The sequence below is a fragment of the Nuphar pumila genome, chromosome 3 (assembly GCF_984573655.1).
Source record: "Nuphar pumila chromosome 3, dmNupPumi1.hap1.1, whole genome shotgun sequence".
NCBI classification, from domain to species: Eukaryota; Viridiplantae; Streptophyta; class Magnoliopsida; order Nymphaeales; family Nymphaeaceae; genus Nuphar; species Nuphar pumila.
Genome location: NC_143251.1, coordinates 86002788 through 86146966, shown reverse-complemented (window position 1 = coordinate 86146966; position 144179 = coordinate 86002788).

Genomic DNA, 144179 nt, shown 5'->3' with positions numbered 1-144179 from the left:
TAGTTAAAAACAAAATGAAATTGAAGTTTTGGTTCAGAGTCCTGATCTGATTAGGACTCTAAGAAAGAGTCCTGATTCGATCAGAACTCTAAGAATTTTGGTTTTCTGATAAGCAAATGATGAAATTTGGGGCAAAGCTTTTGAAAACCAGTGAAAATGAAGTATAAAAATCAATTTTGGATAGAGTCCTGATTCGATCAGAACTCTAGCGTAGAGTCCTGATTTGATCAGGACTCTGGGATAAAACTTCAGAATTTTGAAATTCTTTGATAAAAGTATAACAGTTTTGATAGATGGAAAGATTTTTGAAAGATTCTTTCAAAACTGAAATCAGGATTAGAGTCCTGATCCAACTAGGACTCTCTAAACAGAGTCCAGTTTTGACTAAAACTCTGAGTTTCTGACTCATTTTGAAAGATTTTAAAAGATTTGATTGAAAATAGATAAAATAGCTGTAAAAGATTAGAGTTCTAATCCGATTAAAACTCTGAAGAAGAGTCCTGATCCGAATGGACTCTTGAAGAAGGGTCCTGATCCAACTAGGACTCTAAGATTTTGGCCAAACAGAAGATTTTAAAAGGTTTTCTCCGAAAACAGGTAAAAAGGTAGTGAAAAGTAGAGTTTTGATCCGACTAGGACTCTGGAAAAAGAGTCATGATCCAACTAGGACTCTAAGATTTTGGCCAAAATGGAAGAAACAGACAAGGGATACGACCATAACTGGTTTAAAATCAGAATGGTGTTTTAAAAAGGTTCAAAAAGATTCAAACATATGAAAATACAGAGTCCTAATCCAACTAGGACTCTAAAAATTTTGAGATTTTTGATAAATGAAGGAATCCAGAAGCCACACCACCTAAATGGGTCTCATCTGAGAATTGAAATCAGTTGAAAATTGAGTTTAAAACGAATCCAAATTGTTTTATGAGAAAACATTTCAAAATATAAGGTCCTAGGGGTTGGCAAACGACATAATGTTAATTAAAAACCCAAGTTTTAAAATTAATTTTGAAAAGAAAAGTTTTAAAACTCGAATCTGGATTAAATATTTTGAAAACAGGAGTGCTGGATCTTGAAAATGAGATGTAATGACATGCAATGCAATGAAATGGTATGCCAAATGCATGCAATGATATGCAATGACACATGAAACATATAAACACTGGTTGAGGGTGAAAATTTGGGGTGTTTACAGATGCCCCTCTTTGCTACGAAGTCGGTATAGGGACGAGCTTAGTGGCAAAGAAAAACACACCAAATTTGGACTATAAAAATGCCCCAGTTAGGAGAATCTGACCGGGTGTGAAAGAATTAGCCCTGATGAAAATGGTAGATATGAAATGGATAATAAAGAAAAAAGAATTTACTTCAAAAGAAGTGAGATTCAGGTTTTGCCTTAACCTGGATGGGACGGGAAATACCTCGTGTAAAAACGAAGCTCAGGTTTTAACCCTTGACCTAATTGGGGAAAATGAAATACCTCATCAAAGGAGGGTCAGGTTTATACCCTTAACCTGATTGGGCGGAAAATGAAATACCTCATCAAAGGAGGCTCAGGTTTGTACCCTTATCCCTGACTGAGCGGAATCCTCAAAAGAAGATACCGTGATGGAACCTTCGAATTTTGCACAGTAAATCCAATAGGGGTTTTGAAAAAGGATGAAATTGGGGTCCCTAAAGCTTGAAAAGGGGTTTGATTTTGGACGCCTCATTGTTGAGACTAAATAACTTTTGAAATTGGTGGCCTTTTGCGAGAAGATGATTGGTGGCTTAACCTCAAGCCGAAATTAGACTGTCTATGGTAGGACAGTGGGGACACAGGAAAGTGTGCGAATCAGAGAGCCCAGGCACTCAGATTATACCAACAGAAGGGTAGGAATCTTGAAAACTCCTGTTATCAAGTCCTAAAAGGGATAACAACTGATGTCAGGATGTGCCAAAGATGAACTTCAAGCTCTCGCTTCACGCTAGGATAGCTAGAAAATATTGTCAAAATGTTGAAAATTATTATTGATTTAAAATGATTGAAAGTAGTGATGCACATTGTTTTGAAAATATTTCCTCTTTTCTACTTGAAGTATTACCTCCGACTGAGCTTAACTCCGTAGAATCAGGATTCGAATTCAAATTGCTTGCGATTGGCTTTCTTTCAAGGAAGCTATCAATTTCCTTGATATGAACAAAAAAGAGAGTATTCTTGATATTGTGAAAGCAAATGGTGAACGAGTATTGATAATAGAATTTCACAAAATTAAAGAAGATTCTTTTGGCAAATTTGGCAGTCTGATATCCTGGAATTCTTTTCTCATGATTATCTTTCTGCACGCTTTTTTTTTTCTTGGCAGAATTGGAGCTCTCTTGGGTTTTTGGGGATTACATCATCCTTCATTTTAGAGATGTCCTGACTTTTCTCTCTCTTTTTTTTTTGGAAGGGTACATCACAAACTCCTTCATCTCAGAGATGTTCAGATCCTTCTTTTCACTCAGAGATTATGTTGACGGTTATTGGCTCATGGGTTGGAAATCTCTTGGTGATAGCAGAAATTAAATATCTTTTAGGGTTTGTCAAGAGGCTCATCGCAGTCGCCTTCATCTTGACGGTGCTCTGAACTTTTCCTAAAAGGATCCGTCACAAACTCCGTCATCTTGGAGATGATTCAAATCTTCTTTGGCCCCGGGGTTATACTCGCCTAATTTGCCTTCATCTTGACCACAATTGAGAGATCTTTTTTGCAGATATTTAATTGTGGCTTAGGTGATTGAGGAGATATGGAGATTGTATGGATTTTTCTCTGTCACCCAGGATATTTCGAATGCTTTTATTTTCCAAGAGTGATCTTTAAAGATGTGCCATTGACTGCGATCAATATCGATCACTTATGGCTTCGTAACAACATTGAATTTCCTTTGCTGGCCATATCGAAGATTTATTCGGCATTCTTTTGGTTGGCCAATAGAAAGATTTTGAATTTTGAATCGTTTTTCGTGAAAGCTGTCCTTTCGGAAATAATACTGAAGGTATTCTGAGGTAATGTTTTTGTGCAATAAAGATTTTGAAATCAACAAATATTTAATGACAAATTAGTAAAATTTTCTTGAAATCCTTTGTGAAAGCGAGCATTTGAAGCACAACGCAACACATCCATGACAGAAATTTTTTTCTCCTTTCCCCAAAGGAGAAGATTCAGAAATTTGGAAATAGGTATTACTCCTCTCTTCCCTGAAGAGGAGGTGTTTGCAAAACGAACTTTCGAAGAGAAATTAAGCTTTCGTCAAAACTTCCTAACATTAGGCTTCTCTTATGGAAAGGGGGCCGGTAATGGTGAGGTTGGTGAATTGGTCATGAAGGAGCGAGTCCATCACACTCTCCCTGAAAAGAGGGTCCTTCATGATGAAATGGCCTAGTACGAAATTGTGGTCACAAGGAAGGCGAACTTCCATCGAAGCTCTCCCTGAACTAAGGGTTCCTTGTATGAAATTGGAATTTTGTTTTGCAAATGGTTCACAAAGACACGAGTCCCTTCAAACTCTCCCTAAAAATGGGCTAAGTGAACAAAGTATAGCATGCAAAAAGAACGAGCTCCCTTGAACTCTCCCTGTACAAAGGGTCTCTCGCAAGAGAAAATTATTGGAATTTGTAGTGGGTGACCAAAAGGTCGAAATTTGGAAGTTGAAATTTTGAATTTTTGAAATTTGAATTTTGATATTTGAAATTGGAAATTTGGACATTAATATTCGGAAATTTGGAATTTGGAATTTGGAATTTGGAATTTGGAATTTGGAATTTGGAATTTGGAATTTGGAAATTGATATTTGGAAATTGGAAAATTGGAAATTGGAAAATAGGAAATTTGGAAATTTGGAAATTGGAAATTGGAAATTGGAAATTGGAAATTGGAAATTGGAAATTGGAAATTGGAAATTGGAAATTGGAAATTGGAAATTGGAAATTGGAAATTGGAAATTGGAAATTGGAAATTGGAAATCGGAAATCGGAAATCGGAAATCGGAAATCGGAAATCGGAAATTGGAAATTGGAAATTGGAAATTTGGAATTTGGAAATTGACATTTGAAAATAGGAAATTTGGAAATTTGGAATTTGAAAATTGATTGACCCGAAGGTCGAAATTGAAATTGATTGACCCGGAGGTCAAAATTGACAATTTGAAAATTGGAATTTTGAATTTTGATGAATGATCAGTGCAAAGACAGACCCCAAGAGGTTGACTGACACGACCAACCAGTGAGACATTAATCACAAGTGCTCAATTTGGAAAGAATGCTGGTATGAATACCGGGTTTTGAGAATATGTCATCATGGACATTGGATTTTGAAAATATATCAGTTTGAGCACTGAATTTTGGAAATATACCAGTTCGAGCATTGGGTTTTGAAAATATACTTTATTTTTAAATTGAATCTTTGAAATTCAGAAAGAAACCTAGGCTTTTACAGTATTTGAAAATTATAACGAGAATGATATTCGGGGTCTCAGGATTATCCCTTATCCTGAATGGGTATTGAATTTGGTGCAAATGCATGCCAACGGATACCGACACAAATGAACGCCGATATATGCAGATATGAAAATGGTATAAATGAGTGAATATGCGTGCAAAATGAGAGATTTGTTTATCCTGCCTGCATACAGGGTATTTATAGATAATTTTTTTTTTAAAAATGCCCCAGTGTAACTGGGAAAAGAGAATCTTGATCATTATTCGAAGAAAATTTTGGAGGAATTACAAAGGATAAGACATGATTTAAGTATAAATTTTTTTCAAATGCCGAGCATTGATGGGATCTGGTAATTCCACTTCGTCGGCATTGATGAGCCGATATGAGTTACGAGGTAATGCCTCTTTGACAACATAGGGACCTTCCCATTGGGTGACCACTTTCCACCCGAGCGGTGTTTGAGATAAGTCGTTGATCTGAGCACTAGATCATTGACTCGAAACTTTCTTTCAATGACAGATTTTGCATATTGTCTGGCTATCTTTTGACGATATGATTGAGCGTGCTCTGCTGCTCTGAGCCTTTTCTCATCTAGCAAATCAAGTTGTACTAGCCGCTGTTGCTGATATTGATCAAGAGGTAATTCTAGAAGTGATGCAAATTTCAGAGCAGGTTTCTGAACATGTAGAGGCAGTACTACTTCAGTTCCGTAGACAAGTTCTGACAGAGTAGCATTAGTTGGAGTTTGAATGGTGGTTCTATACGCCCACAACGCATCATGAATTTTTTCATGCCAGTCACGGCCTGTTTCCAAGTTTAGCTCCAAGATTCGAATCAAAATCTTATTGGTGGCCTCTGCTTGACCATTCCCTTGAGGATAATAAGGAGTGAGAAAATGATGATGGATTCTGAACTTTGAGCAGAATGTCCTCATTCTCTCATTCTTGAAATGACTGCCATTATCTGACACAATATCATGCAGTATACCGAAACGACATAAGATATTCTTGTGGATGAATGAGACCACATGTCGGCCTTCTACTGGGCGCAGAGTGACTGCTTCTACCCATTTAGTAAAATATTCTGTTGCGGCAAGAAAGTATTTGTGGCCATTTGAGGCAGACGGAGTAATGGGGCCTACGACATCAAAAGCCCACATGGAAAATGGCCATGGTGAGACGACAAATTGCAAGTATGTCGTCGGTGCATGAATAGAAGGTGCATGCATCTGGCATTGAACACACTTCTTCACAAAACGATAGCAATCTTGTTGCATAGTCCTCTAGTAATATCCTGCTCGGATGATTTGTTTGACAAGAGTCTGGTAGCCAACATGACCACCGTAAATGCCTTCATGCGCTTCTTGCACAACTTCTCTGGCTTCTTTTTCGTCCAAACATCTGGAATATTCAGAACTGAATCCACGACGATAAAGGACGTCGGCAAAAATAAAATATCGAGCAGACATGCGTTGAATTGCTCGTTGCTCTTTCTTTGAGAGTTCTGGAGGAAATTCTCCAGTCTCTATGAAATTCTTAATGTCATGATACCAGGGCTTCTTCTTTTGCTCAGCCCAGTTTATCTGCTCTACTGGGACGAAAGAAGGCTGATCAAGTCTGCCAATTTCAAAAGAGCGACAAGATTCTTCGTTCTTCAAAGACATGATGGATCCCAAATTGGCTAAACTATCCGCAACTTGATTGAAGTCTCTCTTGATATGGAAAAGTTGGAATTCTTCGAATTTGTCGGCAAGAGCTGAGACGATCTTCTGATAAGGAAGTAACTTCTGATCCTTCACTTGCCATTCGGCTAGGACTTGATTTACGATGAGCAAAGAATTGCTATAAGCATGCACTCTTTTGACATTAAAGTCCTGTAGAATTTTCAGACCTTGTATCAAAGCTTCATACTCGGCCATATTGTGACTGCACTGAAAATCTAGTTTGAGAGAAAAGGGGATCATCTCCTTCTCTGGTGTGATTAGCAGAATCCTGATTCCTATGCCTGCCATATTCTTGGAACCGTCGAAGAATAAATTCCAAATTGGGGATTGTTGAATATTGCAGATCCGCTCATTGGGGAAATCATCCTCGGCTTTAACATCCTCTGGCAGAGGAAAATCTGCCAATTGGTCGGCAATTGCTTGGCCTTTTATAGATTGCTGGGAGACATACTCCAAGTCGTATTGCATTAATAGGACTTGCCATTTGGCAATCCGTCCGCTGAGAAATGGTTGCTCTAGAATGTACTTGAGAGGATTTAATTTGGATAGAATCTTGACTTCTGATGCTAACAGGTAATGTCTCAACTTCTGACACATCCGGACCAGAGCTAGACATGTTTTCTCTATTTGAGAGTATTTCTTCTCATAATCAATGAAGGTTTTGCTCACATAGTAAATGACATGCTCTATCAAACTGCCTTCTTTGTATTGCGCCAAGAAACCGCTGCAAGCGACTTGATTGACTGAAATGTATAACAATAGGGGTTTCCCCAATTCTGGCGGTTTTAAAATAGGAGGATTGAGAAGATATTTCTTAATGCGTTCGAACGATTGCTAACACTCTGGTCCCCATTCAAACTTCACTCCTTTTCTGAGCAAATGATTGAACGGCTCACATCTCATGGCCAAATTGGATATGAATCGCCGAATTGATTGCATGCGTCCTTGAAGGCTATGCAATTCTTTGAGATTGGTCGAAGGCGGCATGCCAATGATAGCCTTGGCCTTAGCGGGATCCACTTCTATCCCCCTTTTGCTGACTAGAAAGCCTAACAACTTGCCAGATTCGACTCCAAAAATACATTTTTGTGGATTGAGTCTTAGCTTATAAAGAATGAGTCGTTTGAAAACTTGATTGAGAGCTTCGATATGATATTCCTCTTATTTGGACTTTACCAGAATATCATTGACATATGCGTCCATGATTTTATGCATTTAATCATGGAAAATAACAGCCATAGCACGCTGATAGGTGGCTCCAGCATTTTTAAGCCCAAATGGCATGGCTGTATAACAAAAAGTGCCCCAAAGAGTAGTGAAAGATGTCTTGGACTAATCGCGAGCGACCAACTTAATCTGATTATATCCGGAATATCCGTCCATGAAAGAGAACATGGCGTGACCCGCCGTGCTGTCAATCAAGAGATCAATATTAGGAAGTGGATAATCATCCTTAGGAGTCGCTTTATTGAGATCTCTGGAGTCGATGCAAATTTGAACTTTGCCATTCTTCTTAGGAACAATGACAATATTTGCTAGCCAATCTGGATAGTCAATGGTTCGAATGAACCCTGCTTTGAGTAGGTCTTCCAGACCTTCCTTAACTTGTTGTTCCACTCGGGGATCCATCTTTCTCAGCTTCTGCTTAACTGGCTTGACATCTGGTTTTAGAACGAGGCGATGCTCAACCAATTTGGTATTCAGACCTGGCATATCTTCATATGTCCATTAAAACACTTCTTTATGTTGCTTGAGGAAATTGATGAGTCTTTCTTTCTCTTCCGGACTCAAGCTGCTACCAATTTTGAGAATTTTAGGATCTTCTTCTGATCCGATATTGATATCCTCAGTCGGATCTTGAACCAAGGATGATGGCTCATCTTGTTTCTGAATTACTGCAAATTCTGGTAGTTCTTGAAGAGCTGAATCGAACTCTACGGGTTCTTCTGACTGCTTTTCATTCTGACTACTTTCTGCTCTTGTTTTAATCTGACGAATAACTGCTGGCTTCGAAAAGGCATTTGGGTTAAGAACGAGCTTCTTGATAGATCAGGAAGACATTCTAAAAATTGGAGAATAAATTGATTCAGGGAAATCGCCCGTCGTGAAACAAATTATTTTTATTGAGAAAATAATTGGAAAGATAAAAGGGAAAAATAATGGTAAATTTGTAAAGATTTGATAATAAGAAGTATAGAGATAAAAGGCATCTAGACAGATAAAGGAAATTTGCAACTTTATTGAAAGATTAAATTGATCAAATGACAATAATGAAAATGAAATGGGATATCATCCCAACAAAAGAATGGAAATGAAAAGACAAGCAGATTATTTTAATGTGTCCCCTTGATGAAAATAGTGCCCTTCTGAGATCTTTTGCCATTAAAGCCCAATCCGGCTCCTTTAGGGTGGTACTGAGGAATCACAGGTTCGAGACGACCATCTCCATTTTTGCCTAGGCCTTGAAAGGGCTGATAGCCATGCTTCATTAATAGATCAAATCCTCTTTTGGCCTTCATAAATTGGGAGAATAGAGGGTGATCCTTGAGTGTACTATAGTCAATTCGTCCCCCAATTTTGAAGAACTGTGGGCCTCCCCATCGAGTCGTAGCCACTCTATGCTCGGGTTGTTCTGTCATCTACATTATTCTTGAATTTTCTTCAATGCTGACTTCATCAATGCCCCTAATGTTAGGGATATCGGTAGTAAAAGTAGGTCTAGGAACCATAGGCTGTGCTAGCCTCTGCTCTGGCTCTTCTCCCAAGACTGTTGTGATCATTCCGCCTTTTGACCACTTGACACACTGATGAATAGTAGATGACACAACATTCGTATTGTGAATCCACGGTCTCCCGAGAAGCAGATTATAGGTAGGTGGCACATTGACCACATAAAAGAGAACTGAATGGACCGAGTAATCAATGAAAATCTCTAGGAAGATTTTTCCTTTCGCTGTTTGGGCATGATTATCGAACCCGTAGATGGTGATCGGGTCCGGGATGTATTCTTCTTCTTTGATGCCTAAAGCTTTGGCTGTCATTTCTGGGCATATATTGAGGTTGCTGCCTCCATCTATTAGCACATGAGAAACTGTCATCCTTCTAGTTCGAATCACAACATACAGAGCATTGTTGTGGAATACATGAGGCTTTGGGAGATCCTCATCTGAAAAAGTAACTGGAGCATTTGCCATGGCCTGATTGACTATGTGGGCCATATCCTCAGGAGTTATGCTTGGTTTTACCTTGATTTTTTGCAATAGATCATCCAACACTTGCTTATGCATGGTGGAAGCTTGGGCTAAATCCAAAATTGAGACATTGGACAATGCGGTTATCGGCCTTGGTGCATATGTCTCACCTTTTTCTGGGGCAGGCTTAATAAAATGTTTGTGGAACCACGGCATTCTTCTAGCTACCTTGGGAGACACCCCAGCGGGCTCGACATATATTTTTATTTTTCCAGAGGCTGAGATAAGATCCATCTTCTGAACTTTGGACTGAGCCTGCTGCAGTACAAGGACCTGATGCTGAGCTTGCATATTTTTTTTAGAGCATGACCGAATATGCTCCTGTGGCTGAAAAGGTTGTTCAGAAATAACTGCCGCAGAATAATGGGGAAATGGTTTCTTCAAAATATCCATATTTTCATCTTCGGCACCCTCTACCAGAAGATTCTTATCAATGAGATCTTGAACAATATTCTTGAGAACGAAGCAGTTCTCAGTATTATGCTCTACTGTTCTGTGGAATTTATAAAATTGGTCCTTGAATTTTCCCATGGGCATAGGGGGATCGACTAGCCTGGGTAATTTGACCATCTCTTTGGTCAACATGTACTCGAGCACAATCTCGAGTGATTGGTCTAGTGGAGTGAACTTCCTATCATAGCTCCACCCTTCATGCTTTACTTTCTCTCAGGGTTTCGGTCCCTGCTCTAACTGAAGTGGATTGGTGAATTGCAGGATCAACTTTCCTTTCTGATCATTTTTGTTTGAACTTCTTGCCCCATAACAGAAATCTCCATTCTGTCCCTTGCGATGATTCCATTTATCATTCCTGGTAGAGTGGGTGAAATGAGTCTTCTTCTTTGACTCATTTTGATTGTTGTTCTTAGCAAAAGTGAAGCCTTTGTAGAATCTGTTTTCCATATTTAGCTCGATCCATTCGGCTCGCTCTATTAACTCAATAAATGTTCTGGATGGTGCAGTAGAGATGAGGCCTTTTAGAGGCTGTGAGAAATTACTCAAAATTAGAGACAAAGCATGCCCCTCTGATATGGGGCCTCTCAGCTTATTGCAAGCTGACCTCCAGCGATGAATGAAATCTCTGGCCTTTTCATTTTCTCTCTGCTTGAGGCCGCAAAGATGACTGAGAGTGGGAAGCGTCTCAGCATTAAAGAGGAATCGTTCAATGAACATGTTTATCACTTTGTTAAATTCTTTCAGCTCGATTGGGTTAACATGCTCTAAGTACCATTTGGCTGTTGTTCCCTCCAGACTGTGAGGGAAACAAAGGAAAAGTGTCTGGTTGTCTCGCTTGAATTTGGAACATTCAGCAAAGAACATAGTGAAGTGTGCCTTGGGATCATCAGAACCATTGAATTTAATGAATTTCTTAGGGAGATTATCCAGATTGTCATCTCCCTCCAAACCGTCACAGAAGTCTTCGTTGGTGAAGACCCTCTTGCCCTTGTCGCGGGCCTGCAGATTTCTAACTATTCTGACCATCTCTTTGAATTGGGGCTGGTCAGAATCATTGACGGATTGCTCTTTGAATTTGTGGGCCGACCTCTGCCCTTGAGTTGATTTCTGAAATGCCTGATGAGTTTCGAACTCTTCATCTGAATCTTTCGCTGACTCTTCATCGGTCACATCGGTATATTGAATGGACTTTTTGGCTGCCTTCGAGGATTCCTTCATTGCCCGACCTTTTGCCTTTTGCTTAATTTGGGTCTGCTCTGTACTGGCTTTAGCTTGCTTTGCCAGCATTTTGGTCATCATCTTTTTAAACATAGCATACGTTTGAGGATCAATGTCATCCTAAACCTGCTGCCCTTGGTTTATGCCGGAATGCGGGGAACCCATCTCTTCTTCTGAAGCTGTTGAGTGTGCCATGCCTTCGACCGATGCAATTTTCTTTCCTGACCTGGTCTGAACCATTGAATGTCACGAAGGCTCTCTTGAAGTTGCTAACGCTCTCTGTAGAGCAGAATTGATGGTTAGGCTTTTGAAAGAAATTTTGATTGGAGGAAAATATTTACTGAGAATTTTGGTAGACAATTGAAAGAGTATCCCATTACTAGGGATTGAGTCATCGCTGAGATTACGACAATTGCGTTGTCATTCCTTTGCAAAAAATAAACAACTGAAAAATATGCCTTGTTACCTAGGCGAGGTCGTCAAACCAAGATAGAATGAAATTTAAAGGAATTTTATTGAAGAAAGGAAAAATATGATTTTATTAATAATAAACTTGACAAAGGGGAGGAGGTCGAACAATTTTCCACCACTCCTGATAATCAGAGGACACTCGAGGACCAGGAAAACTAGTGAGAGTAACAAAAGAATCCCAGCCATGTCTGGCAGAATGGTATGCTCCGGACCACTGATCTGATGTGAGATCGAACTCTGGCAAGATCCCTAATAATGAGCGAATCTCTATGCGCTTCTGTCTCTGAGAGAACTGCCTGACACAACGCTCTGGATGGTAGTAGGCGCAGAAGAATGGGCCAAGTAGCCTGAATCGCTTGCCATATGCATAAGTATATCTGGGAGGTGATTCCTGACGATCAAAGTAGTCCCACATGACCTCTTCCTCCTGCAGGTTATCGATCAAGAACCGGTATCGTGCAACTGGAAGAAGCTTTTCACCATTGTATCTGAATGAGCTCGCTCGGGCTGGCACATGCCGGAGGAACCAAGATTGTCATGCGTAGGTACACCCTTCAACTAGAATTGATTCTCCGAGTGTGAAACGGGTCAACCCTCGGTATAGAAAAGCAAGTGCAACCATGGCTATGGAGAGGCGGCTGGTCTGTCGACTTCCCCATCTTCGCAGATGTTGGACTATCCTGATATCCATGTAGTTTTGTCCATTGGAAAAGAGAGCTAATCCCACAGTGCATAGGACCATTGCGTGCTGGATTCTCTCTCGAGCTGTTCGAGATAAGGAACTGACTTCCACAAATGCTCCATACTGTCTGTAAATTTCGAGCAGGTCCACATATTCGTTTCCATTCTCCTCGATCAAGGGCCAAGACTTGCGTCCTGTCATGCGAGCTAAAGCGTCTCGGGGGTCCAGACCCTTGACATTGATCAAAAATTGTTTCTCCAATGGATCTCCAGGCTGACCAACTGGTTCAGGTAATCCCATAATCTCTGAGAATTCGTCCATCAATAAAGTCATTTCCTCACATAGAAACCAGAAGGTACTAGTGCTCGGATTCCACCGCTCTGCCAGTGCGTGGATCAGATTGCCGTTAACTGTCTGCTTTCCCACTGCAGATGCCAGTTCCAATCCACACTCATCCAAATGGTCCGTAAACATATGAGAGAAGTTCTTGAACCATGAATAGTACCACCGGGGAATGAAGGATCCGGTGCTGAGAGTTTGATGTTCTGAAAGACCTTGTCGCACCTCGTAGGAGATGTGACCCTTAGGAAAGACTGAATCGAGTTGACTGAATGCCATCAGAATATACTGGAAAACATGGAAAATTTGGAATAAGACTCAGGAAAATACAGGAATTTTGAAAAATTGCAGGCAGGATAAAAATAAAGCAGGAAATTTGAGATCTAGAAGAAGGAAAGGATGAAAATCACCTGGAGTTTTGAAGGAAATAGAGGAGAATTTGGAAAATCGTCCAGGGTTTGAATAAAATAGGAAATTTTAGACAGTATATGGAAACATATGAAAAAATTTAGGGATTTCTGAAAAATCGTCCAGTATTTTGGAAAGCTTGTAAAAAATGTAATAAAATGGAATAAAAGAAGCTAACATTCAATCACATCCTGTACAATCAAGTATGCACATACAACATTCCCTAAATGCTGACTCTAGATGCACAAGTTTTGAAATAGGTTTAGGACCTTAATCCTAACTCTAAGGTTCAGATCATCTGTGTCCAATCATGCTATGCCTATATACTCAAGCCAAGGCTCGATGTACGTGGCATAAAATCAATTTCTTCGGTTCTAGGTTCAAGTTTTCCAACATCCTTGAGCACCTGCCGATATACGTTGGACTATGGCCCTTGGTACGTGGTAGGGGGTTTCACCCAAATAGGTGGCCCAGTTGTGAGGCTTTGTCCCGAACTATGGTTCTCGAAGAAAGCCTAGCAACGTGAAGACCGAGTAAAGGTAGGTGGGGTGGTTTTTGAAAATATGAGCACATGCAATCAAATTAGAAGGCTCTAAAACCTAAAGAGATAAAGATTTTGAAAAATTTGAAGGAGCAAACATTGTTTTCAATCAAACCTAGATTGAGGAGGGTTGTATTAGACCTAAGTCTATGTGAGCATGAAAATTTCCTCCTCAATATGGTCCTACCAAACCATACTTAGTTTATATGCAATTCATGTCAGCTGAGTTTGAGTCTAGCCTCCTAGGTTCACATGATATCATGAAATAAAAGCTGACATTCCATGGAACACGATTTTGACAATTTGAACTAAGTCAAGCACACAATTGATCAGGCGAAGACATGTCCCATCACGGTCGCCAAACCTGTTATCATCGCAAAATTTTTACTTTTGCGAGTCAAACTGACCTTTGAAAAAGATTTTGAAAATAACTCGCCTCTGTTTTTAAAATGCGGGATAATTTCGTAGAATGGGACTCGCCTATCGGTACGAGGTTCAACCGTTCCTGGCGCCTTTACCAGGGTAATTGAACCAAGGATCAATTGTATGCTTAACTTTGCTCAACTTGTCTAAATCATGTTCTATTTCCTAAATGCACAAAGAATCAGGCATGTGCTATGAATTTTCTGAAAAATGCAGATTTGAAAACATGATGTTTGCTTTTGAGATTTGAAATACTTGGAAATTCTTGGAAATTCTTGGAAAAGATGTTACTTGGAAAATCGTGAATCATGGTGAAAGTATTTCTGAAGAAAGTGAAAATCGATTTCTAAAGAAATATAAGGATTTTGTGAAAATCGATTCTAAGAAATTTCAAGTATCTTTGAAAAAACTTGATTTCTTTGAATTCAAACTTTGAAATTAAAAATATAACTTAGAAAATCGAATTTTGAACTTTGAAAAATACTTGAAATATCATTTGAAAACTTAGAGTTTTGAGAAAATCGATTTTAGAATAAGACTTAGAACTTTTGAGAAAATTGATTTCTTTGAGTTGAAATTGAAATTTGCAAATGAATGAATTGAATGAATATGGATTTGAAAGACTTGATTTTGAGGAATTGAGAAATTCTTTTTGTATTTTTGAGAAATGCAGTGCATTTTGAAGTTAGCCTAAGAGTGTAGTCTGAATGTGGCTAATACGAAGATTACAAATCTAGGTATCATTCGTATTCTGACTATGGCCATAAATACAAATTCCACCGAGTTTGTCAACTCCATAAGAGCTAGTGCATGTGCCCTTCGTGTAGACCATGGTGAATTTGTAAATATATGCATGAATGACAAGCATAGCAATTATATATCAAAGTTGAAGCTATATGCAATGCAGCCCTATTCTAAGTAGAAATTGAAATTCTTGTTCCAAAATTTACATTTAGTTTACATCACTAATTGAATTTAAATGACTGAAAATAAAGTCTTCAATGTCTCTGCAAAACTAAAAAACTGGTTAGTGAAGATATGTTGGCTTTTCTAGATTTATCCAGTAATATCTAGAAATTACTGGATTTTGCTAGACATAAGCCTTTTCCATATGATTCCCTTATATAAACTTAATAAAATATGAAATAAGATGGAATAATATGGAATAAATATGAAAATAGAATTTGAAATTTCGAAATTGGGGTCAAATTGACCAAAATACCCCTGATAGCAAGACTATGGCCTTGAAACTAGGGTTTTGAGAAAGATATTTTGTAAAATACAACTTTTAAAATACAAATAATGATAAATTAACTCAAATATGATATGACATGATTAAAAGTGTGAAAATTAGGGTTTTGAATTTCGAAATTTAGGTCAAATGACCAAATTACCCCTGATAGCAAGACTATGGCCTTGAAATCAGGGTTTTCTGAAATAGATTTTTGTAAAAACTTGGGATTTATGATTGAAATAACCACAAAATCAAACATGAAACACCCTAATATGATACTAAACATGAAACAACCCTAAAAACATGAAATTACACACGAAAATCAAGAAATATCCCAAATATCATGATTTTGGCAGTGTTTTTGGATCTTTTAGGTACCCTGTTTTGCAATTTGATCTATTCAAACATCAAATGAATTCCAAATTTCATACAAATTGGCATCTGCACTTATTATCACATTAAAATCAGATTGGAATTGCAGAAACATATTTTTATAATTATTCCAACTCAAAAATTGCATCAAAACCCTAAAATAGGCTATTTTTACCCTTGGTTACAGACCAGTTGCAATGTTAGACCCGAATCAGGGGTCAAATCTCCATGAAAATTTTTGAAATTTTACAGAGATTAACTACACATAAAAGCAGAGGTTTTCCCTTTTACAGATTGGAAACAGCATCTCCGGTTAGGGAGAAACTTTTCCGACAATCTGAACTAAAATATAACAAATCTAACAAGGGTTAAAACAGCTACTTTGGATTGCAAATACAGAAATAAATAGCAAACTTAATTAAAAATTTCTGAAATTTTAGCAGTGAACATTAGACATAAAAATAATGAAACTCCTTTTTTACATTACACAAATCGGATCTCTAGTTTGAGATCTATGGTCATTATAAGTCTGATTAGGGTTTTGATAAACCCTAACGAGTTTTAAATTTAAAATCAGACTTTATGTCAGAAGAAAAATACTAAACAGAGGCTAAAAATTACCAAAATTTCACAGTAAATAGATCATCTCAACACAAATCCATAACACTTTGCGGATTGCAAATCGGATATAAGATGAGAAAAATATCATAACCGCAAGTTACCCTTTTGATTTTAACAGCGATTTTAAAGCTTGAAAATCCCGATTTGATGTCTGATTTTTTTGACAGAGTTCCCGAATTTCAAAACCTCTGAGTTTTTTACAGTAGTTCATTTACACATACATGTATCACATATCAAAAAAATCAGCAATTAACAGAGAATATTTCAATCCAAAACAGCATACTCTTTTTTGTTCTAAACTAAAAGCACACAAAAATTTGATAAAACCTAATAAATCATGCTTTAACTAATGAAAACAATAATAAAAAATACCAAACAGCAAAAAGAAATTAATTTCTATGCTAAAACACATGTAATAAAAATAAATAAGTAAAAAAATAAATAAACACAGGGAATCATTGGCTGGAATTCTATTTTACCTTTAAAACCATGGATTTAACCCATTAAAAGGGTAAATCTCATGATTTATTGGTTAATAACATGAAAATCGATACAATATTTGATTCTAACGGATTAGAATCCCTGTAAACACAATGAAACAGAGTTAGATCACTTTCTTGGACCGTTCTTGAGGTTCTTGAACTTGAATCCATGGTTTAATCCATGCAAGGGTAGGTGCCAATGGCTAAATTGGTGTTTAAATCAATAAAAGCATTAAATAAACTAAAGAAATTAAAAGAAATAAATACCTTGGAGTTGCAGCAATGGAGGAAAGGCCGGAGAGGAGAGAGAAGATCCAAGAATTGCCAAAGAGAGAGATTAGAAAATCGTCCCCCCTATAGCCTCTATTTATAGTAATTTTTTAGATTTTAAAAATCACACTTTTTTAAAATTTTGGACTCTTCTAAGGGGGGCGATTTTGGGGTGGAATTACCAATCTACCCCTAGTCTAAATTATCCTAATTAATTCCTAATTAACACCTAGCTAAACCTAAGAATCCCCCAAATGTGGCGCCACTTGGCGTTTTTCCACATTTGGGTTTTTAAAGTTTTAAAAACCTCTAAAAAACACTAGTTTAAAAACCAAACTTTTAAAAATGAGTTTTCAAAATAGATTTTGACTCTTTTAAACTTCTAAAACTAACCAAGACACTGACTAAGCCTAAGCTAACCCTGACTTTCTCAAATGTGGCGCCACTCCGAGTGGGCCCTACTTGAGTTTTTCAAAAAAATGATTTTAAAACTTGAAATAAAGAGAGTTTTCAAAAGATTTTCAAAAGAAAACTTGAAATTAAAAGTTTTGAAATGGCATAGAGTTTCAACTGGGTTAGAACTCCTCTGGATGTGGCGCCAACTGAGTGGGCCCCCACCAGGTTTTGAAATAAACACTGAAAATAACTTTGAAAAGAGGTTAAAATTAATAATTGAAATTCAAAATCTTTGAAAATAGAGTCTCAGTCGAACTGGAACTCCGGGTTAGAGTCCTGGATTTATAGGACTCTGAGATTTTGGGTTTTAAAAGCCAAATGAAGGAGTTTTTAAAAAGATTTTATCAAAATGATAAAATAAGTCAGAAAATACAATCAGAGTTTAACTCCTAACTCAATCAGAACTCTGAAATAGAGTCCTGGATTAACTGGACTCTACAAAATGACCTAAAATTTGAAAACAAATAGAAAGGAACGAAAATGGAAGTAAAAACAAACTTCAAAACAGACTCCTAACTGGACTGGGACTCTGGGACAGAGTCCTGATAGGACTGAAACTCTAGATTTTTTGGTATTTTCTGAAAACAGATAAAAGAACTTGTAAAAACAATGTAAAGAATAACAAATATTGAAATAAAACAGAGTTCTTATTTAACTGAGACTCTGAGGATAGAGTCCTAATTGAACTAGGACTCTCAGATTTTTTGATTTTCTGAGAAAACAAATGAGAGAATTTTAAGAAAATAGTTAAAAACAAAATGAAATTGAAGTTTTATTTCAGAGTCCTGATCTGATTTGGACTCTAAGAAAGAGTTCTGATTCGATCAGAACTCTAAGAATTTTGGTTTTCTGATAAGCAAATGATGAAATTTGGGGTAAAGCTTTTGAAAACCAGTGAAAATGAAGTATAAAAATCAATTTTGGATAGAGTCCTTATTCGATCAGAACTCTGGGGTAGAGTCCTGATTTGATCAGGACTCTGGGATAAAACTTCAGAATTTTGAAATTCTTTGATAAAAGTGTAACAGTTTTGATAGATGAAAAGATTTTTGAAAGATTCTTTCAAAACTAAAATCAGGATTAGAGTCCTGATCCAACTAGAACTCTCTAAACAGAGTCCTGTTTTGACTAAAACTCTGAGTTTCTGACTCATTTTGAAAGATTTTAAAAGATTTGATTGAAAATAGATAAAATAGCTGTAAAAGATTAGAGTTCTAATCCGATTAAAACTCTGAAGAAGAGTCTTGATCCGACTGGACTCTTGAAGAAGGGTCCTGATCCAACTAGGACTCTAAGATTTTGGCCAAACAAAAGATTTTAAAAGGTTTTCTCCGAAAACAGGTAAAAAGGTAGTGAAAAGTAGAGTTTTGATCCGACTAGAACTCTGAAAAAAGAGTCCTGATCCAACTAGGACTCTAAGATTTTGGCCAAAATGGAAGAAACAGACAAGGGATACGACCATAACTGGTTTAAAATCAGAATGGTGTTTTAAAAAGGTTCAAAAAGATTCAAACATATGAAATTACAGAGTCTTGATCCAACTAGGACTCTAAAATTTTTGAGATTTTTGATAAATGAAGGAATCCAGAAGCCACACCACCTAAATGGGTCTCATCTGAGAATTAAAATCAGTTAAAAATTGAGTTTAAAATGAATCCAGATTGTTTTCTTAGAAAACATTTCAAAATATAAGGTCCTGGGGGTTGGCAAACGACATAATGTTGATTAAAAATCCAGGTTTTAAAATTAATTTTGAAAGAAAAGTTTTAAAACTCGAATCTGGATTAAATATTTTGAAAAGAGGAGTGCTGGATCTCGAAAATGAGATGTAATGACATGCAATGCAATGAAATGGTATGCCGAATGCATGCAATGATATGCAATGACACATGAAACATATAAACACTGGATGAGGGTGAAAAATTAGGGTGTTTACAACAGGGGTGTGTTGATGTTGCACAAGCAACTCAACGTTACCCATGGTGCGTCAATGGAGTTAAAGAAAGCAGAGAACTAAAAGAAAATTAGAAATTAAAAGGAAATGTACTTACCTGTTCGGCGTGAGAGAGGGGAAGAACTTCCTTCGGTTGATCGGGAGAGAAGACCAGAGGAAGGCAAAGCAGAGAGGGATTGGTGAAGGCAAATCGTAGAGAGGAAGGAGAAGAAACGAGGGGTGCGGGGGTGAAGACGATGGGGGAAAGGGTCTTCCCTTTGCTGATTTTAAAGAAGGTGGGGAAGAGTAGTCCGTTGGCGATGAAGGGCTTACGGAGGAGGAGATGGAGGTTGTTGGTGATGAAGGGTCGAAGATGGGTAGAGGGTTCTCGAGAGTTTGCCAAAGAGAGAGAGAAAGAAGAGGTGCCTTCGTAACCCTAGAAAAATCAATTTTTCGTTTTAAAAGGGGTTTTTATAAAAATTTTCAAAAGGCTGGTTCTTTTCAAAAGGTTTTTGCAAACAAACCGGTTTTAAAAGATTTTTTTCAAAAAAAAAAAGAGTTTTTCAAAAACCGATTTTTGTCTTTTTTCTATATTTTTTTATTTTTTTGTTCTTTTCTTCATTTTCTATATTTTTTTGATATTTTTGGAATAAAATCCTAAAATTTACGAAAAACAAGGATTTAAACTATTTTTTTTGTATTTTTGAGAAATATTTACAAAAGAAGGTTTTCAAGGCTATTTTGGGGAAATTTCTTCAGAAAATGGGTTTGGATCCAAGTTTTTGAGAAAATATTCGAGTTTTAAACCTTGAATCGAGGAATATAACATGATGGATCCAAACGGATGTCGGACGAAGTGTCTGAGCCTTTTTGAAAGGTTATGTTGGTAATTTTGAGAATTTAATTTAAAAACTGGACAACGAAACTCAGATTTGGATTCTGATATTGGATCTGGATCTGAAATCGAGTCAGATATGTAAAATAAATTTAATTTTAGTAAAATTGGAGAAATAAAATGGAATTTAGATTTAAAACTGACTCAATTACTCGGAAAATGAAATCAGGGGCAAAAAGGGAATATGTACAATATTTTGAAAATTTTGGGGTGTTCACAGATGCCCCTCTTTGCTACTAAGTCGGTTGAAAGCCGAGCTTAGTGGCAAAGATAACACTCCAAATTTTGAAAAAAAATGCCCCAGTCAGCAGATCTGAACTGGGTGTGGAAGAATTATTTTAAAAACATGATTTCTCAAGCTTAAAACCTTATCCTAAATGGCCTTGGGGAGATGAAATCTTCGAAAATGATATGACTGAATGATAGAAATAAGGAAATCGTGATGGGACTTTGGGTGAAGATCCTGAAGTGATGAAAGATAAGAATTTAGATCAAGTCTCATGGGTAAGACAAGATCAACCTTTTGGAATGAGTCAGGTTTAGCCCTTAGCCTGGATGGGACGAAGATATATCAAGATAATTTGGGATGGGGAAAGGAACATAAGTGGACCTTGATGGGACATTTTTGAGAGAAATGCCTCGTGAGATGAAACTCAAGTATGATCCCTTCCTAGATGGATATACAAAGCATGGATTCCTCGATGGGAAGAACCATGATGGGACTGGAAAGAAACACCCCTCGTTAAAATGAGGAACTTCATTGGAACGAGATTCAGGTTTAACGAAAACCTGAAAAGGAAGATACCTTGTGGAATGAGGTTCAGGCTTAACCCTTATCCTGAAAGGGATGACCATACAGGATCCTCGAATGAGGAAGCCGTGATGGGACAATGAAATGCATCACCAAAGCGAGATTCAGGTTTTACCCTTGACCTGAGTGGGGGGAGATCGCACGAAGTCCTCAAATGAAGAAATCGTTATGGGACTAGAAAGAATATTTGAAGCGAGATCCAGGTTTACCCATAACCTGAACGGAAGATACCTCACGGAGCGAGGTTCAGGCTTAACCCTTAACCTGAAAGGGGCGACCATACAGAATCCTCGGATGAAGAAACCATGATGGGACCTTCGGAATTTGGACGAACAAATCCGAAAGGGGTTTTGCGAGAAGAGAAAAACAAGGGATTCCCTAAAGCTTGGAAAGGGGATGATCTGGGGTGTCTCATTGCTGAGACTAAATCAGCTTTCTAAAAACAGACGACCTCTCACAGAAGGTTTGGGTGATACCTCGAGAAGCGAGGTAACAGGTTTAATCCTTAGCCTGAATGGATACAGGATCCTCGAGGAGCAAGAAAACTGTGATGGGACCTCTAGACTTTGCATAAGAAGTCCAAGAGGGGTTTGCAAAAGGATGGAAATGGGGATCCCTAAAGCTTGAAAAGGGGTTGTTCTTGGGCGCCTCATTGCTGAGATTGAAAATAGCTTTTGACAATAAGAGACATTTTGCAGAAAGTTTAGGTTTAACCCTTATCCTGAGCGGGAACAACCAAACAAAATTCTCAAATGGAGAAACCATAATGAGACATGATGAGATACTTCTTCTAAAGGAGGTAACTCTTCTGGGAGATATAAACAACGCTAGGTTGCATCAAAATGGATATTGAATATTTATTTCATTCTTGGAATAGCTATAAAATTTTGCCAATAAGATAAAGATGTAGTTGACTCAAACATTTGAAAATGTGCACGTATGTGCAAAAGATATTCCCTCTTTTACCTAGAGTATTTCCTCCAACGAGGTTAACTCCTCGGTCTTAAGAGTCAAATTCAAAATTTTAGCGCTGAAGATCTTCTTCAAGGAAGATATCCATTTCCTTGATATGAGAAGAGAAGAAATATTCTTAATTTTATAAAAGTAAGTAGTGAAAAAGATATTGATAAAAGAATTTCGCATAAGAAAAGATGACTTATGGCAATTTTGGCAGTTTAATATCTGAGTGTTTTTCCCATGATAATCTTTTTGCACTTCTTTTGAGTCATTGGGCTTTTTTGGGATTTTACATCATCCTTCATTTGGATGTGTCCTGACTTTTCACTCTTTTTTGGGGGATGGCATCCTTCATTTGGATGTGTCCTGACTTTTCACTCTTTTTTGGGGGATGGGTACGTCACAAACTCCTTCATCTTGGAGATGTTCCGATCCTTCTTTTATCTCAAGGATTCTATTGATGATATTGGCTCAAAAGGTCTTCAGATGATAGCAGAAATCAAATATCTTTTAGGGTTTGTCGGTAGGTTCATCACACTCGCCTTCATCTCGACGGTGATCTGAACTTTCCCTGGAAGGATTCGTCACAAACTCCATCTCGGAGATGATCCAAATCTTCTTTGGCCCTAGGGGTCTAGCTCGCCTATTCATCTTCATCTTCACAACAATTGAGAGATCCCTTTTGCAGATATTTGATTGCAACTCTAAGTGGATGAGGAGATATGAATGGAGTGAACTTTTTTATGGCTCAAGATATTTCCACTGCTTGATTGTCAGAAAGTCATTTTTAAACATGCGCCATAGCCATGATCAATATTAATTCGCTTCTGGCTTTTCAACATCATTGAATATTTCTTTCGCTAATCATACCGAGGATATTTCTTACAACCTTTTAGTTGATCAATAGGAAAAGATTTCAATTTTATCCCTTTTTTACAAAAAGTTTCACCCTTTTGGAAAAAAATACTAGAGGTAATCTGAAGTGATTCTTTTGTTCAGTAAGAGGATTGGAATCAACAAATAATTTTAGCAAATTGGCAAAGTTTTCGAGAATTCTCCGTGAAATAATTACTCAATATAGATTTTGATGAAACCTTGAGTTGAAATTGGGAAGGAATATTTAGATTTTTGTTTTGACCGACCAGCTCGAAAGCAGTTTTTTTTGGAAGTACCAGCTCGAAAGTAGGATTTTGATGGAAGTACCAGCTGGAAAGCAGGATTTGGATGGAAGTACCAGCTCAAAAGCAGGATTTTGGATGGACCGACTAGCTCAAAAGCATAATTTTTTGACCGACCAGCTCGAAAGCAGGATTTTTTGACCGACCAGCTCGAAAGCAGGATTTGATTGACCGACCAGCTCGAAAGCAAGATTTTTTGACCGACCAGCTCGAAAGCAGGATTTTTTTGACCGACCAGCTCAAAAGCAGGATTTGATTGACCGACCAGCTCGAAAGCAGGATTTGTTTGACCGACCAGCTCGAAAGTAGGATTTTTTTGACCGACCAGCTCGAAAGCAGGATTTGATTGACCGACCAGCTCGAAAGCAGGATTTGATTGACCGACCAGCTCGAAAGCAATTTTTTTTTTTGTTCGACCAGCTCAAAAGCATGATTTTTTGTTCGACCAGCTCGAAAGCAGGATTTGTGTGACCGACCAGCTCGAAAGTAGGATTTGTTTGACCGACCAGCTCGAAAGCAGGATTTGATTGACTGACCAGCTCGAAAGCAGGATTTTTTTGACCGGTCAGCTCGAAAGTAGGATTTTTTTGTTTGACCAGCTCGAAAGCAGGATTTTTTGTTCGACCAGCTCGAAAGCAGGATTTTTTTTGTTCGACCAACTCGAAAGCAGGATTTTTTTGTTCGACCAGCTCGAAAGCAGGATTTTTTTGACCGACCAGCTCGAAAGCAGGATTTGATTGACCGACCAGCTCGAAAGCAGTTTTTTTTTTTGTTCGACCAGCTCGAAAGCATGATTTTTTTGTTCGACCAGCTCGAAAGCAGGATTTGTTTGACCGACCAGCTCGAAAGCAGGATTTGTTTGACCGACCAACTTGAAAGCAGATTTTTTTTGTTTGACCAACTCGAAAGCAAGATTTTTTGTTCGACCAGCTTGAAAGCAGGATTTTTTTGTTCGACCAGCTCGAAAGGAGGATTTTTTTGTTCGACCAGCTCGAAAGCAGGATTTTTTTGACTGACCAGCTTGAAAGCTGGATTTGATTGATCGACCAGCTCAAAAGCAGAATTTTGTTGACCAACCAGCTTGACAGCAGGATTTGTTTGACCGACCAGCTCGAAAGCAGGATTTTTTTGTTCGACCAGCTCGAAAGCAGAATTTTTTGTTCGACCAGCTCGAAAACATGATTTTTTTGTTTGACTAGCTCGAAAGCAGGATTTTAAATGGTAAGAATGATTGACATTGATAGAGTTGTGACCCGAAGGTTTAGAAATGATGAATATTTGATGAAATTGTAACCCGAAGGCTTGGAAATGATAGATTTTGCTGAAATTGTAACCAAAGGGCTTGAAATTGATATACGTTGATGAAGTTGTAACCCGAAAGCTTGACAGTGATAGATATTGATAAGATTGTAACCCAAAGGCTTGGAAATGAGAAAATATTGATGAAATTGTGACCCGAAGGCTTGAAAATGATATACTTTGATGAAATTGTGACCCGAAGGCTTGAAGATGATAGACATTGATAAAATGGTAACCCGAGGGCTTGATAATGAAAGACATTTGATGAAATTAATAGACATTTGATGAGAATTTAGGAAATCATAATAAACAATGATTCAGGTTAGTCCCTTAACCTGAAAGGGAAAAGAATACCTCGATGGCCGAGGTTCAGTTTTGCCCCTCGACCTGAAAGGGAGGAGGGAGATTTTTGAGGATATACTTGAGACTTGAATTTAGAAGGGATATGACAAGATTTAGAATTTATGATCTATGATTTAGATGGACCAGCACATTTTAGCTGTATGCAGCCCGATTTTCAGGATTAACCCCTTATCCTGAACAAGCGAAAGAAGTAATAAAATTTTGAGAAGATAGAAGGATATAAAATTTAATAAAAGAAAAAATGGAGAAAATTTGAAGAAATTGATTTATTTTGTAAAAAGAATTCTTATAAGTAGTATTGTTGCTCCTATGAGGGATCTCAGAATTATCCCTTATCCTGAGAAAGAATACCTCGAATGTCGAGGTTCAGGTTTATCCCTTAACCTGAAAGGGGAAAAAAATAGAATTTAAGGAAAATTAATGAAGAGAAATTGATATAAATTTAGAAAATCAATAAAAATTGAGGAAACTTGTATTTGCAAAAGAATTCTCGTAGGTAGCATTATTGCTCCTATGAGAGGTTTCAGAATTTTCCCTTATCCTGAATGGGAAAAGAATAGCTCGAATGTCGAGGTTCAGGTTTATCTCTTAACCTGAAAGGGGAAAGAATAAAATTTATAAAAGTGGAGAAAAATTGAATGAATTTATGAAAATTTTGTTTTTGAAAAGAATTCTCACAGGTAGCCTTGTTGCTTCTATGAGGGGTGTCAGGATGATCCCTTATCCTGAATGGAACACCTCAGACAACGAGGGTCAGGTTTATCCCTTAACCTGAGGGGGAAAATAAATAAAAGAATACCTCATGGGAAGGAGGCATCAGGTTTATCCCTTAACCTGAAGGGGTAAAGAATAGAATAAAATTTGGGGGAAATAAAGAGAAATTTGATAAAATTTTACAAAATCGAGAAAAATTGAAAAAATCGTCTTTACAAAAGAATCCTCATAGGTAGCATGATTGCTTCTACGAGGGGTTTCAGGATTATCCCTTATCTTGAATGGGAACACCTTGGACAACGAGGGTCATGTTTATCCCTTAACCTGAAAGGGTACACCTCGGACAACGAGGGTCAAGTTTATCCCTTAACCTAAAAGGGTACAGAATTGAAAGAATACCTCATGAGAAGGAGGCATCAGGTTTATCCCTTAACCTGAAAGGGGTAAAAATGAAAGAATAGAATTTTGGGGAAAATTATTAAAGAGAAATTGATAGAAATTTACAAAAATTAAAGAGAGATTGATAAAAATTGTTTTGCAAAAGAATTCTCATAGGTAGAAATATCGCTCCTATGAGGGGTTTCAGGATTATCCCTTATTCTGAATGGGAACACCTCGAACAACGAGGGTCATGTTTATCCCTTAACCTGAAAGGGCATATGAATTTGATAAAATTTAATAAAATTAAGGAAAAATTGATAAAACTTGATAAAATTTGATAAAATTGATGTAAACTTGATAAAAATATGAATAAAATGAATGAAACTGATAAAGATAACAAAATTAACTGAAAATTTATAAGATTTGAGAAAAATGAGTTTTTCTGATCCTGCCTGCATATGGGATCTTGAAAGAAAAAAAATGTTTATTTTAAAGATAAGTGAGAAATCATTTTGGGGAAGAAAATCCACCGCAAGAAGGATGATCAGCGTGAGATCTGATCCTTTAAATCAAACATGAGAGATCATCATGAGGGTCAATTTTTGAAGGCAACAGTTTGAAAACCTACCTTTTGAAAAAGAAGATCAACAACAGATTTGATTTTGAGAACAATGGTTTGAAACCAACTTTGGAAATAAGATCAACACGAGGGTTGATTTTTAAATATAATGATTTGAAACCTATCTTGGAAGACAAGACCATCACAAGGGTTGATCTTTAAATATAATGTTTTGAAACCAATTTTTGGAAAATAAGATCAACACGAGGGTTGATGATGGTTCGAAACCCATTGTTCGGAGAATACGATCAACACGAGGGTTGATAATGGTTTGAAACCCATTTTTGGAAAATATGATCAACACGAGGGTTGATAATGGTTCAAAACCCATTTTTGAAAAAATATGATCAACACGAGGGTTGATAATGGTTCGAAACCCATTTTTGGAAAACATGATCAACACGAGGGTTGATAATGGTTCGAAACCCATTTTTGGAAAATTCAATCAACACAAGGGTTGATTCTTGAAGAAGGTTGGACCAAAGAATATTTGAACTCTTTGGTTATCATAACGAAGATTTTCAAAATTTCATGATTTTTGAAAAACCCTCATAGGTAATATCATTTCTCTCGTGAATGATGTCAGGATTGTCCTGCATTCTGAAAAGAACAGGAATTTAAATGCCTCAGTATGGCAAAAGAAGGAAGTATTTGAATATCAAAGATATAAACAAAATTGACATTTCATTGATAAGCAAAGGTTTGATGACAAAAACTGAATATTTACAAGAACTTTAAAAGGAAAAGATTCATAGAAGACTGGGCTGACTTGCCCCTATAAGGTGACTGAAAAAGAAAGAAAGCAGAAAATATTGGCATGGTTCGGGAAGCTAGGCCAGGACGGGTAGCTACTCTTCTTCTTGATCTTCCACCAACAGCTTTTTATCAATGTAGTCTTGGATGATGTTTTTGAAAACAAAGCAGTGCTCGATGTCATGACCCATCGCCCGGTGGAATTTGCAGAACTGATCCTTGAACCTTCTCATAGTCACAGGAGGATCTGCTACCTTGGGAAGTTAAACCATCTCCTTTGTTGTCATATACTCAAGAACTTCCTCAAGTGATTGCTCTAAGGGGGTAAATTCACGGTCGTATCTCCAACCGTCGTGCTTTTGTTTCCCTTGGGGCTTTGATTCTAACTGAATGCTCGAGGGAGGGATGTTATTCTTCCTGCTGATCCCATTCTCTTGACTGGAGCAATCATCTTTGCCCAATATGTTGGTGTGGTTCTTTCTGCCACCCCTTTTATTCTTGCCATTGTTGTTGTTGGAGGAACTGGTAGAAAAGGCAAAGTTGGTTCTCTTTTTCATATCCGGATTGCCTCCTGCCAAGGTGTGATGTCTTCTTTATAATCGTTGTAATTTTGAAAAGATTTTTATATGTAAAACATGTGAAAACCAAACATCAAATAATAAAAACCGATTCTCACTAGTGGATGAGACCGGGTCGAACTCAGGGAACGGGAATATTTCGTATTCAAACACACAATTCTAAACTATTCTTTATTGCCGTATTATTAAAATGTAAAATGTTCAAGAAAGGTAAAAACAACTAACTATTACAACAAATGAACACCCTTCGCAGAGGGCGTAAAGTGCAATATTTACAAACCCAATTAAATTCCTAATTCTAAAAATAAAAGCAAAAATCTTCTACTCTTGTGCTTTCTCGTGTCACGTAATCACTTCCGCTTCAATCCTATGCTATCCTGCACAAATCAATGGAACAAAAGCAGTACCAGAGATAGAAATAGACTATACTAAACTAGCTAGATGCTAAAAATGCGAATCAAATTATGCAGGAAATCTAAATGACAAAATAAAATTGATTTCTAATTAAATCTAACTAACTAATTACTAATTACTAATGACTAATTACAACTAAGTACAAATGCTAATTATCTTACTTAACTAAATGAAACAAACTTATTCTCCTAATCCATAACAATTTAATAAACTAACATCTAACTAGTCACTTAACTAACCAACTAACTAATTATTCAATTAACTAACAGTAATTTCAATTAACAACTAACACTTACTTATCAAACAGGAAATGAATTGAAAAGAAAACCGGAAATCAAGGAATACAAAACAGAAATTGCAATGAATTAGTAAACAGGAATGTAAAACAGGAATGTAAAACAGGAAACAGGAATGACAAAACCGAAATTGAATGAAAGAAACAGAAAATTAAGGAATTCAAAACATGAGGAAAGAAGAAATTGGAAGGTAAAGAAAACAGTAAAAACATATTTTAGAAACAAACAGAAAATTACAAAACACAACAAAATAACAAATGAGATGCAATCTATACTACAGGACAACTAATGAATGATGATGCAGAAAACTAAGAATGAAATGAATAGAAATGCAGTTAGTAGAAAAGAAAAACAGTAAAACAGGAAAGCATGCTGAAATGAAAGCAAACAGGAACCGACTCAATTGAAAAGCAGGAAATTCAGGAATTAACAAACAGGAAATCGTGTAAAATAAAACTTGAAAAAAAAAACTGAATGTAAGATGACAGAGCAGGAACTAATTTTTTAGAATATGAAATGAAAAATTTGAAAGAACAGGAAAATGAAAGAACAAAACAAGAACTGATTGAATTAAAAAAAACAGGAAATCGATTTAAAGAAAACTGAAAACTGAATTAAGAGAAAAACAAGAAATGAAGGAATCAGACTGCAAAAACAGGAAATGAATGGAAGAAACACTAATAAGCAACGAGAACGAAGAAATCAGAATTACATGAAATCAGAAATTGCAGAAAATCAAAAGATGAATAACAGAAAATCAAATGCTAATAAAAAATTACGATGATCAAAACAGGATCCTACTAAGAAATTACGAAAATTAAAGGATGCTACAGATCTGATGGTTATTTCACAATGAGAAACATGTATTTACACAGACATGTGATCGATTATTTTTTTCATTTTTCTGTAAACATACTAACACAAGAACGATTAGACCAATTTTTCTTTTGTTTTTCTGTAACAAAACAAAATCAATTGAAAAGAACAAAATAACAAAAACAAAAGAAGAATAAAATGAAGAATGTGGAAGAAGAAGAAGATGAGGATGACTTACCGAACAATAGAGGGATTAGAAAAGAGGTGGCCGGCCTCCTCCCGTACGCCGCCACCGGACTGAGATGCCTCCACCGGCGAAAGAAATCAGAGGAATAGTGAGAAGGGAAAGAAGAGAGAAGAAAAATCGATGGCGGAGAAGGGAAAGAAGAGAGGTAAGAGAGGGAAAAGGGGTTTTGGCGCAGGAAGGGGGAGACGACCTTTGATTTTCGTTTTTTCCAGTTTTTAAAAGAAAGCCAACCGGTTTAAACTGGTTTGTTACGATTTTTTTTTTATTTTTCCAAAAATATTCTAAAATTTATTAAAATTTCATTAAAAAGCTTTTCTAAAAACAACTATTTACAAATTGCCTCTTTTTAACTATGTTTTGAAAAATATATCTATCTAACTCTATTTTACTCTAATAAATTTTTATTATTATTATTTTTATTATATTTTTTTTTTCAAAAAATGATTACTACAATTATATCAAAAAGCTAAAGTATGCATTAAAATGTAAAATAACCCTATTTTTTATTCATTTTCTGTTTTAATTCATTTTAGCTCATTCACTCAAAACCCGCCTAAAATTGGGTTTTAAATCATTTTTTCATGAAATCATGCATATTTTTTATATGAAATATCCCTAAAATATATGCATGATCAATGCCATTGTAGGTTTCGTTTTCTAATCCCATTTCGAGCCATTCGACTCGCTCTATTAACTTGATGAAGGATTTAGATGGAGAAGTGGAGATCAAACCCTTCAGAGGTTGAGAGAAATTGTTCAAAATTATTGAGAGTGCATGCCCCTCTGATATTGGATCCTTCATCCTGTTGCAGGTAGATCTCCATCTATGAATGAAATCTTTTGCCCTCTCATTGTCATTTTGCTTTAGATTGAAAAGATGGTTGAGGGTAGGCAGAGCCTCAGTATTAAAAAGGAACCTTTCAATGAACAGGTTGATGACTTTGTCAAAGTCTCGCAGCTCAATCGGGTTGATATGATCGGCATACCATCTTGCTGCAATTCCCTCTAGACTGCACAAAAAGCATAAGAATAGAGCCCTATTGTTCTTTCTGAATCGGTTGCACTCGGCGAAAAATGTGGCCAGATGAGCCTTGGGGTTGTCGGTCCCATCAAATTTTATGAATTTACGAGGAAGATCTTCCCAGTTGTCATCTCCTTCTAAGCTGTCATAAAAGTCTGCACCAGTGTAGATCTTCTTGCCTTTGTCATGGGTTTGTAAGTCTTTGATTGCACAGGCTACTTCTTTCAGCTGTTCATGCATCGGATCCTCTACTGGGGTCTGAATCTTGGCTTTGCTGGCTGACTCATGCCTCTCACTGATTTTCTTGGGCCGATACAAGGGATTGTGAAAATATGCCGGTTGCTCTTCCTCTGAGTCCTCCTCTGCTGACTCCGAAGTGCTGTCATATTGAACTTGCTTTTTGCTGACTTTTCCCTTGGTTTTGCTTTTAGAAGATATTTTCACAGGGTTTTCCTCAGCCTGTTCAGATATCATTTTGGCCATCACCCTCTGAAACAACTTGTATGTAGCTGGATCAATATCATTTTCTGCTTCTTGGCCCTGCTGCTTGGATGACCTGATGGAGTTCATTCCCTCTCCTTCACTGTTGCTTTGCTGTGGAACTATTTCCTTTCCAGTCCTTATCCGAACCATGATGAGATATCATTGGTCTCTTTGTAGGATAAAATGGGATTTTTTAGAAAAGATCTTGGAAGAAATTTTTAATAAAGGAAGAAATTACAATCTGATAATGAAAATACCCCATTACGAGGGATCGGGTTGTCACCAAAATTCGCGACAACCGCATTATTTTTCTGTGAAAAACAATTAAAAATATGAACAAATATTAATTTTGAAAGGGACATATCCTGAAAAAAGTTTATTTTATCGCAAAAAGAGGGTAAGGAATAGAATAAAAAAGAATTTCGAAAGCGGATATCAAAGATTTAAAATTTGAAGAATTGCAGGCAGGATTAGAAGATTTTGAAGATTTTTAGAAGAAGAAAAGAAGAAGAAAAATACACATGGGTTTTAAAAAGAGGAAGTTTTGAATAATATATACCCAGAGTTTTGGAAAATATAAGGAAGATATAAAATATCATACAATCACAGATATACAAGCAAGGATGCACAAACAGCACTCCCTAATGGCTGACTCTAAATGCAATATTTGAAATGGCTTATAGGACCTTAATCATAACTCTAAGATTTAGATCATCTGATTCCAACCAAGGTATGCCGATATACTCGAGCCGAAGCTCGAAGTACGTGGCATAAAAATATTTCTCCGGTTCTAATGTAATGGCTTCCCAACATCCTTGAGCACCTACCGATATACCTCAGACTATGGCCCTTAGGTACGTGGTAGGGGGGAGCAAACCCAAATAAGTGGTCCAGTTGTGAGGCTCTCTCCCAAACTATGGTTCTGTGAGACAGCCCAGCAACGTGAAGACCAGGACAATATAGGTAGGGATGTTTTCAAAATATGCTCAACATGCAATGAAACCATAAAGCTCTAATGCAAGTCCTAAAGAGATATAATTTAAATGAAAAGAAGCATACACTTGCATACATTGTTTGCATTCAATCTCTAAAATTGAGGAGAGTTTTATTTCAGACCTAAGTCTAATATGAGCATGGATAGTTTCCCTCAATATGGTCCTACCAAATCATACTTAGATCCTATATGCAATGATGTCAGCTTAGGACAGAGTCTAGGCTCCTAAGGTTTGCATGGAAATGAAGCTGACATTTGAAAGAATAAAGACTTAGATGATATCAAATCAAAGCAAAAAGGGCATAATTCGACCAGACGGAGACGAGTCCCATCACGGTCGCCAAAACTGTGATCATCGCAAAAATTTTCCTCTCTTGTGGTTTCTCTCTCTTCCTTTCTAATCCCTATTTTCTCCTTTTTGAAGGGAGAAAATAAAAGACAGAAAAAAAGAGAGAAGAGAAAAGAGAAGAAAGAAGAGAGAGAGGAACTCTTTTGCGGGGTCTCACTTGACCTTGATTTGAAAATATTTAGAAAATTTACTCGCCTCCGTTTTGAAATATTTTGGGGCAAAATAGAGAGACGGGATTCTCTCGTCGGTACAAGGTTCGACCGTTCCTGGCGCCTTTACCAGGGGTAATCGAACCAAGGATCAAATTTATGCCTTTCTGCTTTGCCTAAATATTATCTAAGAATTTATCCTAAGTCTAAGTGTACAAAGAATCATGCTTGTGCAATGCCAGGATGAATGCTCTTTTCGAAAAAAATGGTTTTGGAAATCTCCAAGTGTTTTGAGATGAACTTTATAATGGAGTGAAGAAATGGTTTCTGAATGGTAAAATCTAACTTAGAACTTGAGATAGATCAGGGAGGATATTTTGAAATTCTAAGTCTTTGAAATGATCAGAGTTGGGAAAATAAATCTTTGAATTTTGAAAAGAATGATTGGAAGATGAGTGAGAAAGAAATGAATCTTCAAAGTCAGAAATTGACTTTGAATTTGAATTTCAAACTTGGATTCAGGAGAGGAAATGAATATTTAAAGTGGAATTTGAATTTCTAGACTTAATGTTGGAAATCAGGATGGAATTTGGACTTAGCAATCCGAATGAAATTTTAAAAATAGAAGTGGATTTAAGAAGTTCATATGGGATTCAAAAGTGGAATTGGATTTGAAATCCGGAAATCAGGATAGAATTTGAATCCACAGTCTGAATTCTAAAATGGGATTTAAATATGAAATCTGAGATCCAAGATGGAATTGGATCCAAAATTTGGAATGGAATTTGGATATGAAATCTGAGATCCAAAGATGGAATTGAATTCTGGATCCGAAATAGAATTTTGGATCTAAAGTCTGAGATCCAAAGTGGAATTGGATTCTTGATCCTAAAATGGAATTGGATCTGGAGTCTGAGATCCAAAGTAGAATTGGGTTTTGGATCCTAAAATGGATTTGGAGCTGAAGTCTGATATCCAAAGTAGAATTGGATTCTGGATCCTAAAATGGAATTGGATCTGAGATCCAATGTAAGATTGGGTTCTGGATCCTAAAATAGATTTTGATCTGAAGTCCGAGATCCAAAGTGGAAGTTGAATTCTGGATCCTAAAATGGAATTGAATCTGAAGTCTAAGATTCAAAGTGGAATTGGGTTCTAACTTTGGATTTGGACTTTGAAAGTCCAAATGGGACTTTTGAGGATGGATCTGGGTTTTGAAAACCCAGATTGTATTTAGAACTTAGAAAAAGACTTGAATTTTGAGATTCAGAATCAATCTCAAAACTTGGATTTTGAAGATAAAAAATAAACTTGATTTTTGAATTTGAAGCCAGAAGAATAAGAGACTTCAAAGTTTTAAATTGATCTTTGAAAATGGAATTTTGAGATATTAAATTGAATTTGAATTTGAATCTTGACAATGAATTTGGAATTTGATTTGAGAATTGAATTTTGAGTATACAAATGAATTTCAAAGTCAAATTGGACTTTGAATTTGAAATTTAGAAGATGGATCAGAGATCTCAAAGTTAAATTGAACTTTGAAATTGATTTTGGGAATAGAATTTTGAATATAAAATTGAATTTGAAATCTCAAATTCAAATCGGACTTTGAAATCGAAATTTAAATCTTTGAAATAAGATAGATGAACGAATTGAAATAGAGATTGAAGAAAGATATTTGAGATTACTTGGAGTTTTGGAAAAGGATTTTGGAAAATATGATGCAATTATATCCTAAATGATGAATGAATTTAAAAAATTTGAAATTGGATTTTGAAAAGCTATTCCATTCTTTAAATGAATTAAAATAAGATTGAAGATATAATACATCCTTGACTGTGGTCATTGAATGTATTATATAATAATCATATCTGAATTCAAATGAAGAATAAAATACATTTTAGTGCTTTTATAGAGTTTAAAATGAAATTAATTCTCAATATATCCTGACTATGGCCATTGATATATATATTGAATTAATTTTAAATTGAACTCTGATAAAAGAAGGAAATATTTGAAAATATGATGATTTTTGAAAAGGATCCAGTGTTATTTTATAAAAGATAAAAACACTAAGTTTTGTTTACATCCTGACTATAGCTATTGATGTAAATCATCAACTTAGGATTAATTACCTCTTACGAAATGGTGCACGTGCCATTCGTGTTTCACCATTGTGAGAAAAAATAAAGGCAAAAGCATGAAAACAAGCAATTTATGATATTTACAATGCTCATTCATTCTATCTAAAACAAGAAATGTAAATTCCCATTAAGATCTATTACAATACATGAAATTGAATTTACAACTCCAAATAATGATACTTTCCACATATTCCCTACAAAACAACTGGTTAGTATGAAAAGAGAAGAGAAATGGCACATATCATATAGATGTCAATAGTAAAATGCTCATGTACTAAGATATACATGATGAAGGGATGAAAAATGACATACATGTCTATATGCATATATACATGCATGCCTATATACACATACATACATATGAATATATCCATATATATATATATATATATATATATATATATATATATATATATATATATATATATATATATATATATATATATCACCTAATGACATGAACTCAATGCAGGTGGATGAGAGTGCTATAGTGAAATGGTTATGAAAGCATGGCCATCAGGGGCAACATTTAATGAGAGAGATGGGTATGCAGAAGGCCATGATTGTGTGATGGGTCAAAGGATAGCTTACAACAATTTTCCAAACTGCTGTAGTAATCATGATATCACAACAACTAGGGGAGTTGCCGTAGAAAGATTCCTGCGGCAGTTATTGGCCCTATTATGGATACGATGAAGCTACAACCATGCTTAGCAATGCTGTGGCTGAATGGAAAGTGAAGAGACATGAGATGATTGGCGATGAGATGCTTGATAGCAAATGGAGACATATAATGCTAATGAACAGGTGCAGGGTGGTAAGTGTTATGTTGTGAGGTGCTTATGAAAGAGGTGCAGAAGCACAAGTGTAGTGGTGGTGATGTTGTAGGTGTAGATGGCAAGGTGCAAAGGCAGTGGAAGAACAATAATACAGGTGGATATAGGTATTTGTGCAGAGAAGTACCATGTAATGAATAAAGTATATAGTGAGTGGGTGCAAGTGGTGAATATTGTATGACAGGTAAGTGTAGGTTTAAGGTGTAGTAGAACATGCAACAATGACTATGCTGTAGGTGGGAGGACAAAAAAAAAGGGTGAGGTATAACATGTGAATACAACCACTGAATACCAATGTAAAATACAATAATAGCACAGAAAATGATGACAAATGTATATAGTAACAAGGCAAAACACCGGTAATAAGAGAGGAGCTGGCTCTTTGAACTTGAAGTACTTAACTTACTCTTGTAATTCCATACCGAATTAATGCATTAAGATCATGTGACATAGAACATTAAGAAGGGAAGAGCATTTGCAATGAGATGCTAACTGAACTTTGAGAGAGAAACAATCCCAAACCAAGTTCAAGGAAGAATATTTTTATAAGAGCCTCTGAAACAATTATTTAATTCTGAATTTATAATAAAGAGGCACTACTTAAATATGTTTACATGTATAAGCTAAACCTAAATGAACTGTACTTGTAGATACAAACTGTGGAAAGCTGGTTCAGAAGATTCACTAATAAGCCTCTATTAGCACCAAGTGATGAAATAAAGTTTATCAACCAGAAAGCCAAAAGTAGGTAGCTGCAGTGAATATAAAAAAATGAAGAACAAATTTTTGAACACCATCAGGAACTCTAGAACAGTAACAAACAAGAATCCTAAGGTGTGGAACAGTCTCATAAAACATGAATTTCCTTCTATGTTCCTCCAAAACTAGTTACAAAGGGAACATTTTCTGGTTACTTGAACAATAAATAATAATCCAAATACCTGATTGCAGTCACCACACATCCACACACACACCATCAAAGGTCGACATTTTCTGGAACAGTCCCACTTGCTTCAAACGGTCAATTGTGTATGAATTTGTACCACCAGCTGCTTGAAGAAAGCCTAAAATACTCATAAAAGTTCATATCACAAGCTTCAAACAATCAATTGCATATGCCTATAAAAATGCAAAAGAGAACTAGGAAATCCATATGATGGAGTTAGGATGCAAAATATCTATATTGGAGGACTAAAAAAAAGATTTCATTGATCTAAATTTTCTCAGGCCAGGTAGAAGTCCATTATGTATACATGACATCCTGTTGCATGCAACAGAGTTTTGTGAAAATGAAGCATATGGCATGGCTGAATGGCGTCTTGTTGTTGGACGACCTGAGAGGGTTATGTGAACACCTGTGATCATCGCAAAATTTTTCCTCTTGTAATATTCTCTCTCTTCCTTCTTTTTTTCCTTTCCAACCTCTTATTTTCCTCCTTTTTGAAGGGAGAAAGATAAAAGACGGAAAGAAAGAAAGAAGAGAAAAGAAAGAAGAGAAGAGGAACTCTTTTGCGGGTCTCACTTGACCTTAATTTTGAAGATATTTTGGAATAACTCGCCTCCGTTTTTGAAAGATTTGCGGGAAAACTAGGAGACGGGATCCGCTCGTCGGTACGAGGTTCGACCGTTCCTGGCGCCTTTACCAGGGGTAATCGAACCAAGGGTCGAATTAATGCCTTTTGCTTTGTTAAGAAATTATCTAAGTATTTATCCTAAGTCTAAAATGCACAATGAATCATGCTTGTGCAAATGCAAAGATGTATGCTCTTTTTGAAAATGTTTTGAAGAAATCCCAAGTGAATCCGATAAAGTGAAGAAATGTTTTCTAACTTAGAACTTAAGATTAAAGTTCTAAGAATAATCAGGAGCTTGGAAAAATAAATCTGGAATTTGGAAATTGATTCTTGAAGTCTTGAAATAAAAAGAGAATGAAAGAAATTTTCAAAGTCATAAATGGACTTTGAATTTAGAAGTTTGAACTTGGATGAATATTTGGAATGGAATTGAATTCCACTTTTGAAGTTTTGATTTTAGAAGGAAATGTGGGAAATCTAAATGAATTGAGAAATGGGATTTGTAACAGTTGGAATTTCAAGATGAAATCCGAATCCAAGTTCTGGATTCTGAATAGAGTTTTGAGTTGATTTTTGGATTTGGGATCTGAAATAGGAACTTAATCTGAAATATGGAATGAAATGGAATTGGTTTTAAGAATTGGAATTTAAAGTGAAATTTGGATTTGGAATTTTGAATGGAATCGGATTCAAGATCTGGAATCCAAGATGATATTTGGATCCGAAATCTGAGATCCAAGATAGGGTTGGACTCTGGATCCTAGAATGGATTTGGATCTAAAGTCTGAGATCTAATGTAGAATTGGTTTCTGGATCCTAAGAATTAGAATTTGGATCTGAATCTGAGATCCAATGGTAGAATAAGGATCTGGATCCTAAAAGAAATTTGGACCTATGATTGGAGATCCAAAGTGGAATAAGGATTTGGATGAAATTTGGATCTGTGATGGGAGATCCAAAATGGGATAAGGATTTGGATCGTAAATGGAATTTGGATCTGTGATGGGAGATCCAAAAATGGGATAAGGATTTGGATCCTAAGAATTTGGAATTTGGATCTGAATCTGAGATCCAAAGCAGAGTTGGATTCTGGATCCTAAGAATTGGAATTTGGATCTGAATCTGAGATCCAAAGCAGAGTTGGATTCTGGATCCTAAGAATTGGATGTTGGATCTGAATCTGAGATCCAATGGAATGAGGATCTGTATCCTAAATGAAATTTGGATCTGTAACTGGAGATCCAAATGGAATAAGGGTTTGGATCCTAAATGGAATTTGGATCTGTAATTGGAGATCCAAAGTGGAATGAAGTTTTATACTTGGAAATTTGGATCCAAGTTGAGACTAGGATTTAATTTAGGATTTGGTTTATGGAAAATCCAAATAGGACCTTTAAAGATGGATCCGGGTTTTTAGAAACCCAAAATTTAAGTTTTGAGATTTAAATCCAAACCTTGATTGAGGATAAAGGAGGTAAAGTTGACCTTTTTAAAATCAGAAGATAACTTCAAAGTTAAATTGAACTTTGAATTTGAATTTTTGAATTGATTTTGAAAATTTGAAGTTTAAATATAAAGTGATTTTGGAATTTCAAAGTCAAATTGGACTTTGAAATTGAATTTTTGAATCTTGAAATGAGATAGAATTGGATTTGAACAAGATTTGATCTGAGGAATGAAGAAGAAGAATCACTTGGAATTTGAAAAGGGAATTTTGAAAACATGATGCAATTCTATCCTATATGATGAATGAATTTGAATATATTTGAAATTGGATTTGAAAATCATATTTCATTCTTCAAATGAATTAAAATAAGATTGAAAATATAATACATCCTTGACTATGGTCATTGAATATGTCATATGATAATCTATATTTAAATTCAAAAGAAGAATAAAATACATTTTAGTGCTTTTATAGAATTTAAAATGAAATTAATCCTCAATATACCCTGACTATGGCCATTGGTATATATTTTGAGTTAATTTTAAGTTAAATCCTGATAAAAGAATAAAATATTTTAGGAAAAATATGATGAATTCTGAAAATGGGTCCAGTGTGGATCCAGTGTTATTTCATAAAAGATAAAAACGCTAAGTTTTGTTTACACCCCGACTATGGCTATTGATGTAAATCATCAACTTAGAATTAACTTACCTCTTATGAAAAGGTGCACGTGCCATTCGTGTTTCACCATTGTAAGAATTTGAGAAATAAAGACAAAAATGCATGAAAAACGAGTAATTCATGATATTTACAATGCTCATTCATTCTACCTAAAGCAGGAAATGTAAATTTCTCATTCAAATCTAGCTATTACAACATGTAAGATCAATTTTACAACCCCAAGTAATAATATCTTCTACATATTTCCTGCAAAACAACCAGATTAGTAATAAAAGAGAGGAAAAATTGCACCTATGTTAAGATGTACGAGAAAATGAAAGAGGGATATATATATACCTATGTTCATACATGTATATGTACATACGTATATCTTAGATATATATATGCATCTATACACATGATTATATATATATATATATATATATATATATATATATATATATATATACATACGCACATATATATACAAGTATGTATACCTTATATATATGTATATGTATATATGGGGGAACTGGTAAATATGAGGGATATATATATATATCTATTATCCATCAATTTCAACTGAGACAGGTAATGAGTAGCCGGTAGGATCAGCTTCAGCATGAACTGTGGTGATTTGCTCACCAAGGTTCTCATCCAAGATCCCATCAAACTGAGAGACACTTCAATTTCATAAATTAGGGGAGGATTTTCAGACTTGGTAAAATGATCAATTATACATTCATCTGTACCCAAGAACTCAACATTCTCTCAGCAAGTGGAGACATGAAGCTCAAAACTTGGTTGATTTAAAATATTTACAATGGACTTGGATTGGCCAAAAACATGAACAATTTCTTCTGCAGTTTCAGAACCAGAGCGACGAGGTAAAGTACCCTCAGATGGCAGCATAGAAAAAAAAATGTATCTCTAGCCTGATATATGTTCAAATGAGAAATACTGCCAACAATGTGCAGATGTAGGCAACAGTGAATATCAATGCCCATTAGATGTAGGGTCTTCCAGAAATTTTCAGAGGGTCAGACATCTTTCCCATCCAGGGAACAACGCTATGCTGGGAAGCACAGCTAATGGTAGAAAGTAGGCTTTGAAATTCCCCAGGAATTTAGAATTGAAAAATTTATAAAACAGAAAACGCGAACTGAAATATTCATGCATCTAAAACGAAAGAAAACTAACATTCAGATGTTTCTTAAAAAAATCTGATAAAATTTGGGATGGAATACAAGAGGCTTGGAACTGATAAAAAAGTATTAGGTTTAGACCAAATGCTGTTTATTGGGTATGAAAAATACACAGTAAGCCGATATTCCTAAGGCTCTCTGTTGTATCAAACCAACAGGTGTCTAAGAAAATAAACATCAAAGTTGGATGATTCAAATTGGTCAAACAAAGAGCTTTACCCCTTACTAAGGTAATATAAACAAGACTTATACAAAACACCTAAGAGACTATGTATGAAGGAATGGAAGTGATGAGAAATATATGCTAAGTCAATATTTTTCGATACCCATGTGAGAATGACCATAGCAATCTAATATCTTGAATAGATGGTCTTTTAGCAATCATCGAAACAACCTCTGTACCAACATCCCACCTCATTTGAGATGAACATCACTGACCAAGAAACCTCATAAGCGACTCCTATGGATTTGAATTAATTCCAGGTTGGATGTGATTCAACTCAACATATCAGTGTTTGACTGCTGAATACATAGAAAGGTGAGCTCCCAGGTGTAATGAACCACCAGCGTGGATCAAATAGGGTATGTAGGGATCAAGTGATCTCTTCTTTCTGCTGCAAAGAAATGGAAGGGGAGAAACAAATACGATTTACATGGATACTTTTCAGCAGATGCAGGAATCTACGAAATTAACACTCAGCATTTTCTGGATTAAACCCTCACTACTACAGGAACCTGGTTTAGATGAGGGTGAGATCCTTATATGAATTTGTTGGAGAAGAAACATGAAACGATCTCACCTTGCCAAGCTTGGTATGTGCTTAAAACGTGTCCCTCTCAGAAATATAATCAATCACCTTTAGAAAACAGTCATTAGTCACAAGTAAGACCAATCAGAAATTCTATATCATCCTTTTGTGATTATGAGAATCACGGTATACAACGTTTTTTTTTTTTTTGATACTCTTGTTCCATCAACATGAGCTGGAGTCGGGAATTTCATCAGAAACATATACCCTCTTCCAGACGGGTCTTGGTATATCCTAATTTTGTCTTAACGTTGATGATTTAGGAGACACCAAGAAACGTCAATCCTGCAAGGAAAATCATAAGGCAAAGAACCCAGCAGTTGAAACAGAGATGTCCATGATAGTGCACGAAAACAAGAAATTATGTACAGCATCCAATAAAAATTTTTTTTTTAGGAATCCGAGGGTGGGAGGATGGTAACCCCAATTCAATACTCTGTTGTTGCTGAAGGGTCAGAACCACATACAGCAATGCAAAGGGCTGCGTTACCCTGTTTCCTCATTCCACCGAAGGGTTCACAGCTGAAGCAAGGAGGGCTTTTAGGAAACACAGAGCTTGTTATCGTGACAGGGAATCTGGTCATGGTGGCGTTAGACAAGAAGGCAACATATGTCATTGACACAGGGGGGGGAGCTCGACCATGGATCTAAACCAAATATTCCTGCAATGAATCCAGGCCAGGCCCCGGGCTTCATGATGACCTTAATCTGAGTTTTAAGAATAGCAGATGATATAAAAAAAAAAACCCACAATGAGAATATAACTAGATATCCTCACAGATATGGTATCATAATGATTATGGCAAAACATGCATGTTATGAAGACAAACAGATTTAACATAACAGAGTGTAAAAGAGAAGAAAAAAAAAATGATCAAAGCATGAGTGGGGATGTTGAAGGGCTGATGTACAACTCGGGTATAACTAAATACAGAGGATGAGATGCACGCAGAGGCTACTTCCATAAAAAAAATGCAGGGGTTATATAATAAGAAAACAGTGTGTGCCTGATGAAGCACGCATATAATGAGCAAAATAAAAAAAAAAGGTACAGTCGGCTACTATCGAAGCAGGAAATCTAATATCAACAAGTGTTTGAAGTAAAACAGGAAATCAAAACTGACATGAGAGAAGGAAGCCATGAATCAATAAATGGTCCGGATATAAGTCGATCTACCAAAAGAAACTAAAAAAAAAGATGAGAAAAGAAATCAAAATGAATCATAATCTACATCATGATAATGAGAAAGTCGAATCATTTATCAATCACAAGAAGGGAAAGCAACAAAAAAAATGTTAGAATCGAATCATTCTATTAATGTCGCACAGAGGCAGATCAATTTGTTATAAACAAATCAATGTTACCATGGGTGCTCCGTTGGAAAAAAAAAATTTAAAAGGGAAGATCCGAAGGAAATCAAAGAAGAAGAGGGGTATTTACCTGTTTTTCGTAGAGAAATTGGACTTCCTTCAAACAGCCACAGAGGAGGCGCCTTGAGGGATTGTTCTTCAGTTCTTATAGGGGAAACTGATAGGAGAAGAGGAGGACCAGAAGAAGGGGAATCGGACTGCTTGAAGCTCCCGTAGTAAGATCGATTTCTTTCAATCGATGGGGAAGAAAGCCTTCTTTGATAGCCCAGAGGAGAAGTACCAGAAGGACGGTGAGAAGAGAAGATGAGGAAGAAAGGATCGGAGGAGATGCGATCTCTGGCGAATGAGGGGCTAATGGAGAGTCCAAACGAGAGAGGAAGGTCCCTTGGTCGGTAATGGAGGAGAAAGAGGGAAAAGTGATCTCCAGGACAATCGTGGATGCCTCGATCATGGGTGAAGACCTCTTCTTAAAGAAGAGGTGGAAGGTTCGAGTGAAGAGCTCGTTGGAGATGGAAGGTGAAGAATGGGCAGGTTGTTGCAGATCAGACGGTGGAGAGGGGAGAGGAAGGAAGCGCGGGAGGAGTCCGTTGCAGCTTTTCCCTATTTCAAAAAGGTGGTTCCCTTTTTAAGAAATTTCTGAAAAATGGTTAAGGAATGAGGTTTTTGGTAAAAATGGCTTCAAAAAGCTTGAAAATCATCCGTTTTCCTTGTAGTTTTTCCCAATTTTTTTTGGTCTTTATGTTATTTTTCTATTTTTTTTGTATTTTTAGAATAAAATCCTAAAGCTTTACAAGAAATCAAAGATTGAAACTAATTTCTTGATGTTTTTGTAAAATATTTACAAAAGGAGTTTTTCTGAGAATTTTAGAAACTCTTTTGAGAAAATTTCTTCAGAAATGGGTTTTGATCCGGATTTGGAGGAAATATGGATTTAAAGTGCTGGATTCGGATCCGGAGTTGATTTTGAATATATCAATATGAATTTTAATTCAGAGAATCTGAAGAACTGATTTGATTTTCTCAGAAAACGGGGTTAGGGGCAAAAGGGTCATTTTTACAAAACTTTGAAAAATTTGGGGTGTTCACAGATGCCCCTCTTTGCTACTAAGCCGGTTGAGAGCCGAACTTAGTGGCAAAGACAACACTCCAAATTTTGAAAATGACCTGGGTGCGGAAGAATTATTTTGAAAATATGGTTTTTCAGGCTTTGAAACCTTATCCTGAATGGTTTTGGGGAGACAAAATCCTTGAAGATGATATGATTGAGTAGAAAATGAGGAAATCGTGATGGGACTTTAGATGAAAATTTTGAAATGGTGGGAAATGAAAATTTTGATCAGGTCTCGTGGGTGAGACAAGATACTCTCTTTGGAATGATTCAGGTTTAGCCCTTAACCTGGATGGGACAAAGATATATCAAGATGAGTTTGAATTGAGGAAAGGGATACACGGGGACCTTGATGGGACATTTTGGAAAACGCCTTGTGAAATGAAGCCCGAGTATGATCCTTTCTTTGGATGAATGTATGAAGTATGGGTTCCTTGATGGGAGGAGCCATGATGGGACTGGAAGAAATCATCTCATCCAAACGAGGGATCTCGTTGGAACGAGACTCAGGTTTAACCCAAACCTGTAAGGAAGATACCTCGCAAAGCGAGGTTCCGGTTTAATTTTTAACCTGGATAGGAAATCTATCATACGGGTTTCTCAAAAATGGAGAAAGCACGATGGGACCTTCGGAATTTGGACGAACAAATCCGAGAGGGGTTTTTGCGAAAGGAGGAAATATAGAGCCCCTAAAGCTTTGAAAAAGGAATGATTTTGGGTGTCTCATTTGCTGAGACTGAAATAGCTTTTTGAAATCAAATGGCCTCTCGCAGAAAATTCAGGTTTTGACCCTTAACCTGAGTGGGAACACCATACGGAATCCTTGACTGAAGAAACCGTGATGGGACAGGAAGAGATACTTCAACTGGATGAGGCAACTCTTCTGGAAGATATAGACAATGCTAGGTTGCATCAAAATGGATATTGAATGTTTATTTTATTTTTGGAATAGCTAGAAAATTTTGCCAATAGGATAAAATTATAGCTGATTCAAATGCTTGGAAATGTGCATGTATGTGCGAAGATATTTCCTCTTTTACCTAGAGTATTTCCTCCAATGAGGTTAACTCCTCAGTTCTAAGAGTCAAATTCAAAATTTTATCACTGATGATTTTCTTCAAGGAAGCTATCCATTTCCCTGATATGAGAAGTGGAAGAAATATTCTTAATTTTATAAAAGCAGGAAATGAAGAGATATTGATAAAAGAATTTTGCATGAGAAAAGATGACTTTTGGCAACTTTGGCAGTTTGATAGCTGGGTGTTTTCCCATGATGATCTTTTGCACTCTTTTTGAGTCATTGGGCTTTCTCGGTTTTTCACATCATCCTTCATTTGGATGTCCTGACTTTTCTCTCTTTTTCAAGGAAGGGTACGTCACAAACTCCTTCATCTTGGAGATGTTCTGATCCTTCTTTTATCTCAGGGATTCTATACGATATTGGCTCAAAAAGGTCTTTAGATGATAGCTGGAATCAAATATCTTTTAGGGTTTTTCGGTAGGCCCATCACATCTGCCTTCATCTCGACAGTGATCCGAACTTTCCCTGGAAGGATCTGTCACAAACTCCGTCATCTTGGAGATGTTTCAATTCTTCTTTGGCCCCCGAGATCCACTCGCTTAATTCGCCTTCATCTTGACGACAATTGAGAGATCCCTTTTGCGGATATTTGATTGCAACTTTTTAAACGACAATGAGAAGATATGGGTTGAGTGGATTCTTTTATAGCTCCAGATGTTTCCACTGTCTGATTGCCAGAAAGTCATTTTAAAACATGCACCATAGCCAAGATCAATATCAATTTGCTTCTGGCTTTTCAACATCATTGAAGATTTCTTTTATTGATCATATTGAGGATATTTCTTATATCCTTTTGGTTGATCAACAGGAAAATATTTGAATTTTACCTCTTTTTGCAAAAAGTTTCACCTTTTGAAAGGAAATACAGGAGGTAATATGAGAAAATTCTTTTTGTGTACTAAGAATATTTAGAATCAACAAATGCTTTTAGCAAATTGGCAAAGTTTTCATGAATTCTCTGTGAAATAATCACTCAATATAGATTTTGATGAGAACTTGGGTTGTATCTTCGATTTTGCAAAAGCTGGGACTTGTGAAATACATGACCAGCGAAAGCTGAAACTTTTGAAATACGTGACCAGCGGAAGCTGGAACCTTTTCGAGATACATGAACAGCGAAAGCTGGAACCTTTTGGAATACATGACAAATAGATGTTGAGATCTTTTGAAATACCTGTCCAGCGAAAGCTGAAACTTTTGAAATACGTGACCAGCGAGGAGCTGGAACCTTTTGAAATACTTGACCAGTAAAACTGGAACGTTTAAGATACATGACCAGCAATAATGCTGGGACATTTTGGAAATACATGACCAACGAGTGTTGGGTCTTTTGGGAAATACACGAATGGTTATGAAAAACTGGGTTTTACTAAAAAGATTGAGAATGATCGAAATTGGGAGATTATAACTCGAGGGTTGAGAAAATGGTGAAATTTTGAAAATATTGCACCCAGAGGTTTGAAGAATTGATAGAATTGAAAGATTTAGAGATATGAAGGTTTGGAAATGATAGATTTGGAGAGATTGAAACCCGTAGGTTTGGTAATGAGAGAATGGAGAAATCGCAATCCTAAAGGTTTGATTTATGGAATAGGTTGATTTTGGGAGCTCGACAATTATGAGCTGGGACTTTTTGAAATACATGACCAGCGAGAGCTGGGTCTTTTGGAAATACACGACCAAAAACTGAGTCCTTTTTGGGAATACATGACCAGCAAAGCTGGAACGTTTGAAATGTGTGACCAGCGAAAAGCTGGAACGTTTGAAATACATGACCAACGAGTGTTGGATCTTTTTTGGAAATACCTGACCAGCGAAAGCTGGAACGTTCGAAATACATGACCAGTGAAATGCTGGAACGTTTGAAATACATGCCCAACGAGTGTTGGATCTTTTGAAATACCTGACCAGCAGAAGCTGGGACGTTTGAAATACCTGACCAGCGAGAAGCTGGAACGTTTGAAATACATAACCAACGAGTGTTGGATCTGACCAGCAAAAAGCTGGAACGTTTGAAATACCTGACCGGCAAGAAGCTGGAACGTTTGAAATACATGCCCAACGAGTGTTGGATCTTTTGAAATACCTGACCAGCAAAAGCTCGGACGTTTGAAATACTTGACCAGCGAGAAGCTGGAACGTTTGAAATACATAACCAACGAGTGTTGGATCTGACCAGCAAAAAGCTGGAATGTTTGAAATACCTGACCAGCAAGAAGCTGGAACGTTTGAAATACATGCCCAACGAGTGTTGGATCTTTTGAAATACCTGACCAGCAAAAGCTGGGACGTTTGAAATACTTGACCAGCGAGAAGCTGGAACGTTTGAAATACATAACCAACGAGTGTTGGATCTGACCAGCAAAAAGCTGGAACGTTTGAAATACCTGACCAGCAAGAAGCTGGAACGTTTGAAATACATGCCCAACGAGTGTTGGATCTTTTAAAATACCTCACCAGCAAAAGCTGGGACGTTTGAAATATTTGACCAGCGAGAAGCTGGAACGTTTGAAATACATGACCAACGAGTGTTGGATCTTTTTGGAAATACCTGACCAGCGAAAGCTGGGACGTTTGAAATACCTAACCAGTAAAATTGGGACGTTTGAAATACATCAGCTTTTGGGAGATTTTAAATCAGAACTCGAATTTTGTAGAAGAAAAGATTTTGATCAAAAGATTGAATGTAGAAAGTTATTGGTGCGAGGATCGGATCCTCCAAATGAGCTCAATATATAATTGAAGATTTTGGGAAATACCCTAGTGCAAGGACCAGGTTGTAAAAGATGAGCTAAAACAAAGCGAAATTTTCAGAGAATAAAGATTCTTTGGTAAAATTTAATGGACCATCATAGTTTAATTGCATGTGGTCGACTTTCAGGATTTTATCCCCTTGTCCTGAACGGGGGGGGGGGGGGGATAATAAAAAGAATACCTCATTGACAGGAGGCATCAGGTTTATCCCTTAACCTGAAAGGGTACATTTTTAAAGATAAAGGTAGATGAAAATTTTAATAAGATTGACGAAAATTTGTTTAAAACTTGGCGTAAATGAGCAATAGCTTGAATAAAATTTGCTCAAACCAAAAGGTAAGTCAAATGGAATGAAAATAAAGATCATAAGATCAAAATGAGAATCAACAAAATTCGAGAAAAAGAGCTTTTGTCTAATCCTGCCTGCATATGATGGAAGAAGATGACTATAGATCAAAATAAAATGCCCCAGTATCATGGAGAAGAATGTAAGAATTGATAGAAGATTGTTATTTTATTGAAATGGCTCTTTTGAAGAGTACAAAGGCTTTAGAATGAACATTTCAGGTATAAAACTTCTTCAAATGCAGAGCATTGATGTGATCTGACATTTTCACTCCATCTACGTTGATTAGACGATACGAATTGCGAGGGAGTGCTTCCTTAACCACATAAGGGCCTTCCCAATTGGGTGACCACTTGCCCCGTGGTCGATGCTTGAGATGAGTTGTCGATCTGAGTACCAAATCGTTAACTTGAAATTTTCTCTCAATGACAGACTTGGCATAATGCCGAGCTATCCTCTGCCGATAAGCTTGAGCATGTTCCGCTGCCTTGAGCCTCTTTTTATCCAGTAAATCTAGTTGTACCAATCTCTGCTGCTGATACTGATCAAGTGGTAATTCTATAAGAGAAGCAAATTTGAGAGCGGGCTTCTGGATATGGAGAGGTAACACCACTTCAGTTCCCTAAACAAGTTCTGAAGGAGTGGCATTAGTCGGGGTCCGAATGGTGGTCTGATATGCCCAAAGTGCGTCATGAATTTTCTCATGCCAGTCTCGGTCTGTCTTCACAGTCCTTTCCAAAATACGAATCAAAATTTTATTGGTGGCCTCTGCTTGGCCATTCCCTTGAGGATAATAAGGAGCTGAGAAATGATGGGAAATTCTGAATTTAGAACAGAAGATTTTCATTCTCTCATTTTTTAAATGGGTTCCATTGTCTGAGACAATATCATGTGGTATGCCGAAGCGGCAAAGGATGTTCTTGTGAATGAAAGAAACCACATGGCGGCCTTCTACAGTGTGTAGAGTAACAGCTTCAACCCATTTCGTGAAGTATTCTGTTGCAGCCAGAAAGTACTTGTGGCCGTTGGAAGCAGAAGGAGTAATCGGGCCTACGACGTCGAATGCCCACATGGAAAATGGCCAAGGAGAAACAACTGATTGCAGATATGTGGCCGGAGCATGAATGTAAGGTGCGTGCAACTGGCACTTGACGCACTTCTTCACAAATCTATGACAGTCCTGCTGCATGGTATTCCAATAGTACCCTGCTCGAACGATCTACTTGACGAGAGTCTGATAGCCGACATGGCTACCACAAATCCCTTCATGTGCCTCTTGGATAACTTCTATAGCTTCTTCTTTGTCTAAACATCTGGCATATTCAGAACTGAACCCACGGCGGTAAAGGACATTGGCAAGAATGAAATAACGGGTAGACATACGCTGAATCGCGCGTTGCTCCCTTTTTGGCATTTCTGGCGGAAATTCACCAGTCTTAATAAAATTTTTGATGTTTTGGTACCAAGGCTTCTCCTTCTGATTGACCTGGTTTACTTGCATATTTGAATCGAACGCGGGGTGTTCAAGTCTGCCGACTTCAAAAGAACGACATGATTCACTGCTTTTGAAGAATAAAATGGATCCCAAGCTGGCCAAGCCATCGGCTATCTGATTGTGCTCTCTTCTGATATGATTGAGCTGAAATTCTTCGAAGCTGTCCACAAGAGCTAAGACGATCTTCTGATATGGAATTAATTTGGGATCTTTCACTTGCCATTCAGTGTTAACTTGACTGACAACAAGTAGTGAATCGCCAAAGGCATGCACTCTCTTGACATTGAAGTTTTGCAGAATTTTGAGGCCTTGTATTAAAGCTTCATACTCGGCCATGTTATGAGTGCTTTGAAAACCAAGCTTGAGGGAATAAGGGATCATTTCTTTTTCTGGAGTGATTAGCAAGACTCCAATCCCGATGCCAGACATGTTTTTAGAGCCATCGAAGAACATGTTCCAAACTGGGGGCTGTTGGATATTACAGATGTGCTCATCAGGAAAATCATCTTCTGCTTTAATTTCTTCTGTCAGAGGGAAATCTGCCAACTGATCTGCGATCGCTTGGCCTTTAATCGACTTTTGAGAAACATACTCTAAGTCATATTGCATCAGAAGGACTTGCCACTTCGCAATCCGTCCAGTGAGAAACGGTTGCTCAAGAATATATCTGAGCGGATTAAGTTTTGACAGAAATTTGATTTCAGAAGCCAATAGATAATGTCTTAGTTTCTGGCACATCCAAATCAGAGCTAGACAAGTTTTCTCCATCTGAGAATACTTCTTTTCATAATCAATGAAGGTTTTGCTCACGTAGTAGATGGCGTGCTCTATCAGGCTGCCTTCTTCATATTGAGCGAGGAATCCACCACATGCATTCTGATTGACTGAAATATATAGCAAGAGAGGCTTTCCCAGCTTAGGCGGCTTCAAAACTGGTGGATTAAGGAGATACTGCTTGATGCGTTCGAACGAGAGCTGACATTCTGATCCCCATTCAAATTTAACTCCTTTTCTCAGCAAGTGGTTAAAAGGCTCGCATCTTATAGCCAAATTAGAGATGAATCTGCGAATAGACTGAATACGCCCTTGAAGGCTTCGCAGTTCTCTGAGATTAGTTGGAGGCGGCATGTCAATAATGGCTTTTGCCTTGGCCGGATCCACTTCGATCCCTTTCTTGCTGATGATGAAGCCGAGCAGTTTGCCGTACTCTACTCCAAAAACACATTTCTGAGGATTAAGTCTTAACTTGTAGAGGATAAGTCTTTTAAAAACTTGACTAAGAGCATCAAGGTGATCATCTTCTTCTTTAGACTTAACCAAAATTTCATCCACATATGCATCCATATGCTTGTGCATTTGATTATGGAAAATAACGGCCATCGCCCTTTGATAGGTTGCTCCGACATTCTTGAGCCCAAATGGCATCACAGTGTAGCAAAAGGTTCCCCATGGGGTAGTAAATGAAGTCTTTGACTGATCACGGACGGCCAACTTAATCTGATTATAACCTGAATATCCGTCCATGAAAGAAAACATGGCATGACCTACTGTGCTATCGATCAATAGGTCAATATTAGGAAGTGGATAATCATCTTTCGGGGTGGCTTTATTGAGATCTCTGAAATCAATGCATATCCGAACTTTTCCGTTCTTTATGGGGACTGCCACGATATTTGCTAACCAATCTGGGTAATCAATAGCCCGGATGAAACCTGCCTTCAGTAAATCTTCAAGTCCTTCCTTGACTTGTTGCTCAATTCGAGGGTCTAATTTCCTCAATTTCTGCTTGATTGGTCTGGCTTCTGGTTTTAACTTGAGTCGATGCTCAACCAGTTTTATATCTAATCCTGGCATATCTTCGTAAGTCCAGGCAAATACTTCTTGATGCTTTTTGAGGAATTGGATGAGTCTAGCTTTCTCAATTTCACTTAGACTCGACCCGATTTTGAGAATTTTTGGATCATCTTCCGATCCAATGTTGACATCCTCAGTTGGATCTTGAACCAAAGATGATGGTTCATCCTGCTTCTGAATGTGAGCAAATTCTGGCAAATCCTGAATAGTGGAATCAAATTCAGTTGGCTCTTCAGTCTGCTCTGTTGCCTGACTGACCTCCGCTCTGTCTTTTATCTCAAGGAACCTTGCCAATTTCAGATATTTGGGATTGATAACGAATCTTGTCATCGATTCAGGAGTTAATGGTCCTGAAAATGTAAGAAAGGTTTTTATTTAAGAGAAAGTACGAGCCAAAATTTTTTTTTGTATAAGTAAAGAACAATGACATAGACAAAATATAAGAAGAAATGATAGATGCTCAAAATGTGAAGAGAAAGTTGATCTTTCATTGATTGGAAATGAAGTATTTACAAGACATTGACAAAAGATGGGATCGTGTTGTCTCTACAAGATTTAAACAAAGAAACAAGAGCAGAAAAAAGCAGGAAAACTAAGGCATCATCTCTTTATTGGCTTCCTTTGACAAAAATTGTCCTTTTGCTGGAGTCTTGTCCGGTGAACCCCAACCCTGAACTGTCCGCATGCCGAACTAGAATGATGGGCTCTATCATGCCATCTTCATCTTTCTCCATGCCTCGGAATGGCTGGTATCCATGTTTTATCAGCAGATCAAATCCCTTCCTGGCTTTGGAGAACTGAGGGAATAAATGGTGATCTTTGAAGGAGGCGTAATCAATGCATCCTGCTAACTTGAAGAAACAAGGTCCCTGCCATTGGACTGTAGCTGCAACATTTTCCTCTTCCATGACATCTTTCAGTTTTAGCATCTCTAGACTGTCACTGAGATTGATCTCATCTGCTTCTCGGATGCTTGGAATATCAGCTGTGAATGTTGGACGAGGAATCATAGGTTGTGGCAGCCTCTCTTCAGGATCTTCGCCCAAAATGGTAGTGATCATTCCACCTTTGGACCACTTTATGCATTGGTGGAGGGTCGACGGAACTGCATTGGCATTGTGGATCCATGTTCGTCCCAACAACAAATTTTAAGTTGGCGGCACGTTGACGACATGGAATAGCACCGTATGCACTGAGTAATTAATGAAGATTTCTAGGAAGATCTTGCCCTTGGCAGTCTGCCCGTGATTGTCAAAGCCGTAGATGGTGATGGGATCAGGCACGTATTCTTCTTCCTTCAATCCCAAGGCTTTCGCTGTCATTTCTCGGCAAATATTCAAGCTGCTGCCCCCATCAACAAGAACATGTGGGACAGTCATGCCCCTGGTCCTGACCACAATATACAACGCATTGTTATGAAATGAATGAGGCTTAGGCAAATCCTCATCAGAGAAGGTGATAGGCGCATTAGTCATTGCTTGATTTACTATTTGCGCCATATCCTCGGGCGTGGTGCCCGGCTTCACCTTGATCTTTCTTAACAGATCATCCAACTTTTCCTGATGCTTGGGAGAATCATGAGTTAATTCGAAGATGAAAATGTTGGAAAGCGCTGTAACTGGCTTCTGGAAATCATCAGCCTGTTCCCCTGCTGCTTTAGAGGTTTCTGCCTTCTTTGCGCAGGCTTCTTTCTTAAGAGAGCTCTTGGGGAAGATTTGAATTCTTTCATTCTTGATTGGCACACTAGCTTGGTCAAGAAGCGAGAGGATATCTATTTTCTGATACACAGGCTGATCCTGATGTAGAACCATTACCTGATGTTGGAGTTTTAGCTCTTCACTAGAGCATGGGTGGATATGACTCTGTGGAAGGAAAGGGTGTTCGGAGATAGTCGATGCTGAATGCTTCGGGAATGGAGCAGATAAAATCTCCATCTTGCCCTCCTCTTCATCTTCTACTTGGATACTTTTGTCGATACAGTCTTGGACCAAATGCTTCAAGACGAAGCAGTGTTCTCTATCATGCCCCATGGCTCTATGGAATTTGCAATATTGCTCTCTGTAGTTCCCCATGAATACTGGAGGATCCGCAATTTTGGGCAATTTCACCATCCCATGGTGTAACGCCCCGGATTTCCAAAACAAAGCTAAGTTAAAATTTTCATGAATTTCTTTTTTTTTTCTTTGCAGCGGAACTTACAAAAGCTTTTAGCAGCAGAATCAGACGATAATGAGTCGTCAGTTTTAGAAAACTCCGAGCACGTTGCAGGTATGTGGCCAAGCAATTCATTGACCACCAAAGTGTTCCATTTTATCGAAAACATATGTTTATTACAACACTACTGCTTAGGAAAGCAGTGTAGCTTCAATAAAAAGGAAGCAGTACAACTCTGTCTAGAGAAACCCTGGAACTCGATGCCGCCTTGCTAAGCATATCGCCACGCAGGTACAACACCTGAAATCCCCATGAAACGGGGTCAGAACCACTGATGGTCTGGTAAGCATGCGGTCATACATCCATTCAACTCAAATACGATAATGACCACTCAGGGTCGCAATGCGCAATAACGACGCTCAAGCCTCCAAGACTTAGCGTATTTCGCAAGAGCCTCCTCAGGGCTATGAGTTGAGCATCCGCTCAAGTCCTCATAACTAAGAGCAAGCCTTTTCAGGGTTGTGATTTGAATAGCCGCTTAAGTCTCCATGACTTAGCCATGACCTCTACCGGGTCTCAAAGTGATGTCTAGCTCAAGTCTTCATACTTGGCACATCCGTATCCCACGCATCTAAGGACAACTCTTCGAGCTTCGCTTAGTCGTGCGGATACAACACGGGTCTTTGCCCAGTCGGTCCAGTCGTATACCGAACATGACACCTTCACAAAGGTTATGCAGGACTGACTCAACACGTCATCCACTCATACATTCAAAGCATCGCTGAACCTAAGCTAATGCATTGTTTCGATAATTAACCGCTCCCGCCTTTGGTACGCAGGTAGAGCTATTGTCCGGGCATCAACGCGACATTCTGGGGGTTGATTATTCTATGTATTTTAGATACCCCAGAGGCCTGTTGACCCTATCCATAGTAGGGCAGTGTGTTTCAACTGGGAGAATCCTACTAGGCCCATATTCGGATGCATCCTCTACTTGCAGTAGTTGGGTTCAATCCTTAGATCTTAAGGATAACCACGACCCCAAAACCCATGAGTGACTGAGGCCATCGTGGACTCTATCAGGTCCAAAGTAAAATACATGTCACTCAAGGCTGTACCATCACTGTCATTCCACAGTGAGCATAATTCCTGAAGGGGTCTGCCAGTCTTACAATTACTTGGACAGAATCTGCATGCCATTTAGGCAGCCCGTGCTTTCAGCACTACGAGAGTATGTACCCGACCCCATTCAGTCTTCCCCAACACAGTCATTACTGAGGGGGTACCCCTAACACGATCTTAAACCGCGGGGTATGTGCGACCTTAAGTCTTATTCATATGCATGCAGAACACCGCTCTTTGGCACTTCGGCCACCACGAGCATCACACCTCTTTGGGTGGAAACAACACACTCTGGCTCTTCGGCCCTTACGAGTCTGGTTGTGTAACTGTTCTCAATGAGCATGCATATGACTCGATCTAAATAGATCGGCTACACGGCGTATTTTTACGCAACGAGTCCAAACCTAGCCAAGGCGTAACCTCTACTCCGGCTCAGCGGCCCTTACGAGCAAGGTGCCCTTGCAGGCACAAGGATACGAGCCGATTTGGCATCGTTCCATCAACGGACATCATTATGCCGTTCCATTGGTTCCGGCAGCTCTTCTGCCAACCATTTCGTCAGCACCTCCCCTGCTCTACCGGCAGTGGTGCGACGAACCCTTCTACGTTGTAGAGGGCAAACCATGAACTGGGTAGCACTCTGCTATATGTCAGAGTATCCTGCTACGTTCTTTCTGAGCTATTCTTAGCTTCTTCAGAAATTTCAGCAGCACTTCCTCTCTTTTACGGAGAAAGCGTGCGTTTCTTTTATCCATTTCAGCGGCATCTCCCCTCTTTGGTAGGAAATCGCCACGCTTAATTCGGGAAATGGATGTGCACCGTTGTGCGTACTTTGCATCCATCAAGGTTGCAGGAACCCTTGGCCATAGCCAGGCCATACGAAATTGACTTAGTCATTACGTAAAGAGCATTTTGCCAAAAACCGAAGCCTTTCCAATAGGGGCTTCATTCGTCAAGCAGAATCTTGAACGAGGAGCGGTCAAGGAATCGCATGGGCGATTTGGAGTTGATCTCCATTTGAACGCTCATTTATGCGCTATATATGTAGTATAAGCAGAAGCCTGTGCTTTATACAGCGGCGGCGTAAAGAAATGCATATACTATTGTTCAGGGTGTGTAACTGAACGAAATATTCTACATATATAACAAAGCAGAAGCCTTGGCATCGTTCGACGCGACGGCGTAAGTAAAGACATTGCAGAAAGCAGGAGCCTTGGCATCGTTCGACGCGACGGCGTAAGTAAATGCATAATCGGAAGTGTAGTAATCGGAAGTGCAGAAAGCAGGGAGCCTTGGCATCATACGACGCGACGGCAAAGGTAAATTACATGGCCTGTGCGATATAAGACGCGTCGGCAGTATCAGCAGATATACACCTAGATCTGTATCCAACGATAGTTACGAGGCGAGCGAGTGAACACCGAAGTGTCCTAGAGGGCTCAACCAAGAACTAGGGTGAGATACTATTTTTGAAGAACGCATATACTGCGCATTCGAACATATATATCCGACGATAGTTACGAGGCGAGCGCGTGAACACCGAAGCGTCCTAGAGGGCTCAACCAAGAACTAAAGCAAGATACTACTTCAGAAAGTATATTCTATATACAAACAATCAAATACTTGAGAGAGATGGATCAACGAACCGAACTTACTTCAAATCGTGGAAGAAACGGCTCCGGGTTGCTTCTTTGGCTTCGAGCCTTCCTTCGAGAGGTCAGACTAAGTCAGATGAAGCTGACTTAGTTGAGAAAGAGGTAGAGCAGGTCAAGCTACTCAACCTAAGTGGTTTGAACCAAACAGGGTTCGATCCAAGTCAACTGGGTTCAGCAGGTTCGAACTCAGCTCAAGTAGGCTAAGTCTGGGTTCAGAAACCCAAACCGGAATCTGGACCAAAAAGGACTTTGACTTTGACTTTAAACCCAACTAGGTTCAAGTCAAGTCAACTGGGTTTGGACCAGGTCAAGTGGGTTCAGACCCAGGTCAGGTGGGTTAGGACCAGGTCAGGCAGGCTCAGGCTAAGTCAGGCAGGCTCAGACTAGGTTAGGTGGGCTCAGGTGGGCTAGGCTAGGTAGGGGAGGTTTAGGAGAGAGAGAGAAGGCAAGAGAGAGAGGGGGTCGATTTTTATGAGAAGAGAGAGAGTGGGGAGGGCTATTTATAGCCCAAGCCCACCTCCTCTTGGGTTTTTCCATGCCCCTTTTACCCCTTGGCTTCTTTTTAATTCCAAGAGGTTCCTTGGTGTGGGGCCCACTTGGATATTCCATGGGATATTTTTGTGGGTCCCACCAGATATTTTCTGAGGAATATTTTTGTGGGTCCCACCAATATTTCCGTGGGTCCCGCAAGAATTTCGGGTTTCCGGCGATTTTTTCCGAAAAATTCTGAGTACGCCATTCCCTTCGTATTGACGTAACTAAGAAAGTTGGCTCGCAGGAATCCTTTGATTTCATTCAGGTAGGAAGTTATGGCTTCCAGAGTGTTTGAGCATATATTCGCGATTCGACGAATATCCTAAGTATAACTGGCTCGCAGGAATTGATTCGTTTTGCATTCTGAGAAGAAATGCTATTTTTACCGGTAAATGCCTCATGAATTTTATTCAGATATTTTCTGAAAAATTGCGGGTCTTACATCATTACCCCCTTAAAGGAATTTCGTCCGCGAAATTCAGCTAAGAGTACAAGGTGAAGAGTTCAGGATATTTATCCCGCATATCCGATTCCGGCTCCCAAGTGCAATCATCGATTCCATGATGCTGCCACCTCACTTTAACAAGTGGAATGACCTTCGTTCTTAGCACTTGCTCCCGTCGGTCCATGATCTCCACTGGCCTTTCTTCTACCGTCATATCTTCTCGGATGTCAATGTCTTCATGTTGAATGACGTGAGAAGGATCATGAACGTACTTTCTAAGCATTGATACGTGAAATACATCATGTATTTGCGCGTATTGTGGTGGCAATGCTACTCGGTAGGCAGTCTCTCCGATTCGGCTCAAAACTTCGAAGGGACCAACGAATCTGGGGCTGAGCTTCTCCTTCTTTCCAAAACGAAACACACTCTTGGTTGGAGAGACCTTGATAAAAACCTTATCTCCAACCGCAAAAGTGAGTTCCCTACGCCGCTGATCGGCGTAGCTCTTCTGTCGACTCTGAGCAGTCAGTAGCTTCTTTCTGATCATGTAGACTTGCTCAGTATAATGCTGCAACACAATGGGCGAGTCCAAGGTTCGCTCACCCACTTCACCCCAATGGATTGGTGATCTACAGGGTCGTCCATACAAGGCTTCATACGGCGTCATCCCAATGCTAGCGTGGTGGCTATTATTATAAGCAAATTCAGCCAACGCTAGGTGGGAATCCCAATCACCTTTCCATTCCAGCATACAGGCTCTTAGCATATCTTCAAGAGTCTGTATGGTTCGTTCTGATTGCCCATCTGTTTGGGGATGGAATGTTGTACTGAACTTGAGTTTCGTCCCCAGGGCTTTCTGAAGCTGCTCCCAAAAGTGAGAGGTGAACTTCGGGTCACGATCAGATATGATCGAAATCGGCACTCCATGGAGTCTAACGATTTCCCGAATATAGATCTCCGCCAATCGTTCAGTTGAGTATCGAGTGTTGATTGGCAGGAAGTGAGCAGACTTGGTGAGTCTGTCCACGATCACCCATATTGAGTCATGTTGTCTCTTGGATCGAGGCAATCCAACGATGAAATCCATCGTAATGCCTTCCCATTTCCATTCTGGAATCTCGATCCGTTGCATCTTTCCACCAGGTCGCTGATGTTCGATCTTAACTTGCTGGCAGATCAAACACTTCGAGACAAACGTAGCCACATCACGCTTCATACCCTTCCACCAGTACTTTCTCTGCAAATCTCGGAACATCTTCGTACCCCCAGGGTGGATAGTATATTTGCTACTATGGGCCTCCTGGAGTACTTCCTGTCTTAGCTCAGGGTTATTTGGAACCCAAATTCTTTCTTCCATCCATATTCTTCCATCTTCTTTCAAATGGAAGAAAGTGTTATCTTTTTCAGCACGAGCTTTCAATTCCAAGTACTGGGGATCCTTGAACTGTTCGGCTACGATGCGATCGAGGAACTCAATGTGGATCGTCAAACATGACATTTGGATTCTACCTGAATCAGCCAAAAATGGCTTCCACTTGACGAAATCCTCCATCAACTTCCATTGTCCGGTTAGGCTGGCCAGAGTGCCAACAGTCTTGCGACTAAGGGCATCTGCTACAACATTCGCCTTTCCAGGGTGATAGGAAAGCGTGAATTCATAGTCTTTGAGGAATTCCAGCCATCGCCGTTGCCGCATATTGAGTTCTTTTTTAGAAAAGAGGTATTTTAGGCTTTTATGGTCCGACATGACCTCAAATTTCTCTCCATACAGGTAGTGTCGCCAGATTTTAAGCGCGAACACTACCGCGGCAAGCGGGTTGGATAGTTTTTCTCATGGACACTCAACTGTCGTGACGCATAGGCGATTACTTTGCCATGCTGCATCAACACACAACCCAGACCCGTTCCTGAGGCATCGGTATATGCCACGAAGCCTCCCTGACCAGAAGGTAAGGTAAGGACAGGGGCAGTGGTAAGCCTCTGTTTGAGAACCTCAAAGCACTCCTTACACTAGTCAGTCCATTCAAACTTGACTCCCTTTTTAAGCAATTTCGTCATCGGTATGGCGATTTGGGAGAAGTCTTGTATGAACTTCCGATAATATCCGGCAAGTCCAAGGAAGCTACGGACCTTAGTGATATTTTCTGGCTGCTTCCAGTCCATCACAGCTTCCACCTTCGCAGGATCCACTGCGATTCCATCTTTTGAGATCACATGACCAAGGAACATCACTTTGTCTAGCCAGAATTCACATTTTGAAAACTTAGCATAGAGTTGGTTATCTTGAAGGGTTTTCAAGACGATTTTCAAGTGCTCCATGTGTTGTTCCTTGTTCTCAGAATATACGAGAATGTCATCAATAAAGACAATGACAAAGCTATTCAAATATGGTCTGAATATCCGGTTCATTAGATCCATAAAGGCAGCAGGCGCATTAGTGAGTCCAAAGGGCATTACTACGAACTCATAATGGCCATATCTCGTTCTGAAGGCAGTCTTAGGTATATCCTCTTCCTTTACTCTGAGTTGATGGTATCCAGACCTGAGGTCGATCTTGGAGAACACCCTCGCTGTTCTGAGTTGATCGAATAAGTCCTCAATCCGAGGCAACGGGTACTTATTTTTAACAGTTGCCTGGTTAAGCATCCGATAATCAATGCATAACCGAAGGGATCCATCCTTCTTCTTTACAAACAGCACTGGGGCTCCCCACGGTGACACACTTGGACGGATGAACCCTTGTTCCATCAGTTCTTTCAACTGACACTTCAACTCACTGAGTTCAGCTGGCGCCATTCGATACGGGGCTTTGGATATCGGCGCTGTTCCAGGTAAGGATTGAATTCCAAATTCAACCTCACGAAGTGGCGGAAGTCCTGGCAATTCCTCAGGAAACACATCGGGAAACTCCCGCACCACTTCCAAACTCTCAAGGGGTTGGTCATTGGATTTTTCCACCGAGAGACTCAACAGGAAGGCCACACAACCCTTCCTAAGGTATTTTTGTACCTTAAGTGCTGATATGAGCCTTTTCTGTGGAACTGGTTTGGATAACCGGTACTCCATCTTAGGCAATCCGGGTCGAGATAGAATTACTCTGCCCTCGCGGCACAGAATCTTGGCATTATTCTGAGCCAACCAATTCATTCCCAGAATGACATCGTACTGTATCATATCGATCAGGATGGCGTCAGTAGGCAAGTGTTGCCCTGCTATCTCAATATCCAAAATTTTCACACACCGGATACATTTGGTGCGTGAACCCAACGGGTTATACACTTCGATCATTTTATCAATCGGTTGCACCGAAGCGTGGAGTTGTTCGGTGAAATCGTCAAAGATAAACATATGAGTAGCACCACAATCAAACAAGACGTAAGCTGCATGTCCATTAACAGGTACGGTGCCTTCAATCAGGTCACCATTTTCGACTTGTTCAGTCGTTACAGCGTATACACGACCTGCAGCAGGCCTTTGTTCTATTCTAGGTGGAGGTCGTTGAAACTGAGAACGTTGTGGTGCTGGTCGAGAGGGTCCGGCAGATCCGGTATTACTCCTCTGTTCATCTGCAGCCTTCTTGGCGCAATCCCTTATAAAGTGGCCCATCTTGCCACAATATAAGCACCCACCAATGTCACGAGGACATGGCTTTCCAGGGTGGTTCATACGACACCTTGGGCAGCTGAAGTTGGACTGCTGACCATTCGGAGTTGGGTTCTGTCTTGGCCTCACGACTTGCTGAGTGTTGTTCCCTCCTTGGAACTTCTTCTTTTGAAAGGGTTGTCGTGAACCCTGGCCACTTGGGAACGTCCTTTTACGATTCCCACCATTCACTATGGGCTTCTTTGCTACGATCACTTTAGATCGCGCCCAGTCCTCTTGGATTTTTGAAGCTGCTGCTATCGCAGCCTGAAAAGTTGAAGGCATGCTTGTTATCACTCGAGATCGCAGCCCTTCGCGCAGACCATTCACATATTTGTCGGCCCTTTCTTGGTCTGTTTCGAACAATCGAGAGCAGTAGCGCTCTAGATTCTGAAATTTGGTGGTATAGTCCATTAGACTCATACCGCCCTGTTCCAACTCCAGAAACTCCATCTTTTTCTTGTTTCTGGAATGCAACGGGAAGTAGTTATCCATAAAAGTCCTCCGAAAGTCAGTCCAAGGAATGACTTCGACTTGTGAGAACTGGATAAGTTTAGTGGTATCCCACCACTTCCGTGCATTATCTTTTAATCGATACGTGCCAAAGTTGGTCTTCTTCTCTTCTGGTACTCCCAGTACTAAGAAGGCACGTTCCGTCTCTTCGATCCAACTCTCCGCGAGCTCAGGATCGGCTCTGCCAATGAAAACTGGCGGGTCAAGCTTGAGGAACTTCTCATAAGTCACACCTCCCAGGTGCTCGTTTCGTGGTGCGACTGGTTCTGGCCTCGTTTCACGGATGGCTGTAACCAGGTTGTTGAGTGTCTCCAACAGGAATCCCTGCGTATGGGACTCCTCGCTTGGTATGGTTCTCCTCGTCGTAGGAGCCATTTATCTATGCACACACAAGCACTTGTTTTTAGTTTCTCGATGTATATGAGGAAGTAAAAGCTTTATTTACTTAATATACATCACATTTACACAAGCATCGCCTTAAACAAAACGTCATGCCGCACTGGCAGACTTTAGGCGTTGAGAAACTATATACATGAGTCTACTGACTCCAAAGCATCACCAGTCTCTTTAAGACTTGGATTTCTTTGATGATGACGAACTCCAAAAGGTTCATCTATTGCCACATGACCTTGGAGCAGGCACTACTAGCTTTGGCTTGGGCGGCACTTCCGCACTAGCAAGCGAATATTGGGGATATATGAGGGACTCCAGTCCACTTTCCCAGTCAGCAAGATCAAGACTCTAGGAGTCTGGAATAATGATCGGCGAACAGAAAGAATCCCCTCTTTTGTTCCTACCATTTAAGCTCGGCATATGTGATGCAGGATGGTAGCTTGGCGAGTGATAGACCTCCGCAGGGAAGTTCAAATCAAAATCCCTCAGCCTTGGTAATTCATCAAAAGATGTTGGGGCATGGTTGCTCCCAACACTAGAGTGATGCGGTCCACTGACACGCGAAGTCTCATCCCTGAGACCCTTTGAAGCCCGCCGACCCATATCGGCGGTATATTTCCTTTGGCATTCGTTGGCGGAATGCCCATCTTCGCCACAGTATTGGCAGTCTTGGACTTCATACGGGCATATCCACTCATCGTGCATGACCTTGCAGCGATAGCAGTATCCACGCGAGTCATGAGTTGCCATCTATACAAAGATGCACCCAGATCAGAACAAAAGTATAAAAACATATACTTACAGTGCGATATCGGGACTATGACGGATCTTGAACCAGGTTTCTCAGACTCATGCTTTGATACCAATTCTGTAACGCCCCGGATTTCCAAAACAAAGCTAAGTTAAAATTTTCATGAATTTCTTTTTTTTTTTCTTTGCAGCGGAACTTACAAAAGCTTTTAGCAGCGGAATCAGACGATAATGAGTCGTCAGTTTTAGAAAACTCCGAGCACGTTGCAGGTATGTGGCCAAGCAACTCATTGACCACCAAAGTGTTCCATTTTATCGAAAACATATGTTTATTACAACACTACTGCTTAGGAAAGCAGTGTAGGTTCAATAAAAAGGAAGCAGTACAACTCTGTCTAGAGAAACCCTGGAACTCGATGCCGCCTTGCTCCGCATATCGCCACGCAGGTACAACACCTGAAATCCCCATGAAACGGGGTCAGAACCACTGATGGTCTGGTAAGCATGCGGTCATACATCCATTCAACTCAAATACGATAATGACCACTCAGGGTCGCAATGCGCAATAAGGACGCTCAAGCCTCCAAGACTTAGCGTATTTCGCAAGAGCCTCCTCAGGGCTATGAGTTGAGCATCCGCTCAAGTCCTCATGACTTAGAGCAAGCCTTTTCAGGGCTGTGATTTGAATATCCGCTTAAGTCTCCATGACTTAGCCATGACCTCTACCGGGTCTCAAAGTGATGTCCAGCTCAAGTCTTCATACTTGGCACATCCGTATCCCACGCATCTAAGGACAACTCTTCGAGCTTCGCTTAGTCGTGCGGATACAACACGGGTGTTTGCCCAGTCGGTCCAGTCGTATACCGAACATGACACCTTCACAAAGGTTATGCAGGACTGACTCAACACGTCATCCACTCATACATTCAAAGCATCGCTGAACCTAAGCTAATGCATTGTTTCGATAATTAACCACTCCCGCCTTTGGTACGCAAGTAGAGCTATTGTCCGGGCATCAACGCGACGTTCTGGGGGTTGATTATTCTATGTATTTTAGATACCCCAGAGGCCTGTTGACCCTATCCATAGTAGGGCAGTGTGTTTCAACTGGGAGAATCCTACTAGGCCCATATTCGGATGCATCCTCTACTTGCAGTAGTTGGGTTCAATCCTTAGATCTTAAGGATAACCACGACCCCAAAACCCATGAGTGACTGAGGCCATCGTGGACTCTATCAGGTCCAAAGTAAAATACATGTCACTCAAGGTTGTACCATCACTGTCATTCCACAGTGAGCATAATTCCTGAAGGGGTCTGCCAGTCTTACAATTACTTGGACAGAATCTGCATGCCATTTAGGCAGCCCGTGCTTTCAGCACTACGAGAGTATGTACCCGACCCCATTCAGTCTTCCCCAACACAGTCATTACTGAGGGGGTACCCCTAACACGATCTTCAACCGCGGGGTATGTGCGACCTTAAGTCTTATTTATATGCATGCAGAACACCGCTCTTTGGCACTTCGGCCACCACGAGCATCACACCTCTTTGGGTGGAAACAACACACTCTGGCTCTTCGGCCCTTACGAGTCTGGTTGTGTAACCGTTCTCAATGAGCATGCATATGACTCGATCTAAATAGATCGGCTACTCGGCGTATTTTTACGCAACGAGTCCAAACCTAGCCAAGGCGTAACCTCTACTCCGGCTCAGCGGCCCTTACGAGCAAGGTGCCCTTGCAGGCACAAGGATACGAGCCGATCTGGCATCGTTCCATCAACGGACATCATTATGCCGTTCCATTGGTTCCGGCAGCTCTTCTGCCAACCATTTCGTCAGCACCTCCCCTGCTCTACCGGCAGTGGTGCGACGAACCCTTCTACGTTGTAGAGGGCAAACCATGAACTGGGTAGCACTCTGCTATATGTCAGAGTATCCTGCTACGTTCTTTCTGAGCTATTCTTAGCTTCTTCAGAAATTTCAGCAGCACTTCCTCTCTTTTACGGAGAAAGCGTGCGTTTCTTTTATCCATTTCAGCGGCATCTCCCCTCTTTGGTAGGAAATCGCCACGCTTAATTCGGGAAATGGATGTGCACCGTTGTGCGTACTTTGCATCCATCAAGGTTGCAGGAACCCTTGGCCATAGCCAGGCCATACGAAATTGACTTAGTCATTACGTAAAGAGCATTTTGCCAAAAACCGAAGCCTTTCCAATAGGGGCTTCATTCGTCAAGCAGAATCTTGAACGAGGAGCGGTCAAGGAATCGCATGGGCGATTTGGAGTTGATCTCCATTTGAACGCTCATTTATGCGCTATATATGTAGTATAAGCAGAAGCCTGTGCTTTATACAGCGGCGGCGTAAAGAAATGCATATACTATTGTTCAAGGTGTGTAACTGAACGAAATATTCTACATATATAACAAAGCAGAAGCCTTGGCATCGTTCGACGCGACGGCGTAAGTAAAGACATTGCAGAAAGCAGGAGCCTTGGCATCGTTCGACGCGACGGCGTAAGTAAATGCATAATCGGAAGTGTAGTAATCGGAAGTGCAGAAAGCAGGGAGCCTTGGCATCATACGACGCGACGGCAAAGGTAAATTACATGGCCTGTGCGATATAAGACGCGTCGGCAGTATCAGCAGATATACACCTAGATCTGTATCCAACGATAGTTACGAGGCGAGCGAGTGAACACCGAAGTGTCCTAGAGGGCTCAACCAAGAACTAGGGTGAGATACTATTTTTGAAGAACGCATATACTGCGCATTCGAACATATATATCCGACGATAGTTACGAGGCGAGCGCGTGAACACCGAAGCGTCCTAGAGGGCTCAACCAAGAACTAAAGCAAGATACTACTTCAGAAAGTATATTCTATATACAAACAATCAAATACTTGAGAGAGATGGATCAACGAACCGAACTTACTTCAAATCGTGGAAGAAACGGCTCCGGGTTGCTTCTTTGGCTTCGAGCCTTCCTTCGAGAGGTCAGACTAAGTCAGATGAAGCTGACTTAGTTGAGAAAGAGGTAGAGCAGGTCAAGCTACTCAACCTAAGTGGTTTGAACCAAACAGGGTTCGATCCAAGTCAACTGGGTTCAGCAGGTTCGAACTCAGCTCAAGTAGGCTAAGTCTGGGTTCAGAAACCCAAACCGGAATCTGGACCAAAAAGGACTTTGACTTTGACTTTAAACCCAACTAGGTTCAAGTCAAGTCAACTGGGTTTGGACCAGGTCAAGTGGGTTCAGACCCAGGTCAGGTGGGTTAGGACCAGGTCAGGCAGGCTCAGGCTAAGTCAGGCAGGCTCAGACTAGGTTAGGTGGGCTCAGGTGGGCTAGGCTAGGTAGGGGAGGTTTAGGAGAGAGAGAGAAGGCAAGAGAGAGAGGGGGTCGATTTTTATGAGAAGAGAGAGAGTGGGGAGGGCTATTTATAGCCCAAGCCCACCTCCTCTTGGGTTTTTCCATGCCCCTTTTACCCCTTGGCTTCTTTTTAATTCCAAGAGGTTCCTTGGTGTGGGGCCCACTTGGATATTCCATGGGATATTTTTGTGGGTCCCACCAGATATTTTCTGAGGAATATTTTTGTGGGTCCCACCAATATTTCCGTGGGTCCCGCAAGAATTTCGGGTTTCCGGCGATTTTTTCCGAAAAATTCTGAGTACGCCATTCCCTTCGTATTGACGTAACTAAGAAAGTTGGCTCGCAGGAATCCTTTGATTTCATTCAGGTAGGAAGTTATGGCTTCCAGAGTGTTTGAGCATATATTCGCGATTCGACGAATATCCTAAGTATAACTGGCTCGCAGGAATTGATTCGTTTTGCATTCTGAGAAGAAATGCTATTTTTACCGGTAAATGCCTCATGAATTTTATTCAGATATTTTCTGAAAAATTGCGGGTCTTACATCATTACCCCCTTAAAGGAATTTCGTCCGCGAAATTCAGCTAAGAGTACAAGGTGAAGAGTTCAGGATATTTATCCCGCATATCCGATTCCGGCTCCCAAGTGCAATCATCGATTCCATGATGCTGCCACCTCACTTTAACAAGTGGAATGACCTTCGTTCTTAGCACTTGCTCCCGTCGGTCCATGATCTCCACTGGCCTTTCTTCTACCGTCATATCTTCTCGGATGTCAATGTCTTCATGTTGAATGACGTGAGAAGGATCATGAACGTACTTTCTAAGCATTGATACGTGAAATACATCATGTATTTGCGCGTATTGTGGTGGCAATGCTACTCGGTAGGCAGTCTCTCCGATTCGGCTCAAAACTTCGAAGGGACCAACGAATCTGGGGCTGAGCTTCTCCTTCTTTCCAAAACGAAACACACTCTTGGTTGGAGAGACCTTGATAAAAACCTTATCTCCAACCGCAAAAGTGAGTTCCCTACGCCGCTGATCGGCGTAGCTCTTCTGTCGACTCTGAGCAGTCAGTAGCTTCTTTCTGATCATGTAGACTTGCTCAGTATAATGCTGCAACACAATGGGCGAGTCCAAGGTTCGCTCACCCACTTCACCCCAATGGATTGGTGATCTACAGGGTCGTCCATACAAGGCTTCATACGGCGTCATCCCAATGCTAGCGTGGTGGCTATTATTATAAGCAAATTCAGCCAACGCTAGGTGGGAATCCCAATCACCTTTCCATTCCAGCATACAGGCTCTTAGCATATCTTCAAGAGTCTGTATGGTTCGTTCTGATTGCCCATCTGTTTGGGGATGGAATGTTGTACTGAACTTGAGTTTCGTCCCCAGGGCTTTCTGAAGCTGCTCCCAAAAGTGAGAGGTGAACTTCGGGTCACGATCAGATATGATCGAAATCGGCACTCCATGGAGTCTAACGATTTCCCGAATATAGATCTCCGCCAATCGTTCAGTTGAGTATCGAGTGTTGATTGGCAGGAAGTGAGCAGACTTGGTGAGTCTGTCCACGATCACCCATATTGAGTCATGTTGTCTCTTGGATCGAGGCAATCCAACGATGAAATCCATCGTAATGCCTTCCCATTTCCATTCTGGAATCTCGATCCGTTGCATCTTTCCACCAGGTCGCTGATGTTCGATCTTAACTTGCTGGCAGATCAAACACTTCGAGACAAACGTAGCCACATCACGCTTCATACCCTTCCACCAGTACTTTCTCTGCAAATCTCGGAACATCTTCGTACCCCCAGGGTGGATAGTATATTTGCTACTATGGGCCTCCTGGAGTACTTCCTGTCTTAGCTCAGGGTTATTTGGAACCCAAATTCTTTCTTCCATCCATATTCTTCCATCTTCTTTCAAATGGAAGAAAGTGTTATCTTTTTCAGCACGAGCTTTCAATTCCAAGTACTGGGGATCCTTGAACTGTTCGGCTACGATGCGATCGAGGAACTCAATGTGGATCGTCAAACATGACATTTGGATTCTACCTGAATCAGCCAAAAATGGCTTCCACTTGACGAAATCCTCCATCAACTTCCATTGTCCGGTTAGGCTGGCCAGAGTGCCAACAGTCTTGCGACTAAGGGCATCTGCTACAACATTCGCCTTTCCAGGGTGATAGGAAAGCGTGAATTCATAGTCTTTGAGGAATTCCAGCCATCGCCGTTGCCGCATATTGAGTTCTTTTTTAGAAAAGAGGTATTTTAGGCTTTTATGGTCCGACATGACCTCAAATTTCTCTCCATACAGGTAGTGTCGCCAGATTTTAAGCGCGAACACTACCGCGGCAAGCGGGTTGGATAGTTTTTCTCATGGACACTCAACTGTCGTGACGCATAGGCGATTACTTTGCCATGCTGCATCAACACACAACCCAGACCCGTTCCTGAGGCATCGGTATATGCCACGAAGCCTCCCTGACCAGAAGGTAAGGTAAGGACAGGGGCAGTGGTAAGCCTCTGTTTGAGAACCTCAAAGCACTCCTTACACTAGTCAGTCCATTCAAACTTGACTCCCTTTTTAAGCAATTTCGTCATCGGTATGGCGATTTGGGAGAAGTCTTGTATGAACTTCCGATAATATCCGGCAAGTCCAAGGAAGCTACGGACCTTAGTGATATTTTCTGGCTGCTTCCAGTCCATCACAGCTTCCACCTTCGCAGGATCCACTGCGATTCCATCTTTTGAGATCACATGACCAAGGAACATCACTTTGTCTAGCCAGAATTCACATTTTGAAAACTTAGCATAGAGTTGGTTATCTTGAAGGGTTTTCAAGACGATTTTCAAGTGCTCCATGTGTTGTTCCTTGTTCTCAGAATATACGAGAATGTCATCAATAAAGACAATGACAAAGCTATTCAAATATGGTCTGAATATCCGGTTCATTAGATCCATAAAGGCAGCAGGCGCATTAGTGAGTCCAAAGGGCATTACTACGAACTCATAATGGCCATATCTCGTTCTGAAGGCAGTCTTAGGTATATCCTCTTCCTTTACTCTGAGTTGATGGTATCCAGACCTGAGGTCGATCTTGGAGAACACCCTCGCTGTTCTGAGTTGATCGAATAAGTCCTCAATCCGAGGCAACGGGTACTTATTTTTAACAGTTGCCTGGTTAAGCATCCGATAATCAATGCATAACCGAAGGGATCCATCCTTCTTCTTTACAAACAGCACTGGGGCTCCCCACGGTGACACACTTGGACGGATGAACCCTTGTTCCATCAGTTCTTTCAACTGACACTTCAACTCACTGAGTTCAGCTGGCGCCATTCGATACGGGGCTTTGGATATCGGCGCTGTTCCAGGTAAGGATTGAATTCCAAATTCAACCTCACGAAGTGGCGGAAGTCCTGGCAATTCCTCAGGAAACACATCGGGAAACTCCCGCACCACTTCCAAACTCTCAAGGGGTTGGTCATTGGATTTTTCCACCGAGAGACTCAACAGGAAGGCCACACAACCCTTCCTAAGGTATTTTTGTACCTTAAGTGCTGATATGAGCCTTTTCTGTGGAACTGGTTTGGATAACCGGTACTCCATCTTAGGCAATCCGGGTCGAGATAGAATTACTCTGCCCTCGCGGCACAGAATCTTGGCATTATTCTGAGCCAACCAATTCATTCCCAGAATGACATCGTACTGTATCATATCGATCAGGATGGCGTCAGTAGGCAAGTGTTGCCCTGCTATCTCAATATCCAAAATTTTCACACACCGGATACATTTGGTGCGTGAACCCAACGGGTTATACACTTCGATCATTTTATCAATCGGTTGCACCGAAGCGTGGAGTTGTTCGGTGAAATCGTCAAAGATAAACATATGAGTAGCACCACAATCAAACAAGACGTAAGCTGCATGTCCATTAACAGGTACGGTGCCTTCAATCAGGTCACCATTTTCGACTTGTTCAGTCGTTACAGCGTATACACGACCTGCAGCAGGCCTTTGTTCTATTCTAGGTGGAGGTCGTTGAAACTGAGAACGTTGTGGTGCTGGTCGAGAGGGTCCGGCAGATCCGGTATTACTCCTCTGTTCATCTGCAGCCTTCTTGGCGCAATCCCTTATAAAGTGGCCCATCTTGCCACAATATAAGCACCCACCAATGTCACGAGGACATGGCTTTCCAGGGTGGTTCATACGACACCTTGGGCAGCTGAAGTTGGACTGCTGACCATTCGGAGTTGGGTTCTGTCTTGGCCTCACGACTTGCTGAGTGTTGTTCCCTCCTTGGAACTTCTTCTTTTGAAAGGGTTGTCGTGAACCCTGGCCACTTGGGAACGTCCTTTTACGATTCCCACCATTCACTATGGGCTTCTTTGCTACGATCACTTTAGATCGCGCCCAGTCCTCTTGGATTTTTGAAGCTGCTGCTATCGCAGCCTGAAAAGTTGAAGGCATGCTTGTTATCACTCGAGATCGCAGCCCTTCGCGCAGACCATTCACATATTTGTCGGCCCTTTCTTGGTCTGTTTCGAACAATCGAGAGCAGTAGCGCTCTAGATTCTGAAATTTGGTGGTATAGTCCATTAGACTCATACCGCCCTGTTCCAACTCCAGAAACTCCATCTTTTTCTTGTTTCTGGAATGCAACGGGAAGTAGTTATCCATAAAAGTCCTCCGAAAGTCAGTCCAAGGAATGACTTCGACTTGTGAGAACTGGATAAGTTTAGTGGTATCCCACCACTTCCGTGCATTATCTTTTAATCGATACGTGCCAAAGTTGGTCTTCTTCTCTTCTGGTACTCCCAGTACTAAGAAGGCACGTTCCGTCTCTTCGATCCAACTCTCCGCGAGCTCAGGATCGGCTCTGCCAATGAAAACTGGCGGGTCAAGCTTGAGGAACTTCTCATAAGTCACACCTCCCAGGTGCTCGTTTCGTGGTGCGACTGGTTCTGGCCTCGTTTCACGGATGGCTGTAACCAGGTTGTTGAGTGTCTCCAACAGGAATCCCTGCGTATGGGACTCCTCGCTTGGTATGGTTCTCCTCGTCGTAGGAGCCATTTATCTATGCACACACAAGCACTTGTTTTTAGTTTCTCGATGTATATGAGGAAGTAAAAGCTTTATTTACTTAATATACATCACATTTACACAAGCATCGCCTTAAACAAAACGTCATGCCGCACTGGCAGACTTTAGGCGTTGAGAAACTATATACATGAGTCTACTGACTCCAAAGCATCACCAGTCTCTTTAAGACTTGGATTTCTTTGATGATGACGAACTCCAAAAGGTTCATCTATTGCCACATGACCTTGGAGCAGGCACTACTAGCTTTGGCTTGGGCGGCACTTCCGCACTAGCAAGCGAATATTGGGGATATATGAGGGACTCCAGTCCACTTTCCCAGTCAGCAAGATCAAGACTCTAGGAGTCTGGAATAATGATCGGCGAACAGAAAGAATCCCCTCTTTTGTTCCTACCATTTAAGCTCGGCATATGTGATGCAGGATGGTAGCTTGGCGAGTGATAGACCTCCGCAGGGAAGTTCAAATCAAAATCCCTCAGCCTTGGTAATTCATCAAAAGATGTTGGGGCATGGTTGCTCCCAACACTAGAGTGATGCGGTCCACTGACACGCGAAGTCTCATCCCTGAGACCCTTTGAAGCCCGCCGACCCATATCGGCGGTATATTTCCTTTGGCATTCGTTGGCGGAATGCCCATCTTCGCCACAGTATTGGCAGTCTTGGACTTCATACGGGCATATCCACTCATCGTGCATGACCTTGCAGCGATAGCAGTATCCACGCGAGTCATGAGTTGCCATCTATACAAAGATGCACCCAGATCAGAACAAAAGTATAAAAACATATACTTACAGTGCGATATCGGGACTATGACGGATCTTGAACCAGGTTTCTCAGACTCATGCTTTGATACCAATTCTGTAACGCCCCGGATTTCCAAAACAAAGCTAAGTTAAAATTTTCATGAATTTCTTTTTTTTTTTCTTTGCAGCGGAACTTACAAAAGCTTTTAGCAGCGGAATCAGACGATAATGAGTCGTCAGTTTTAGAAAACTCCGAGCACGTTGCAGGTATGTGGCCAAGCAACTCATTGACCACCAAAGTGTTCCATTTTATCGAAAACATATGTTTATTACAACACTACTGCTTAGGAAAGCAGTGTAGGTTCAATAAAAAGGAAGCAGTACAACTCTGTCTAGAGAAACCCTGGAACTCGATGCCGCCTTGCTCCGCATATCGCCACGCAGGTACAACACCTGAAATCCCCATGAAACGGGGTCAGAACCACTGATGGTCTGGTAAGCATGCGGTCATACATCCATTCAACTCAAATACGATAATGACCACTCAGGGTCGCAATGCGCAATAAGGACGCTCAAGCCTCCAAGACTTAGCGTATTTCGCAAGAGCCTCCTCAGGGCTATGAGTTGAGCATCCGCTCAAGTCCTCATGACTTAGAGCAAGCCTTTTCAGGGCTGTGATTTGAATATCCGCTTAAGTCTCCATGACTTAGCCATGACCTCTACCGGGTCTCAAAGTGATGTCCAGCTCAAGTCTTCATACTTGGCACATCCGTATCCCACGCATCTAAGGACAACTCTTCGAGCTTCGCTTAGTCGTGCGGATACAACACGGGTGTTTGCCCAGTCGGTCCAGTCGTATACCGAACATGACACCTTCACAAAGGTTATGCAGGACTGACTCAACACGTCATCCACTCATACATTCAAAGCATCGCTGAACCTAAGCTAATGCATTGTTTCGATAATTAACCGCTCCCGCCTTTGGTACGCAAGTAGAGCTATTGTCCGGGCATCAACGCGACGTTCTGGGGGTTGATTATTCTATGTATTTTAGATACCCCAGAGGCCTGTTGACCCTATCCATAGTAGGGCAGTGTGTTTCAACTGGGAGAATCCTACTAGGCCCATATTCGGATGCATCCTCTACTTGCAGTAGTTGGGTTCAATCCTTAGATCTTAAGGATAACCACGACCCCAAAACCCATGAGTGACTGAGGCCATCGTGGACTCTATCAGGTCCAAAGTAAAATACATGTCACTCAAGGTTGTACCATCACTGTCATTCCACAGTGAGCATAATTCCTGAAGGGGTCTGCCAGTCTTACAATTACTTGGACAGAATCTGCATGCCATTTAGGCAGCCCGTGCTTTCAGCACTACGAGAGTATGTACCCGACCCCATTCAGTCTTCCCCAACACAGTCATTACTGAGGGGGTACCCCTAACACGATCTTCAACCGCGGGGTATGTGCGACCTTAAGTCTTATTTATATGCATGCAGAACACCGCTCTTTGGCACTTCGGCCACCACGAGCATCACACCTCTTTGGGTGGAAACAACACACTCTGGCTCTTCGGCCCTTACGAGTCTGGTTGTGTAACCGTTCTCAATGAGCATGCATATGACTCGATCTAAATAGATCGGCTACTCGGCGTATTTTTACGCAACGAGTCCAAACCTAGCCAAGGTGCAACCTCTACTCCGGCTCAGCGGCCCTTACGAGCAAGGTGCCCTTGCAGGCACAAGGATACGAGCCGATCTGGCATCGTTCCATCAACGGACATCATTATGCCGTTCCATTGGTTCCGGCAGCTCTTCTGCCAACCATTTCGTCAGCACCTCCCCTGCTCTACCGGCAGTCGTGCGACGAACCCTTCTACGTTGTAGAGGGCAAACCATGAACTGGGTAGCACTCTGCTATATGTCAGAGTATCCTGCTACGTTCTTTCTGAGCTATTCTTAGCTTCTTCAGAGATTTCAGCAGCACTTCCTCTCTTTTACGAAGAAAGCGTGCGTTTCTTTTATCCATTTCAGCGGCATCTCCCCTCTTTGGTAGGAAATCGCCACGCTTAATTCCGGAAATGGATGTGCACCGTTGTGCGTACTTTGCATCCATCAAGGTTGCAGGAACCCTTGGCCATAGCCAGGCCATACGAAATTGACTTAGTCATTACGTAAAAAGCATTTTGCCAAAAACCGAAGCCTTTCCAATAGGGGCTTCATTCGTCAAGCAGAATCTTGAACGAGGAGCGGTCAAGGAATCGCATGGGCGATTTAGAGTTGATCTCCATTTGAACGCTCATTTATGCGCTATATATGTAGTATAAGCAGAAGCCTGTGCTTTATACAGCGGCGGCGTAAAGAAATGCATATACTATTGTTCAGGGTGTGTAACTGAACGAAATATTCTACATATATAACAAAGCAGAAGCCTTGGCATCGTTCGACGCGACGGCGTAAGTAAAGACATTGCAGAAAGCAGGAGCCTTGGCATCGTTCGACGCGACGGCGTAAGTAAATGCATAATCGGAAGTGCAGTAATCGGAAGTGCAGAAAGCAGGGAGCCTTGGCATCATACGACGCGACGGCAAAGGTAAATTACATGGCCTGTGCGATATAAGACGCGTCGGCAGTATCAGCAGATATACACCTAGATCTGTATCCAACGATAGTTACGAGGCGAGCGAGTGAACACCGAAGTGTCCTAGAGGGCTCAACCAAGAACTAGGGTGAGATACTATTTTTGAAGAACGCATATACTGCGCATTCGAACATATATATCCGACGATAGTTACGAGGCGAGCGCGTGAACACCGAAGCGTCCTAGAGGGCTCAACCAAGAACTAAAGCAAGATACTACTTCAGAAAGTATATTCTATATACAAACAATCAAATACTTGAGAGAGATGGATCAACGAAGCGAACTTACTTCAAATCGTGGAAGAAACGGCTCTGGGTTGCTTATTTGGCTTCGAGCCTTCCTTCGAGAGGTCAGACTAAGTCAGATGAAGCTGACTTAGTTGAGAAAGAGGTAGAGCAGGTCAAACTACTCAATCTAAGTGGTTTGAACCAAACAGGGTTCGATCCAAGTCAACTGGGTTCAGCAGGTTCGAACTCAGCTCAAGTAGGCTAAGTCTGGGTTCAGAAACCCAAACCGGAATCTGGACCAAAAAGGACTTTGACTTTGACTTTAAACCCAACTAGGTTCAAGTCAAGTCAACTGGGTTTGGACCAGGTCAAGTGGGTTCAGACCCAGGTCAGGTGGGTTAGGACCAGGTCAGGCAGGCTCAGGCTAAGTCAGGCAGGCTCAGACCAGGTTAGGTGGGCTCAGGTGGGCTAGGCTAGGTAGGGGAGGTTTAGGAGAGAGAGAGAAGGCAAGAGAGAGAGGGGGTCGATTTTTATGAGAAGAGAGAGAGTGGGGAGGGCTATTTATAGCCCAAGCCCACCTCCTCTTGGGTTTTTCCATGCCCCTTTTACCCCTTGGCTTCTTTTTAATTCCAAGAGGTTCCTTGGTATGGGGCCCACTTGGATATTCCATGGGATATTTTTGTGGGTCCCACCAGATATTTTCTGAGGAATATTTTTGTGGGTCCCACCAATATTTCCGTGGGTCCCGCAAGAATTTCAGGTTTCCGGCGATTTTTTCCGAAAAATTCTGAGTACGCCATTCCCTTCGTATTGACGTAACTAAGAAAGTTGGCTCGCAGGAATCCTTTGATTTCATTCAGGTAGGAAGTTATGGCTTCCAGAGTGTTTGAGCATATATTCGCGATTCGACGAATATCCTAAGTATAACTGGCTCGCAGGAATTGATTCGTTTTGCATTCTGAGAAGAAATGCTATTTTTACCGGTAAATGCCTCATGATTTTTATTCAGATATTTTCTGAAAAATTGCGGGTCTTACACATGGGATAGAAGGTATTCCAGCAGTTTTTCCAGAGGCTGGTCCAAAGGAGTGAATTTTCTATCCTTGCTCCAATTGATGTGTTTTGGTTTTTCTTGAAAGTCCCCTTTTTGTTGAGGACCGGTTGGGAGAGATTTGTCATTGCTCTTGAAGAATTTGCCCTTTCTTCCCCTGTGCTGCTCAGGTTTCGACCCGCTGCCACTGTCATTCCTGCTGCTACTACCCGGATGGTCTTCGAGGATATCAGCTGAGTAGGTAAAATGGGCCTTCTTCTTTGGGTCCAAGATGTTCTTTGCCGAAGAGACACCTTCGTACATCCCATTTTCTACCCCCATTTCGAGCCATTCGGCTCGCTCTGTTAGCTCGATGAAAGACTTGGAGGGATATGGGAAGAGGAGGCTTTTCAGGGGCTGACAGAAATTGTTGAGGATGACCTGGAGGGCATGCTCCTCAGAAATGGGATTCCTCATCTTATTGCAAATACTTCTCCACTTATGGATAAAATCCCTGGCCTTTTTATTGGGCTCTTGCTTGAGGTTGTACAAGTGGTTTAGGGTAGATAGGGCTTCCGTGTTGAACAGGAAGCGTTCAATAAACATATTAACAACTTTATCAAAATCCCTCAATTCGATGGGATTAACATGTTCAGCGTACCACTTGGCCGCTATCCCGTCCAAGCTGCGGGGAAAACAGAGAAAAAGGGCGCGGTTATCCTCACTGCACCAGGCGCATTCTGCGAAGAACATTGCCAAATGGGCTTTCGGATCGCCAGTTCCATCAAACTTGATGAACTTCCGGGGGAGATTCTCCAGGTCCTTGTCCCCTTCTAAACCGAGATAGAAGTCCTGCCTGGTGTACGACCTCTTTCCTTTGTCACGGATTTGCAGGTCCTTGACTATCTTGGTTAAAGCTTGAATTGAATCCTCTGCGGGGGCCCCATACTTGGGCTTGTTTACTGATACTGGCTCTTCCACTGGCCTCTTGGACTGCCGCAGGTGCTTTGGAATGTAGATCAACTGTTCTTCTTCTTCAGAGACTTCTCCTGCTGACCCGGAATCCTCAGAAGTACTGTCACGCTGTTTCTTCTGTTTGTTGATCTTGACTGACTTCATGGGCCTTTTCTTAGCTTTGCCCTTAGAAGCTGCCCTTTTGGGAGCAGCTTTGGCCTGCTCAGCCATCATCTTGGTCATCATTTTTTGAAAGATCCGATACATGGCCGGATCAACGTCACTTTCATCTCCGGAGTTATTCTACTTAGACAATCTAGGAGAATTCATCTCCTCTGACTCGCTGTCACTGTGCTGTTGAGCAGCCCATTTGTCAGCCCTTGTCTGGACCATTGTTCAGATGCCTAAGCTTTCCTGCAGAATATGGGAATGGTTAGAGTATGGATAAGCCTTTTTGAAAATCACAATTTCTTTGAGAAAAAGCATGAAATGAGGGGATTTGGTAGACAATTTCAAGAGATTATCCCATTACCCGGGATTGGGTTATCACACGATTTGTGATAATTATGTTACCATTTGATGATAACAGAGAAATGTGCTTTGTTACCTAGGCGAGGTCGTCAACCATGATAAGATATATTGAAGAAATGCGGAAGGAATATCCCTTTTACCCGGGATTAGGTCATCATCCAAAATTTGTGACTTTTATTTGAGCTATAAACAAAATACAGAAAACAACAAAAAAGTAAATTTTTATTGATATTTTTAACTTTCAAAGACAAAGAGAGGGTGGGCAGACAGTTTGCCACCACTCTTGATATGCAGATGATACATTTGGTCCAGGAAATATTGACAGAGAGATAAAGGAATCCCAGGTATATTTGGCGACATGATATGCCCCAGACAACTGATCCGACTGCAGGTTGAATTCTGTCACGTTGCTTGTCGGGAAACGGATGTTGGCACGAACCTGCCGCTGTGAAAACTGCCTCAGACATCATTCCGGCTGATAATCAACACAAAAGAAAGGGCCCATCAACTTGTAGCGCTTGTCACGGGCATAAGTGTATCGAGGAACAGTCTCTCTTCTGTCAAAGAAATCCCAGGTGATCTCCTCCTGATGTAGCTTCTCGATCAGAGCTCGGCATTGGATGACTGTTTTCGGCTGCTTATTGTTGAACCTGAAAGAACTGGCCTTCAAGGGAACGTGTCGCAGAAACCACGACTGCAAGGCGTAAGTGCATCCTTCTACCAGAATGGTCTCCCCGAGAGCAAATCGAGCCAAGCCTCTGTAAAGAAAGGCTAATGCGGCCATGGAGACTGAAAGTTGGCGGGTTTGCTTGTTTCCCCATCTTCGAAAGAGCTGAGCGACTCTGATATCTATGAAATTCTGACCATCTTGGAAGAAAGCTAACCCCACCGTACATAGGATCATGGCATGCTGAATTCTGTCCTTTGCTGCTCGAGACAGAATGTCAACCTCTTTGTAGGCTCCATACTTTTGATATAGTTCAAATAGGTCGATGAACTGATTTTCACCAGTCTTAGTGAGGGGCCAAGATCTGCTCCCTGTTGCTCTTGCTAAGGCCTCTCGAACATCTACCCCTTTGATGTTGATCAAAAACTGTTGCTCGACAGGATCATCTGGCTGACCAGCTGGTTCGGGCAATCCCATAATATCATTGAACTCATCCATCAGTAGAGTCATTTCCCCCCAAGGAAACCAGAATGTACAGGTACATGGATTCCACCGTTCTGCCATGGCCTGAATCAGAACTCCATTGATGATTCGTTTGCCTGCCGCCGACGCCATCTCCAACCCACAATCATCCAAGTGGTCTGGGAACATACGTGAGAAGGTGGCGAACCAAGAGTAATACCACCGTGGGAAGAAAGGACGAGACTGGATGACCTGCAGATCCGGGGGTCCATCCTGGATCTGATAGAAGACATGATCTTGGGGGAAGACAACATCGAGGGAATTTGACGCCATTGAGATAATACTGGGGTAAAAGAAGAAATGAGGAGAATTAGATAGAATGCAGGACTTATGAATAGACTCTTTAAAGAATCAACCTGGAAATTTTGAAAAGGTTGATAAAATTTTAAAGGAATTTTCCAGAGTTTTGAAGAAAATTTGATCTAAAAAAGAAAATGTAGGTAGATAGAAATATACACCTGGGTTTTTTAAAAATAAAGGTAAATTTTGAATAATACACCCAGGGTTTTGAAAAAGGGTTTGATACATATATATGAAAGAAATAAGAGAATTGCCATACAACTAAAGCTGCACAATCAAGGATGCGCACACAGCACTCTCTAAAGGTTGACTCTAAATGCAATATTTGAAATGGCTTGTAGGACCTTAATCCTAACTCTAGGGTTCAAATTGTCTGATTCCAATCAAGATATGCCGATATACCGGAGCCGAAGCTGGAAGTACGTGGCATAGAAGTATTTCTCCGGTTCTAAGGTAATGGTTCCCCAACATCCTTGAGCACCTACCGATATACCTCGGACTATGGCCCTTAGTTACGTGGTAGGGGGCGCGAACCCAAACAAGTGGTCCAGTTGTGAGGCTCTCTCCCGAACTATGGTTCAGTGAGACAACCCAACAACGTGAAGACCGGGACAAAATAGGTAAGGAGTTTTTCAAAATATGCTCAACATGAAGAAATCAGATGGCTCTAATGCAAGTGATAAAGAGATAGATTAAAATGAAGAGAAGCATACACTTGCATACATTGTTTTGCATTCAATCCCTAAAATTGAGGAGAGTTGTATTTAAGACCTAAGTCTAATGTGAACATGGAATAATCTCCTCAATAAAGTCCTACCAAACCATACTTAGATCCTATATGCAAATAATGTCAGCTTAGGACAGAGTCTAGGCTCCTAAGGTTTGCATGAAAATATAGCTGACATTTTGAAGAATAAAGACTTAGATATTGTCAAAGCAAAAGAAAAGGCATAATTCGATCGGACGAAGACGAGTCCCATCTCGGTCGCCAAACCTGTGATCATCGCAAAATTTTTCCTCTTGTAATATTCTCTCTCTTCCTTCTCTTTTTCCTTTCCAATCTCTTATTTTCCTCCTTTTTGAAGGGAGAAAGATAAAAGACAGAAAGAAAGAGAGAAGAAAAAAGAAAGAAGAGAAGAAGAACTCTTTTGCGGGTCTCACTTGACCTTAATTTTGAAGATATTTTGGAATAACTCGCTTCCGTTTTTGAAAGATTTGCGGGAAAACTAGGAGACGGGATCCGCTCGTCGGTACGAGGTTCGACCGTTCCTGGCGCCTTTACCAGGGGTAATCGAACCAAGGGTCGAATTAATGCCTTTTGCTTTGTTAAGAAATTATCTAAGTATTTATCCTAAGTCTAAAATGTACAATGAATCATGCTTGTACAAATGCAAAGATGTATGCTCTTTTTGAAAATGTTTTGAAGAAATCCCAAGTGAATCCGATAAAGTGAAAAAATGTTTTCTAACTTAGAACTTAAGATTAAAGTTCTAAGAATAATCAGGAGCTTGGAAAAATAAATCTGGAATTTGGAAATTGATTCTTGAAGTCTTGAAATAAAAAGAGAATGAAAGAAATTTTCAAAGTCATAAATGGACTTTGAATTTAGAAGTTTGAACTTGGATGAATATTTGGAATGGAATTGAATTTCACTTTTGAAGTTTTGATTTTAGAAGGAAATGTGGGAAATCTAAAGGAATTGAGAAATGGGATTTGTAACAGTTGGAATTTCAAGATGAAATCCGAATCCAAGTTCTGGATTCTGAATAGAGTTTTGAGTTGATTTTTGGATTTAGGATCTGAAATGGGAACTTAATCTGAAATCTGGAATGAAATGGAATTGGTTTTAAGAATTGGAATTTAAAGTGAAATTTGAATTTGGAATTTTGAATGGAATCGGATTCAAGATCTGGAATCCAAGATGATATTTGGATCCGAAATCTGAGATCCAAGATAGGGTTGGACTCTGGATCCTAGAATGGATTTGGATCTAAAGTCTGAGATCCAATGTAGAATTGGTTTCTGGATCCTAAGAATTGGAATTTGGATCTGAATCTGAGATCCAATGGTAGAATGAGGATCTGGATCCTAAAAGAAATTTGGACCTATGATTGGAGATCCAAAGTGGAATAAGGATTTGGATGAAATTTGGATCTGTGATGGGAGATCCAAAATGGGATAAGGATTTGGATCGTAAATGGAATTTGGATCTGTGATGGGAGATCCAAAAATAGGATAAGGATTTGGATCCTAAGAATTTGGAATTTGGATCTGAATCTGAGATCCAAAGCAGAGTTGGATTCTGGATCCTAAGAATTGGAATTTGGATCTGAATCTGAAATCCAAAGCAGAGTTGGATTCTGGATCCTAAGAATTGGATGTTGGATCTGAATCTGAGATCCAATGGAATGAGGATCTGTATCCTAAATGAAATTTGGATCTGTAACTGGAGATCCAAATGGAATAAGGGTTTGGATCCTAAATGGAATTTGGATCTGTAATTGGAGATCCAAAGTGGAATGGAGTTTTATACTTGGAAATCTGGATCCAAGTTTAGACTAGGATTTGATTTTGGATTTGGTTTATGGAAAATCCAAATAGGACCTTTAAAGATGGATCCGGGTTTTTAGAAACCCAAAATTTAAGTTTTGAGATTTAAATCCAAACCTTGATTGAAGATAAAGGAGGTAAAGTTGACCTTTTTAAAATCAGAAGATAACTTCAAAGTTAAATTGAACTTTGAATTTGAATTTTTGAATTGATTTTGGAAATTTGAAGTTTAAATATAAAGTGATTTTGGAATTTCAAAGTCAAATTGGACTTTGAAATTGAATTTTTGAATCTTGAAATGAGATAGAATTGGATTTGAACAAGATTTGATCTGAGGAATGAAGAAGAAGAATCACTTGGAATTTGAAAATGAAATTTTGAAAACATGATGCAATTCTATCCTATATGATGAATGAATTTGAATATATTTGAAATTGGATTTTAAAATCATATTTCATTCTTTAAATGAATTAAAATAAGATTGAAAATATAATACATCCTTGACTATGGTCATTGAATATATCATATGATAATCTATATTTAAATTCATAAGAAGAATAAAATACATTTTAGTGCTTTTATAGAATTTAAAATGAAATTAATCCTCAATATACCCTGACTATGGCCATTGGTATATATTTTGAGTTAATTTTAAGTTAAATCTTGATAAAAGAATAAAATATTTTAGGAAAAATATGATGAATTCTGAAAATGGGTCTAGTGTGGATCCAGTGTTATTTAATAAAAGATAAAAACGCTAAGTTTTGTTTACACCCCGACTATGGCCGTTGGTGTAAATCATCAACTTAGAATTAACTTACCTCTTATGAAAAGGTGCACGTGCCATTTGTGTTTCACCATTGTAAGAATTTGAGAAATAAAAGCAAAAATGCATGAAAAACGAGTAATTCATGATATTTACAATGCTCATTCATTCTACCTAAAGCAGAAAATGTAAATTTCTTATTCAAAACTAGCTATTACAACATGTAAGATCAATTTTACAACCCCAAGTAATAATATCTTCTACATATTTCCTGCAAAACAACCAGATTAGTAATAAAAGAGAGGAAAAATTGCACCTATGTTAAGATGTACGAGAAAATGAAAGAGGGATATATATATACCTATGTTCATACACGTATATGTACATACGTATATCTTAGATATATATATGCATCTATACACATGATTATATATATATATATATATATACATACGCACATATATATACAAGTATGTATACCTTATATATATGTATATGTATATATGGGGGAACTGGTAAATACGAGGGATATATATATATCTATTATCCATCGATTTCAACTGAGACAGGTAATGAGTAGCCGGTAGGATCAGCTTCAGCATGAACTGTGGTGATTTGCTCACCAAGGTTCTCATCCAAGATCCCATCAAACTGAGAGACACTTCAATTTCATAAATTAGGGGAGGATTTTCAGACTTGGTAAAATGATCAATTATACATTCATCTGTACCCAAGAACTCAGCATTCTCTCAGCAAGTGGAGACATGAAGCTCAATACTTGGTTGATTTAAAATATTTACAATGGACTTGGATTGGCCAAAAACATGAACAATTTCTTCTGCAGTTTCAGAACCAGAGCGACGAGGTAAAGTACCCTCAGATGGCAGCATAGAAAAAAAAATGTATCTCTAGCCTGATATATGTTCAAATGAGAAATACTGCCAACAATGTGCAGATGTAGGGAACAATGAATATCAATTCCCATTAGATGTAGGGTCTTCCAGAAATTTTCAGAGGGTCAGACATCTTTCCCATCCAGGGAACAACGCTATGCTGGGAAGCACAGCTAATGGTAGAAAGTAGGCTTCGAAATTCCCCAGGAATTTAGAATTGAAAAATTTATAAAACAAAAAACGCGAACAGAAATATTCATGCATCTAAAACGAAAGAAAACTAACATTTAGATGTTTCTTAAAAAAATCTGATAAAATTTGGGATGGAATACAAGAGGCTTGGAACTGATCACAAGTATTAGGTTTAGACCAAATGCTTTTTATTGGGTATGAAAAATACACAGTAAGCCGATATTCCTAAGGCTCTCTGTTGTATCAAACCAACAGGTGTCTAAGAAAATAAACATCAAAGTTGGATGATTCAAATTGGTCAAACAAAGAGCTTTACCCCTTACTAAGGTAATATAAACAAGACTTATACAAAACACCTAAGAGACTATGTATGAAGGAATGGAAGTGATGAGAAATATATGCTAAGTCAATATTTTTCGATACCCATGTAAGAATGACCATAGCAATATAATATCTTGAATAGATGGTCTTTTAGCAATCATCGAAACAACCTTTGTACCAACATCCCACCTCATTTGAGATGAACATCACTGACCAAGAAACCTCATAAGCGACTCTGATGGATTTGAATTAATTCCAGGTTGGATGTGATTCAACTCAACATATCAGTGTTTGACTGCTGAATACATAGAAAGGTGAGCTCCCAGGTGTAATGAACCACCAGCGTGGATCAAATAGGGTATGTAGGGATCAAGTGATCTCTTCTTTCTGCTGCAAAGAAATGGAACGGGAGAAACAAATACTATTTACATGGATACTTTTCAGCAGATGCAGGAATCTACAAAATTAACACTCAGCATTTTCTGGATTAAACCCTCACTACTACAGGAACCTGGTTTAGATGAGGGTGAGATCCTTATATGAATTTGTTGGAGAAGAAACATGAAACGATCTCACCTTGCCAAGCTTGGTATGTGCTTAAAACGTGTCCCTCTCAGAAATATAATCAATCACCTTTAGAAAACAGTCATTAGACACAAGTAAGACCAATCAAAAATTCTATATCATCCTTTTGTGATTATGAGAATCACGGTATACAACGTTTTTTTTTTTTTTGATATTCTTGTTCCATCCACATGAGCTGGAGTCGGGAATTTCATCAGAAACATATACCCTCTTCCAGACGGGTCTTGGTATATCCTAATTTTGTCTTAACGTTGATGATTTAGGAGACACCAAGAAACGTCAATCCTGCAAGGAAAATCATAAGGCAAAGAACCCAGCAGTTGAAACAGAGATGTCCATGCTAGTGCACGAAAACAAGAAATTATGTATAGCATCCAATAAAAAATTTGTTTTTAGGAATCCGAGGGTGGGAGGATGGTAACCCCAATTCAATACTCTGTTGTTCCTGAAGGGTCAGAACCACATACAGCAATGCAAAGGGTTGCGTTACCCTGTTTCCTCATTCCACCGAAGGGTTCACAGCTGAAGCAAGGAGGGCTTTTAGGAAACACAGAGCTTGTTATCGTGACAGGGAATCTGGTCATGGTGGCGTTAGACAAGAAGGCAACATATGTCATTGACACAGGGGGGGGGGGGGAGCTCGACCATGGATCTAAACCAAATATTCCTGCAATGAATCCAGGCCAGGCCCCGGGCTTCATGATGACCTTAATCTGAGTTTTAAGAATAGCAGATGATATAAAAAAAAAACCCACAATGAGAATATAACTAGATATCCTCACAGATATGGTATCATAACGATTATGGCAAAACATGCATGTTATGAAGACAAACAGATTTAACATAACAGAGTGTAAAAGAGAAGAAAAAAAAATGATCAAAGCATGAGTGGGGATGTTGAAGGGCTGATGTACAACTCGGGTATAACTAAATACAGAGGATGAGATGCACGCAGAGGCTACTTCCATAAAAAAAATGCAGGGGTTATATAATAAGAAAACAGTGTGTGCCTGATGAAGCACGCATATAATGAGCAAAATAAAAAAAAAATGGTACAGTCGGCTACTATCGAAGCAGGAAATCTAATATCAACAAGTGTTTGAAGTAAAACAGGAAATCAAAACTGACATGAGAGAAGGAAGCCATGAATCAATAAATGGTCCAGATATAAGTCGATCTACCAAAAGAAACTAAAAAAAAAGATGAGAAAAGAAATCAAAATGAATCATAATCTACATCATGATAATGAGAAAGTCGAATCATTCATCAATCACAAGAAGGGAAAGCAACAAAAAAAATGTTAGAATCGAATCATTCTATTAATGTCGCACAGAGGCAGATCAATTTGTTATAAACAAATCAATGTTACCATGGGTGCTCCGTTGGAAAAAAAAAATTTAAAAGGGAAGATCCGAAGGAAATCAAAGAAGAAGAGGGGTATTTACCTGTTTTTCATAGAGAAATTGGACTTCCTTCAAACAGCCACAGAGGAGGCGCCTTGAGGGATTGTTCTTCAGTTCTTATAGGGGAAACTGATAGGAGAGGAGGAGGACCAGAAGAAGGGGAATCGGACTGCTTGAAGCTCCCGTAGTAAGATCGATTTCTTTCAATCGATGGGGAAGAAAGCCTTCTTTGATAGCCCAGAGGGGAAGTACCAGAAGGACGGTGAGAAGAGAAGATGAGGAAGAAAGGATCGGAGGAGATGCGATCTTTGGCGAATGAGGGGCTAATGGAGAGTCCAAACGAGAGAGGAAGGTCCCTTGGTCGGTAATGGAGGAGAAAGAGGGAAAAGTGATCTCCAGGACAATCGTGGATGCCTCGATCATGGGTGAAGACCTCTTCTTAAAGAAGAGGTGGAAGGTTCGAGTGAAGAGCTCGTTGGAGATGGAAGGTGAAGAATGGGCAGGTTGTTGCAGATCGGACGGTGGAGAGGGAAGAGGAAGGAAGCGCGGGAGGAGTCCGTTGCAGCTTTTCCCTATTTCAAAAAGGTGGTTCCCTTTTTAAGAAATTTCTGAAAAATGGTTAAGGAATGAGGTTTTTGGTAAAAATGGCTTCAAAAAGCTTGAAAATCATCCGTTTTCCTTGTAGTTTTTCCCAATTTTTTTTGGTCTTTATGTTATTTTTCTATTTTTTTTGTATTTTTAGAATAAAATCCTAAAGCTTTACAAGAAATCAAAGATTGAAGCTAATTTCTTGATGTTTTTGTAAAATATTTACAAAAGGAGTTTTTCTGAGAATTTTAGAAACACTTTTGAGAAAATTTCTTCAGAAATGGGTTTTGATCCGGATTTGGAGGAAATATGGATTTAAAGTGCTGGATTCGGATCCGGAGTTGATTTTGAATATATCAATATGAATTTTAATTCAGAGAATCTGAAGAACTGATTTGATTTTCTCAGAAAACGGGGTTAGGGGCAAAAGGGTCATTTTTACAAAACTTTGAAAAATTTGGGGTTTGCACAACACCCCAAATTTTTCAAAATGTTGTAAATATCCCCTTTTTGCCCTTTTCCCCCATTTTCTGGGTAATTGAGTCAGTTTTCTAATCTAAATTCCATTTTATTTCTCAATTTTTTCTGAAATTAAATTCATTTTACATATCTGACTCAGTTTCGGATCCGGATCTAGATCAAAATCCAAATCTGAGCTTCATTATCCAATTTTTTTTTTAATCAATTTCTAAAAATTACCAAAAAAGCTTTTGAAAAGCTCAAACACTTCATCCGGTATCTGTTTGGATCCATCAAATTGTATTTCTCAATTCGAGGTTTAAAACTCAAATATTTTCTCGAAAACTTGGGTCCAAAACCCTTTCTTCTGAAGAAATTTCCCCGAAATGGTCTGAAATTCTCAGAAAAATACTTTTGTAAATATTTCTCAGAAAAATACAAAAACAAATTAGCGTTTAATCTTTGTTTTCATGTAAAAAACTTAGATTCTGTTCCAAAAATACAAAAAAATGGAAAAATCATGCAAAAAACTAAAGAAATTAGGAAAGACTACGTGGTTTTTGAAGATTTTACCGAAAACTCACCTTTAACCATCTTTTTAGAAAAACTTGAAAAGGAGGCCTTTTTTTGGAAAAAACTAATTTTTAAGGTTTAAAGGTCGAGTTAGGGTTTTTGAAAACCCTAACTCGCCCTCCTCCCTCAGCCGCCCCTCTCCTTCACGAAGCCTCCCCGCCAGCCCCATGTGCAACCTCTTCATCATCCATGCATCCACCTTCGTCCAAACTCTCAAAAAAAAAAAAAACCCTCGATCGCCAACGGCCTGGCACGCTATGTTTCTCCACCTTCGATTGCCAACGACGCACAATCTTCTCACCTCAGCCGTCAATCTGCAACTGGAGTATGTTCCTTCTTGAACCTTCATCTTCCCCTATAAGAAGAGTGACGCAGGAGGGGAATGGAGGAAAAAAAAAAGGCACCCATGATTCACATCATCGATCTTCTTAAGAGATATTTTTATTCGCATCTGCTATCGGGCATCCATCTTCGTTGAGTAACACCCATCACGAGTAATCTTCATCGGAATCTCAAGCAGCCAGTCTTCTTCCCCAATCAGCAGGCACCCGGGTTGCTGAAGGAATGGACTATCTCTCATTCGTCAAAGGAAGGAGCAAAACCAAGAAGACCAACCACTTCTGTAAAGGGGAATACGGTAAATCCTTTTCCCCTGTTTATTCTTTTCCCCTTTCTTTACATCAGTCCTTATTAACGCACTCCGGAGAGACTGGGATTGCTTATTGCAACACCGATCCTTCTATTGTGCAACAACCAACGGAATGATATCAGATTCCCACATTTTTTTTCTTCTTTCCTTTTTTTTTCTTTTTTTCTCTCTCTTTCTTTAGTTTTGTTATGAATCGCTCGCTGTGTTTAGTATTTGCTCATGATTACCGCAGTTCCTCTGTTAATTTGTCATCTTATTCCTCTAATAGAAGTTGTTACTGAACTTGTACATTCTTTAGTCATTCATGTTGTTAAATTTGTTACGGTCGCAGACCACTGTATTTGTAAGTTTCTCTTTTAGCCTATCATCTAGCTTTGCTTCACAAACATTTTTTTTAGTATTATTCTATAAAGTTTCTTCATGATATCTCATAGTTTAGTATTATTAATCTGTTTCGTCTTCATGATTTGTTTCTTGCAGGAGTAATTGTTTGAATTAGGTAATACCATTGTGATTTAATATTTCTTGAATTTGATTCATTGTGCCTTGCTCGTAATCACTGCATCTTCTTTCCCTAAAAGGGATGTCGTGCTCTCTTTTACAATGAAATTGCATTTTGATCCCTGCGATTAAGGCAAAGTGGAGAAGCCTAAAAAAAAAAAAACCAAGCCTGCATTCTATGCATTTCTTGAAGTCTCTTTCAATGGCTATTCTCTTTTAATCAATTTTCTCTGTTTTGACCTGTTTGCTTCAATCTGCGTTACTTATTGCATTCTCATGTTTATCAAATCATATGAGGCGTCAGGAATCTATCTCAATATAGACAGAGATTACTGTACCATCGAGATATCTACCTTCGGATTGAGCCCTGACCATCTGTGTTTTTTTTTTTTTTTACTATGATGCTATATTTGGTAGTAGGTTGTTATTTTTCATTTCTTTTCCACACCCCTGGTCCGGATCCTGTGACCTCCTTAAAATTGGTGACGTGGATGACAAGAAAGCTCGACCCTGCTTTTCCAGTACCTTTCATTATTTACATGCCTCATTATGCTTACCTAAGCAGATTAACGTCAGTACACTAGAATGGGTCGGTGAATTAAAGACATGAGGCAGTATCTCGATTCAGCAATCGTCCATGATGGGCAATAAGTCAAGGATATTGCTGTCAGCATGAATGGTTTCAGCTCAATACCTCCTTTTTATCATCACCACCATGGCATTTTCATTATATACTAATTAATTATATGATTCCTGATTGTCTTATCTTGTTGCACATTTGAAGTGGATATTTACATTAGTATCATTCTGGCAATCTCATTATATCAAGGTGGAGCTTCAGATACGCAGTTTGACTGCGTGAGTTGGGATTTTAGGTCCACAGATTTGCAAATATTGTGGTTGTTTCAGTTATGATTTCACCATGGCAAACTTCGCATAATTTTATTCTCTATATCTCGTCTGTTGTAACGTGCTGATCTCTACATCCTGGCCTTCACTTGTATTGTAACGCCCCAACTTTATATAGTAAAAATTTTGGAGTAAATATTTTTTTTTGAAATAGCGGAAGTGCGTAAAATACAAGTCGGGCGCATTACAGGGTAAAACAGAGAAGTACTAAACATACCATTCATTAATTGAAACATTAATGTCATAATTACATCCCATAACAGAATTGTAAATCTACTAATCAGAGTTCAAACATAAAATACTGAATAAATGAGATCTCTTGGCTTTATCCAAAACGACACCCCGATGCTCCAATTAGTTGCTACCTGAAAAACATTTAAAGCAGAAGGGTCAGACTCCCCTGTCTGCGTAAGAAGCATTATATTTATATGTGGTGCTCAGTGACCTGTGTACAAATATGCGCAAGTACTGCAGATATAACTAGCATGAAAGTTTATAACATTCTAAGAAGATGATTATGCTTTCTAATTCATGATACAGTGCAAAGGATGACTGAACTAGAGGTATATTTATCCACATTAATACAAGCTGTAGATTCCACAATTTTTACTAAAGTCAACTCAACAGAATGTAATTCTTCAGAGATAAGTTTCTAGTCAACTTAAATTATTTAATGTTTATCTTACTCTTACTATGTGGGTACGCACAGGCATAGACCTCGTAGCGGACCGAGACCATACGGGGGTCTATTATTTAATAACCCATATGACTAGCCGTACGGATATCCAAAGGGGACGGTCAGTGACCGAGAGAGAACTCCCCAGTGGCTAGAACAACAATTAGGATGCACCTTGTACTTCTGCAGAAGACTTGGATCTACCACCTAGGACATACTGGTAGTCCTGATCCCCTAACTTCGTGGACTGGGGACCGGGTGAGACGCCTAGCTCTCACAAGAACAAGAATGTCCACGAAGCTTGTACCACCTACCCTCTCCAAGGTAGACCATGGGTCCAGTAACATACACCATCTTTCAGGTGTACCCAGAGCCATGGGAAACCAGTAACATATACCATTTTCAGGTATACCCAGAATCCAACATATTTAATTTATATGTGTATAAATTTTCAATCTTGTTTGTTTGGATCCAGTAACATACATCTTCTTTCAGATGTACCCAGAACCTTGAGAAACCAGTAACATATACCATCTTTCAGGTATACCCAGAATCCCACATTTAGGTTATGTGTGCAATTTTTTTTTTTTTTTATTTATTCTTATGTGCAAGTCATTACACCACAGGGGATTTTCAAAACCCCAACTCATACTCAAGTTGATCTTAGTATATGCACATTACCCATCGAATGCCTCAAAGGCACCAACCACAATTTCTCATAATTCTGGTTCAACTTTGTGTCGAGTACTCAAACATTCGGCATTTTCAGTTTTGTTTATGAGCTCGAGTGTACGTTTCGTACCCCCACTGGTTATGCCGCAACATGGCATTATCCAACTTTATCATGTGTGTTCCATGTATTGGACATAATCCTAAAGTCCATATGTGAATCACATATTTAGTTTACCATCAAAACTATATCCTTCATAGATATTTCAATTGCATTTCACCTAAAAAGTCTTTAGAAAAACTTTTCTAAAAAAACCCTTCACGAAAATCATTTTAGAAAACTCTTTACTCAATTTTTCATGTTTATTAGTCGACCAATAGGCTCACCGGTCGACCAACCTTTTTGGCTTCAAATCTTCTAAGCAAAACGTTATTTTTTTGAAAAATTAGTCGACCGAAGAATTTATCAGTCGACCGGACAGAATGTCTGTTTTCTGGAAACGTTTAGCAGCAGTCGACTGAAGGGTTTATCAGTCGACTGATCATAAAATTAGTCGACCGAAAGCTTTATCAGTCGACCGGACAGAATGTCCGTTTTCTAGAAAAATTTAGCAGCAGTCGACTGAAGGGTTTATCAGTAGACTGATCATAAAATTAGTCGACCAAAAGTTTTATCAGTCGACCGGACAGAATGTCCGTTTTCTGGAAAAAAATAGCAGCAGTCGACTGAAGGGTTTATCAGTCGACTGAACAGAATATCAATTTTCTGAAAATTTTAGCATCAGTCGACTGAAGGTTTTATCAGTCGACTGATCAGAATATCTGTTTTCTGGAAAAATTTTAGCATTAGTCGACTGAAGGTTTTATCAGTCGACTGATCAGAATATCTATTTTCTGGAAAAAAATTTAGCATCAGTCGACTGAAGGTTTTATTAGTCGACTGAACAGAATGTCTGTTTCCTGGAAATTTTAGCAGTAGTCGACTGAAGGTTTTATCAGTCGACTGAACATATTATCAGTCGACTAACTATTGTCTCAGTCGACTAATTTTGCCGTTTTTCTGTAACTTTTAAAAGGGTGTATCTTTTTATTTTTCAAACATTTTGATCATTCTAAATGGATTGTTTTGCCACCCCTTTCATCCTCAATGTATGGAATCTTTCAACTATAAATATGAGTGCATTCCACACTCAAAAACATCAAATCCAATCGAATTACCCAATAGGAATGATATATCGTTATTTTACCATGATGTGAAATAGCAATCACGTATACATAACTTCAGACCTGATTAAAACCATTCGATCTACAAGGTATGAAAGGTGTATTGAACAAGAAAATACAACCAAACAATAATTTCATGAACAATAATCCAAGATACTTAAGGTTCCATGCCATTTGCCTACTTTATTTTTGTTTCGATCTTGAATCCGTCATGGCTAACACCTACACAAAAAATATATGCATTTTCCTACATAGATTCGAACTGTAGGTTTTGATATGAGTACTACATATCACCAGGCACACACATAGGAACAAAATGCCCTTACCAAGAACACCACAGTGCCCCAACGTTGGCCAAGGGTGAGAACCATTGGCTGAACCACTACATATTAACCTATTGGCGAGTAGGTGTTTCCGCTCATGCCACCTCGGTCTCGAGGCCCTAAACATTCCTATATACAGGTGGTGCTTGTCGCGTAAACTCCATGATATTGCAACATAGATGTGCAACAAGGCATCAACCACTTACATACAAATAGCAATGCTCCTTACCTCTTTGGAGTCTCACGACGGCAAGGCTGCAACCCCTTCTCTTCGTTAGAGCGGCACCCCACGTCGATAATGGATGTTCACGTGTTCAGCAAGGGAGGTCCACACAGTCCAACAATGGAGGTCGACCACCACCGTGAGAGAGAGAGAGAGAGAGAGAGATACGTCTCATGTAACTCCTTACCAAAAATCTCTCATTTAACTCCTCTATTTAGGGGGGGAGTTACCAAATTTTCAAGGCATTAAAACTTCACCCAAATCTTACGTTTTTGGTGGGTGATGTCTATTTCCAACAATGCCCCCTCATGTCTTTGGCATGATTTCCTCTAACTTCCCTCACTATTTGCTTTATGGGTACCCCTCTTCCATGTCACCTGGGATTCTCCTCAATCCTTGGTAGATCTAGATGGAAAAGCCAAAAATTTAGGCTTAATATAATCCCACGTTTTTACCCTTTTCACCAAGGTAGAAAACATCACTTTCTTGTGAAAAAAAAATAATTTGTGCACAGGGGGTTTTGAATTGAGGTTGCAACTCTACAACCCTGTGCGTCCTACCATAACTCCACTTCACCACTTATTGTTTACTTTTGCAAAAATATTCTTTTTATGTCATATTGGGACGTTTTTCCTTGTTGATGGATTTCTTCCATTTTCAAGTGGATTTTTCACCCGTTGGTTTTAAACTTGCACTTGCTTACTTTAAATGTGCTTCGGATCTCACACTATCATCCCGAAAGCATCGGGTTTTCTTACTTGGACTCGTGAACCGGGTCGGATCATCGGATCTCGCCAAGATCCAGATCCAAAACCACTTGTGAGAGTTTGTTATCGGTTTCGTTCTAGAAACCACAAGTCATAAAAATTGTACTGTCTAACTTAAAATCTTACTATTTCACATAACGGATCCCTTTTATTCATTTAGAATTTCATAAATTTCACGGGTTTTACATCCTTCCCCTCTAAAAAGAAATTTAGTCCGCGAAATTTGTAATACATATCAATCAAACAATTGAGGGTACTTGTCCTTCATTGCTGCTTCCGGTTCCCACGTGCATTCTTCTAAGCCATGATGTCTCCATCTCACTTTGACTAGTGGGATGATCTTGTTTCGCATCACCCGCTCACTGCAATCTACGATTTTGACTGGTCTCTCTTCTACGGTCAGATCTTCTTGCACATTGATGTCCTCAAACTGAATCACGTGTGATGGATCTTGATTGTATTTTCTCAACATCGATACGTGAAATACATTATGAATCTTGGCAAGTTGAGATGGTAGCTCAACTCAATAAGCCGTTTCACCGATCCGCTCTAATATTGGGAAAGGTCCGACATATCTAGGACTCAACTTTCCCTTCTTTCCGAATCTGAAAACGCTCTTGGTCGGCGATACCTTGACAAACACTGCATCTCCCACTTCGAAGCTAAGCTCTCTGCATCGCTGATCCGCATAGCTTTTCTGTCGACTCTGTGCTGCTCTAAGTTGATCTCGTATCTTCTGTATTTGTTCAGTGTAATGTTGAAGTACCATTGGTGACTCAACTGTTCTTTCGCCAACTTCATCCCAATATACTGGTGACCTACAAGGCCGCCCATACAGTGCTTCGAAGGGCGCCATGCCAATACTTGCATGGTAGCTATTATTGTAGGCGAACTCTGCTAGTACCACGTGAGCATCCCATTCGCCTTTCCAATCCAACATACAGGCACATAGCATGTCCTCCAGTGTCTGTATGGTCCTTTCTGACTGTCCATCAGTTTGTGGATGAAAGGCAGTGCTGAACTTCAACTTAGTTCCCAATGCCTTTTGTAACTGCCCCCACAGTCGTGAGGTAAACCGAGGGTCTCTATCAGATATGATCGAGACAGGCACCCCATGTAGTCGTACTATCTCCTAGATATACAGGTCGGTCAAGCTCTCAAGTGATTGATTCTTCCTCATTGGTAGGAAATGTGCTGACTTAGTGAGTCGGTCAACCACTACCCAAATAGAGTCATGGTTCTTTCGGGTTCGCGGTAACCCCATCACAAAATCCATCGTGATATGTTCCCATTTCCATTGAGGAATTTCCATCAGCTGCATCATTCCTCCTGGCCTTTGATGCTAGATTTTGATTTGTTGACATGTCAAGCACTTTGCGACGTATCTAGAATGATAGCAAGAATTAGCATAATCCCGATCTTTTATCATAGAAATAGCAACCTAATTAGAACACAAAAATTTTTCTCGTGAATTGGTTACCTTGCAACATCGCGCTTCATACCATTCCACCAGTACCAGTATTGAAGATCTTTGAACATCTTGGTACTGCCCGGGTGAATGGTATACTTGCTCTTATGTGCCTCTCCCAATAACTCTTCTCTGGTCTCTGGATCACTCGGTACCCATAGTCGATCTTTAAACCATATACTTTCATCCTCCTTGCGCTGAAAAGCAGTGTCTTCTTGCAACGCCAATGCCTCCATCTTTCCGTACTGCGAGTCTTCTTTTTGCTTAATCACGATCCGCTCTCGTAGTTCTGATCGTACAGTCAGGCTAGACAGCCTAAGTACGCCTTGATCATCGGAGAAAGGTCTCCATTCTGTGAACTCAGAAATCATCTTCCATCCAAGATTTACCAGGCTAGAAAGATTTCCCCCAGCCTTACGACTAAGGGCATCAGCAACAACATTTGCTTTCCCTGGATGGTACGAGATTGTAAATTCGTAGTCCTTGATGAACTCGAGCCACCTTCTTTGTCGCATATTAAGTTTCTTCTGAGAAAATAGATACTTCAAGCTCTTGTGATCAGTGAAGACTTCGAACTGCTCTCCATATAGATAATGTCTCCAAACCTTTAAAGCAAAAACCACCGCTGCCAACTCCAGGTCGTGCGTGGGGTAATTCCTCTCATGAATCTTCAGTTGTCGTGATGCATAGGCAATGACCTTGTCGTGCTGCATCAATACACACCCCAATCCAGTACCAGAAGCGTCTGTGTACACCACGAATCCCCCGCTTCCAGACGGTAAGGCTAACACTGGAGCTGTGGTAAGCTTAGCTTTTAGGGTTCGAAAACTTTCTTCACTTTTATCATTCCATTCAAACTTTACCCCTTTTCGTAGAAGCTTTGTCATTGGCATAGCAATTCGGGAGAAGTCTTGGATGAATCGCCTATAGTAGCCAGCTAATCCTAGGAAGCTTCGAATTTCGCTGACATTCTTTGGTTGTGACCAATTCATCACAGCTTCAACTTTGGCAGGATCTACTGAAACTCCATCTTTCGAGATCACATGTCCAAGGAACATGACTTCTTCAAGCCAGAATTCGCATTTCGAGAACTTAGCATATAACTGATGTGTCCGGAGGGTTTCTAAAATGATTTTCAGATGTTCTTTGTGTTCCTCCACATTTTCCGAGTATATCAGTATGTCATCAATGAAGATGATGACAAAGGAGTCTAAGTATGGCCTGAATACCCGATTCATCAGGTCCATAAATGCCGCTAGGGCATTAGTGAGTCCAAATGGCATTACCACAAACTCAAAATGCCCATATCTGGTTCGAAATGCTGACTTTGGGATATCTTCATCTTTTATTCTCAACTGGTGATAACCTGACCTCAAATCAATCTTAGAAAAGACTTTTGCTCTTTTCAATTGATCAAATAGGTCCTCGATACGGGGTAGAGCATATTTGTTCTTCACAGTTGCTTGGTTCAACATTTTATAGTCTATGCATAGTCTCATAGACCCATCCTTCTTTTTCACGAACAGGACCGGTGCTCCCCATGGAGACGTACTCGGTCATACAAAACCACGCTCCATCAGTTCTTGCAACTGCTTCTTCAGTTCTTCCAACTCTGCTGGTGCCATCTGATAAGGTGCTCTTGATATTGGCTTTGTACCTCACATCAGTTCAATCCCAAACTCGACTTCCCGTTGAGGAGGAAGTCCAGGAAGTTCTTCTGGGAATACATCGGCGAAATCGCGGAAAATTTCCAAATCCTCTAGCAGAGTTAGTTTTGCTTCACCTCCGATCATACTAACCAGGAAAGCCATATCTCCCCGACGGAGATACTTTTGGGCCTTGAGGGTCAAAATAACCCTTTTCTTGATTTCGGGCCTTGCTAATCGGAATTCCACTTCCAGCATATCCGGTAAAGACAGAATTACTTTTCCTTCTCTACAGAGGACTCTAACATAGTGTTCAAAGAGCCAATTTATACCCAGTATGACATCGTATTCGGTCATATCAAGTATGATTAGGTTGGCAGGTAAGTTGTGTTCTACTAAAATAACTTCTACTTCTGGCATATAGTTTACACACATTTGTTTCTTGTTTCTACATTATAAAACAACTTTTCTACATACTTACAGAGTCATCGCGGTCGCTGGAAAAGCCAAGATCTCAAATTATTCAGTCCTGCTCTGATACCAAAGCTGTAACGCCCCAACTTTATATAGTAAAAATTTTAGAGTAAATTTTTTTTTTTGAAATAGCGGAAGTGCGTAAAATACAAGTCGGGCGCATTACAGGGTAAAACAGAGAAGTACTAAACATACCATTCATTAATTGAAACATTAATGTCATAATTACATCCCATAACAGAATTGTAAATCTACTAATCAGAGTTCAAACATAAAATACTGAATAAATGAGATCTCTTGGCTTTATCCAAAATGACACCCCGATGCTCCAATTAGTTGCTACCTGAAAAACATTTAAAGCAGAAGGGTCAGACTCCCCTGTCTGCGTAAGAAGCATTATATTTATATGTGGTGCTCAGTGAACTGTGTACAAATATGTGCAAGTACTGCAGATATAACTAGCATAAAGTTTATAACATTCTAAGAAGATGATTATGCTTTCTAATTCATGATACAGTGCAAAGGATGACTGAACTAGAGGTATATTTATCCACATTAATACAAGCTGTAGATTCCACAAGTTTTACTAAAGTCAACTCAACAGAATATAATTCTTCAGAGATAAGTTTCTAGTCAACTTAAATTATTTAATGCTTATCTTACTCTTACCCTGTGGGTACGCACAGGCATAGACCTCGTAGCGGACCGAGACCATACGGGGGTCTATTATTTAATAACCCGTATGACTAGCCGTACGGATATCCAAAGGGGACGGTCAGTGACCGAGAGAGAACTCCCCAGTGGCTAGAACAACAATTAGGATGCACCCTGTACTTCTGCAGAAGACTTGGATCTACCACCTAGGACATACTGGTAGTCCTGATACCCTAACTTCGTGGACTGGGGACCGGGTGAGACGCCTAGCTCTCACAAGAACAAGAATGTCCACGAAGCTTGTACAACCTACCCTCTCCAAGGTAGACCATGGGTCCAGTAACATACACCATCTTTCAGGTGTACCCAGAGCCCTGGGAAACCAGTAACATATACCATTTTCAGGTATACCCAGAATCCAACATATTTAATTTATATGTGTATAAATTTTCAATCTTGTTTGTTTGGATCCAGTAACATACATCTTCTTTCAGATGTACCCAGAACCTTGAGAAACCAGTAACATATACCATCTTTCAGGTATACCCAGAATCCCACATTTAGGTTATGTGTGCAGTTTTTTTTTTATTTTATTTATTCTTATGTGCAAGTCATTACACCACAGGGGATTTTCAAAACCCCAACTCATACTCAGGTTGATCTTAGTATATGCACATTACCCATCGAATGCCTCAAAGGCACCAACCACAATTTCTCATAATTCTGGTTCAACTTTGTGTCGAGTACTCAAACATTCGGCATTTTCAGTTTTGTCTATAAGCTCGAGTGTACGTTTCGTACCCCCACTGGTTATGCCACAACATGGCATTATCCAACTTTATCATGTGTGTTCCATGTATTGGACATAATCCTAAAGTCCATATGTGAATCACATATTTAGTTTACCATCAAAATTATTTCCTTCATAGATATTTCAATTGCATTTCACCTAAAAAGTCTTTAGAAAAACTTTTCTAAAAGAACCCTTCACGAAAATCATTTTAGAAAACTCTTTACTCAATTTTTCATGTTTATTAGTCGACCAATAGGCTCACCGGTCGACCAACCTTTTTGGCTTCAAATCTTCTAAGCAAAACGTTATTTTTTTGAAAAATTAGTCGACCGAAGAATTTATCAGTCGACCGGACAGAATGTCTGTTTTCTGGAAAAGTTTAGCAGCAGTCGACTGAAGGGTTTATCAATCGACTGATCATAAAATTAGTCGACCGAAAGCTTTATCAGTCGACCAGACAGAATGTCCGTTTTCTGGAAAAATTTAGCAGCAGTCGACTGAAGGGTTTATCAGTCGACTGATCATAAAATTAGTCGACCGAAAGTTTTATCAGTCGACCGGACAGAATGTCCGTTTTCTGGAAAAAATTAGCAGCAGTCGACTGAAGGGTTTATCAGTCGACTGAACAGAATATCAATTTTCTGAGAATTTTAGCATCAGTCGACTGATCAGAATATCTGTTTTCTGGAAAAATTTTAGCATCAGTCGACTGATCAGAATATCTATTTTCTGGAAAAAAATTTAGCATCAGTCGACTGAAGGTTTTATCAGTCGACTGAACAGAATGTCTGTTTCCTGGAAATTTTAGCAGTAGTCGACTGAAGGTTTTATCAGTCGACTGAACATATTATCAGTCGACTAACTATTGTCTCAGTCGACTAATTTTGCCGTTTTTTTGTAACTTTTAAAAGGGTGTATCTTTTTATTTTTCAAACATTTTGATCATTCTAAATGGATTGTTTTGCCACCCCTTTCATCCTCAATGTATGGAATCTTTCAACTATAAATATGAGTGCATTCCACACTCAAAAACATCGAATCCAATCGAACTACCCAATAGGAATGATATATCGTTATTTTACCATGATGTGAAATAGCAATCACGTATACATAACTTCAGACCTGATTAAAACCATTCGATCTACAAGGTATGAAAGGTGTATTGAACAAGAAAATACAACCAAACAATAATTTCATGAACAATAATCCAAGATACTTAAGGTTCCATGCCATTTGCCTACTTTATTTTTGTTTCGATCTTGAATCTGTCATGGCTAACACCCACACCAAAAATATATGCATTTTCCTACATAGATTCGAACTGTAGGTTTTGATATGAGTACTACATATCACCAGGCACACACATAGGAACAAAATGCCCTTACCAAGAACACCACAGTGCCCCAACGTTGGCCAAGGGTGAGAACCATTGGCTGAACCACTACATATTAACCTATTGGCGAGTAGGTGTTTCCGCTCATGCCACCTTGGTCTCGAGGCCCTAAACATTCCTATATACAGGTGGTGCTTGTCGCGTAAACTCCATGATATTGCAACATAGATGTGCAACAAGGCATCAACCACTTACATACAAATAGCAATGCTCCTTACCTCTTTGGAGTCTCACGACGGCAAGGCTGCAACCCCTTCTCTTCGTTAGAGCGGCACCCCACGTCGATAATGGATGTTCACGTGTTCAGCAAGGGAGGTCCACACAGTCCAACAATGGAGGTCGACCACCACCGTGAGAGAGAGAGAGAGAGAGAGATACGTCTCATGTAACTCCTTACCAAAAATCTCTCATTTAACTCCTCTATTTAGGGGGGGAGTTACCAAATTTTCAAGGCATTAAAACTTCACCCAAATCTTACGTTTTTTGTGGGTGATGTCTATTTCCAACAATGCCCCCTCCTGTCTTTGGCATGATTTCCTCTAACTTCCCTCACTATTTGCTTTATGGGTACCCCTCTTCCATGTCACCTGGGATTCTCCTCAATCCTTGGTAGAGCTAGATGGAAAAGCCAAAAATTTAGGCTTAACATAATCCCACATTTTTACCCTTTTCACCAAGGTAGAAAACATCACTTTCTTGTGAAAAAAAATAATTTGTGCACAGGGGGTTTTGAATTGAGGTTGCAACTCTACAACCCTGTGCGTCCTACCATAACTCCACTTCACCACTTATTGTTTACTTTTGCGAAAATATTATTTTTATGTCATGTTGGGACGTTTTTCCTTGTTGATGGATTTCTTCCATTTTTAAGTGGATTTTTCACCCGTTGGTTTTAAACTTGCACTTGCTTACTTTAAATGTGCTTCGGATCTCACGCTATCATCCCGAAAGCATTGGGTTTCCTTACTCGGACTCGTGAACCGGGTCGGATCATCGGATCTCGCCAAGATCCGGATCCAAAACCACTTGTGAGAGTTTGTTATCGGTTTCGTTCTAGAAACCACAAGTCATAAAAATTGTACTGTCTAACTTAAAATCTTACTATTTCATATAACGGATCCCTTTTATTCATTTAGAATTTCATAAATTTCACGGGTTTTACATGTATATTATCGTTGACATGGAAAGAAAATCAGGTTCAGAATTTGCGCCACCACTCACAGCATAGTGTTGCCAAGTATGTATATGTGAATCATTGTAGGTTATTACTCAGTGTAACCTCTGCTTACTCTCATGTTGTGCACAATGCACCTCATCTGTCCCCTCTCTGAAGGTTCATTCGCCCTCCACGGCATCCATATATTTCCAGACTCACAATGGCTACAGCTGCCTTATAATCCATGATCGATAATCACATATCCTGATTTGAGATTGATATGTTCTTATTTTTTTCTTTTTTTTCTTTTTACAGGTATAATCTTACTAGCCTCCACCCATCTACACACTGCCCAGCTACCTGATCATCGGTGTCACCAACTACCAGTAAGGTATGTTTGGTAGTTACGTTTCTGCATCTATGTTCGGGATCATGGTAATCGATCACTGTCGAGCCCTATATCTAAGTCATACCATGTTATTTTAATTTGTTCTTTCACTAACATTTCCATACATAAATATTAAACACTATTCCTGCTAATAATCATACTAACAGATCAATTTAATGCTCAACTCAGCTTAAAAGTTTGGATTAAGTGCCATGTTTTAAAAATAATTGTCGTTAATTGGCTTGATGGGTATTAGATTAGATGATGTATATTGCTTGTTTAGGTAGCCAATAAGTTTACACGATCTGTCTTAGTAAGTCAACGGTAAAATTGAATTCTAGAAAGTGTTAAATAGTAGATATGCCGGTCCTTGCCAAATGGACTGAGTTTAGGTTGATAGGTGTTGACGGCTCAATACCAGTAAATATCAATGTTGTCAACTTTGTTGAGATCAAAAGTCATCAGACATAGCATAGGCATTAATGGTTGATAAAGGGCATATCTAAGCATATGGCATGTATCATGCCACGTAATTACCCCATACCACTTGCTGTGAGTATCTCAACAGCATCCTGTTATTCCCACTAACAGCACTGCATTCCAAAGTACAACAGAACTGGACTTCTTCTTTTTGCAAAGAAACATTGTGGTCTCTTCTTCCTACATTTACAGGACTTGCCAACATATTAATGATTATTGCAGCTCCCTGGGTTCCCAGTTGAGCTCTCAAGTATTTGAATCTGAGGGTTCAAGGAATGTTAAACGTGTAGTCCATCCTGTCAAACAGTAACTGATTGTTAAATATTTGGGCTGTCACATTACACATTGGCCTTTTCATGGAACACCCTTAATGTCTTAGAGATGGGCATAAAGATCAGGAGATCCTTGCATTTTACCACTATGATCACTATAAGCTCAACACGTTGTTATATTCCTGTGTGTTCTCAAGGATCAACGGCTGGGAAATTATGATAATTTTTTAGATCTATATGTCACCATATGTCATGTTCCCCCTATTCCCTGCTATATCTTTGTATTTAGCTACAGTTTAGTGTGCTGACTAAAAAAACAAATTCTGACTTACTAGTTACTGCAAAATGTTGCAGTTATCCTGATATGCTCAGAATGGTAAGAGTCGGATATGTGCAGGGCTAATGTTCAGTTAAAATTAACACTTGAGGAAAATGATAAATCTGGTCATGCTCTGGTTTTTCTTTTGTAAACCCAAGTCTCTAAGAAATTTTTTTAACTAAATAATGGTGATTATCTTGTTTCTTCACTGTTGCATTTTATATTATTGGTAGATCCATCCAATTTATTGATAGTTCTCTTAGGGCCATTGTATACATAATTGAGATTAGTATACTTACCATAGTTTTGATTGGCGCCTCCTCAGTCGGCCTGTTCACATCATTCTAGATAGATACAGCGGTTGAATGATAAATAAAAAAAAATGGTTTTACCATCTTTAAAAAATACACCGGGTCAACCCTCCACTCCCACATACAGCAGTTAGGTAGATGCATCCTCTTGTCTTTTTTTAGATAATATATATTTCCTGTGTGTAAATACATTCTTACATCTGTTTAGATAAGTGCAGTCCCATCTACCTTCTCTATAAATTTGGCATTCGGGTTTTACCGGATATCTTTCCATCATCCTGCATTTCTTGCAATTTTGCCTTACACTAACCAAGTGTTTTGTAGGAAATACATCTAATATGCAAATTTCCTTCTTAGATTAGGACTTCAAATTCAATTCCAACAATGCAATAAGTCAGATATTAATGAAAATTGTACATTTCCTGTTTTAGATAGAATGTATGAGCATGCATCTTCATAGAATTACTTGTTTTCATATCATTTTCCCCTTACTTTTCAAAAAAATCTCACAATGGCAACACGAATGGCACGTGCACCATTTCGTAAGAGGTAAATTAATCCTAAGTTGATGATTTACATCAACGGCCATAGTCGGGATGTAAACAAGACTTAGGATTTTTATCTTTTACGAAATAACACTGGATCCACACTGGATCCATTTTCAAAATTCATCATATTTCCTAAAATATTTTCTCCTTTTATTTGAATTTAACTTAAAATTGACTCAAAATATATACCAATGGCCATAGTCAGGGTATATTGAGAATTAATTTCATTTTAAATTCTATAAAAGCACCAAATGTATTTCATTCTTCACCTGAATTTAAATATAGATTATTATATAATACATTCAATGACCATAGTCAAGAATGTATTATATCTTCAATCTTATTTTGATTCATTTAAAGAATGGAATAGCTTTTCAAAACCCAATTTCAAAATTATTCAAATTCATTCATCATTTAGGATAGAACCTCATCATATTTTCCAAAAATTTCTTTTTCAAAACTCCAAGTAATGTAAATATCTTCCTCAATCTATCTTCAATCCTTCTCAAATCCAATTCATCCTTTCATTTTTCGAAATTCTATTTTTAATCTCAAAGTTCAATCCAACTTTGAGATTTCAAGTTCATTTTTATATATTCAAATTCAAATCAGATTTCAGAGTTCAAATTGACTTTGAAATTTCAAATTCATTTTCAAAAGCTCTAATCAAACTCAAAGTTCAATTTAACTTTGAGATTCTTGATTCATTTTTCTAAATTTCAAATTCAAACTTCAAATCCAAGGTCCAAATTGACTTTGGGATTCATCTGTATATTCAAAATTCATTTTCCAAGTTCAAATCTAACTTGGGAGTTTTTGACTCATCTTCTGAATATAAACTCCAAATCCATTTTAGAATCCAATATTCAACACAGTATTCAACCCTCATATTGGATCTCAGACTTCAGATCCAATTCCTCCTTAGGATCCAGACTCCAATTTCACATTTGGATCTCAGACTTCATATCCAAATCCATCTTAGGGTCCAGAGTCCAACTCTACATTGGATCTCAGATTTAAGATCCAGTTCCATTTTAAGATCCAGAATCCAATTCCACTTTGGATCTTAGATTCTAGATCCAAAATCCATTTTAGGATCCAGAACAAAGTTCTACCTTGGATCTCAGATTCATATCCAAATTCCCTTTAGGATCCAGAATTCAATTCATCCTGGATCTCAAATTTTATATCCAAATTCTATTTCAAAACCCAGATCCAGTTCCATCTCAGATATTAGATCAAGATTCCATTTCAAATCTAAACTCATCTTCTATTTTCAAAAGCCAATATTATTTCTCAAATCTGAATTCAAAATTCAAATTCCTACATTGAATTCAAAATCGACCCTTGAAAATCGATTCTAAATTCAAAAGGTCCATTATGACTTTGGAAGTCTCAATTCTAAATTCCTCTTTCCACAGCTTTATCCCTCCTAAATCGAAGTCCAAAATTCAAAGTCCATTTCAGACTTTAAAATTTCCTTTCTCTTTTCTTTTTATCTCACCTTCAAATCATCCTTTTTTCAAAAATCAAAATTTACTTTTCCAACTCTGATTTACTTCAAAGACTTACAACTTCTCTGATCTATCTCAAGTTAGATTCAAACATTTCTTCACTCCCTTACCAAATTCATCTCAGACATACTTGGAAATTTCTAAATCAATTTTCAAAAGAGCATACATCTTTGCATTGCACAAGCATGATTCTTTGTGCATTTAGATCTTTTAGGATAAATTCTTAGATTATATTTAGGCAAAGCAAAAGGCATAGATTCGATCCTTGGTTCGATTACCCCTGGTAAAGGCGCCAGGAACGGTCGAACCTCGTACCGACGAGCGAATCCCGTCTCCCCTTTTCCCGCAAATATTTTTCAAAATGGAGGCGAGTTAAATTTCTAAATTCTTTTCAAATCAAGGTCAAGTGAAAACCCGCAAAAGAGTTTCTCTTCTCTTCTCTCTTTCTTTCTTTTCTCTTCTCTTCTCTCTTTCTTTTTCTTCCTTTTATTCTTCTCCCTTCAAAAAGGAGGAAAATAGAGGTTAGAAAAGGGAAAGAGCAGGAAGAGAGAGAAACCAATGAGAGGAAATTTTTTGCGATGATCACAGGTTAACCCTGCAAACTCGCTTCTCTCTTGGATGAGGACACTTACCGAATCCTTATCTAAACTTATGTTGTCATCTCCTACTTTAATTCAATCAGGTATATTCACGCATGAATGGGGATATCATCATCAACCTATAGCGGTGCTGCAGTAGGGAGACAAATTCTGAATCATTCCAATAATTGCTAAAAGAAAATTCAAACTCCTGAAGGGAATATAGCTGAATCACAAACAGCAAATGCATTAAAGATGAAAGGAATATGGTGGCAGGTAAAAAAAAAAAAAAACTCACTAAATAAATAAATTAAGGCAAGAGAAGCAGAATGGAACAGAAGGAATAAATACTTTGGCAGTTTGTAAAAAAAAAAAATCTCAGAAACTGCTTAAAAGGGGGATGAATCATGCTGCCACACAAAATGTCCCATGGAATGTTTTATTTGCACGGTGATCTATGAGCAATCAACCATATGCTCAGAAACTTACACTCCCGACTTGAGCGTGTGATTATGCATGGTGAAGTTGAAAAGACCCCTTAATTGCTAGAGGGATCTGAACACTAAGTTACAGATATCGCTCTTCTCTCATCCAGCCAAATCAGATAATCCATCTCTTACAGGTATTTGGGCTCAGAATAAGGCTTCACGCTCGGTGACCTTACTTGGATCAAAATGGATCAGGAGTGGTGTATTCTGAATGAACAACATCAGTCGATTAGATTGCAAGGTCTAATGTAAAATCCTTGGTTAATGCTGAAAATGGAAACCACAAACTGAAAGAGAACCATACACGATGAAATCTGAACCACGAAACCATCAAAGGAAAGGGAAAAGAAAAGCTACAGAATAAAGGAGAAATGAGGCCATACATATAGGGAAAATGATGCAACGTGTAGTAACTTCAATTTACAGAAAATGCTAAACAGAGGTATCGATGTTATACAATATGTATCGTCGAAGCTACTAGAAGCAGATCAATGATGCCAGTACGTCTTTCAGGGAATAGGATTACACATGGAGGATGAAAATCACAAAATATAAAGAAACGGGAAAAGAAAGAAAGAAGAGAAAAAGAAAAAAAATGTAGGATCTGCGTATCCCCTTTGTTGTAGCACAGGGGTGTGTTGATGTTGCACAAGCAACTCAACGTTGCCCATGGTGCGTCAATGGAGTTAAAGAAAGCAGAGAACTAAAGGGAAATCATAAATTAAAAGGAAATGTACTTACCTGTTCGGCGTGAGAGAGGGGAAGAACTTCCTTCGGTTGATCGGGAGAGAAGACCAGAGGAAGGCAGAGCAGAGATAGAGCATAGAGGGATTGGTGAAGGCGAATCGTAGAGAGGAAGGAGAAGAAACGAGGAGTGCGGGGGTGAAGACGATGGGGGAAAGGGTCTTCCCTTTGCTGATTTTAAAAAAGGTGGGGAAGAGTAGTCCGTTGGCGATGAAGGGCTTACGGAGGAGGAGATGGAGGTTGTTGGTGATGAAGGGTCGAAGATGGGTAGAGGGTTCTCGAGAGTTTGCCAAAGAGAGAGAGAGAAAGAAGAGGCGCCTTCGTAACCCTAGAAAAATCAATTTTTTGTTTTAAAAGGGGTTTTTATAAAAAATTTCAAAAGGCTGGTTCTTTTCAAAAGGTTTTTGCAAACAAACCAGGTTTAAAAGATTTTTTTTTAAAAAAAAAGAGTTTTTCAAAAACCGATTTTTGTCTCTTTTCTATATTTTTTTATTTTTTTGTTCTTTTCTTCATTTTCTATATTTTTTTGATATTTTTGGAATAAAATCCTAAAATTTATGAAAAAACAAGGATTTAAACTAATTTTTTTGTATTTTTGAGAAATATTTACAAAAGAAGGTTTTCAAGGCTATTTTGGGGAAATTTCTTTAGAAAATGGGTTTGGATCCAACTTTTTGATAAAATATTCGAGTTTTAAACCTTGAACCAAGGAATATAACGTGATGGATCCAAACGGATGCCGGACGAAGTGTCTGAGCCTTTTTGAAAGGTTATGTTGGTAATTTTGAGAATTTGATTTAAAAACTGGACAACGAAGCTCAGATTTGGATTATGATATTGGATCCGGATCCGAAATCGAGTCAGATATGTAAAATGAATTTAATTTCAGTAAAATTTGAGAAATAAAACGGAATTTAGATATAAAACTGACTCAATTACTCGGAAAACAGAATCAGGGGCAAAAAGGGAATATTTACAATATTTTGAAAAAATTGGGGTGTTCACATTTAGATCATCTGATTCCAATCAAGGTATGTCGATATACCCAAGCCGAAGCCCGAAGCACGTGGCATAGAATTATTTCTCTGGTTCTAAAGTAAGGGCTTCCCAACATCCCTGAGCGCCTACCGATATACCTCGGACTATGGCTCTTAGGTACGTGGTAGGGGGGTGCGAACCCAAATAAGTGGTCCAGTCGTGAGGCTCTCTCCCGAACTATGGTTCAGTGAGACAGCCCAGCAACGTGAAGACCGGGACAATATATGTAAAACCCATGAAATTTATGAAATTCTAAATGAATAAAAGGGATCAGTTATGTGAAATAGTAAGATTTAAGTTAGGCAGTACAATTTTTATGACTTGTGGTTTCTAGAACGAAACCGATAACAAACTCTCACAAGTGGTTTTGGATCCGGATCTTGGCGAGATCCGATGGTTCGACCCGACTTATGGGGCCCAATGGGAAACCTGATGGTTTCAGAATGATAGCGTGAGATCCGAAACACGATTAGAGTAAGCGAGTGCAAGTTTAGACCAAACGGGTGAAAAATCCATGTGAAAACGAAAGAAATCCATCAACAAGGAAAAATGTCCCATTGTGACATAAAGAGAATTTTCTGCAAAAGTAAACACCAAGTGATGGTGTGGTGTTGTGGTAGGACACACAGTGCGTGATACCACCACCCAAGTTCAAAACCCCTTGTGCACAGATTATTTTTTTACAAGAAAGTGATGATTTCTACCTTGGTGAAAAGGGTAAAAACGTGGGATTAAGTTAAGCCTAAATTTTTGGCTTTTTCATCTAGCTCTACCAAGGATTGAGGAGAATCCCAGGTGACAGGGAAGAGGGATACCCATAAAGCAAATAGTGAGGGAAGTTAGGGGACCAGGACTACCAGTATGTCCTAGGTGGTAGATCCAAGTCTTCTGCAGAAGTACATGGTGCATCCTAATTTTTGTTCTAGCCACTGGGGAGTTGTCTCTCAGTCACTGACCGTCCCCTTTGGATATCTGTGCGACTAGTCATACGGGTTATTAAATAATAGACCCCCGTATGGTCTTGGTCCGCTACGAGGTCTATGCCTGTGCGTACCCACAGGGTAAGAGTAAGATAAGCATTAAATAATTTAAGTTGACTGGAAACTTATCTCTGAAGAATTATATACTATTGATTTGACTTTAGTAAAACTTATGGAATCTATAGCTTGTACTAATGTGGATAAATATACCTCTAGTTCAGTCATCTTTTGCACTGTATCATGAATTAGAAAGCATAATCAACTTCTTAGAATGTTATAAACGTCCATGCTAGTTATATTTGCAGTACTTACACATAGTTGTACACAGGTCACTGAGCACCACATATAAATATAATGCTTCTTACGCAGACAGGGGAGTCTGACCCTTCTGGTTTAAATGTTTTTCAGGTAGTAACTAATTGGAGCATCGGGGTGTCATTTTGGATAAAACCAAGAGATCTCATTTATTCAGTATTTTATGTTTGAACTCTGATTAGTAGATTTAAATTTTTGTTATGGGATGTAATTAATGACATTAATGTTTCAATCAATGAATGATATGTTTAGTATTTCTCTGTTTTACCCTGTAATGCACCGACTTGTGTTTTTCGCACTTCCGCTATTTCAAAAAAAAAAATTACTCCAAAATTTTTACTATAAAAAGTTGGGGTGTTACAGCTTTGGTATCAGAGCAGGACTGAATAATTTGAGATCTTGGCTCTTTCAGCGACCGCGATGACTCTATAAGTATGTAGAAATATTATTTTTATAATGTAGAAACAAAAAACCATATGAGTATGTATGAGTATTTTACGAAATTATGGCTAAGGTTATAATGAATTTTAAATTGCTCAAATAGATGGCTTGGGCAAACCGCTGTAACGATATTATGGAAACGCTACATAACATGGCCGAAGTAGTAGGTCAGCAAGCTACGACAATGCAGCAGATGGGCGGCAATCTACAACATGTGGCCCATGAGAAGAGTACAAATGGTGGGACTATGTCCTACAAGAAATTCCTGGACATGGATCCTCCTGCTTTCTCCAAAAAGACGGATCCAGAAGCTGCTGAGAGTTGGATCCGAGAGATTGAACGTATCTTCCGTGTATTAGAGGTGCCCGAGGAGCGTCGGGTGGACTTTGGGACTTATCGTCTCAAGGATCATGCTGAAAAGTGGTGGGAAACCACCAGGGCGGTCAAGTTCCAGGATGGTCCTATATCTTGGACGGAGTTCGTAGAGGTTTTTAACGCTGCCTACTTTCCGAAGCACAAGAGGGCAAAGAAGATGCAGGAGTTCTTGGACCTACAGCAGGGTGAGATGTCCCTCGCCGAGTACATCACTAAGTTCCACAGTTTGGAATACTATTGCCCAAATGTGTATACATCGGATGAAGATCGAGCAATGAAGTTTGCTTGAGGCTTGAAGACGGGCTTGAGAAACCGTCTGTATACTCGAGGGCCAAAGAGCCTTGACGAAGCCATTCAGGTAAAATCACTATATTCATTGTGATACAAGTCTTATTTTAAGTTAGCAAAATTAACACTTAGACTATCAAGAAACATTGACTAGTTATCAACTATCCTTGTGTCATCATCGAAAAATTTTTAACTTTTGTGAGTCAAACTGACCTTTGAAATAGTTTTTGAAAATAACTCGCCTCCGTTTTAAAATACGGGATTATTCCGAAGAATGGGACTCTTTCTAATAAATCCACTAAGGGCAACGATTTTTTGTGGTTATAGCCTAGGTGGGACTCTAATTAATCCCTAATTAGCCCCTAACTAAACCTAGAAAACCCCCAAATGTGATGCCACTTGGCATCTTCCACATTTGGTTTTTTTAAAAACCTTTAAAAACACTAGTTTTAAAAACTAAACTTCAAAATGGGTTTTCAAAATGATATTAACTCTTCTAAACCCCTAACACTAACCAAGACACTGACTAACCCTAGTCTAGCCCTGACTTACTCGAATATGGTGCCACCCCGAGTGGGCCCTACTTGAGTTTTTCAAAAAGCGATTTTAAAACTTGAAATTGAAGGAGTTTTCAAAAGGATTTTCAAAAGCAATCTTAAAATTAGAATTTTTGAAATGGCATAGGGTTCTAACCAAGTCGTAACTCCTCTGGATATGGTGCCAACTGAGTGGGCCCACATCGAGTTTTGAAGAATTTTGAAATAAACATTGAAAATGGCTTTGAAAAAGGGTTAAAATCAGTATTTGAAATTCAAGATCTTTGAAAATAGGGTATCAAGCAAACTGGAACTCCGAGTTAGAGTTCTGAACTCTTAGGACTCTGAGATTTTGGATTTTAAAAGCCAAATGAAGGAATTTTTGAAAAGATTTCATCTAAAATGGTGAAACAAGTCAGAAAATACTGTCAGGGTTAGACTCCTAACTCGATCAGGACTCTAAAATAGAGTCCTGGATTAACTGGACTCTACCAAATGACCTAATTTTTGAAAACAAACGGAGAAGATTTAAAATGGAAATTAAACAGACTTCAAAACAGACTCCTGACTGGACTAGGACTCCGGGACAGAGTCCTGATCGGACTGAAACTCTAGATTTTTTTTGTATTTTCTGAAAAACAAATGAAAGAACTTGTCAAAACAGTGAAAACAATAATGAATACTGGAATAAAACAGAGTTCTGATTCAACTGAGACTCTAAGGACAAAGTCCTGATTGAACTAGGACTTTTAATTTTTAGATTTTTTTAGAAATCAAATGAGAGAATTTTGAAAAATAGTTAAAAACATGATGAAATTGAATTTTGGCTCAGAGTCATGATCTGATTAGGACTCTAAGAAAGAGTCCTGATTTGATCGAAACTCTAAGAATTTTGGTTTTCTGATAAGCAAATGATGAAATTTGGGCAAAGCTTTTGAAAACCAGTGAAAATGAAGTATAAAAATCAATTTTGGATAGATTCCTACTTCGATCAGGACTCTAGGGTAGAGTCCTGATTTGATCAGGACTCTGAGATAAAACCTCAGAATTTTAAAATTCTTTGATAAAAGTGTAATAGTTTTGGTAGATTGAAAGATTTCTGAAAGATTCTCTCAAAATTGAAATCATGATCAGAGTCCTGATCCAACTAGGACTCTCTGAATAGAGTCCTGTTTTAACTAAAACTCTGAGTTTCTGACTCATTTTGAAAGATTTTAAAATATTTGATTGAAAATGAATAAAATAGATGTAAAAGATTAGAGTCCCAATCCAATTGAAACTCTAAAGAAGAGTCCTGATCCGACTGGACTCTTGAAGAAGAGTCCTGATCCAACTAGGACTCTGAGATTTTGGCCAAAACAGAAGATTTTGAAAGGTTTTCTTCAAAAATAGGTAAAAAGGTAGTGAAAAGTAGAGTTTTGATCCGACTAGGACTCTGGAAAAAGAGTCCTGATCCAATTAGGACTGTAAGTTTTTTTTGAGATTTTTGATAAGTGAAGGAATCCAGAAGCGACACCACCTAAATGGGCCTCATCTGAGAATTGAAATTGAGTTTCAAATGAATCCAGATTGTTTTCTGAGAAAATACTTCAAAATATAAGGTCCTGGGGGTTGGCAAATGACATAATGTTGATTAAAAACCCAGGTTTTAAAATTGATTTTAAAAGAAAAGTTTTAAAACCCGAATCTAGATTAAATATTTTGAAAACAGGAGTGTTGGATCTCGAAAATGAGATGGGATGACATGCAATGCTATGCGATGCAATGAAATGGTATGTCGAATGCATGCAATGATATGCAATGACACATGAAATGTAAGTACTGAATGAGGGTAAAAATTTGGGGTGTTTACAGATGCCCCTCTTTGCTGCTAAGCCGGTTGAAAGCCGAGCTTAGTGGCAAATAAAACACACCAAATTTGGATTATAAAAATGCCCCAGTTAGATGAATCTGACTGGGTATGAAAGAATTAGTTCAAGTGATGATGGTAGATATGAAATGAAGAATAAGGAGAAAATTTTACTTCGAAAAGAAGTGAGATTCAGGTTTTGCCCTTAACCTGGATGGGACAGAAAATACCTCGTGTAGAAACAAAGCTCAAGTTTGACCCTTAACCTGACCGGGAAATGAAAATGAAATACCTCATCAAAGGAGGCCCAGGTTTATACCCTTAACCTGATTGGGCAGAAAATGGAATACCTCATCAAAGGAGGCTCAGGTTTATACCCTTATCCTGATCGGGTAGAAAATGGAATACCTCATCAAAGGAGGCTCAGGTTTATACCCTTAACCTGATTGGGCAAAAAATGGAATACCTCGTCAAAGGAGGCTCAGGTTTATACCCTTAACCTGATTGGGCAGAAAATGAAATACCTCATCAAAGGAGGCCCAAGTTTATACCCTTAACCTGATTGGGCAAAAAATGGAATACCTCATCAAAAGAAGCCCAGGTTTATACCCTTAACCTGATTGGGCAGAAAATGGACGGAATCCTCGAAAGAAGAGACCGTGATGAAACCTTCGGATTTTCGCACAATGAATCTGATAGGGGTTTTACAAAAGGAAGTAAATTGGGGTCCCTAAAGTTTGAAAAGGGATTGATTTTGTGCACCTCATTGCTGAGACTAATTAACTTTTGAAATTGGCTTTTGCTGAAATTGGTGGCTTAATCTCAAGCCGAAATTGGACTGTCTATGATGGGACAGTGGGGACACAGGGAAGTGTGTGAATCTAAGAGCCCATGCGCTCAAATTATACCAATAGAAGGGAAGGAATCTTGAAAACTCCCGTTATCAAGTCCTTAAAAGGGATAACAACTGATGTCAGGATGCACCAAAGATGAACCTCAAGCTCTCGTTTCATGCCAGGATAGCTAGAAAATATTGTCAAAATGTTGAAAATTGTTGTTGATTCAAAATAATTGAAAATGATGCACATTGTTTTGAAAGTATTCCCTCTTTTCTACCTGAAGTATTATCTCCGACAGGCCTTAACTCCGTAGAATCAAGATTCGAATTCAAATTGCTTGCGATTGGCTTTCTTTCAAGGAAGCTATCAATTTCTTTGATATGGACGGGAAAGAAAGTATTCTTGATATTGCGAGAGCTATTGTTGAAAGAATATTGATAAAAGAATTTCACAAAATTAAAGAAGATTCTTGATAGATTCGGCAGTCTGATATCCTGGGATTCTTTTCTCATGATGATCTTTCTGCACTCTTTTTTTTTTAGCAGATTGGAGCTCTCTTGGATTTTTCGGGAATTACATCATCCTTCATTTTGGAGATGTCCTGACTTGTCTCTCTCTTTTTTTTTTGGAAGGGTACGTCACAAACTCCTTCATCTCAGAGATGTTCTGATCCTTCTTTTCTCTCAGGGATTATCTTGATAGTTATTGGCTCTTTGGTAGGAAATCTCTTGATGATAGCAGAAATTAAATACCTTTTAGGGTTTTTCGGTAGGCTCATCACACTCGCCTTCATCTCGACAGTGATCTGAACTTTCCCTGGAAGGATCCGTCACAAACTCCGTCATCTTGGAGATGATTCAACTCTTCTTTGGCCCCGGGGGTCGACTCGCTTAATTCGCCTTCATCTTGACGACAATTGAGAGATCCCTTTTGCAGATATTTAATTGCAGCTTAGGTGATTGAGGAGATATGGAGATTGAGTGGATTTTTTTGTATCACCCAGGATATTTCGACTGCTTTATTTTTCAAGAAAGGTCTTTAAAAATGTGCCATTGACTGCGATCAATATCAATCACTTATGGCTTTGCAACATCATTGAGTTTTCTTTACTGGCCATATCGCGGATTTATTCTTCATCCTTTTGGTTGGCCAATAGAAAGATTTTGAACTTTGAATCCTTTTTCGCGAAAGCTTTGTCCTTTCGGAAGTAATATTGAGGGTATTCTGAGGTAATAATTTTGTGCAATAAAGATTTTTGAAATCAACAAATATTTAATGACAAATTGGCAAAATTTTCTTGAAATCCTTTGTGAAAGAGAGCATTGGAAGCACAACGCAACACATCCATGACAGAAATTCTCTTCTCCTTTCCCCAAAGGAGAAGATTCAGAAATTGGAATTGGGAATTACTCCTCTCTTCCCTGAAGAGGAGGTGTTTGCAAAACGAACTTTCGAAGAGAAATTAAGCTTTCGTCAAAACTTCCTAACATTAGGCTTCTCTTATGGAAAGGGGCCCGGAATTGGTGAGGTTGGTAAATTGGTCATGAAGGAACGAGTTCATCACACTCTCTCTGAAAAGAGGGTCCTTCATGATGAAATGGCCTAGTCTGAAATTATGGGGCCACAAGGAAAGCAAGTCTCCGTCGAGTCTCTTCCTATAAAAAGGGTTCCTTGTGTGAAATTTGGAAATTTTGTTTTGCAAACGGTTCACAAAGACACGAGTCCCTTCAAACTTTCCCTGAAAAGGGGCTAAGTGAACGAATTGGATAGCATGCGAAAAGAGAGAGCTCCCTCGAACTCTCCCTATAAAAAGGGTCTCTCGCAAGAGAAATGATTGAAATTGGTATTGGATGACCAAAAGGGTCAAATTTTGGAAATTGGAATTTTGAAATTTGATATTTGAAATTGGAAATTGGAAATTTGGAAATTGATAATTGGAAATTGGAAATTGGAAATTTGGAAATTGATAATTGGAAATTGGAAATTGATTGACCCGAAGGTCGAAATTGTGAATTGGTTTATTGAGAATGACATGGGTTCTATAGGGATTCAGCCTAAGAACGACATTGGTTCAATTGAGAACAGCATTGGTTCGATTGAGAACGACATTGGTTCAATTAAGAACAACATTGGTTCACTGGGAACAACATGGGTTCAATAGGGATTTAGCCTAAGAACGACATTGGTTCAATTGAGAACGACATTGGTTCTGCAGGGGTTCGACCTACGAACTTATCAATTCCATAGGAATTCAACCTAAGGATCATAGCTTAAGAAGGAATGATTCCAACTTGTGAGATTTGAATGGACCAGGTGCTAAACTGGGTTTTTGAGGGAAGATTCGAATCGGAATTCAATTCTTCAAGGAAAACTAGATGAATTGGATTTTGAAAGACAATTCGAGTCGGAACTCGGATCTTCTAGACCAACTCGCAGGATAGTTTGAGTAGAAGTTCAAACTTGTAAAGGAAAGCTAAGCGAATTGGATTTGAAAGAAAATTCGAGTCGGAACTTTGATTTTCTAGACCAATTCTGAATTAGATTTCGAAGAAGATTCGAATCGGAACTCGACTCTTCTAGACCAATTCTAGAATCAAGAGGAAAGAAAATTATACGAATTGAATTTGTAAGAAAATTCAAGTCGGAACTTGGATTTTCTAGACCAATTCTGAATTGGATTTGGAAGAAGATTCGAATCAGAACTCGACTCTTCTAGACCAATTCTAGAATCTAGAGGAAAGAAAATTATACGAATTGGATTTGTAAGAAAATTCAAGTCGGAACTTGGATTTTCTAGACCAATTCTGAATTGGATTTGGAAGAAGATTCGAATCGGAACTCGACTCTTCTATACCAATTCTAGAATCTAGAGGAAAGAAAATTATACGAATTGGATTTGGAAGAAAATTCAAGTCGGAACTTGGATTTTCTAGACTAATTATGAATTGGATTTGGAAGAAGATTCAAATCGGAACTCGACTCTTCTAGACCAATTCTAGAATCTAGAGGAAAGAAAATTATACGAATTGGATTTGTAAGAAAATTCAAGTCGGAACTTGGATTTTCTAGACCAATTCTGAATTGGATTTGGAAGAAGATTCGAATCGAAACTCGACTCTTCTAGACCAATTCTAGAATCTAGAGGAAAGAAAATTATACGAATTGGATTTGTAAGAAAATTCAAGTCGGAACTTGGATTTTCTAGACCAATTCTGAATTGGATTTGGAAGAAGATTCGAATCGGAACTCGACTCTTCTAGACCAATTCTAGAATCTAGAGGAAAGAAAATTATATGAATTGGATTTGTAAGAAAATTCAAGTCGGAACTTGGATTTTCTAGACCAATTCTGAATTGGATTTGGAAGAAGATTCGAATCGGAACTCGACTCTTCTAGACCAATTCAAGACATTTAAAGGAAAGAAAAGTTGATAAGTATAAAGATGACATTTGAGACTAGTTCAACTAACACGAGCATCAGATTTTGGAAGAGTACCTGTACGAGCACTGGATTTTGAAAGATTACCAGTACGAGCACTGGATTTTAAATGGTTACCAGTACGAGCACTGGGTTTTAAATGATTACCAGTACGAGTACTGGGTTTTGAAAGTTTACCAGCATGAACACTGGATTTTTGAAAAATTACCAGCACGAACACTGGATTCTGAGGAATTACTAATGGATTTTGATGGAAAATTTTCAGTCTTCACCCTTACGACAACTTGGGCGACTGTCGGGGCCTCAGGATTTATCCCTTATCCTGAATGGGGAGTTCAATGCAAATTGATGTAGATGAATGCAGATGAATGCGAATGAATGCATGCAAATGCAAATGAATGTAGATGGGTGCACATGTGTGCAAAATGAGAGATTTGTTTGATCCTTCCTGCATACAGAAAGTTTTGAAGCCAATTTTCAAAATAATGCCCCAGTATAACTGTGGAGTGAGAGTTTGGATGAAAGGATAAGTAGTTGATATTTGATGAGAATTCTCTGAGGATAACGAGGTAAAAACTAACAATGAGCTTCTTGGTTGATCAGAGAGGCACTTTGAAAAAGGTTACCCCTTATAAGAAGACATTTAAACATTTGCAAATGAGGAATATAAAAGATGACGTCAGGCCATAAGAAAGATTGACAAATTTATTAATGCATTGAAGAAGGAAATAACAAATTGATAGAAGAACTGGGACTACATTGTTCCTTCAAAATGACAAAATGATGAAAGTGACATAGTCTCGACATTGTCAATTTTTAGAAAACTTGCTCAGGATGGTCGACTGGTATCTTCCTCATCTTCAATAAGGATATTCTTGTCGATGCAATCTTGAATGATATTCTTCAGGACGAAACAATTATCAGTGTCATGTCCCACTGCCCGATGAAATTTGCAAAATTTTCCTTTGAATCTGCCCATGATTGTTGCGGGATCAGCTGCTTTAGGTAAACGGATCATATCTTTCGCGAGCATGTATTCCAAAACACTCTCTAATGTCTGGTCCAAAGGGGTGAACTTTCGATCCGTACTCCAATCCTTGCGCTTTGGCTTTTCTTGATCTTTCTCTTTATGCTGAGGACTAGATTGAAGAGGCCTATCATTGTTGGAGAATTTTCCTTTTTGGCCCTTGGATCCCTCTGAATAGTGATCATGATTCTTCTTATTGCTTTTGCTATCATTGGCAGAAAGAGTGAAGTGAGCCTTCAGAGATCTTATTGTATCTTTCGCGAGCATGTATTCCAAAAAACTTTCAAATATTTGATCCAAAGGGGCCATCTTGCGGTCCTGATTTCGATCATCATGTTGTACCTCTTGTCGAGTGCTTGATTTCTGCTGAGACTTGGAAAAGACAGTCGACTGGTATTCTTTCTCACCCTTAACAAAGAAATTCTTGTCGATATAATCTTGGATGATATTATTAAAGACGAAACAATGTTCAATATCGTGCCCCATTGTTTGGTGGAATTTGCAGAAGCGGTCTTTCCATTTCCCTAGAGCGACCAGAGGATTAGCAATTCTTGGAAGCTTAACCATTCCTTTGCTCAGCATGTATTCAAGGACCTCTTCGAGGGGCTGATCTAGAGGAGTGAATTCACGATCGTAACCCCAACCGTCATGCTTTTTCTTCTCTTTCTGTTGACTCAATTTTTCACTCTGCTTTAAAGGTTTCTCTTTCTGACTTGTATGATTGCCTTTGTTATCTTTGCACCCCTCGCGGTGGGCCTTGATAGAATTTGTCTTTTTTGAATCTTGATTATTCCTGACGGGAGTGATGCTCTTGTAGAAATCTTTGCTCGTGAAGACCTTCTCGCCCTTGTCGCGGGCTTGCAAATCTTTAATCTTCTTTGCCATTTCCTTCAGCTGTATTTGGACTGGATCATCCATTGCTTGATCTTTCAACTTATAGGTTGTCCCTTGTCTATGAGAGGAGCTTTGAAGTGCTTGCCAGACTTCATACTCTTCATCAGTGCCAACTACTGATTCTGATTCATCAGATGTATCCTCGTGTTGGATATGTTTCTTGGATAGTTTTAAAACTTTCTTGGCTGACCGGCCTTTTGCCCTCTGCTTGACCTGGACCTTTTTTGTACTAGCTTCAGCTTGTTCTGTCGACATTTTGGTCATCATCTCTTTGAACATAGCATATATCTGGGGATCAACATCATCCTTTGCTTGCTGACCCTGACTTCTAGCTGATCGAGGTGAGTCCATTTCCTCTTTTGAAGGGATCGAGTATGCCACACCTTCGATTGATGAGGTTTTCTTTCCGGATCTTATATAAACCATCGAGTATCACAAATGTTCTCCTGAATGTTGCTGATGCTCTCTACAAGGTAGAACTGATGATTAGGTTTTTGAAGGAAGTTTGATTGGAGAAGAATATTTGTTGAGAATTTTGGTAGACAATTGAAATAATATCTCATTACTAGGGATTGAGTCGTCGCTGGAGTTTACGACAATTGCGCTGCTATTTTTTGCAAAATAAACAACTGAGAATATGCCTTGTTACCTAGGCGAGGTCGTCAAACCAAAGTGAAATGAAGATTAAAGGAACTTTATTGAAAATATGATTTTAATAATACACTTGACAGAGGGGAGGGGGACAAACAATTTTCCACCACTCTGGAAAATCAGAAGACACACGAGGACCAGAAAAAATAGTAAGATTGACAAAGGAATCCCAGCCATGTCTGGCAGAATGGTATGCTCTGGACCACTGATCTGATGCGAGGTCGAATTCTGGTAGAACCCCTGCTAGTGGACGAATCTCTACGCGCTTCTGCCTCTGAGAGAACTGCCTGACGCACCGCTCTGGATGATAGTATGCGCAGAAGAATGGGCCAAGTATCCTGAATCGTTTGCAATATGCATAAGTATATCTGGGAGGTGATTCCTGACGATCAAAGTAGTCCCATACGATTTCTTCCTCCTGAAGGTTGTCGATCAAGAACCGGTATCGCGCAACTGGCAAAAGCTTTTTTCCATTGTATCTGAATGAACTGGCTCAGACTGGCACATGCCGGAGGAACCAAGACTGCAAGGCATAGGTGCACCCTTCGACTAGGATCGACTTTCCGAGTGTGAAACGGGTCAACCCTCGGTATAGAAAGGCGAGTGCGGCCATGGCTATCGAGAGGCGGCTGGTCTGTCGACTTCCCCACCTCCTTCAAAGCTGAACTATTCTGATATCCATATAATTTTGTCCATCGGGAAAGAAAGCCAATCCCACCGTGCACAGAACCATCGCATGCTGAATTCTTTCTCGAGCTGTCCTGAACAACGAGCTGACTTCTATGAATATCCCATACTGTCTGTAGATTTCGAGCAGGTCCACATATTCATTTCCATCTTCTTCAATCAAAGGCCAAGACTTGCGTCCTGTCATGCGAGCTAAGGCATCTTTAGGGTCCAGACCCTTGACATTAATCAAAAACTGTTTCTCCAATGGATCTCCAGGCTGACCGGCTGGCTCGGGCAATCCCATGATTTCTGAAAATTCATCCATCAGTATTTTCATCTCGCCCCACGGGAACCAGAAGGTAGAAGTGCTCGGATTCCACCGTTCTGCTAGTGCATGGATCAAGTTGCCGTTGACTGTCTGCTTTCCCACTGCGGACGCCAGTTCTAACCCACAATCGTCCAAGTGGTCCGGAAACATACGAGAGAAATTCTTGAACCATAAATAGTACCACCGGGGAAAGAAGGATCCGGTGCTGAGAACTCGATGCTTGGGAAGACTTTGTCGCACCTCGTAGGAGATGTGACCCTCAGGGAAGACTGAATCAAGATGACTAGATGCCATCAAACTGGAAAACATGAAAAATTGGAATAAGACTTGGGAAAATACAGGAAATTTGAGGGAAATGCAGGCAGGATAAAAATAAAGTAGGAAATTCGAGATCCAGAAGACAGGAAAGATGGGAAATCACCTGGAGTTTTAAAGGAAATTAAGGGAAATTTGGAAAATCGTCCAGGGTTTGATGAAATATGAAGAAATAAATGGAAAATGAAGTATTTGGAAAATCGTCCAAGGTTTAAAACATGGACAGTACATGGACATAGATTGGGGAATTTTGAGAAAATCATCCAGTATTTTAGAAAATTGGGAAAATATGGAAAAAAAAGGAAATAACACATTTAATCACATTCTGCATAAACAAGTATGCACATACAACATTCCCTAAAAGCTGACTCTAGATGCATAAATTTTGAAATAGCTGTAGGACCTTAATCCTAACTCTAAGGTTCAGATCAACTGTATCCAATCCAGTTATGCCTATATACTCAAGCCAAGGCTCGATGTACGTGGCATAAAATCAATTTCTCCGGTTCTAGGTTCAAGTTTTCCAACATCCTTGAGCACCTGCCGATATACGTTGGACTATGGCCCTTAGTACGTGGCAGGGGGTTTTCACCCAAATAGGTGGCCCAGTTGTGAGGCTCTGTCCCGAACTATGGTTCTGGAAGAGAGCCCAGCAACATGAAGACCGGGACAATATAGGTAGGGTGATTTTTGAAAAACATGAGCACATGCAATCAAACAGAAGGCTCTAAGTCCTAAAGAGATAGAATTTTGAAATATTTTAAGAAGCAAACATTGTTTTCATACAATTCCTAAATTGAGGAGTGTTGTATTAGACCTAAGTCTATGTGAACATGAATAATTCTCCTCAATATGGTCCTATCAAACCATACCTAGTCTATATGCATTCCATGTCAGCTGGGTTCAGGTCTAGGCTCCTAGGTTCACATGATATCATAAAGCAAAGCTGACATTCCATGAAAATCGATTTTGACAATTTGAACTAAGCAAAGCATTAGATTGATCAGGCGAAGACAGGTCCCATCTCGGTTGCCAAACCTGTCATCATCGCAAAATTTTTAACTTTTGCGAGTCAAACTGACCTTTGAAATAGTTTTTTAAAATAACTCGCCTCTGTTTTAAAATACGGGATTATTCCGAAGAATGGGACTCTGTCTAATAAATCCACTAAAGGCAACGATTTTTTGTGGTTATAGCCTAGGTGGGACTCTAATTAATCCTTAATTAGCCCCTAACTAAACCTAGAAAACCCCCAAATGTGATGCCACTTGGCATCTTCCACATTTGGTTTTTTTAAAAACCTTTAAAAACACTAGTTTTAAAAACTAAACTTCAAAATGGGTTTTCAAAATGATATTAACTCTTCTAAACCCCTAACACTAACCAAGTAACTGACTAACCCTAGTCTAGCCCTGACTTACTCGAATATGGCGCCACCTCGAGTGGGCCCTACTTGAGTTTTTCAAAAAGCGATTTTAAAACTTGAAATTGAAGGAGTTTTCAAAAGGATTTTCAAAAGCAATCTTAAAATTAGAATTTTTGAAATGGCATAGGGTTCTAACCAAGTCATAACTCCTCTGGATATGGTGCCAACTGAGTGGGCCCACATCGAGTTTTGAAGAATTTTGAAATAAACACTGAAAATGGCTTTGAAAAGGGGTTAAAATCAGTATTTGAAATTCAAGATCTTTGAAAATAGGGTATCAAGCAAACTGGAACTCCGAGTTAGAGTCCTGAACTCTTGGGACTCTGAGATTTTGGATTTTAAAAGCCAAATGAAGGAATTTTTGAAAAGATTTCATCTAAAATGGTGAAACAAGTCAGAAAATACTGTCAGGGTTAGACTCCTAACTCGATCAGGACTCTGAAATAGAGTCCTGGATTAACTGGACTCTACCAAATGACCTAATTTTTGAAAACAAACGGAGAAGATTTAAAATGGAAATTAAACAGACTTCAAAACAGACTCCTGACTGGACTAGGACTCCGGGACAGAGTCCTGATCGGACTAAAACTCTAGATTTTTTTGGTATTTTCTGAAAAACAAATGAAAGAACTTGTCAAAACAGTGAAAACAATAATGAATACTGGAATAAAACAGAGTTCTGATTCAACTGAGACTCTAAGGACAGAGTTCTGATTGAACTAGGACTTTTAATTTTTAGATTTTTTGAGAAATCAAATGAGAGAATTTTGAAAAACAGTTAAAAACATGATGAAATTGAATTTTGGCTCAGAGTCCTGATCTGATTAGGACTCTAAGAAAGAGTCCTGATTCGATCAGAACTCTAAGAATTTTGGTTTTCTGATAAGCAAATGATGAAATTTGGGCAAAGCTTTTGAAACCAGTGAAAATGAAGTATAAAAATCAATTTTGGATAGATTCCTACTTCGATCAGGACTCTGGGGTAGAGTCCTGATTTGATCAGGACTCTGAGATAAAACCTCAGAATTTTGAAATTCTTTGATAAAAGTGTAATAGTTTTGGTAGATTGAAAGATTTCTGAAAGATTCTCTCAAAATTGAAATCATGATCAGAGTCCTGATCCAACTAGGACTCTCTGAACAGAGTCCTGTTTTAACTAAAACTCTGAGTTTCTGACTCATTTTGAAAGATTTTAAAAGATTTGATTGAAAATGAATAAAATAGATGTAAAAGATTAGAGTCCCAATCCAATTGAAACTCTGAAGAAGAGTCCTGATCCGACTGGACTCTTGAAGAAGAGTCCTGATCCAACTAGGACTCTGAGATTTTGGCCAAAACAGAAGATTTTGAAAGGTTTTCTTCAAAAATAGGTAAAAAGGTAGTGAAAAGTAGAGTTTTGATCCGACTAGGACTCTGAAAAAAGAGTCCTGATCCAATTAGGACTGTAAGATTTTTTTGAGATTTTTGATAAGTGAAGGAATCCAGAAGCGACACCACCTAAATGGGCCTCATCTGAGATATGAAATCAATTGAAATTGAGTTTGAAATGAATCCAGATTCTTTTCTGAGAAAATACTTCAAAATATAAGGTCCTGGGGGTTGGCAAATGACATAATGTTGATTAAAAACCCAGGTTTTAAAATTGATTTTGAAAGAAAAGTTTTAAAACCCGAATCTGGATTAAATATTTTGAAAACAGGAGTGTTGGATCTCGAAAATGAGATGGGATGACATGCAATGCTATGCGATGCAATGAAATGGTATGCCGAATGCATGCAATGATATGCAATGACACATGAAATGTAAGTACTGGATGAGGGTGAAAATTTGGGGTGTTTACACCTTGTTATTCAGGTTGCGACTCTCCTCGACGATGACTGGAAGGAAAGGAAAAAGTCGCAAAAGAACAGAACGGGGGTTCAGAAACCCGAGTTCAAGAAGAGGTTTGGTGGAAAACGTTTCAACCATCAAACCAAGAAACCAAGGCATGACGGAGGTACCCGACACATGCCAGGACAAAATCAAAGGTGTCAGAAGTGCAATCGCTTTCACCCCGAACAACAATGTCCCTGTGAGACAGGAGGATGTCTCTACTGTGGAAAGATGGGGCACTACATTAAGGAGTGTCGGAAGAAGCAGACCGATGATTCACGGTGCGACACTGGAGGACAATAGCCTCAACAACATCGTGCACCACCACAGCCGCAGGCGGCTCCACAACGCGTAGCAGGACGCGTGTATGCTACCACAACTGACCAACTGGAGAAGGGGGACCTTGTGCAAGGTACCGTGCTTGTTTCGGGCCAAGCTACCCTTGTCTTATTTGACTGTGGAGCTTCGCATTCCTTCATTTCTTTATATTTTGCAAAACAACTTAGAATCCTCACATAATCATTGAATCAAGAACTAGTAGTATATAACCCTATAGGATTCAATGAAATTTGTTTGAACTATATGCCAGAAGTAGAAGTTATTTTAGGAGAACATAACTTACCTGCCAACCTAATCATACTTGATGTGACCGAATACGATGTCATACTGGGTATGGATTGGCTCTTTGAACACTATGCTAGAGTCCTCTGTAGAGAAGGAAAAGTAATTCTGTCTCGACCGGATATGCCGGAAGTGGAATTCCGATTAGCAAAGCCTGGAATCAAGAAAAGGGTTATTTCGACCCTCAAGGCCCAAAAGTATCTCTGTCGGGGAGATATGGCTTTCCTAGTTAGTATGATCAGAGGTGAAACAAAACTAACTCGGCTAGAGGATTTGGAAATTGTCCGCGTTTTTGCCGATGTATTCCCAGAAGAACTTCCTAGACTTCCTCCTCAGCGGGAAGTCGAGTTTGGGATTGAACTGATGCCAGGTACAAAGCCAATATCAAGAGCACCTTATCGGATGGCACCAGCAGAGTTGGAAGAACTGAAGAAGCAGTTGCAAGAGCTGATAGAGTGTGGTTTTGTATGACCGAGTATGTCTCCATGGGGAGCATCGGTCCTGTTTGTGAAAAAGAAGGACGGGTCTATGAGACTATGCATAGACTATAGAATGTTGAACCAAGCAACACAGAAGAACAAATATCCTCTACCCCGTATTGAGGACCTATTTGATCAATTGAAAAGAGCAAAAGTCTTTTCTAAAATTGATTTGAGGTCAGGTTACCATCAGTTGAGAATAAAAGATGAAGATATCCCAAAGTCAGCATTTTGAACCAGATATGGGCATTTTGAGTTTATGGTGATGCCATTTGGACTCACGAATGCTCCTGCGGCATTCCTGGACCTGATGAATCGGGTATTCAGGCCATACCTGGACTCCTTCGTCATTATCTTCATTGATGACATACTGATATACTCAGAAAATGTGGAGGAACACAAAGAACATCTGAAAATCATTTTAGAAACCCTCTGGACACATCAGTTATATGCCAAGTTCTCGAAATGCGAATTTTGGCTTGAAGAAGTCATGTTCCTTGGACACGTAGTCTCGAAGGATGGAGTTTCAGAAGATCCCGCCAAGGTTGAAGCTGTGATGAATTGGTCACAACCAAAGAATGTCAGCGAAATTTGAAGCTTCCTAGGATTAGCTGGCTACTATAGGCGATTCATCCAAGACTTCTCCCGAATCGCTATGTCAATGACAAAGCTTCTACGAAAAGGGGTAAAGTATAAATGGAATGAGAAAAGTGAAGAAAGTTTTCAAACCCTTAAAGCTAAGCTTACCACAGCTCCGGTGTTAGCCTTACCGTTTGGAAGCGGAGGATTCGTGGTGTACACGGACGCTTCTGGTACTGGGTTGGGATGTGTACTGATGCAGCATGGCAAGGTCATTGCATATGCATCATGACAACTGAAGATTCATGAGAGGAACTACCCCACTCACGACCTAGAGTTGGCGGCCGTGGTTTTTGCTTTAAAGTTTTGGAGACATTATCTATATGGAGAGCAGTTCAAAGTCTTCACTGATCACAAGAGCTTGAAGTATCTGTTTTCTCAGAAGGAACTTAATATGCGACAAAGAAGGTGGCTTGAGTTTATCAAGGACTACGAATTTACAATCTTGTACCATCCAGGGAAAGCAAATGTTGTTGTTGATGCCCTTAGTCATAAGGCTGGGGGAAATCTTTCTAGCCAGTGAATCTTGGATGGAAGATGATTTCTGAGTTCACAAAATGGAGGCCTTTTTTCGATGATCAAGGCGTACTTAGGCTGTCTAGCTTGACAGTACAATCATAACTACGAGAGCGGATCATGATTAAGCAAAAAGAAGACTCGCAGTACGGGAAGATGGAGGCATTGGCGTTGCAAGAAGACACTGCTTTCCAGCGCAAGGAGGATGTAAGTATATGGTTTAAGGATCGACTATGGGTACCGAGTGATCCAGAGACCAGAGAAGAGTTATTGACAGAGGCACATAAGAGCAAGTATACCATTCACTCGAGCAGTACCAAGATGTTCAAAGATCTTCAATACTGGTACTGGTGGAATGATATGAAGCGCGATGTTGCAAGGTAACCAATTCACGAGAAAAAATTATGTGTACTAATTAGGTTGTTCTTTCTATGATATAAGATCAGAATTATGCTAATTTTTGCTATCATTCTAGATACGTCGCAAAGTGCTTGACATGTCAACAAATCAAAATCGAGCATCAAAGGCCAGGAGGAACGATGCAGCTGATGGAAATTCCTCAATGGAAATGGGAACATATCACGATGGATTTTGTGACGGGGTTACCGCGAACCCGAAAGAACCATGACTCTATTTGGGTAGTGGTTGACCGACTCACTAAGTCAGCACATTTCCTACCGATGAGGAAGAATCAGTCACTTGAGAGCTTGACCGACCTGTATATCCAGGAAATAGTACGATTACATGGGGTGCCAATCTCTATCATATCCGACAGAGATCCTCGGTTTACCTCACGACTGTGGGGGCAGTTACAAAAGGCATTAGGAACCAAGTTAAAATTCAGTACTGCCTTTCATCCACAAACCGATGGATAGTCAGAAAGGACCATACAGACGCTGGAGGACATGCTACGTGCCTGTATGTTGGATTGGAAAGGCGAATGGGATGCTCACGTGGTACTAGCAGAGTTCGCCTACAATAATAGCTACCATGCGAGTATTGGCATGGCGCCCTTCGAAGCACTGTATGGGCGGCCTTGTAGGTCACCAGTATATTGGGATTAAGTTGGCAAAAGAACAGTTGAGTCACCAATGGTACTTCATCATTACACGGAGCAAATACAGAAGATACGATATCGACTTAGAGCAGCACAGAGTCGACAGGAAAGCTATGCGGATCAGCGATGCAGAGAGCTTAGTTTCGAAGTGGGAGATGCAGTGTTTGTCAAGGTATCGCCGACCAAGAGCGTTTTCATATTCGGAAAAAAGGGAAAGTTGAGTTCTAGATATGTCGAACCTTTCCCGATATTGGAGCAGATCAATGAAACTGCTTATCGAGTTGAGTTACCATCTCAACTTGCCAAGATTCATAATGTATTTCACATATCAATGTTGAGAAAATACATTCAAGATCCCTCACACGTGATTCAGTTCGAGGACATCAGTGTGCAAGAAGATCTGACCGTAGAAGAGAGACCGATTGAAATCGTGGATCGTAGTGAGCGAGTGATACGAAATAAGATCATCCCATTAGTCAAAGTGAGATGGACACATCATGGCTTAGAAGAATGCACGTGGGAACCGGAAGCAGCAATGAAGGACAAATACCCACAATTGTTTGATTGATATGTATTACAAATTTCGCGAACGAAATTTCTTTTTAGAGGGGAAGGATGTAAAACCCGTGAAATTTATGAAATTCTAAATGAATAAAAGGGATCAGTTATGTGAAATAGTAAGATTTAAGTTAGGCAGTACAATTTTTATGACTTGTGGTTTCTAGAACGAAACCGATAACAAACTCTCACAAGTGGTTTTGGATCCGGATCTTGGCGAGATCCGATGGTTCGACCCGACTTATGGGGCCCAATGGGAAACCTGATGGTTTCAGAATGATAGCGTGAGATCCGAAACACGATTAGAGTAAGCGAGTGCAAGTTTAGACCAAACGGGTGAAAAATCCATGTAAAAACGAAAGAAATCCATCAACAAGGAAAAATGTCCCATTGTGACATAAAGAGAACTTTCTGCAAAAGTAAACACCAAGTGATGGTGTGGTGTTGTGGTAGGACACACAGTGCGTGATACCACCACCCAAGTTCAAAACCCCTTGTGCACAGATTATTTTTTTACAAGAAAGTGATGATTTCTACCTTGGTGAAAAGGGTAAAAACGTGGGATTAAGTTAAGCCTAAATTTTTGGCTTTTTCATCTAGCTCTACCAAGGATTGAAGAGAATCCCAGGTGACATGGAAGAGGGATACCCATAAAGCAAATAGTGAGGGAAGTTAGGGGACCAGGACTACCAGTATGTCCTAGGTGATAGATCCAAGTCTTCTGCAGAAGTACATGGTGCATCCTAATTTTTGTTCTAGCCACTGGGGAGTTGTCTCTCAGTCACTGACCGTCCCCTTTGGATATCTGTACGACTAGTCATACGGGTTATTAAATAATAGACCCCCGTATGGTCTTGGTTCGCTACGAGGTCTATGCCTGTGCGTACCCACAGGGTAAGAGTAAGATAAGCATTAAATAATTTAAGTTGACTGGAAACTTATCTCTGAAGAATTATATACTATTGATTTGAGTTTAGTAAAACTTGTGGAATCTACAGCTTGTACTAATGTGGATAAATATACCTCTAGTTCAGTCATCTTTTGCACTGTATCATGAATTAGAAAGCATAATCATCTTCTTAGAATGTTATAAACGTCCATGCTAGTTATATCTGCAGTACTTACACATAGTTGTACACAGGTCACTGAGCACCACATATAAATATAATGCTTCTTACGCAGACAAGGGAGTCTGACCCTTCTGCTTTAAATGTTTTTCAGGTAGTAACTAATTGGAGCATCGAGGTGTCGTTTTGGATAAAGCCAAGAGATCTCATTTATTCAGTATTTTATGTTTGAACTCTGATTAGTAGATTTACATTTCTGTTATGGGATGTAATTAATAACATTAATGTTTCAATCAATGAATGGTATGTTTAGTATTTCTCTGTTTTACCCTATAATGCACCCAACTTGTGTTTTCCGCACTTCCGCTATTTCAAAAAAAAAAAATTTACTCCAAAATTTTTACTATAAAAAGTTGGGGCATTACAATATAGGTAGGGATGTTTTCGAAAACATGTTCAACATGCAAATAAAACCAGAAAGCTATAATGCAAGTCCTAAAAGAGATAGAATTTAAATGAAGAGAAGCACACACTTGCATACATTGTTTCCATTCAATCCCTAAAATTGAGGAGAGTTGTATTTCATACCTAAGTCTAATGTGAGCATGGAATAATCTCCTCAATAAGGTCCTACCAAACCATTACTTAAATCCTATATGCAATGATGTCAGCTTAGGACAGAGTCTAGGCTACTAAGGTTTGCATGGAAAATGAAGCTGACATTTGTTAGAATAAAGACTTAGATAATATCAGAACAAAGCAAAAGGCATAAATTCGACCAGACGGAGACGAGTCCCATCTCGGTCGCCAACTCCTGTGATCATACAATTTTTTTTTCCTCTCGTTCCTCTTTTTCCTTCTCTTCGCCTTTCTAGCCTCTATTCCCTTTTTGAGGGGGAATAAAAGATAGAAAAGAAGAGAGAAAAGAAAAGGAGGAGAGAGAAACTCTTTTGCAAGGTCTCATCTCACCAAAATTTTGAAAAATGTTTTAAAATCACTCGCCTCCGTTTTGAAAATTTGTGGGAAAATGGAGAGACGGGATTCACTCATCGGTACGAGGTTCGACCGTTCCTGGCGGCTTTACCAGGGGTAATCGAACCAAGGATCAAATTTATGCTTTTTGCTTTGCTAAAATATCGTCTAAGAATTTATCCTAAGTCTAAATGCACAAAAAATCATGCTTGTGTGAATGCAAAGATGTATGCTCTTTTTGAAAAAAATGATTTGAAAATTTCCAAGTTTTCTGAGATGAACTTGACAATGGAGTGAAGAAATGATTCAAAGGATTGAATTTAATTTTAGATTTTGAATAGATCTGGAAGAAGAGACTGGAATTCACAAGTCTTGGAATGATCAGGATTTGGAGAGATAAGTTTGTAGATGAAGAGAAAAGGAATTTAGAATTGGCATTTTTAAAATAAGAATGATTTTTCGAAGTCGTAATGGACTTTGAATTGGGATCGATTTTGAATTTAATATCTAAACTAAAATTTTGAATTTTGGAATCTAGATTTGAGAAATAAATTTGAAATTGGCTTTGAAAATCTGGAAATGAAATTAGATTTGAAAATCTAGAATGAAATTTTGATCTGAAGTCTAATATTCAAGATGGAACTGGATCTGAGATCCGAGATGGGGTTGGATCTAGAATTCTAAATGGAATTGGATCTGAAGTCTAAGATCCAAGATGGAACTGAATTCTTGAGTCCTGAAGGGAATTGGATCCGAAGTCTAAGATCCAAGATAAAGTTGAATTCTGGATCCTAAATGGAATTGGATCCGAAGTCTAAGATCCAAGATAAAGTTGGCTTTTGAAGATTTGGATCTGATATGAATTTGGGTTCTAAACTTAGAACCCAAGGTGGAATTTTGGATCTTTTGAAGATCCGAATTGGGACTTGTGAAGAAGGATCTGGGTTTTGAAAACCCATATTTAAATTTAAAACTTAGGAAAAACCGAATTTTGAGACTTAGAATCAATCTCAAAACTTTGATTCTGAATTGAGAATCAAGACTCAATCTTCAGGCATAACTTTGAAGATGAAGAATAAGTTTGATTTTGAAGTTTTGCATTTTAAGGGATGAATCATAAATTTCAAAGTTAAATTGAACCTTGAAATTTGATTTGAATTTGGAAATGAAATTTTGAATATAAAAATGAATTTAAAATTTTAAAGTCAAATTGGACTTTGAAATTGAAATTTGAATCTTTGAAATAAGGTAGAAGAATGAATTGAAATAGAAATTGAAGATTTGATATTCAAGATTATTTGGATTTTGAAAAAGAATTTTGAAAATATGATGTCATTCTATCCTAAATGGTCAATGAATTTGAAGAGTTTGAAATTGGATTTGAAAAGCATATTTCATTCTTTAAGTGAATTAAAATAAGATTGAAGATATAATACATCCCTGACTATGGTCATTGAATGTATTATATAATAATCATATTTGAATTCAGGTGAAGAATAAAACATATTTTGGTGCTTTTATAGAGTTTAAAATGAAATTAACTCTCAATATATCCTGACTATGGCCATTGATATATATGTTGAGTTAATTTTGAGTTAAACTCTAATAAAAGAATAAGATATATATTTAAAAATATGATGATTTTTGAAGATGAATCCAGTGTGGATCCAGTGTTATTCCATAAAAGATGAAAATCCTAAGTCTTGTTCACATCCTGACTATGGCCATTGATGCAAATCATAAACTTAGGATTTAATCACCTTTTATAAAATGGTGCACGTGCCATTCGTGTTCCAACTTGTGAAATTTTTAGAATAAAAGAGAGGACGTCATGAAACAAACAATCTTAGAAGATGCACATGATCATACATTCTATCCTAGTGCATGGAATGAAAATTTCTCATTATACTCTAGCTATTAAAAACTTGAATTTGAAATTACAAGAGCTTCTAATTTGAGGAAGAGGAATTTTAATATTTTAATTTCTCCTGTAAAACAAGACCATCACAGAGCAAGATTGCAAAGCATAAATGACGAGAGGGGATATCAAACCAAATCTAAGATGTCATGTTCATATGGAAAATACATATGGATATGCCTTTATTCAAAAGAGAAGTGAATGTGATACTTACCTCAACTGATGGAACACCTATATAAATATGCTCGTGGAAGTCACCAACACACAGATAATGCATGATGTGCAAGAAATGTGAGGATTTGTGCAGAGTGGAGTGTTATAGTAGGCATATAGTGAGTGTTATATATTATGTGGTATGATATGCAGGATGTAGATGACGAGGGATGTGTTAATGCAGTGGTAAAGAAAGCATAAGGTACAATGAAGAATGTGATATACTGTGCATGAAGGACATGAAGGTGAAGTGTTACAGCAGTCTCAAACTGCTGTGGATGCCCGTGAAGAGTGTAGTGGCTGTAGTGGAATTTGGGCTATAAATATTAAAAAATGTGATGATGGAAGGTGGATCGACTGTGGTAATAGAAAATGTGGATATCTGCAAGCTGGGAGGGCTGGAATATGAAGTGTAGATGATGCACTTCAGTTGTGCACAAGGTGTGAGGGACTAGTGTAGTGAAGGTGAAGTGTGTATGGGTGAGAATAGTTAGTCTGGTGTAACAATTGGATGTTACTGGGTGCTGTGTAGCCTAGATACTGGAAGAGATTGGCACCTCGGTGGATGCCTAAAATGGAACCACAACAGTGGCTAAGCACTACTGTGAATAAAAAGAGAGAGAAAAATACAGCAGTGGTGATGGAATATGCAGTTGGTTGCAATGTCTGCAAGGTGAGTTTTCCACTAGCTTTGATATTTTGAAGGTTGTAGTTTGAGAGGGAGAATGTGGCCCATCAAAAAGAAGTCATCATCCAGATCGTCACCACTGTTATCTTGCTGCAAAAGAAATTTCACCACAATCCTATGCACAATATCAACATTGCATCTTCAACATGCATGAACAATGGGATAAGGAGATTATCTAGAGTTACCATATTCAGTTGTGATGCCATCCTCCTCTCACGGTCGAGTCTGCAAGCGATTGAGCATTTTAACATTATTGCAGTTTGCAGAGGTCCAAAAGAAAGCTTATTGGAACAAATTGTTCCTCCACAAGTAACAGACTTGTGGTTGTCTCCACTAATGTTATTGGTTTAGATTCAATTAAATCCATAAAATCAATCTTTTATTGGTTGTATGCATTCTGAAAATTCGTCCCTTTAGTCAACACTTTATGAATATTTTTTGCAAGAGATACACCAACTCTGTCAGGATGAAGACTTCGATATCGCATAATATAACTTTCTGGTACATGTCAAGACACAGTACAACAAGATCTTCGATCCACCAATCTCTGGAACCATTTTTAGCCTGTTTATTAGCATGCAGCCGCTTGGAGCTGCTATACTCTAATCTGAAGAAGCTAGAAACTTATCCGTTTATGCATGTTGTGGATGTGATAGTGTTGATGCTTTTGCTGACAATTCTCAACTCCTTAGCTAGTGGAAGCGGGTAACAATTTTGTCATAAAACTTCAACAGACTTCTCGAGGCTTTTGCAAAAAACTCCATCTATGTGAGCTTCTTATGCAAGGCAAAGCTTCCTTCATTCACTTCAGCGGTGATATCATTGGGCATATCAGGAAACATTCATTTATTTCCTCCATACTGGCTGGAAATCAAGGACCAGTAACGATCCATTTGGGTGATAAACAGAGAGAGATGGATCCTGTTAGCGTCGCGAAATTTTTCCCTCGTCTTCCCTTCCTTGCGGAAGAGAGAAAGAGGAAACGCTTTCGCGATTCAAACTTTGACCGGATTTTGGAAAATGTTTTGAAATACTCGCCTCCGTTTTTGAAAATTGCGGAAAAATCCATGGGATGGGGCTCGACCTGTCGGTACGAGGTTCGACCGTTCCTGCCGCCTTTAACAGGGGTAATCGAACCAAGGACCAAAACTATGCTTGACTTAGCGAAATTATCAAAGTTATGTTCTATCCTAAATGCATAGAGAATTCAGGCATGTGCTATGAGATTTTGGAAAATGCCAGTTGGAAAACATGATGTATGCTTAGAAAACATTTGGAGTTGGAAAGAATCTCTCAGGAAAGAGGTCAATTTCTCAGGAAACTCAGATAAAAAGGGGTTTTTGAAAACATGAGAAAGCTTATAAAGATGTGGAAAATTCAGAAATAGTTGAAAATCTTGGGAAAATGGAAGTGATTCTTGAGAAAAGATGGACTTTTTGAAAAGGGAAGCACTTCTTAGGAAAACTTGGACTTCGAGAGTTTTCTTAGGAAAATGATGGAAAATTTATAGGAAAACTCATTGGAGAAGGAAATTCAAAACTTGGGGAATCGAAATCCTGGGAATTTTACCTTTTTAAATACTTGGAAATCGATTTTGGATCTTGAAGAAAGATTGGAAAACTCTTTTGAATATCTTAAGAAAATATCATTTTCCTGGGAAAACTGTGGAAAAACTTGTCTTTGGAAAACCGATTTTGAAAAATCCTTAGAATTTCTTGAGAAATCGATTTCTTAAGAATGAAGTTTTCTTGAGAAAATCTTGAGAAAATCAATGATTTCATGATGTAAATGTCATGAGTGAATGAATGCACTTTGAAAAGATTTTCTAAGGGATTTGTTGGAAAATGTACATTAAGTCAAGATAAATCCTTCACATATCCTGACTGTGGCCATGAATATGTTCAGAATTTAGTTGATTTGATGCACATGATTTTGAAAACTTTGGAAATATGATGTGCATTTTAAGATAGCCTAAGAGTGTAGGCTCAATGTGACTAGTAGAAAGATGATGGATCTGGGTCTCGTCCATATTCCGACTAGGGCCGTAAATATGGATCCCACCGAGTCCATCAACTCCCTAAGAGTTGGTGCACGTGCCATTCGTGAACATCCATAGTGCTTTTGAAATAAAATGCATGCATCACATAAGCAGGATATTTGCATAAATTCAAACTATATGATATGCATCCTAGTCTAAGCAGGAAATTAACTCTCTTATTCCAAAATTTACATTATTACATCACTTAAATAAAGGAAATAAAAGAAATTTGCAGACTTCAGCTCCTTCTTTTGAATGTCCCTGTCAAACTTGAAATAAGGTTAGCTCAAATATGTGGGTTTTTCCAAAATTTTCCAATAATATTATGAAATTATTGGATTTAATTGGATATAAACCCTATTCTCATGCTTCCTTGATATTTTGAAATGATGAAAATGCTAGAAATTCAGTGAAAAACAATTTGAAATTCGGAATTGAGGTTAAAATGACCAAAATACCCCTAAAATTAAAGTTACATCTTTAAAATCAGGGTTTTTTGAAGGAAAACTTGGTAAAATTGAGATTTTGAAATTCAAATTGAATCAAATGATGATGAAATGCAGTAAGAGATATGATGACATGCTGCTAGACACATTAAGACTGTAAAATCAGAATTTGGTATTTTGCAATTTATCAAAAATAGCGATTTTCGCTTGTTTTTCGCTTGGATCTGGGTCCTGCGGGACCCTGTTTTGGTATTATGGATGATCCGAATCTCAAATGGATTCCAAATTGCACCAAATTCGGTATGAAGCATCTAAACACTCTGATAAACAACCTAGAATGCTAAAATCATGAAATGATATGATTTAAATGCCAAAATTCAAAGAAAGTCCTAAAAATGATGGATTTTGCCTATGGATCCGAACCAAATGCAATGTTTAATATGATAACGCAAGATTTACACCATGGAAACTTCTGATATTTTTCAGACTGCTAAAAGGCCCGAAATGGAACATTTTTGGTTTTTACAGCCTCGGGATTTGAGCCATGGTGAGTTCAATAACAGGGATTTAGTTCAGACAAAGGTAAAAATCACACTAATCTGATGTAAAATGCTAAAAAAATATAAAACGGCTATGGAAATTTATGAAATTAATCAGAGTTATGAACGACATCTACATGAACAACTTTCATGTTTATGACTTCGGCATTTGATCAACGGAAACACCGATAAAAACATAACTATTCCTGCCTAAACTAACAGAACAGACAAATGTAGCAAAACAGGGGGCTGACAAGAAAAATCCGAAGCAGGGGTCAACACTATTCTAAAAATTATAGGCTTTCAGATTCAAACAGAGGACATCTCGGACACCACTTTCACTTTTTACAGTTTCGGATTTGAAGCAAAACACAAATAGAAACCATAGACCTAAGTCGATCCAAGATCTCAGAGGCCCAAATTAGGCTCTGACACACGTACCGACATCTCGGATTTTTGTCAGACATTAAAAAAAATCAGAAAAATCTGATAAAATCATATTAAAAACTAGACATTCTCCCGAGTTCAAAACATCTTTTGTATAGAAAATAGGATCTCCCATGAGGGATATCTCGATTTTACAAGTCTGCAAATGATTTTCAAAACGTATCCCGGGTAACAAAACTCGACTTGCCATTTTGAATGTTTACAGTAGTAAAAAAATTCAAATGACTCCGAATTTTTGGAAAAATTTTAGGGACACCTAAGGGCACATTTCGTAATTTTTTTGGGATTTTTAATAAAAAACAAATGCATGAAATGACGTGTGGACTGACTGACAAAAACAGAGACCTACTGAAAATAAGCAGAATTGAAATAAAGGCTAAATTAATCCTAATTAATTAATGAAATATGCTAAATGAATGAAATAAAATGCAAATTAAACCTAGCTAACTATATGAATGTTAAAAATCATCAAGGAAGCATAACAAAACATTTTTATATATGTCATTTTATGAGAATAGCTCAATCCATCCCTCGGATGAGCTCTTTCTTCAAACGACTCCCGATTCGAATTATAGAATCACATCAATGGGAAAAGAAGTGCACCTTGCTTCGTTACGCAGCGTAGGAGCTCTTGAAAGGGGCAGCTATCACGAGCATCCTTCGTCCTTCGCTCCGAGCTTCGGATGGTCCACCAAATTCGAGCTCTGTTGGAATCGAATTGGCCACAGCACGAGCTTTACTCCACCTTCTTCAATGCGCCAAAGGGGGCACGATTTCCAAGGTTCAAAATCAGATGTTAGGAAGGCTAGGTCGGATTTTCCAAGTTCACAAGAGTTAAAAAAAAATGATCCTCTCTTAGGCTGGTCGTGAACCCTTGTTTTTATAACTTTTCTGAAAAATTTTGAAATTCAAACAGGCTGGATCTGAGCCCTCCATGTGGCGCCATCTCAGGGGGTGTCATCTGAGGGGTTTGAAATTAGAATTTGTCTTCTGCAGGGAGCCCTCAGGTGGCGCCACCTCAAAAGGCTATTTTGATTTTTTGAGAAAAATAAAAAAATGGAAATTTGTGGGTGAGACACCTCAGCAGGGGGAATTTGGAATTTTTCAAAAGTTTGCTTGATTCTCTCTGCAGAGAGCTCCCAGAAGGCGCCACCTCAGAGGGTGCTCTCTTGGAATTTGAAATTCAAACTCACCTTTTGTAGGGAGTCCTCAGGTGGCGCCACCTCATGGTGGGCTACCTTTATTAAAAATAAAATAAAAAATGAAAATGGAGCCAAGTGGAGTCCTGGAATGGTGCCACCTCAAAAGGTGTTCTGAGGTGTAAAGTTGGAACAGTAGGGGCATGCCATGTGGTGCCACCTCTGGGGAGTTCAAATGTTTGAAATTTTGCTTTTATGCAGGAAAGGAGGGGCTGACATGTGGCATTTCCTCAGAGTGGCTCCTACGATGCCATGTGGCAGGAGAACATGAAGGGAGGAAGCAAAATGCGCCACCTCATGGGGGGGGGGGTTCTACTTTTTCTGGTGCAGGGAGGTCTGGACATGTGGCGGACAAGTGTCAGCTGTCTGGAGAGGCTTTCTCAAATGGCGCCACCTCAGGGGGGAGTTTGAAATTCAAATGGAGGTTGGCCCTGGAGGAATGGAGGGTGGACATGTGGCGCCACCTCAGGGTGGCTCCTACAATGCCATGTGGCAAGAGGGAGGAAAAAGAGGAAAGTGACATGTGTCTCCTACTTTTCTGAAAAAAGTAGGGAGAGGACATGTGTCATCTACTTTTTCTGAAGGAGTGAGAAGGAGACATGTGTCACCTTCTTTTTCTGAAAGAAGCAGAAGATGACACGTGGCAGAGGGATGAGAAGGAGGGAAGGGACATGTGGCACCCTCATAGGCCATCTGGAAAAATCAGAGCTTCGGATTTTCGCCACCTAATGCCTTGTTTGAATTTTAAATGGTTTGCTTTTTCTGAAGAAGGCCAGGAGTGACATGTGTCTCCTACTTTTCTGAAAGAGGTAGGGAGAAGACATGTGTCTCCTGCTTTTCTAAAAGAAGTAGGGAGAAGACATGTGTCCTCTACTTTTTCTGAAAGAAGCAGAGAATGACACGTGGCAGAGGGGAGAGAAGGTGGGCCAAGCCATGTGGCGCCATCTCAGACAGGATGAAAAAGGTAGGAGTTCTTCATTTTCGCCACCTATGAGGATTTTTGACTATTTGAATTCTAGCTTTTCTGAAGAAAGCAGAAAATGACACATGGCACTTGCCTTTTTCTGAGGAAATGAGGGCTTGCCATGTGTCCTCTGCAGGAGACACTCCAGATGGCGCCACCTCAGAGAAGACAAGCCTACCTTTTCTATAGGAATTTAGGAGTGACACATGTCTCCTACTTTTCTGAGAAAAGTAGGGAGAGGACATGTGTCAGGCTACTTTTCTAGAAGGAAGGAGGGGTTGACACGTGTCCCCTGCAGGAGACACACTTCAAGTGGCGCCACCTCAGAGGAGACAAACTCCACTTTTTCTAGACAGGACAACCTATGACACTTGACATCTTCTGGTAGTCTTTGAAATGACACATGGCGCAGGATGGATAGGGTGACACATGGCAGATAATTGGGATGACATGTGGCGGCTTCTGAAGGTAGCCCCACACTGACACTTGGCATGTGGATGAGAGGAGAGAGAAAGGACAAGTGGCACCAATCCAAGGGACAAGGCTCCTATATTTTTGGGTTTTTCGAAATTCAAATTTTCAAAAGGAAAGCTTGTGTGACACCACCTCAGTGTGGGTCCCACATTGCTTCTTTATTGAAATAAGGATAAAACCACAACTTCTTTTTGGAATTTTCATAAAATCTGGACTAATTGGTAAAACAGGAATTTTTGGAAAGAGTTGGCCCCTGTAGGGCAATTTTGTAAAAGGAAGATATTTGAAATTGTCAAAAGGGCAAAATCTGAGTTGAAATTTATTGAAAATTATCCAGATTGTTTTCCTGAGAAAATATTTTGACATTCAGAGTCCTGGGGGTAAAATGGGAAGAATTGATAATTTTGAAGACCCAGGGTTTTGAAATCAATTTTGAAAAGAGTTGAAATTCTAATCTGGATTAAAAATTTTGAAATCAAGAGTTCTGGACCTCGAAATGACATGCTGTGCAGTGCAGTGATTTGAAATGCTCATGCAATGATATGCAATGTCATGTCTTATGAAATGCAATCTTGAATCAAGACTTGGAGATGTCTGTCTCCTGTCTGGAATAAAATTTTGAACATCTGAGTTAAAATTAGAGAAATTTTGAGAGTTGCAGATGAAATTTGGACTTTTGCAAGGTCCGGCTCAGAAAATGACCATTTTGACCTCCAGCGATTTCAGAGGCTGGATGTTGATGCTTGGTGGAGATGTAGGGGAGGTGAGTGAAAATTTGGGGTGTTTACAGATCCCTCAAGAGTCGAACAGAGGTGGTGTGCTAAACCAAAAGTTGGTTGACGCAAATGGTCAAATGGTTGGGGTACAGGCCAAGGGAGGAGACAAAGGAAGAGTTGCTCGATTCAGGAGGGTGAGATCTTCCCTGTGAATCCAGCACCAACTATGCTGGATGAACCACACTTTTCTAGACAACAGGGATCTCCTCACGTATTATAGCAAGGGCCTTTTGATTCTCTGAAATATCAAACTCCTATTTCATCCATCTCTTCATGTAAGTGCTTCAACTGAGGACGAGGTTTAACTTCAGCAAATCCAGACCTATCCAGACTATCAGAAAAATTCTCCTCCATACCAAATGGTGACGCATTGGGCTAGACTTAGTGAGATGCTGAACTTATACAGACTTGGTAAAACAAAGTGGATACAGACTTTCAGCAAGTCTGAATCACCATTGACACATAAGTGAAAGGGGTAATTGTGAACACCCCAAATTTTTCAAATTATTTTAAATATTCCCTTTTTGCCCTGATTTCATTTTCTGAGTAATTGAGTCACTTAAAAATCTAAATTCCATTTTATTTCTCAAGTTTTTCTGAAATTAAATTCATTTTATATATCTGACTCAATTTTGGATCCAGATCTGGATAAAAGATCCAAACCTAAGCTTCATTATCCAATTTTTAAACCAAATTCTCGAAATATCCAAAATAACCTTTTGAAAAGCTCAGATAGTTCATCTAGTATCCGTTTGGACCCATCGCGTTATATTCCTCGATTCGAGGTTTAAAAGTCGAATATTTTTCTCAAAACTTGGGTCCAAACTGATGTCTTCTTTTAAATCGTTGTAATTTTGAAAAGATTTCTATATGAAAAACATGTGAAAACCAGACATCAAATAATAAAAACCGGTTCTCACTAGTGTATGAGACCGGGTCGAACTCAGGGAACAGGAATATGTTGTATTCACGTACACAAATCTAACTATTCTTTATTGCCGATTTATTGAAATGTAAAATGTTCAAGAAAAGTAAAACAACTAACTATTACAACAAATGAATACCCTTCGCAGAGGGCGTAAAGTGCAATATTTACAAACCCAATTAAATTCCTAATTCTAAAAATAAAAGCAAAAAGACGCTTTATTCTTCATACTTCGTGTCACATAATCGCTTCCGCTCCAGTCTTGTGCAATCCTGCACAAATCAAATGAACACGAGCAGTACAAGAGATCGAAATAAAAATTGTACTAAACAGCTTATTTAAATGCTAAAAATATTATGACTAAGCACTTTTACGAACTAAATTTAAAATCAAAACTAACTAACAACTAACTCAATTAACTAACAAGACAGTAAACTAACTTATGAAAACAAAACAAGAAATCAATAAAGGAAACATGAATTGATTGTAATAAAAGAACAAGAATTTAAGATTTCGAAAAAAAAACAACATTAACTCCAAGAATTAAAGAAAACAGGAAATGACTGAATGAGGAAAAACAAAAAGAAATCAGAAAATAAAATTCAGAAAGTTAATCAAAAGAAACTCAGAATGTAAAAGAAATACAGGAAATACATGATGTAAAAAATAAGAAAGAAATGCATTATTTGAAATACTGAAAAACAAGAACACCATACATTGAAATGAAATGAAACTTAATTGAAAGACACGGCATCAAAAACAGGAGAAAAAAAAAAAACTGAATCAGAAATCGGAAATGGAATTAGAAATTTTAAAGAAAACTAGAAATGAACTAAAAACTGAAAAATGAAATAACCAGGAATTTACTTGAAGATAACATGAGATTAAGAATGCTAAGCAGGAAAACAAGCTTAATGAAAAATCTGGAAATCTATGCAACAAATCTATTGTAATGCAGAAACAGAGAATTAATGAATGTAAAACAAGTTTGAAAACAGCATGTATACAGATCTAACACATAAAATAGAATCATAGTAAAACAATCCGATTAAACAAACAGAAATTAAAACTGAAAATGAATAACACTGAAAATAAAACAAGAATGAAATCACACATGAAATCTCTGCAAATTACAAATAAAAACAGAATTACAAATGCAGGAATCGATTGACACTAATGTACGAATTACAGATTAAGAACAAGATATGAATGAATCAACAAAAAAAATTTTAACTACAAATGAAATACAAAAGAGAAGATCGGATGATGAAAAGCATAAACTGAAACAACATCCATCGATTTTTCTGTCTTTTCGTTTTAATTTTTTTTTATTCTGTTTTTCAAAATCAACACAGCTGAAGAAAAATTAACAAAGCTGAAGAAGAAGAAGAAGTAGAAGAAGAAGAAAAGGATCGGATGAAGAAAAATCGGAGGAAGAAGAAAAAGAAACTGCAGAAATTGGAAGAAGAAGAAGATCTGAAGAAGTAGAAGAAGAAGAAGCTGCAGAAGATGAAGATTCAGATGAAGAAGAAATAAAGAAGAAGAAGAAGAAGAAGAAGAAGAAGAAGAAGAAGAAGTAGAAGAAGAAGAACACTCAGCACTCACCGTGAACCTGAGGGGTTTGGAAAAGAGGTGGCCTCCACCACTCACGCCGCCGCCGGACTGAAGATCCACCACCGGATTGAGGAAGATAATAGGGAGAAGGGGAAGAACGAGAAAAGAAGAGAGGGAAAAGATGGGAAAAGGAAATCCAGCGATGGAGAAGGGGGAAAAGAGAGGCTTCAGAGGGGAAAGAGGAGAGCTTAGACGCAAGAGGGGAGACGATGGTTTTTTCATGTTTTTGGGTTTTTAACAGCAAACAAACCGGTTCACCGGTTTGTTTCTGTTTGTTTTTATTTTTTCAGCTTTTCAAAAAAAATGCAAACCGGTTCCAGCCGGTTTGCTATTATTATATTTTTTTTTTAGTTTTTAAAATTCAAAAACCGTGTAAACCGGTTTATTAGAATTTTTTTTCAAAAAGTTACAAACAAAACTTTTTTTTATTTCTAAAGAAAATAAAAACTATTCTACTAATTTTTTTTCTTCTTTTCTAAAAAAAAACAAACCCTTAAAATGAATATAAAACTAATTTTTTTCATCATTTTTTTTTTATTAAAAACTAAAACTAAAATACTATGTTAATATCAAACATTAAAATATGTACTAAAATATACAAATAAAGCTATTTTTCATACATTTTCTATTTTGAAATCATTTTAGCTTATTTAACGAAAACTAGCATAAACTTGGGTTTTTAAAACATTTTTTCATAAAATCATGCATATTTTAATGTTAAATCACCTTGAAATATATGCATGATCAAATACCCTCATGCTTATGTTTTGCTAGTCCTCGAGCAAACTAGAAAAATGCAAAAAATCAAACTATCACCTAACTCACTTTCGTAGGAATCACGGTTGCATTTAGCTCATGCAACAAGCCCTTTCAACCCCTGGGTTACCCCAGTGGACGAGTAAGGTTTCGTGAGGGTTTGCAGTGATGTTACCCACAAACATCTCTGTCATGTATGCATAATATTACACATCCTCATAATCAGTAGATAATCAAAGACTTTATTTTCACAAATATTTCCTGTCATTTCAAAATCATAATATAATTAGAATCTTTTATGTACCACCACAAAAAAAGAATTTCTTTCACTTTTCTAAAAATCACAATTATTTATGTTTTATTCTTAGAAAATCCAATAAAAACATATTATTATTTACTTATCCTCACTCATATGTTTTCTGCACAGGTTTTCTCAATCACACTTCTAAGCATTGAACTTTTCTTTCTTTTTATGCTCTTTTCTCTCTCTCTCTCTTTTTTTTTTTTCTTTTCACGCTTTTTCTTTTTGCGCACTTATTTTTCTCATATAGCTTGCGTGTGGTCTGCTTTTATGCCTTGTGCAATGTCAATATCTTCTATACTTTTTCATACCAAAAGATATCAACTAAGACATAAAAGTGACTTCCTTCATTCACCTTTATAACATGAGAGTCAAATATTTCAACTTGTATCTGTTCTCAGTTACTTAGGATCACGAAGTTTTCCACTCTCCTTTTCGAAAATGGAATTAAAAGTTTCAACTTACATCTAAGTTCCATCTACTAAGGATTGTGAAATTATCCAAACAACCTAACGCATGCTATTTCTCACTTTTTGAGCTCATTTTTTTACGCTTTTGTTCATTTGCTTAGTTTTTCAAAAATAAAACTGTGCATATTCATATTTATGATTCAAAATAAACTCTAACATGTATTTATCATCATTTCTTTGAAATCCGCATAAATAATCATATTTTTTAGATCTATGTCAGAAAAAAATTTCATGGGGCTTAAAAAAATCCTCTAAAAACATCAGATTTGAAATAACATTCATATAAGTTCAAACTATTTCTTTAAAAATCTACTTTTCATGAGAGATGTGTAAACATGTGCAAGAACGTAAACAGAAATATCAAGGTGTGCATTCTACACCCTCCCCCATGCTTGAATGACACTGTCCCAGTGGCACTCCCCCATGCTTATATGAAACTACGTGAATGCACATGAGAGGAAATAAATGAGGGAAAAGAGTAGAATGACCTGACATGAATTAAAAATACACGTTCTATGAATGTAATAATTGCAATGTATACATGACAAAACCTGAAACTCATGAAAAAAAAACGGAAAATAAAACCAAATAAAATCTACAAATCCTAACAAATGTAAAACTGTACAGAATATGGGTTGCCTCCCATAAAGCGCTAAGTTTCACGTCCCCAGCCAGACGGATCCCTAGAAAAATCCTTCATCGTCCATGAGATCAATGGACATGAAGTCAGACTCAACCGGGCTCTATGAAGAAAAGAGTGTCATCTGTGACACTACGCACTGTGTTTCCATCCCGTCTACCTCTAACTGTAGGATCATAACTCTCTTGACATGAAGAACGTAGATTAGTCTCATTTGAAAGACTGGTCAAGAAATGAGAGTCTAGGACCGACCGAGTACCAATGAATGCAACTTCAGACAAGTGGTGAATATGATCAGGCTTGACTTGATCAAGCACCTTCTGCATCTGTACCTCTTGCTTAGTAAAAATTGGTGATCCTAAAGGCTGAGAAAATGGGGCTTTATATGATGAAAATGTATGCTGTGAGTAAGGCCCCTTCTAATGAGGTATCATGGAGATCGACTCGTC